Source organism: Bos mutus, chromosome 17 (genome assembly GCF_027580195.1).
Source record: "Bos mutus isolate GX-2022 chromosome 17, NWIPB_WYAK_1.1, whole genome shotgun sequence".
NCBI lineage: Eukaryota > Metazoa > Chordata > Mammalia > Artiodactyla > Bovidae > Bos > Bos mutus.
The window spans coordinates 1,840,579-1,975,190 of record NC_091633.1 but is presented as its reverse complement, the minus strand read 5'-3'; the positions used below and the strand labels follow the sequence as shown (position 1 = coordinate 1,975,190).

At 60.0% G+C, this 134,612-nt stretch overlaps 8 protein-coding genes and 1 long non-coding RNA gene across 21 annotated transcripts; 5 read left to right on the top strand and 4 right to left on the bottom strand.

Annotated features, from left to right (window-relative positions):
* The first annotated feature begins 40,240 nt into the window (after positions 1–40,240).
* Positions 40,241–46,559, top strand: LOC138991413 (uncharacterized). Of its 4 annotated transcripts, none has more exons than XR_011467365.1 (4): positions 40,241–40,439; positions 41,154–41,523; positions 43,459–43,577; positions 43,746–46,559. It is a non-coding gene; the product is annotated as an uncharacterized lncRNA (long non-coding RNA). The 4 variants fall into 4 exon arrangements; XR_011467366.1 differs by having other exon boundaries at positions 43,459–43,943; positions 44,785–46,559; XR_011467364.1 differs by having other exon boundaries at positions 43,459–43,943; positions 44,364–46,559.
* Positions 46,560–48,258: 1,699 nt separating this feature from the next.
* ZNF70 (zinc finger protein 70) lies at positions 48,259–56,537 on the bottom strand. 4 transcript variants are annotated; one of them, XM_070385805.1, is made up of 2 exons: positions 56,119–56,537; positions 48,259–53,063 (listed from the first exon to the last, which is right to left on the bottom strand). In XM_070385805.1, exons 1-2 carry the CDS (start codon positions 56,139–56,141, stop codon positions 51,656–51,658), a joined length of 1,431 nt encoding a protein of 476 aa, XP_070241906.1. In that variant the 5' UTR covers positions 56,142–56,537; the 3' UTR covers positions 48,259–51,655. The 4 variants fall into 4 exon arrangements, 3 of the variants coding, with proteins under 3 accessions (XP_070241906.1, XP_070241907.1, XP_070241908.1); XM_070385806.1 differs by having other exon boundaries at positions 56,279–56,537; XM_070385807.1 differs by lacking the exon at positions 56,119–56,537 and adding an exon at positions 55,452–56,106.
* Positions 56,538–57,503: 966 nt separating this feature from the next.
* Positions 57,504–58,712, bottom strand: VPREB3 (V-set pre-B cell surrogate light chain 3). Its single transcript, XM_005901590.3, has 2 exons — positions 58,607–58,712; positions 57,504–57,916 (listed from the first exon to the last, which is right to left on the bottom strand). Exons 1-2 carry the CDS (start codon positions 58,653–58,655, stop codon positions 57,600–57,602), a joined length of 366 nt encoding a protein of 121 aa, XP_005901652.1. The 5' UTR covers positions 58,656–58,712; the 3' UTR covers positions 57,504–57,599.
* A 3,906-nt stretch (positions 58,713–62,618) lies between these two features.
* Positions 62,619–64,523, bottom strand: CHCHD10 (coiled-coil-helix-coiled-coil-helix domain containing 10). The gene is made up of 4 exons (XM_070385804.1): positions 64,363–64,523; positions 63,946–64,168; positions 63,057–63,204; positions 62,619–62,818 (listed from the first exon to the last, which is right to left on the bottom strand). Exons 1-4 carry the CDS (start codon positions 64,401–64,403, stop codon positions 62,799–62,801), a joined length of 432 nt encoding a protein of 143 aa, XP_070241905.1. The 5' UTR covers positions 64,404–64,523; the 3' UTR covers positions 62,619–62,798.
* A 3,158-nt stretch (positions 64,524–67,681) lies between these two features.
* On the top strand, positions 67,682–77,091 carry MMP11 (matrix metallopeptidase 11). Its single transcript, XM_070385798.1, has 8 exons — positions 67,682–68,073; positions 72,703–72,932; positions 73,783–73,926; positions 74,017–74,150; positions 74,264–74,505; positions 74,586–74,802; positions 75,472–75,729; positions 76,295–77,091. Exons 1-8 carry the CDS (start codon positions 67,957–67,959, stop codon positions 76,426–76,428), a joined length of 1,476 nt encoding a protein of 491 aa, XP_070241899.1. The 5' UTR covers positions 67,682–67,956; the 3' UTR covers positions 76,429–77,091.
* A 1,464-nt stretch (positions 77,092–78,555) lies between these two features.
* SMARCB1 (SWI/SNF related BAF chromatin remodeling complex subunit B1) lies at positions 78,556–95,222 on the top strand. Of its 2 annotated transcripts, none has more exons than XM_070385800.1 (9): positions 78,556–78,809; positions 82,097–82,208; positions 83,542–83,671; positions 86,482–86,619; positions 87,265–87,392; positions 87,571–87,737; positions 91,340–91,530; positions 94,531–94,662; positions 94,890–95,222. In XM_070385800.1, the coding sequence occupies exons 1-9, from the start codon at positions 78,717–78,719 to the stop codon at positions 94,927–94,929; spliced, it is 1,131 nt and encodes a 376-aa protein (XP_070241901.1). In that variant the 5' UTR covers positions 78,556–78,716; the 3' UTR covers positions 94,930–95,222. The 2 variants fall into 2 exon arrangements, with proteins under 2 accessions (XP_070241901.1, XP_070241900.1); XM_070385799.1 differs by having other exon boundaries at positions 82,097–82,235.
* A 1,266-nt stretch (positions 95,223–96,488) lies between these two features.
* Positions 96,489–99,086, bottom strand: DERL3 (derlin 3). 2 transcript variants are annotated; one of them, XM_070385801.1, is made up of 7 exons: positions 98,930–99,086; positions 98,716–98,781; positions 98,551–98,624; positions 98,340–98,433; positions 97,740–97,935; positions 97,258–97,348; positions 96,489–97,155 (listed from the first exon to the last, which is right to left on the bottom strand). In XM_070385801.1, the coding sequence occupies exons 1-7, from the start codon at positions 99,020–99,022 to the stop codon at positions 97,074–97,076; spliced, it is 696 nt and encodes a 231-aa protein (XP_070241902.1). In that variant the 5' UTR covers positions 99,023–99,086; the 3' UTR covers positions 96,489–97,073. The 2 variants fall into 2 exon arrangements, with proteins under 2 accessions (XP_070241902.1, XP_070241904.1); XM_070385803.1 differs by having other exon boundaries at positions 98,716–98,778; positions 98,930–99,081.
* A 7,976-nt stretch (positions 99,087–107,062) lies between these two features.
* On the top strand, positions 107,063–121,831 carry SLC2A11 (solute carrier family 2 member 11). Of its 5 annotated transcripts, none has more exons than XM_070385797.1 (12): positions 107,063–107,195; positions 110,637–110,735; positions 112,318–112,478; positions 115,738–115,862; positions 117,503–117,632; positions 118,096–118,244; positions 119,176–119,363; positions 119,476–119,586; positions 120,046–120,147; positions 120,251–120,326; positions 120,580–120,707; positions 120,950–121,289. In XM_070385797.1, exons 1-12 carry the CDS (start codon positions 107,175–107,177, stop codon positions 121,148–121,150), a joined length of 1,491 nt encoding a protein of 496 aa, XP_070241898.1. In that variant the 5' UTR covers positions 107,063–107,174; the 3' UTR covers positions 121,151–121,289. The 5 variants fall into 5 exon arrangements, with proteins under 5 accessions (XP_070241898.1, XP_070241895.1, XP_070241897.1 ...); XM_070385796.1 differs by having other exon boundaries at positions 107,102–107,383; XM_070385794.1 differs by having other exon boundaries at positions 120,580–121,831.
* Positions 121,832–128,400: 6,569 nt separating this feature from the next.
* On the top strand, positions 128,401–129,190 carry MIF (macrophage migration inhibitory factor). Its single transcript, XM_070385556.1, has 3 exons — positions 128,401–128,609; positions 128,749–128,921; positions 129,004–129,190. Exons 1-3 carry the CDS (start codon positions 128,502–128,504, stop codon positions 129,068–129,070), a joined length of 348 nt encoding a protein of 115 aa, XP_070241657.1. The 5' UTR covers positions 128,401–128,501; the 3' UTR covers positions 129,071–129,190.
* The last annotated feature ends 5,422 nt before the right edge of the window (positions 129,191–134,612 follow it).

Below are 134,612 nucleotides of genomic sequence, written 5' to 3'. Positions count from 1 at the left end.
ACAGAAGTTCTGTTATGACCCAAATCTTCCTGGGGTCACCACCTTCCCGCACGATGCTCTGGAGTCTGCCGTCGTCCCGTGGCGAACAATCCAGGACATAAACGAATCTGGGAGTGTGAACGCACTGCCGGCTCTTTTCTGAGGATAGTATTTGGGCTCCAAAAGATGGATATGTGTCCCCTGGGAGCCTCTGCAGGGGGCCCCTGGGTCCCATGCGATGGACCCTTGAGGCTTCATATTCTGGGTGACGATGTAAATAACTCTTGCCGTGCATTTGCGTTCCAATAACCGGAATTGGCCAGGGTCTGGGTTTCCTTTCTTGGCAGCGGGGTTGGGTCCAGGGAGGACATGTGGCTCCTGCCTCGCTGTGAACAAGGCAGGGCAGGAATCCGCCCCCACACACATGTCCCAGCGTGAGACCAGATCTGGGGGTGACAGGGATGCCCCAAACCGGGAAGCCAGGCGGTCATCTCCTATGGGACCAGCCCGCCCCGACTCAGGACAGTCCCACACTAGGGTATCCCCAAGGAAACCCTTGACGTGATGCTCCGGCACCTAGAAAGATTCCAACAGCTCCGAACGGTGGTCACCTGCCTCAACCTGGAAGGGGCTAGTGGTGTGGTGGGCAGGGGACACCCTCTGCCCTCACCTCGTGGTCTCGCCAAGGAAGGAGGGGGGTCTGAACACACAAAGAAGAGGTGTCCATTTCCAAGGAACCTCATAGACCCAAATATGCCCCCCACACACTCAGTAAATCTCAGGAGATAGCACCCAGGCACCGCAGGTCGGACACCACCTTCCTCTGGGAGACCTGCTTGCAGGGTACCCACCGCTGTCCTCTCAGGGTCATCCTGTCATCTGCTCCAGGGAGGGTGCTGAAGCCCCTCTGTGAGCAGACACAGGCTGGGGCAGTGACCCACGTCTCTAGCGCAGCTGCAGGTGGGGCTGGGGCCTCCCAGGAGGGGTTTTTGTGCCAGCCTGTGTCACTGTGTGAGATTTTCGGCCAAGGGACCAGGCTGACCGTCCTGGGTGAGTCTCCCTCCTCCCTTCATTCCCTCTTCTTTCCCCAAGATTTAGACACTTTTCTGTCACTTTGCTCTTTTCTGTGCCCGGTGTCAGCCTGTGGTCAAGCCTTCACCCAGGACCCACCTCTGGGGCCCTGACCCTTCCCTTCCCCTGACCCCAGACTTGTCCTACTTGGCACTGAGGTCCCACCAGAGCCTCCCCTCTGACCCCAGAGGCAGGAGAATGAGCAGGCTGACCTACTGACTTGTCTGTCTGGCTCCCGGACCTCATTCTCCTCTGTCCCCCCAACCCCCTGTCTGGGCTCTGTGCTGACCCAGCTTTGTCTCTGAGGGTCACTTGGGGTCCCCATCTCATGGCGAAGAGGGAACTGGACTACAGATGAGGGACCATGGGGAGACATCAGAGGGACACAGAACCCTCATGGCTGCGGACCAAAGTCAGAGGGCCAGGACAGTCTGGGGACCTTGGGTCTAGGGAGCCGGGTAGGGAATTGGCAGAGGTAGAGGGGCTCCCCCAGGTTTCCATGGGGCTGCCGTGCAGATCCTGGGGCTGCTAGGGACCCAGGGAAAGTGCAAGGGGAAGACGGAGGAGGAGAAGGTCCTGAACTCAGAACTGGGGAAAGAAATAGGAGGTCAGGACACGGGGGACGAGGACTCCTGAGTCTGCAGAACACACTCCTCAGGAGCAGGAGTCCCTGAGGAAGCAGAGAGACAGGTACTAGGGTAGGAAACCTCCAGACCCAAGAAGAATCAGAGAGGAACCTGAGCTCAGATCTGCGGATGGGGGGACCGAGGACAGGCAGACAGGCTCCCCCTCGACCCAGCACAGAGGCTCCAAGGGACACAGACTTGGAGACCAACGGACCCCTTCCGGCAAAGTCTCGAACAGACATGTCAGCTCAAAATATACCTGGACTGACTCACAGGAGGCCAGGGAGGCCACATCATCCACTCAGGGGACAGACAGACAGACTGCCAGCCCCAGGTAGACCCCCATCAACCGTCAGACGGGCAGGCAAGGAGAGTGAGGGTCAGATGTCTGTGTGGGAAACCAAGACCCAGGGGGTCTCAGGACAGCGCTGGCAGGGGCCCAGGCTCAGGCTTTCCCAGGAAGATGGGGAGGTGCCTGAAACCCCACCCACCTTCCCTGGCACAGGCCCTCTGGCTCACAGTGGTGCCTGGACTCGGGGTCCTGCTGGGCTCTCAAAGGATCCTGTGTCCCCCTGTGACACAGACTCAGGGGCTCCCATGACGGGCACCAGACCTCTGATTGAGTGATCTTCTTCCCCTCCCCCACTTTGCAGGTCAGCCCAAGTCCGCACCCTTGGTCACCCTGTTCCCGCCCTCCAAGGAGGAGCTCAGCGCCAACAAGGCCACCCTGGTGTGTCTCATCAGCGACTTCTACCCGGGTAGCGTGACCGTGGTCTGGAAGGCAGACGGCAGCACCATCACCCGCAACGTGGAGACCACCCGGGCCTCCAAACAGAGCAACAGCAAGTACGCGGCCAGCAGCTACCTGAGCCTGACGGGCACCGACTGGAAATCGAAAGGCAGTTACAGCTGCGAGGTCACGCACGAGGGGAGCACCGTGACGAAGACAGTGAAGCCCTCAGCGTGTTCTTAGGGCCCTAGACCCCCACCCTCCGGGGCCCTCTGGCCCACACCCCCTCCCCCACCTCTCCATGGACCCCTGAGCCCCCGCCAAGGTCGCCTCACACCAGGGGCCTCTCTTCCCTCCCTGTTCCTGCTTCTCCTGAATAAAGACCTTCTCATTTATCAGCCGACATGTCTGAAGTGCTTTCTGGGTCTGGCTGAGTGTCTGGGTTAAGGGTCAGTTCCTTAGGGAATGGACAGGTGTGACCTGAGAGTCCATCCACTTGTCATCACCGCAACCCATCCCCAGGGACCAGGGAGCTCTGAGAGTCAGGGGAGCAGTGACCCAGAGACGGACATTGTCAGCGGCACAGGCTCGGGGGATCAGGCTTGCCCTCCCATACACCCCATCCCCCCAGGAAGGGACAAGGGCCTTGAAAGGGGCAGGGGATACCTCTGGGATTGGGGGCTGAGGACTGGGGAGAAATGAGGAGGGTTCCAGGTGAGACTGAGACTCACACGGCAGGCTTGGGGCCTAGTGGGGAGCGGGGCCTCCCGCAGGAGGACTGTAGGCATCTGAAGCCAGGCCAGGGGTGGACTTAGCTCTGCAGGGACCAGGTGCCATCTTCCTGTATGGTGGGGGCTGGGAGGTGGTCAGGAGAGCCAGGTCAGTGGAAAAGGACACCATCAGGGATAAAGAGGCCATCCAGTGACTGCCGCATGGAGAGAGTCCATTGGACTTCAGGAGGAGAGTCAGACCGATGAACCCAGCTCTTGCCAGGCTTAGAGTGTGGCCAGAGTGCTCCCAGAAGGTCGGAATCTCGGAGGAGTCAGCACCCCCGATCCCTGCCCAGGGTGCCTCCCCCATAACGTAGTGGCTCACCTGAGCGAACCTGCAGCTGGACACACAAGCTCAGGGCCCGGGGCGAGGGGCCATCTGCTCAGAGCTGCAGCCCCACTGGCTCTGTCGTCCTCAGGACCCTGGCCTCGCAGCCCGCCTGTGCCTCCAGCTTCAGCCTCCAGCAGTCCGCAGGGTCAGCCCAGGGACGAAGTCCTCATGGACGGAGGACTCTGCGGCCTCCCTGCTGCAGAGGAGTGATGTCCCCCCGCCCCAGGTCTTCATCCCTGGTACCCCGACCCAAAATCACAGACGAGGAGGTGAGAGAAGCCACGGTTGCGGTGTTCTATAGCTGCTGCCTGATCCCATTTCCATGATGGGAAAACTAAGACCCCAAGGGAGAAGGGGACCACCCAGGTCGCCCTCATCTTGATGGCCCTGCTGGGCACAATGCCACCGTGTCCCCCAGCCAGAGTTGTGCCCGCCCAAATCTAACTCCCCTGTATTGTCATATGTTTTCATCATGAAGAACCGAGGACATGACATGAGAAGGCAGAGGAATAATATCCCCCGGTTCTTGTCGCCTGGATCCCAGGTCATCAGTTCAGGGATGCTGCCAACTCCTGCCCACAACAGAGTCCCTCCTCCCCAGTGGGGGCCTCGGCCGCCCATCCCCCACCACGTCATCTCACCTGAAAACATGTCGCTCGTGGCCTGGAAGGAAAGAACCTAAGCTGTAACTAAATTATCATGAGCAAACTCAAATAGAAATCGTCCATAATTCCTGAAGCCCGGAAAACAGCTGCTCATGACGTGACTCACAATTGTCATAGAATATGTAGTTGGTTGTGTTTTGTTCTCATTCACTTTTTTTAATGTCTCTTTCTTTCCGGTAATTTTTCATGTTAATAGTGATCAGTTTTTAAAGTCTTCCTGTATTTTATCGTATTCATTTTGGTGTTGCTGGGTCTTCACTGCTTCCCAAGGTTTTCTCTGGTTGCAGCGAGCACGGCCTGCTCTGTCCTTGCAGTGTGCAGCCTGCTCGTTCCAGTGGCTCCTCCTGTTGCAGAGCTCAGGCTCTGGAGCCCAGGCTCCACAGCTGTGCTGTGAGGACTTAGGCGCCCCGAGACCTGTGGGACCTTCTCAGACCAGGGAAGATCAAACCCACGTCTCCTGCACCGGCAGGCGGATTCTTAACCACTGGACCACTGAGAAAACCCAGTGTTCACTCATTTTTATTGAGCTACGGTTGACTTACAGAGTCGGATTAGTTTCTGCTGCACAACAAAGTGAATCAGATATGTGTATATATATACACGCACGTGCACCCCCACTTTTTAGATTCCTTTTCCATCCAGGTCATCACAGAGGACTGACTCGCCTCCTCTGTGCTGTATGGTAGCTTCTCATGAGTCGTCTGCTTTATACACAGACCTTACAAGAGCAGCGTGTGTATGTCAATCTCAATCTTCCAGTTTATCTCTCCCTTTCCGTCCCCCTTGGCAACCAGAATTTTGTTTCCTACATCTGTGACTTCATTTCTGTTTTGTAAATCAGTCCCTCTGACCATCTTCTTAGATTCCACATTTAGCCGTATTGAGAGCTGCTTGTCCTTCGCTATCTGACTTCACTCAGGATGACAAGCTCCAGGTCCATCCACGGCTCTGCACATGGCATTGCTTCATGCTTCTTTACGGGTCATCATATTCCCTTGCATGTATGTACCACATCTTCTGTATCCACTCATCTGTCGGACATTTAAGCTGTTTCACGCCCGGCTATTGTAAACAGTGCTGCAATGAACGCTGGAGTTCACGTGTCTCTTTGAATGGTGGTTTTCTCGGGGTGGGATTGCTGGATCACATCCGGTACGTTAAGCAGCCTTGATGCTCTTCTCCCTCGGGCCTGCACCAGTTGACATTCCTGCAAGCAATACAAGAGTGCTCCCTTTTCGTCACAGCCTCTCCAGCATCACTCTTCCTAGACATGTGGATGATGGCCATTCTGACCATTTGGAGGTGTGCTCACTGTAGCTTTGATCTGCATTTCTCTAATACTTAGGGATGTTGAGCATCTTTCCATGTGCCTCTTGGTTACTTGTGTTTTGGGCGCTGTTTGACTTGGTGTATTTTGTGTTCTTTCCAAGAGGCTTGGAAAGCCTTGAGCCTTTGATTGGTGGGTGTGTCTAGGGCCTGGTGGGTCCTTCAGTCTCTCCCAAATGGCTCTGGCTTTTCCTAGCTAGAAGAGGCTGCAACAGTGTGCCTGCTGCTGCTGGACTCCCCCAGGGTAGGGGTGCAGCCCCCAGCCCCTCCACCTCAAGCTATATCTGGGAAGTGCTCACTGCTCTACGTGCCTGCAAAGTGGTGCTAGCTAGAAAGGTCTGGCAGGGTTCTGGGGGATATTTTGGCCAGAGGCAATCCTAGGACAGTTGGCCATTTCCCTCCACAGTGCCCTTTCAGGATCATAGGTCATTTAGCCAAGTTATCTTCTTTGGACACTCCAATCCCAGGTCCCTCAGGTGGGATGGGAAGCCAGGGGCAATTGTAGTTTCGTCCTTCTTGCTCTAGTGAAGCAGTAAGTGAAAGAAAGGGAAGTCACTCAGTCCCATCTGACTCTTTGCGACTCCATGGACTGTAGCCTCCCAGGCTCCCCTACCCATGGGGTTTTCTGGGCAAAGCTACGGGAGTGGGTCGCCATTTCCTTCTCCAGAAGTGAAAGCAGTAATTGCTCCACAAAGGGAGGCCCTTCAGACGCTCTTCACGTCTCCAGGAGTGGTTTCGGGTCTTATTTCTGCCCTTTAGTGGAGCACTTTTACAAAATAATGAGTGGTCTCTGCCATCTTCTGAAGGAGAACAGTCCGTCGTGTCGCGGGGAAGTCTAGGGTACATGCAGGCGATGTTTGAATCGCCCTGGTTATACCCTCTTGGTGCTGGAGTTCCCACCTTTGTCCAGGGCAGCCTCCGCTGGTGGCCCCAGGTCCTCCTGCTCAGGCACAGGAGACTCACAACTTCCTGCGTTCTGTGGGGTCCGTGTGTTCCAGGCCCATCTGCTGCCTGGCCCGACTCAGGCCTGGGATGGCCCATGTAGCCCAGCAGCCTGATTCTCTTTAAAGAGATGCTGTCTCGGGACCACAGCGAGGGGCTTGCTCACATCTCTGTTCTGAATAAGATGCTCCTAGATGCATCCAAACGTCAGATGAGACCCTGAGGCCAGGACACTGTCCAGGGCTCCCTGCAGACGGAGGCCGGGCTTGGAAGGCAACCAGCCCAAGCCCCGCTAGAGATGCCCGTTTGAAGCCGGGAGAACCCCGGGGAACTGGAGATGAGCCTCTGGAGCCCTAGTTAGGGTCAGATGGAAGACGGTCACGGCAAATCCATTCAACTCGTGTCTATGGGGGGATTGGGACGCCCCTGCCCTCAGCCTGTGTTCTCACCAGGGAGTCAGGCTGCTGCCAACTCCACAGACAAAAGAAGCGGCTTCCTCTCCGGGGCACTTCGCTCTTCGGGCGGTGAAGGCCCCCTCCCCTATTATTCCATTCCCAGCCCTTGCCGCCTGGTGGGAAGACAGTATCCAACACGCAACTTGCTTAGGGAACCTGCCTTCCAAGGCTCCTGCTGCTTAGCACGGGTGCCCTGTCCTGTCATCTGCTAAAGGGGAGGGTGCTGAAGCCCCTCTGTGAGCAGACGCCAGCCTGGGGCGGTGACCCACGTCCTCCAGCGCAGCTGCAGGTGGGGCTGGGGCGGGCCTCCCAGGGAGGGGTTTTTGTGCCAGCCTGTGTCACTGTGTGCTGTTTTCGGCAGCGGGACCACACTGACCGTCCTGGGTGAGTCTCCCTCCTCCCTTCTCTCCCTCTTCTTTCCCCGAGGTTTGGACACTTTTCTGTCACTCTGCTCTTTTTTGTGCCCAGTGTCAGCCTGTGGTCAAGCCTTCACCCAGAACTCACCTCTGGGGCCCTCCCCTCTTCCCGTCCCCTTACCCCAGGCTTGTACTACTTGGCACTGAGGTCCCACCAGAGCCTCCCCTCTGACCCCAGAGGCAGGGGAATGAGCGGGCTGACCTACAGACTTGTCTGTCTGGCTCCGGGACCTCGCTCTCTGCTGTCCCATCAACCCCCAGTCTGGGTTCTATGCCACCCAGCTTTGTTTCTGATGGTCACTTGAGGCCCCCATCTCATGGCAAAGAGGGAACTGGATTGCAGATGAGGGACCGTGGGCAGACATCAGAGGGACACAGAACCCTCAAGGCTGGGGACCAGAGTCAGAGGGCCAGGAAGGGCTGGGGACCTTGGGTCTAGGGATCCGGGTCAGGGATTCGGCAGAGGTGGAGGGGCTCCATCAGGCCTCCTTGGGGCTGCTGTGCAGATCCTGGGCTGGCCAGGGACCCAGGGAAAGTGCAAGGGGAAGACGGGGGAGGAGAAGGTGCTGAACACAGAACTGGGGAAAGAGATAGGAGGTCAGGATGCAGGGGACACGGACTCCTGAGTCTGCAGGACACACTCCTCAGGAGCAGGAGTCCCTGAAGAAGCAGAGAGACAGGTACCAGGGCAGGAAACCTCCAGACCCAAGAAGAATCAGAGAGGAACCTGAACTCAGATCTGCGGATGGGGGGACAAAGGACAGGCAGACAGGCTCCCCCTCGACCAGCACAGAGGCTCCAAGGGACACAGACTTGGAGACCAACGGACGCCTTCGGGCAAAGGCTCGAACAGACATGTCAGCTCAAAATATACCTGGACTGACTCACAGGAGGCCAGGGAGGCCACATCATCCACTCAGGGGACAGACAGACAGACTGCCAGCCCCAGGCAGACCCCCGTCAACCATCAGACGGGCAGGCAAGGAGAGTGAGGGTCAGGTGTCTGTGTGGGAAACCAAGAACCAGGGGGTCTCAGGACAGCGCTGGCAGGGGTCCAGGCTCAGGCTTTCCCAGGAAGATGGGGAGGTGCCTGAGAAAACCCCACCCACCTTCCCTGGCACAGGCCCTCTGGCTCACAGTGATGCCTGGACTCGGGGTCCTGCTGGGCTCTCAAAGGATCCTGTGTCCCCCTGTGACACAGACTCAGGGGCTCCCATGACGGGCACCAGACCTCTGATTGAGTGATCTTCTTCCCCTCGCCCACTTTGCAGGTCAGCCCAAGTCCCCACCCTCGGTCACCCTGTTCCCGCCCTCCAAGGAGGAGCTCGACACCAACAAGGCCACCCTGGTGTGTCTCATCAGCGACTTCTACCCGGGTAGCGTGACCGTGGTCTGGAAGGCAGACGGCAGCACCATCACCCGCAACGTGGAGACCACCCGGGCCTCCAAACAGAGCAACAGCAAGTACGCGGCCAGCAGCTACCTGAGCCTGACGGGCAGCGACTGGAAATCGAAAGGCAGTTACAGCTGCGAGGTCACGCACGACGGGAGCACCGTGACGAAGACAGTGAAGCCCTCAGAGTGTTCTTAGGGCCCTGGACCCCCACCCTGGGGGGCCCTCTGGCCCACACCCCCTCCCCCACCTCTCCATGGACCCCTGAGCCCCTACCCAGGTCGCCTCACACCAGGGGCCTCTCCTCCCTCCCTGTTCCTGTTACTCCTGAATAAAGACCTTCTCATTTATCAGCCGACATGTCTGAAGTGCTTTCTGGGTCTGGCCGAGTGTTGGGATTAGGGGTCAGTTCCTTAGGGAAGGGACAGGTGTGACCTGAGAGTCCATCCACTTGTCATCACCGCAACCCATCCCCAGGGACCAGGGAGCTCTGAGAGCCAGAGGAGCGATGACCCAGAGCCGGACATTGTCAGAGGCGCAGGCTCCTGGGGGGCAGACTTACCGTCCCACAAACCCTGTCCCCCCGGGAAGGGAAAAGGGCCCATGAAAGGGGCAGAGGATGCCTCGGGGGTTGGGGGCTGAGGATCGGGGAAAAATGAGGAGGGTTCCAGGTGAGACTGAGCCTCACACAGCAGGCTTGGGGCCCTAGTGGGGAGCGGGGCCTTCCCACAGCAGGACTGTAGGCATCTGAAGCCAGGTTAGGGGTGGACTTAGTTCTGGGGGGCATCTGCAGGGACCAGGTGCCATCTTCCTGTATGGTGGAGGCGGGGGGAGGTGGTCAGGAGAGCCAGGTCAGCAGAAAAGGACACCATCAGGGATAAAGAGGCCATCAGTGACTGCCGCATGGAGAGAGTCCATTGGACTTCAGGAGGAGAGTCAGACCGATGAACCCAGCTCTTGCCAGGCTTAGAGTGTGGGCAGAGTGCTCCTAGAAGGCCGGGCTCTCGGAGGAGTCGCACCCCCGATCCCTGCCCAGGGCGCTTCCCCCATAACCTAGTGGCTCACCTGAGCACACCTGCAGCTGGACACACGGGCTCAGGGCCCGGGGCGAGGGGCCATCTGCTCAGAGCTGCAGCCCCACTGGCTCTGTCGTCCTCAGGACCAGGCCTCGCACCCGTCTGTGCCTCCAGCAGACAGCCGGGTCAGCCCAGGGACGAATTCCTCATGGACAGAGGACTCTGCGGCCTCCCTGCGGCAGAGGAGAGACCCCCCCCCAGGTCGTCATCCCTGGTACCCCAACCCAAAATCACAGACGAGGAGGTGAGAGAAGCCAGGGTCGCGGTGTTCCATGGCTGCTGCCTGATCCCATTTCCATGAGGGGAAAACTAAGACCTCAAAGGAGAAGGGGACCACCCAGGTCGCCCTCATCTTGATGGCCCTGCTGGGCACAATGCCACCGGGTCCCCCACCCAGAGTTGTGCCCGCCCAAATCTAACTCCCCTGTATTGTCATACGTTTTCATCATGAAGAACCGAGGACATGACATGAGAAGGCGTAGGAATAATAATATCCCCCGGTTCTTGTCGCCTGGATCCCAGGTCATCAATTCAGGATGCTGCCAACTCCTGCCCACAACAGAATCCCTCCTCCCCGTGGGGGCCTCGGCCGCCCATCCCCCACCACGTCATCTCATCTGAAAACATGTCGCTCGTGGCCTGGAAAGAAAGAACCTAAGCTGTAACTAAATTATCATGAGCAAACCCAAACAGAAATCGTCCATAATTCCTGAAGCCCGGAAAACAGCTGCTCATGACGTGACTCACAATTGTCATAGAATATGTAGTTGGTTGTGTTTTGTTCTCATTCACTTTTTTTAATGTCTCTTTCTTTCCGGTAATTTTTCATGTTAATAGTGATCAGTTTTTAAAGTCTTCCTGTATTTTATCGTATTCATTTTTGTGTTGCTGGGTCTTCACTGCTTCCCAAGGTTTTCTCTGGTTGCAGCGAGCACGGCCTGCTCTGTCCTTGCAGTGTGCAGGCTGCTCGTTCCAGTGGCTCCCCCTGTTGCAGAGCTCAGGCTCTGAGCCCAGGCTCCACAGCTGTGCTGTGAGGACTGAGGCGCCCCGAGGCCCGTGGGACCTTCTCAGACCAGGGAAGATCAAACCCACGTCTCCTGCACCGGCAGGCGGATTCTTAACCACTGGACCACTGAGAAAACCCAGTGTTCACTCATTTTTATTGAGCTACAGTTGACTTACAGAGTCGGATTAGTTTCTGCTGCACAACAAAGTGAATCAGATATGTGTATATATATACACGCACGTGCACCCCCACTTTTTAGATTCCTTTTCCATCCAGGTCATCACAGAGGACTGCCTCGCCTCCTCTGTGCTGTATGGTAGCTTCTCATGAGTCGTCTGCTTTATACACAGACCTTACAAGAGCAGCGTGTGTATGTCAATCTCGATCTTCCAGTTTATCCTCCCCTTCCGGCCCCCTTGGCAACCAGAATTTTGTTTCCTACATCTGTGACTTCATTTCTGTTTTGTAAATCAGTCCCTCTGACCATCTTCTTAGATTCCACATTTAGCCCGTATTGAGAGCTGCTTGTCCTTCGCTGTCTGACTTCACTCAGGATGACAAGCTCCAGGTCCATCCACGGCTCTGCACATGGCATTGCTTCATGCTTCTTTACGGGTCATCATATTCCCTTGCATGTATGTACCACATCTTCTGTATCCACTCATCTGTCGGACATTTAAGCTGTTTCCACGCCCCGGCTATTGTAAACAGTGCTGCAATGAACGCTGGAGTTCACGTGTCTCTTTGAATGGTGGTTTTCTCGGGGTGTATGCCCAGTGCTGGGATTGCTGGATCACATCCGGTACGTTAAGCAGCCTTGATGCTCTTCTCCCTCGGGCCTGCACCAGTTGATATTCCTGCAAGCAATACAAGAGTGCTCCCTTTTCGTCACAGCCTCTCCAGCATCACTCTTCCTAGACATGTGGATGATGGCCATTCTGACCATTTGGAGCTGTGCTCACTGTAGCTTTGATTTGCATTTCTCTAATAATTAGGGATGTTGAGCATCTTTCCATGTGACTCTTGGTTACTTGGTTGTGTTTTGGTCGCTGTTTGACTTGGTGTATTTTGTGTTCTTTCCGAGAGGCTTGGAAAGCCTTGAGTGGGTGTGTCTAGGGCCTGGTGGGTCCTCAGTCTCTCCCAAATCGCTCTGGCTTTTTCTAGCTAGAAGAGGCTGCAAGAGTGCGCTTGCTGATGCAGGACTCCCCCAGGGTAGGGGTGCAGCCCCCGGCCCCTCCACCTCAAGCTGTATCTGGGAAGTGCTCACTGCTCTACGTGCCTGCAAAGTGGTTCTAGCTAGAAAGGGCTGGCAGGGTTCTGGGGGATATTTTGGCCAGAGGCAATCCTAGGACAGTTGGCCATTTCCCTCCACAGTGCCCTTTCGGGATCATAGGTCATTTAGCCAAGTTATCTTCTTTGGACGCTCCAATCCCAGGACCCTCAGGTGGGATGGGAAGCCAGGGCAATTGTAGTTCCGTCCTCCTTGCTCTAGTGAAGCAGTAAGTGAAAGAAAGCGAAGTCACTCAGTCCTGTCTGACTCCTTGCGACTCCATGGATTGTAGCCTCCCAGGCTCCCCTACCCATGGGGTTTTCCGGGCAAAGCTACGGGAGTGGGTCGCCATTTCCTTCTCCAGAAGTGAAAGCAGTAATTGCTCCACAAAGGGAGGCCCTTCAGACGCTCTTCACTTCTCCAGGAGTGGTTTCGGGTCTTATTTCTGCCCTTTAGTGGAGCACTTTTACAAAATAATGAGTGGTCTCTGCCATCTTCTGAAGGAGAACAGTCCGTCGTGTCGCAGGGAAGTCTAGGGTACATGCAGGTGATGTTTGAATCACCCTGGTTATACCCTCTTGGTGCTGGAGTTCCCACCTTTGTCCAGGGCAGCCTCTGCTCATGGCCCCAGGTCTTACCGCTCAGGCACAGGAGACCTCACAACTTATTGCATTCTGTGGGGACCGTGTGTTCCAGGCCCATCTGGTGCCTGGACCGACTCAGGCCTGGGATGGCCCATGTAGCCCAGCAGCCTGATTCTCTTTAAAGCGATGCTGTCTGTCTCATCACCACAGTGAGGGGCTTGCTCACATCTCTGTTCTGAATAAGATGCTCCCAGATGCACCCAAACATCAGATGAGACCCTGAGGGCTGGCCAGGACACTGTCCAGTCCTCCCAGTAGACGGAGGCCGGACTTGGATTGCAACCAGCCCAAGCCTCACTACAGGTGCCCATTTGAAGCCGGGAGAACCCCGGGGAACTGGGGGTGAGCCCCTGGAGCCCCAGTTAGGGTCAGATGGAAGATGTTCACGGCAAATCCATTCCAGCCCTGTCCGTGGGGGGATGGGGACGCCCCTGCCCTCAGCCTGTACTCTCACCACAGGGTCAGGCTGCTGCCAACTCCACAGAGAAGAGAAGCGGCTTTCTCCTCCGGGGCACTTCGCTCTTGGGTTTGTGAAGGCCCCCGCCCCCCCCACTATTCCATTCCCACCCCTGGCCGCCTGGTGGGAAGACGGGCATCCAACACGCAAACCTGCTTAGGGAACCTGCCTTCCAAGGCTCCTGCTGCTTAGCACGGGGTTCCCTGTCCTGTCATCTGCTGTGGGGGAGGCTGATGAAGCCCCTATGTGAGCAGACGCCAGCCCGGGGTGGTGACCCACGTTCTCCAGCACAGCTGCAGGTGGGGGCTGCGGCGGGCCTCCCAGGAGGGGTTTTTGTGCCAGCCTATGTCACTGTGTCCTATTTTCATTGGCAGGACCAGGCTGACTGTCCTGGGTGAGTCTCCCTCCTCCTTTCTCTCCCTCTTCTTTCCCCCAGGTTTGGACACTTTTCTGTCACTTTGCTCTTTTCTGTGCCCAGTGTCAACCTGTGGTCAACCCTTCAACCAGGACCCACCTCTGGGGCCCTGACCTCTTCCCCTCCCCTGACCCCAGACCTCTCCTACTTGTCTGAGGTCCCAACAGAGCCTCCCCTCTGACCCCAGAGGCAGGGGAATGAGCAGGCTGACCTACGGACTTGTCTGTCTGGCTCCCAGACCTCGCTCTCCTCTGTCCCCCCAACCCCCAGTCTGGGCTCTATGCTGACCCAACTTTGTCTCTGAGGGTCACTTGGGGTCCCCATCTCATGGGGAAGCAGGAACTGGACTACAGATGAGGGACCCTAGGGAGACATCAGAGGGACGCAGAACCGTCAGAGCTGGGGACCAGAGTCAGAGGGCCAGGACACTCTGGGACCTTGGGTCTAGGGATCCGGGTCAGGGACTCGGCAGAGGTGGAGGGGCTCCCCAAGCACTCCATGGGGCGGACCTGCAGATCCTGGGCCAGCCAGGGACCCAGGGAAAGTGCAAGGGGAAGACGGGGGAGGAGAAGGTGCTGAACTCAGAACCGGGGAAAGAGATAGGAGGTCAGGATACAGGGGACGCAGATGCCTGAGTCTGCAGGACACACTCCTCAGAGGCAGGAGTCCCTGAAGAAGCAGAGAGACAGGTACTAGGGTAGGAAATCTCCACCCAAGAAGACTCAGAGAGGAACCTGAACTCAGATCTGCCAATTGGGAGACCGAGGACAGGCAGACAGGCTCCCCCTCGACCAGAACAGAGGCTCCAAGGGACACAGACTTGGAGACCAACGGACGCCTTCGGGCAAAGGCTCAAACAGACATGTCAGCTCAAAATATACCTGGACTGACTCAGGCAACCAGGGAGGCCACATCATCCACTCAGGGGACAGACAGACAGACTGCCAGCCCCAGGTAGACCCCCATCAACCGTCAGACGGGAAGGCAAGGAGAGTGAGGGTCAGATGTCTGTGTGGGAAACCAAGAACCAGGGGGACTCAGGACAGCGCTGGCAGGGGTCCAGGCTCAGGCTTTCCCAGGAAGATGGGGAGGTGCCTGAGAAAACCCCACCCACCTTCCCTGGCTCAGGCCCTCTGGCTCACAGTGGTGCCTGGACTCGGGGTCCTGCTGGGCTCTCAAAGGATCCTGTGTCCCCCCTGTGACACAGACTCAGGGGCTCCCATGACAGGCACCAGACCTCTGATTGTGGTCTTCTTCCCCTCCCCCACTTTGCAGGTCAGCCCAAGTCCGCACCCTCGGTCACCCTGTTCCCGCCCTCCAAGGAGGAGCTCAGCGCCAACAAGGCCACCCTGGTGTGTCTCATCAGCGACTTCTACCCGGGTAGCGTGACCGTGGTCTGGAAGGCAGACGGCAGCACCATCACCCGAAACGTGGAGACCACCCGGGCCTCCAAACAGAGCAACAGCAAGTACGCGGCCAGCAGCTACCTGAGCCTGACGGGCAGCGACTGGAAATCGAAAGGCAGTTACAGCTGCGAGGTCACGCACGAGGGGAGCACCGTGACGAAGACAGTGAAGCCTCAGAGTGTTCTTAGGGCCCTGGGCCCCCACCCCGGAAAGTTCTACCCTCCCACCCTGGTTCCCCCTAGCCCTTCCTCCTGCACACAATCAGCTCTTAATAAAATTTCCTCATTGTCATTCAGAAATGAATGCTCTCTGCTCATTTTTGTTGATACATTTGGTGCCCTGAGCTCAGTTATCTTCAAAGGAAACAAATCCTCTTAGCCTTTGGGAATCAGGAGAGAGGGTGGAAGCTTGGGGGTTTGGGGAGGGATGATTTCACTGTCATCCAGAATCCCCCAGAGAACATTCTGGAACAGGGGATGGGGCCACTGCAGGAGTGGAAGTCTGTCCACCCTCCCCATCAGCCGCAATGCTTCCTCCTCTGTGTGGACCGTGTCCAGCTCTGATGGTCACGGCAACACACTCTGGTTGCCACGGGCCCAGGGCAGTATCTCGGCTCCCTCCACTGGGTGCTCAGCAATCACATCTGGAAGCTGCTCCTGCTCAAGCGGCCCTCTGTCCACTTAGATGATGACCCCCCTGAAGTCATGCGTGTTTTGGCTGAAACCCCACCCTGGTGATTCCCAGTCGTCACAGCCAAGACTCCCCCCGACTCGACCTTTCCAAGGCCACTACCCTCTGCCCCTCCCCCAGGCCTCCCCCTCACATTCTTCAGGGGACCGGCAAGCCCCCAACCCTGGTCACTCATCTCACAGTTCCCCCAGGTCACCCTCCTCCCACTTGCATGTCAGGAGGGTCCCAGCTGACTTCGAGGTCTCTGACCAGCCCAGCTCTGCTCTGCGACCCCTTAGAACTCAGCCCACCACGGAGCCCAGCACCATCTCAGGTCCAAGTGCCCGTTTTGGTTGATGTGTTCCGTGAGCTCAAGCCCAGAATCAGGTTAGGGAGGTCGTGGCATGTTCATCTCTGACCTTGGGTGCTTTCTTAGGAGCTCAGAATGGGAGCTGAGACACGGATAGGCTGTGCTAGGCACTCCCACGGGACCACACGTGAGCACCGTTAGACACACACACACACACACACACACACACACACGGGTCACTGCAAACACGGCCATGTTGGTTGGACGCATCTCTAGGACCAGAGGTGCTTCCAGAATCAGCCATGGCCTCACTCTGCGGAGACCACAGCTCCATCCCCTCCGGGCTGAAAACCGTCTCCTCACCCTCCCACCGGGGTGACCCCCAAAGCTGCTCAAGAGGAGCCCCCACCTCCTCCAGGAGAAGTTCCCTGGGACCCGGTGTGACACCCAGCCGTCCCTCCTGCCCCTCCCCCGCCTGGAGATGGCCGGCGCCCCATTTCCCAGGGGTGAACTCACAGGACGGGAGGGGCGCTCCCCTCACCCGCCCGGAGGGTCAACCAGCCCCTTTGACCGGGAGGGGGGCGCCCTGGGGCTCCGAGTGCAGCTGCAGGCGGGCCCCCGGGGGTGGCGGGGCTGGCGGCAGGGTTTATGCTCGAGGCTGTGTCACTGTGCGTGTTTGCTCGGTGGAGGGACCCAGCTGGCCATCCGGGGTGAGTCTCCCCTTTCCAGCTTTCCAGAGTCAGGAGTGACAACTGGGTAGATTCTTGTGTTTTTCTTACCCATCTGGGGCTGAGGTCTCCGTCGCCCTAGGCCTGTAACCCTCCCCCTTTTAGCCTGTTCCCTCTGGGCTTCTTCACGTTTCCTTGAGGGAAAGTTTCACTGTCACCCAGCAAAGCCCAGAGAGTATCCAGATGGGGCAGGCAATATGGGACGGCAGGCTAGTCCACCACCAGCCCCCGGGCCCTTTTACCCTGGGCTCCCCGCGGCCTCCGGATAATGTCTGAGCTGCCTCCCTGGATGCTTCACCTTCTGAGACTGTGAGGCAAGAAACCCCCTCCCCAAAAGGGAGGAGACCCGACCCCAGTGCAGATGAACGTGCTGTGTGGGGACCCTGGGAGTAAGTGGGGTCTGGCGGGGACCGTGATCACTGCAGACTGATGCCCCAGGCGGGGTGAGAGGTCATGGCCGCCGACGCCAGCAGCTGCAGGGAGCACAGGCCGGGGGCAAGTCATGCAGACAGGACAGGACATGTGACCCTGAAGAGTCAGAGTGACACGTGGGGGGGGAGCCCGGAGCTCCCGAGATTAGGGCTTGGGTCCTAACGGGATCCAGGAGGGTCCACGGGCCCACCCCAGCCCTCTCCCTGCACCCAATCAACTTGCAATAAAACGTCCTCATTGTCATTCAGAAACCCTGCTCTCTGCTCATGTTTTTCCTTGTCCCGTATTTAATCGTCAACCTCTCCAGGATTCTGGAACTGGGGTGGGGAAACCCAGGCACCAAGGAGGAAAATACCCCTAGGGGAGCAGCTTACAGTGTCGGGGTGGGGGAGCGTCTCTGGGAGACTGGTTGGGACCCACCCCCACCCGCCCTCTCCTCCTCCAGCTCAGGGCCTTGCCCACCCCGCCACCTTCCTGGACTGGTGCCGTCCAGATGAGCCCTCCCTCCCTGCCCTGCTCGAGACCCTCTAGACGGCGACCCCGCCACCGCCACCACTGTGTCATCTCTTTCCTGCCCTGGCCCTGCCCCTGGAACGCCCCCCTCCCTCGCTGCCCAGTTCATCTCCTGCCCACCCCCACGTCTTCCTTGTCACCCCCGAGGCCTGGACCACCCACGGGGGCCAGGCCACTGCAGCACTGTCAGCGTCCTAGGCTCTTAAATCTAGGGTGCGTCTCAGCTCTCCACCCCACGACAGGTTCAGGAGTACAAGAGGCTGGAAGGAAGCCAGGAAGGAAAACGGTTGCATGAAAGACCCACCTGGAGGAGGCTTGAGCCCGAGACAGAGATGAGCTCTGAGCTCCTAAGGAAGGCGGCAAGAGGTACCTCGGAAGCTCCGAGATTCGCAACAAAGCCTTCGCTGGAGGGAAGCTAGTGTCTCTGTGCGAAGCCAGGCACCTTGTACCGCAGTTAAAAGTGGGGTCATGTTTTACCGGAGACCTCAGCCCTGCCGGGAGCCAGGCTCTGACACACACACACACAGGTGATGGTCCGGCAGCCTCGGGACGGGGCGAAGACCATGAGCTGGCACGGCTGCCCCTGCACAGGGAGCCCACCATGTTCCCGTCTCGGGTTCCATCTGGGGCCGGGCGACGGCTACACAGTAACGGTCCCTGGGTTTGGCCCGTGGGAGGTGCACCTCCTGCCTCTGCACCCAGGGTGGACCCTTGGAACAAAAACCCACCACCCTGCACACACAGCACACCTAAGGCCTCTCCCACCCCTGCCTGAGATCCCTTGGGTGTCCCCGGGCCCCCAAGCTGTCCCCCAACTCACCACCCACCTCTGCCAGGTGGGAGCAAAGAGGAGAGGGCTGCTCTCCCAGGCCTGAGGCCCAGGAAGGCGCCTGCCACCTCCCCGGGGCTTGTCCACTGGCCACTTGCTCCCTTCCACTATGACGTCAGGACTCACTCCCTCTGTGAGGCCCCCAGGGTCTGGGGGATCCAGGGGCTCTGACGACAAGGGGTGTGATGGGCCCCAAAGAAGCCTTCCATGCTGGGGCCCTGGGCGGTGCCCCCCTCCCGCTGCACTTGGGGGCTAGAAAGGTAGGCTGCGGTCAGGGCTCGGGGTGTCCCTTGGTGGCTCTGTCCCTTGGCTCTTGCATTAGCGGCTATAATGAGTCACCCAAACACAGGCTTTAAGCAATCAATACACATTTATTCTTACAGGTCAGGGGGCAGAAGTACAAAATGAGTCCTACAGGAGAAGTTCAAGGCATCTCAGGCTGAGCTCCTTCCGGGGGTTTTTTCCAGCCTCTGCTATTTGTTGTACAGTCGCTCAGTCGTGTCCGACTCTTTGCACACCCATGAACTGCAGCAGGACAGGCCCCCCTGTCCTTCACCATCTCCTGGAGTTTGATCAAATTCATGTCCATTGAGTCGGTGATGCCGTCTAACCATCTCATCCTCTGTCGTCCCCTTCTCCTCCTGCCCTCAATCTTTCCCAGCGTCAGGGTCTTTTCCAGTGAGTCAGTTCTTTGTATCAGGTGGCCAAAGTATTGAGCTTCAGCATCAGTCCTTCCAATGAATATCCAGGCTTGATTTCCTTTAGGATTGACTGGCTTGATCTCCTTGCTGTCCAATGGACTCTCAAGAGTCTTCTCCAACACCACAACTTGACAGCATCAATTCTTTGGCTCTCAGCCTTCTTTGTGGTCCAGCTCTCACATCCATACATGACTACTGGAAAAACCATGGCGCTGACTACACTCATCTTTGTCAGCAAAGTGATGTCTCTGCTTTTTAATACACTGTCTAGGTTTGTTACAGCTTTCCTTTCACAGAGCAAGCATCTTTTAATTTCATGGCTGCAGTCACCGGCCACAGTGATTTTGGAGCCCGCCCTAAAAAAAAAAAAAATCTATCACTGCTTCCACTTTTTCCCCTTCTATTTGCCATCAAGTGATGGGACCGGATGCCATGATCTTAGATTTTTGAATGTTAAGCTTTAAGCCAGTTTTTTTTACTCTCCTCGTTCACCCTCATGAAGAGGCTGTTTAGTTCCTCTTCACTTTCTGCCATTAAAGTGGTATCATCTGCATATCTCAGATTATTGATATTTCTCCCAATAATCTTAATTTCAGCTTGTGATTCATTCAACCCAGAATGTCACATAATGTATTCTGCATATAAGTTAAATAAGCAGGGTGACAATATGCAGCCTTGACGGACTCCTTTCCCAATTTGGAGCCAGTCCATTATTCCATGTCTGGTTCTAACTGTTGCTTCTTGACCTGCATACAGGTTTCTCAGAAGGCAGGTAAGATGGCCCGGTACTCCCATCTCTTTAATAAGAATTTTCTACAGTTTGTTGTGACCCACACAGTCAAAGGCTTTGGCATAGTCAGTGCAGCAGAAGTATTAAATTATGTCCTTTTGGAATTCCCTTGCTTTCTCTATGATCCAGTGGATGTTGGCAATTTGATCTCTGGTTCCTCTGCTTTTTCTAAATCCTGCTTGTACATCTGGAAGTTCTCGGTTCACATACTGCTGAAGGCTAGCTTGAAGTAGTAAGAAGCATTACTATGAACAAAGCTAGTGGAGGTGATGGAATTCCAGCTGAACTATTCAAAATCCTCACAGATGATGCTTTTAAAGTGCTGTACTCGAGAAGTGAAAGTCACTCAGTCGTGTCCGACTGAGCAACCCCATGTCCGACATAGCAACCCCATGGTCTATACAGTCCATGGAATTCTCTAGGCCAGAACACTGGAGTGGGTAGCCTTTCCCTTCTCCGGGGGATCTGCCCAACCCAGGGATTGAACCCAGGTCTCCCGCATTGCAGGTGGCTTCTTTACTAGCTGAGCCACAGGGAAGCCCATACTGCTGCACTCAATATGTCAGCAAATTTGAAAAACTCAGCAGGGGCCACAGGACTGGAAATGGTCAGCTTTCATTGGATTGGTCAGTGTCAGTGTCCAATCCCAAAGAAGGGCAATGCCAAAGACTATTCAAACTATCATACAATTGCTCCCGTGCTAGTAAGCTGTGCTCAGAATCCTTCAAGCTGGGCTTCAGCAATCGTGAACCAAGAACCGACACCTTCCAGCATCCAGATGAGCCCAGTCCTCGGCTCAACCCTCCCCCTCTGCTTCAAAGCCGCAGCAGCTTCTCACCTCTCTCCTTTCCCCTTTGACCTCTGCCCCCATCTCACCCCTCAAGGAGGTGTTATAGCCATGCGTTCCGGAAAACAAACTCACTCAGAAGGACAATGCAGATAGTGGAGTGAAGTTTATTACACCGGCGGGCCCAAGGCAGAGTCTCCTCTTAGCCGAGGACCCCGACCAGCATTTGTGAAAATCTTTAATACCTGTGTGTACGTGTCTGAACTCACCACCCCAATTTCCCTGAGACTTACATAAACCAAGGAAGGGTAAATACAATCGCAATAACCCCATCATTCGAGTGTTAGGTGTTCAAACAGTTAATAATCAGTAAGACTGCACTCCGATAGACACAGAAAGAATTTATGACCTGTCTGGAGGTAGGGGTGATTAGAGTATGTTTTCTCTTAGGCGATGAGTAACCTGGATGTGATCTTCAAGATTCCCCTGTCCAGAGGGGGTCTTATCCTTCTACTGAGGTTTCCACAGGCTCTAAACACAGAGTTCAGAGTCCATTGGAGAGGTGGCCGAGCATGAGCAGCACGAACAGGCCTGAGATGGGCTCCAGGCCCTGTGAATCCCTTCTTCAGAGGCTCCAGGTCCATCAGGGCTGTCGTTGCCCACTTCAGAGGTGTCAGCTACAAACTGGCGCTTGCCGTGGGCACTCGCCACCTGCTTCTACAAGGATTAAAGCACGCGCTGCTGCAGCTGCCGACCCTCAACACCCGCCGAAAGGAGTTCAGGGCGGAAAGCAGAAAGGAGGCCCTCTGTGCTGGGAGCAGGGGGTCTTCAGAGAGTTAGACTGACTTTATGAGCCCAATTCTTGTATGTCCTCATATCTAGAAAAGTACCAAATCCTTCATGGTGATGATTGCTCCTCGTGCCTGGCAAAAGCTTCACAAGACTGGTAGAAATCTGAAAAGATACGTGCTCGGCTGCATGTCTTCCCCTTCACCGAAATCACACATATACTGGCCTTTCTCCCCCTGCCTCTTCGGGGCAGTTTCTCAGAGCTATCTGAGGGGCTATCTCCTGGGCCACAGTCCTCATATTGTCCCAGATGAAACTTGCAACTCTCACGCTGTGCTTTTTATTTTTAAGTTGACAGAGGGCAGATTGACCAAGTTCAAACACACCAGGCTTGTCCTGCTCAGCCAAGCGCTGGCGCAGCCTCTGCGGACTGAAGGCCCCAGAGCACTGGCTTGAGCGGTCCCAGCTCATGGCCCCAGGGTCAGGTCAGAAGAGGGGGCTTGGCCTGGCCCTGCCCTGCCTCGCTGAGCCACGCTGGGCAGCACCCTTGGCCCGGGCTTGCTTGCTGAGGCCAAGGCAGGGAGAGGCAATTGAGTTGGGTGGGGGAGGGGGGCTGTGACTTCCTCCACTGCCGGAAAGAGGCCTAGAATAGCCTCGGGCTGTGGGGGGAGGTGGGAGGAGAAGTGACTGCTGGGCCCTGGGGGAGGCCCAGGAGTTTCTACCGAGCTGAGCTGGGTGCCTCTCCCGACTGCCCAACCCCCTGAGAGTCGACGGGAGAGCACAGCCTGGCCAAACCTGGGCAGGGCACACGTGTCCTTCACCCCACAGTGGTCACGAGCCCAGCATGGTCCCTGCGTCTGGCGGGAGACACAGACCCTCACACCCCGCACAAGGGTCCGGCCGCTTTCAAATAACAGCAGCCGTGCCCTCTGGGCCGGTGACCCGGACGCAGAGAGATGAAGTCCGCATCTCTCAGAGCGCGCTGTCCTCCGCCCGGTCAGGCCCGGGTCCCCTGCTTCTCTGAGGTCACCAGGAGGGATTGCATGTGGGTCTCAGGGACACAGGTTCAGTGATGTGACAGAGGGTAGTGGGTCCCAGCAGGGCCGGTCTTTGGACCCGTTTTTCTGAAAAGCCAGTTGGCGACCTGGGGTCACAGCAAAGCTGATCCTGTTTGGCCAGGAGTCTCCCAGTGACGGCCTCCCCCAGAACATCGGGCCCAGTGGGGGCTCCAGGGGGTAGACTTGCCTCCTGTATTTCCCCTACATTCCCAGCTCACGCCCGTGTCTTGACAAGTCCATGATTTGGTAAAATTAATTTGTGTTGGATGGAGTTGATTTAGTGGTGTGTGAGTTTCTGTGGTGCAGCGAAGTGAATCAGTTACGCATACACATGTATCCAGCTCTTCCTACGATTCTGTTCCCATATAGGTCATTATGGAGTGTCAGGTAGAGCTTCCTGTGCTACGCAGTAGGGCCTTATTCAGTTCAGCTCAGTCGTGTCCGACTCCTTGTGACCCCATGGACTGCAGCACGCCAGGCTCCCCTGTCCATCACCAACTCCTGGAGCTTATTCAAACTCATGTCCATCGAGCCGGTGATGCCATCCAACCATCTCATCCTCTGTCGTTCCCTCTCCTCCTGCCTTCAGTCTTTCCCAGCACCCCCTAGAGAAGGGAATGGCAAACCACTTCGGTATTCTTGCCCTGAGAACCCCATGAACAGTACGGAAAGTCCTTATTAGTTTTCTATTTTATATATAGCAGTGCACACGTGTCAGCCCCAATCTCGCAATTTATCACCCCCCTCCGCCGCCGATTGGTAGTCATGTTTGTTTTCTACATCTGCGACTCTATTTCTGTTTTGTAAACAAGTTCATTTACACCACTTTTTTAGATTCTGCACATACGTGGCAAGCCCACAGCAAACATGCTCAATGGTGAAAGACTGAAAGCATTTCCTCTAAGATCAAAAACAAGACGAGGATGTCCACTCACTCCGTTTTTACTCAACACAGCCCTGAACGTCCTAGCCATGGCAATCAGAGAAGAGAAAGAAATTAAGGAATCCAAATTGGAAAAGAAGAAGTAAAACTCACTCTTTGCAAATGACATGACACTTATACCCAGAAAATCCTAGAGATGCTACCAGATAACTATTAGAGCTCATCAGTGAATTTGTTGCAGGATACAAAATTAATACACAGAAATCTCCTGCATTCCTATAGACTGACAACGAAAGATCTGAGAGAGAAATTAAGGAAACCATCCCACGGCATGAAAAAGAGTAAAATACCTAGGAATAAGGCTACCTAAAGAGGCAAAAGACCTGTACTCAGAAAACTATAAAATACTGACAAAAGAAATCAGACGACACAGAGAGAGAGAGATACCACGCTCTTGGATGAGAAGAATCGATAGTGTGACAATGACTATACTACCCAGAGAAACATACAGATTCAGTACAACCCCTATCAAATTCCCAATGGCATTTTTCACAGAATCAGAATTAGAACAAAAGGTTTTACAAGTTTCAGGGAAACAAGAAAGATCCTAAAGAGCCAGAGCAATCTTGAGAAAGAAAAATGGAGCTGGAAGAGTCAGGCTCCCTGAGTTCTGACTGTGTATACAAAGCTGGCATGATTTTTAACAGCGGGGGTGTAAATGAACTTGTTTACAAAACAGATGGTGGGGTGGGCTTCCCTGGTGGCTCAGCTGGTAAAGAATCCTCCTGCAACGCAGGAGACCTGGGTTCGATCCCTAGGCTGGGAAGATCCCCTGGAGAAGGGAAAGGCTACCCACTCCAGTATTCTGGCTGGAAAATTCCAAGGACCATATAGTCCACGGGTTTGCAAAGAGTCGGACACGACTGAGCGACTTCCAATCCTGGAAACGTCCCATTGTGGACGGTGAACTGGGGTTGTCCAAGCTCAGGGTAACCGTTTGCTGAGTGACTGACACTCCTTCTCATGGGTTAAAATGTGGGGCCCAAGGCCAGGACCAGACCCCGCAGTCAGCCGGGCAGACCCTGTGCAGCCCCAGCGAGTGTGTGGCCGCCGTGGAGTTCCTGGCCCCCATGGGCCTCGACTGGAGCCCCTGGAGTGAGCCCATTCCCTCCCAGCCCGTGAGAGGCTGGGTGCAGCCCTAACCATTTCCCACCCAGTGACAGATCCGCCTGTGTGGAAACCTGCTCTTGTCCCCAGGGAACCTGGCAGGACTCAGGGAGAATGTCTCAGGGCGGCCACAGATCAGGGGCTGGGGGGGCAGGGCTGGGTCCAGCAGAGGCCCTGTGCCCACTCCCGGGAAAGAGCAGCTGATGGTCAGCATGACCCACCAGGGCACCGACGCGTGCTTGCACACAGGCCGCCCCCTCATGGTGACACTCTTTTCCTGTGGCCACATCTCGCCCCCTCAGGTCCCTCCTGCTCCCCAGGTCCTGGCCTGGGAACCTCTTCCCCGCCCCGGGGACGTCAGGGCTGGTGTCCACTGAGCATCCCATGCCCGGGACTGTGCTGGTCACCAGCGCCTGCACCCCCTCTCGGGTCTCACCAGGACGGGCAACTCCTGCCCATCCAGCACCCAGCCTCCTGGGTACACATCGGGGGAGGAGGGAGAAGCCTGGGCCAGACCCCCAGTGGGCTCCCTAAGGAGGACAGAAAGGCTGCCGTGGGCCAGCCGAGAGCAGCTCTCTGAGAGACGTAAGACCCCAGACCACCTGTGAGCCACCCGCAGTGTCTGCTCACACGGGCCACCAGCCCAGCACTAGTGTGGATGAGGGTGAGTGGGTGAGGCCCAGGTGCACCAGGGCAAGTGGGTGAGGCCCGAGTGGACAGGGCGAGTGGGTGAGGCCCGGGTGGACCAGGGCGAGTGGGTGAGGCCCGGGTAGACCAGGGTGAGTGGGTGAGGCCCGGGTGGACAGGGCGAGTGGGTGAGGCCCGGGTGGACAGGGCGAGTGGGTGAGGCCCGGGTGGACCAGGGCGAGTGGGTGAGGCCCGGGTAGACCAGGGCGAGTGGGTGAGGCCCGGGTGGACAGGGCGAGTGGGTGAGGCCCAGGTAGACCAGGGCCCATGTGGGTGAGGCCCAGGTGGACCAGAGTGAGCGGGTGAGGCCCGGGTGGACCAGGGCGAGTGGGTGAGGCCCAGGTAGACCAGGGCGAGTGGGTGAGGCCCAGGTGGACCAGGGTGAGCGGGTGAGGCCCAGGTGGACAGGGTGAGTGGGTGAGGCCCAGGTAGACCAGGGCCCATGTGGGTGAGGCCCAGGTGGACCAGAGTGAGCGGGTGAGGCCCGGGTGGGCCAGGGCCCAGAGCAAAGCCCCGGCTCAGCAGTGATTTCCTGAGCGCCCACTGCTTGCAGGGACCTCGGCGATGGTAAGGCAGCCCTGTTGGGGGCTCCCGACTGGGGACAGGGGCCAAGGGACAGCATGCAGAGAGCAAGTGGTCCCCTGGAGAAACAGCCAGGGCATGGCTGGGCGCCCTGCCAGGCTGCCCCAGGGGCCACAGCTGAGCCCCGAGGCTGCCAGGGGCCGGGACAGCCCTGATTCTGGGTTGGGGGCTGGGGGCCAGAGTGCCCTCTGTGCAGCTGGGCCGGTGACAGTGGAACCTCGCTCCCTGGGGGCCCGGGAGGGACGGTCAGGTGGAAAATGGACGTTTGCGGGTCTCTGGGGTTGACAGTTGTCGCCGTTGGCACTGGGCTGTTGGGGCCCAGCAGCCTCAGGCCAGCACCCCCGGGGCTCCCCACGGGCCCCACACCCTCACCCCACGCAGCTGGCCTGGCGAAACCAAGAGGCCCTAACACCCGAAATAGCCAGGAAACCCCGACCGACCGCCCAGCCCTGGCAGCAGGTGCCTCCCTCTCCCCGGGGTGGGGGGAGGGGTTGCTCCAGTTCTGGAAGCTTCCACCAGCCCAGCTGGAGAAAGACCCACATCCCAGCACCCAGGCCGCCCAGGCCCCTGTGTCCAGGCCTGGCCGCCTGAGACCACGTCCGTCAGAAGCGGCATCTCTTATCCCACGATCCTGTGTCTGGGATCCTGGAGGTCATGGCCCCTCTCGGGGCCCCAGGAGCCCATCTAAGTGCCAGGCTCAGAGCTGAGGCTGCCGCGGGACACAGAGGAGCTGGGGCTGGCCTAGGGCACCGCGGTCACACTTCCCCTGCCGCCCCTCACTTGGGACTCTTTGTGGGGAGGGACTGAGCCAAGTATGGGGATGGGGAGAAAAATGGGGACCCTCACGATCGCTGCCCTGGGAGCCCTGGTGCGTCTGGAGTAACAATGCGGTGACTCGAAGCACAGCTGTTCCCCACGAGGCCTCACAGGGTCCTTCTCCAGGGGACAGGACCTCAGATGGGCCAGTCACTCATCCATTCCCCATGAGGCCTCACAGGGTCCTTCTCCAGGGGACGGGACCTCAGATGGCCAGTCACTCATCCATTCCCCACGAGGCTTCACAGGGTCCTTCTCCAGGGGACGGGACCTCAGATGGGTCTGTGCACCCATCCATCCAACCATCACCCTTCCCTCCATCCATCTGAAAGCTTCCCTGAGGCCTCCCCGGGAACCCAGCCTGCATGCGGCCCTCAGCTGCTCATCCCAGGCCAGTCAGGCCCGGCACAGTCAAGGCCAAAGTCAGACCTGGAAGGTGCCTGCTTCACCACGGGAGGAGGGGGGCTGTGGACACAGGGCGCCCCATGCCCTGCCCAGCCTGCCCCCCGTGCTCGGCCGAGATGCTGAGGGCAACGGGGGGGCAGGAGGTGGGACAGACAGGCCAGCGTGGGGGGCCAGCTGCCGCCTGGCTGCGGGTGAGCAGACTGCCCCCCTCACCCCAGGTACAGGTCTCCCTGATGTCCCCTGCCCTCCCTGCCTCCCTGTCCGGCTCCAATCAGAGAGGTCCCGGCATTCCAGGGCTCCGTGGTCCTCATGGGAATAAAAGGTGGGGAACAAGTACCCGGCACGCTCTCCTGAGCCCACCCCCAAACACACACAAAAAAATCCCTCCACCGGTGGGACTTCACCAGCTCGTTCTCAGGGGAGCTGCCAGGGGGTCCCCCAGCCCCAGGAAGCCAGGGGCCAGGCCTGCAAGTCCACAGCCATAACACCATGTCAGCTGACACAGAGAGACAGTGTCCGGTGGACAGGTGCCCCCACCCGCGAGCCTGGAGAGTGTGGCCCTCGCCTGCCCCAGCCGCGGTCAGTCGGCTCAGCAACCGCTGTCCACTCCCAGCGCCCTGGCCTCCCCTGTGGGCCCAGGTCAAGTCCTGGGGGTGAAGCTAAGTCAGGGAGCCTCATCCATGCCCAGCCCGGAGCCCACAGCACCGTCAAGAAATGCTTCTTCCCTCCGTCAGGAAACATTAGTGGGAAAGACAAGAGCCAGGGGGTTCTGGGGTCCTGGGGGATCAGATGAGGGGGTCTGGGAGCAGCAGCAGCCTCAGGCACCCCAAAACAAGGCCCAGGAGCTGGACTCCCAGGGCTGAGGGGCAGAGGGAAGGAGGGCCTCCTGGGGGGTTGGCATGAGCAAAGGCACCCAGGTGGGGGCTGAGCACCCCTCGGCTGGCACACACAGGCCCCCACTGCAGTACCTTCCCCCTCGGAGACCCTGGGCTCCTGTCTCCCGCCTGGCCTGCCATCCTGCTCACCACCCAGAAATCCCTGAGTGCGGTGCCATGTGACTGGGCCCTGCCCTGGGGAGGAAGGAGATTCAGACAGACAGGATGCCAGGGCAGAGAGGGGCGAGCAGAGGATGCTGGGAGGGGGCCCGGGGAGGCCTGGGGGGCAGGGGGGCAGGAGTTCTCCAGGGTGGACGGCGCTGTGCTATGCTCGGTGAGCACAGAGGCCCCGGGTGTCCCAGGCCTGGGAACCCAGCAGAGGGGCAGGGACGGGGCTCAAAGGACCCAAAGGCCGAGCCCTGACCAGACCTGTGGGTCCAGAAGGCAGCTGCGCCCTGAGGCCACTGAGTGGCCCCGTGTCCCGAACCACCTCTGAAACATGGGACACACGCTCCCAGGCGGAGCCACTCCTGCCTTCCGGGAGGCTCCCAGCGGGCTCATCGCTCCATCCCACAGGGAGGGAAACCGAGGCCCAGATGACGAACATCCCGGCGAGCAGGTCAGAGCCAGCCCCTGGGGTCCCCCCTCCCGGCCTGGGGCCTCCCCTCTGCAGGGTGGGAAACTGAGGCCACACAGGGGCTCCATGGGGCTGCCCTCTGCCAGGCCCTGGACACCCCGCGGGTGACCCCCGCCTCTATCATCCCAGCCCTGCCAGGCCCTGGACACCCCGTGGGTGACCCCCGCCTCTATCATCCCAGCCCTGGGGGGCAGATGGGAGGCCCAAGCGTGGACCCCCTGGCCACCCCCTACCCCACAGCCGGGAGGAGCCGGAGCTGGTGGCCAAGGGCCTAGAGGAGCCCAGACCCCAGGGTGGGGGGGGGGTCTCCCACCCACAGCCCTTCTCAGACGTGACCTGGGGCCACGTGCCTTCCTCCAAGTTCAGTTCCCTCTACACAAGGGGCAGGGGCGCGGGTAGTGAGTCTCCCTGAAGGGGAGCCGGGGGTTAAAGGAGATGATGCCCGTGACGTGCTTGGACCCCAGTGACCCTCGCCCACCCCAGTCACTCCGTCCCCTCCTGGGCTCCTTGTCCAGGGCCTGCCTCTGCCGTGCTGTGTGACCCTGGGCAAAACGCTTCCCCTCTCTTGGCCTCAGCCTTCCCCTCTGCTTGGGGAGAAGCGGGTGGTGGGACTTGCAGGCCAGAAGCAGCAGGAAGACCATTAGATTCCTGGGCCAGGGAGCTGGGCAGCCAGGCCCTGGGCCTGAAGGGGCAGTGGGGCCGGAGGTGGGAGCAGGGAAGGGAGCGGGTGGGGTGAGGCTCTGCCTGCAGCTGGCCGCCCCTGGGAATCCCCAGGCTAAAGTTAACCCTGCCCTGGCTGAAACCAGAACTGCGGGTGCCAGCCGGGAGCTGTAAGGGGAAGAGAAACCGAGCCGCGGTCGGCGGGGCGTGGGACGGGGGACAAACAGGGCCAGGTGTGGCCCGCGCGGCGGGACAGGCCAGTTTCAGGGCTGACGTTGTCAGATGTTTGTGCAGCTCGCAGGTGGGGGTGTGCAGACCCCCCCACCCGCCTGCGCCCAGCCCCTGCCCAGCCCCGGTCTGGGCCTGATGCTGCCCCCTAGCTGCCTCCTCAACATCCTTGCCATCCTGGGTCCTGGGATCCTGGAGGGCTGGACCCCAGGGGAATCTCAGAACTGGCCGGGGTGGCCCCCGCGGTCAGCAGGGCCCCAGGGAGGGGGCGGCAGGGTCACCGAGCCCGTCAGCACAGCAGGGAGGGGCTCCGGCCCCGGCGTCCCAGCCCCAGGCGCTCCTGGCTGCAGACTGAGCCATGGGTGGGCAACAGGGTGAGCAGAGGCCTCCCCACTGCCCATGACTCCAAGGGGCCCCAGGGAGACGCAGTCCAGCCCTTCAGCAGGAAATGTATCCCCTTGTCCATGGCCTCGGGACGCACTGCCCTTTGGCCCAGCAGCCCTGCTCCTCGGGAGCTCCTCACTGGCCCGGGACCCAGGGACAACCTGCTGCCCAGCCCTGGGTCCCCACCAGCAGCATGTCCACACAGCCTAATGTCCACAGCCCCAAAGGGCCTCGGAGACGTGCCGTGGGTGGGTTCCACCGTAGGGGACGGGGACAGGGACAGGGGATGGGAGGCAGTCTTATCTGAGCCCACCTTTGGGAAAAGGCCATGACTGTCACAGAGAAAAGACTGCCAGCGTGCACACCAACACGCTGAGTGCCCCCTGGAAGCAAGGCCACGTGTTTACTTTCTTCCTTATGCATGCCTGTTCCTTCTCATTTCTCGAAGAATGTGACACTTTCAAAATCAGAAAACAAAGCAGTGAACTGATTTACGATGAACGACCCTCTAAAAATGGTGTGGTAGAAGGTTTGAATGGCATCGTGAAAATAACATCATCCCCAAGAGGTCACAAGACAAGACCCAGCATATGAGTGTGTGTCTCTGTGTCTACAGGGCCATCCATGTCCACACCTCTTACCTGGGGCTACCCGGGCGGGTGGACATACCAGGGATGGTGGTTTTCACTTGGCCCTCGCCACTCTTTCGATTTTTTTCTACAATGATTATATGTTTACTGTGTAATTATAAAAACACATGTTTTTAAGTGTTTTCTTTTTCACTTGTGTTATTTCAATTCACTTAACATTCAACAAATATTTATTGCTTCCCTGCTACATCTATGACAGGCCGGGTGCAAGTTTGGGACTGACCACGTTGATGATAAGAGAGAGAATCATCTCTCCTGATCAGTGGTCCAGGGTGGTGGGGTGGTTGTTGGAAAGAGGTCATTACAACGCTAAGATGGAGTCTTACCTCTGAGTCGTAGGTCATGTCCAAATCCATGAAACTCTCTTACAACCCCAGCTCCACACCCAGGCAGAAAGGCTACTGAGCCCCTAAGAACAGACAGGGCTATTGCAGGTGTGCTGAATCCCTACCAGCAGGCAGGGAGCAAAGAGGATTGGAGAAAAGCAGCCCCTTTGAATACAGCTAGAACCGTAAGAGTGAGCCACTGCACACCAAAAGTGTGAGCAATTTCTGCAGAGTTTAAAAAAAAAGACCAAAAAAACCTTTCCCACAAATAAAGTAGACTGGCCTGGGACAAAGTCCAGGATTGGCGGAACTTATAAAGCAAAGAGGCACTTTCTGAAGCAGACCAGAATACGCTTCAGGAGCGTTTAACCAGTTCTTTGGACAGGAAGAATTACGTGGTAGACGACAGCACAGTCTGTGTGGGTGAAGACCTAGGCTGACAAACTTCTCAGTGCATCTCAGCAATTCTCTGTCCCTGGGTCTGACCTGGTCGATGTGGTAGTCCTAGAGGCCACCGCACAGCTCCATCCCGAGGAATGCAGAAGAGGAGGTAAGTATGCCGTCTCACAGGATACCTGGCTCAGTGAGTGAAAGAAACAGGTTAGCAATAATTACTGGCAACTCACTCACACAGGGCTTGTTATCTCTAGTCGTAGTTACAGGAACTGAAGGATCTTGTATAGACGTCCTTCCTTTCTCTTATACTCCTAAACACTCTATTTAGATCCTCCACTTAAGGGGCTTCCCTGGTGGCTCAGACAAGAAAGAAGCTGCCTGCAATGCGGGAGACTCAGGTTTGATTCTTGGGTCAGGAAGATCCCCCGGAGATGAGAATGGCTACCCACTCCAGTATTCTTGCCTGGAGAATTCCACGGACAGAGGAGCCTGGCAGGTTACAGTCCATGAAGTCATAAAGAGTCGGACACAACTGAGCAACGAGCATGACACACACAAAGTCCTGCAGCTGGCGGCCCTGTAGATGACATGAGCTCGCCTCAGTCGCTCGCTCTACACTCTCTCCCCAGAAAAATATGGTATTTAGCCCAATTCAGTGGGTCTGGCACTGTGACTGTGAGTTCAAACAGGCAGGAAGTCAACAGCCATCTCTCCAGCCTGCCAGTCTCCTGCCTCAGCTCCCACTCCTCGACCCCCTCCACAAAGGAGGAGGCGCAGCCCCTCCCCGGGCATCTCACCCCCAGCCCCGTGCCTGACCGCTTCAAGGCTCTCGGCAAAGAGTTTGAACGAGGGTGGGAAGGAAGGAAGGGAGATGAGACGGGAGGGCGGATGAGTGGGTAGGTTTGGGGGTGCACGGTTGTGTGGGTAGCTGGGTGGGTGAGTGGATGAATGGATAGCTGGGTGGGTAGGTGAATGGATGGGATAGCAGGTGAACGACTGCTGGATATGCGGGTGGATGGGTGGGTGTGTGGTTAGATGGATGGATGAAGGCTGTGAGGGTGGATGGGTCAGTGGCTGGGTGGGTAGATGAGTTATTGGACTGGGGGTTCATGAGCAGGTTAGTAGTCAGATGCGTGAATGGACAGTTGAGTATGTGGGTAGGCCCTAGTCATGAAGAACACAGACCCTCAGCCCCGGGCTGCTCTGTGGAAAGCGGCTGAACTCAACACCCAGGTTCCAAACCCAGCTCTGGTCCTGACTTGGTGTGACCTTGGCCATTTCCTCAGTGCCTCGAAGCCTTGCCCCCTCAGGCCAAGAGGACCCCAGCCGCTGCCCTGCCCACCTCACAGGCCGGCGGGAAGGACAGACTGCGTGGAGATGCTTTAGAAGCCCGAGAGACTGTTCAGGCACACTCAGGCCCTTTAAGGGGCCCCTGCACTCCGACCCCGGGCTTGGATGACATCTGCGGTGGGAAGAGCCTGCACTTGGGGCCCGGACAGACCTGGGTTCCAGTCCTGGCTCCACCCTTTTCCAAGTATGTGACCTTGGGCAGATGACTGTCCTCCTCTGGGAGGTGGACACGATGACCGCTCAGGGCTGTGGGAGGATTCAGGGGGATCGTTCGGGAAGGCATTCAGCACAGCACCCACCAAGGGCGCAGGGATGGATCTGGGGTCCCAAAGAAGAGGCCCAATCCCGCGTCTTGGCAGCAAGGAGCCCTGGAGACCGGGAAGTGTCCAGGACACTGACCCAGGGGTTCGAGGAACCCCGAAGTGTGTCTGTGAAGATGTGTTTTGTGGGGGGACAGGTCCAGAGCTTTGAGCAGAAAAGCGGCGTGGCCTGTGGAGGGCCAACCACGCTGATCTTTTTTAAAAGGTTTTTGTTTTGATGTGGACCATTTTTAAAGTCTTCATTGAATTTGCTACAATATTGCTTCTGGTTTATGCTCTGGTTTCTTCGGCTGCAAGGTTTGTGTGATCGTATCTCCTCAACCAGGACTGAACCCACAGTCCCTGCACTGGAAGGCGAAGTCTTAACCCAGACCGCCAGGAACGTCCCTCCCCTCACTGATCTAATCCAAGACCCTCATTAAGGAAAAACCGAGATTCAAAGCTCCCCCAGGAGGACTCGGTGGGGAGGAGAGAGCCAAGCACTCAGCACTCAGTCCAGCACGGCGCCCTCCCTGTCCACGGGCAGGGGCGGGCCCGGCCGAAGGACCACCGGAGACCCTGTCGGATTCAGCAGTAGGATTGTGAGGAATTTCAACTTACTTTTTAAATCTGTCTCTCAAGGCTGTTACAAGCGGACTTTACCAGTAACTTAAAAGTTGAAAGGGACTTCCCAGGCGGCACTTGTGGTGAAGAACCTGCCGGCTGGTTTTAGGAGACATAAGAGATGTGGGTTAGATCCCTGGTTCAGGAGGATTCCCCTGGAGAAGGAAATGGCAACCCGCTCCAGTATTCTTGCCTGGAAAGCCTCACGGACAGAGGAGGCTGGCGGGCTACAGTCCACGGGGTCGCACACGACTGAATCGACTTAGCTTCAAGTTGAGACAGGAAGAGGCAGTGACTGGTGGCAAAACACCGCACCCACGCTCCCAGGGGACCTGCAGCGCTCTGGTTCATGAGCTGTGCTAACAAAAATCAGCCCAACGAGAGGCCCAGACAGAGGGAAGCTGAGTTCATCAAACACGGGCGTGATGTGGAGGAGATAATCCAGGAAGGGACCTGCCAAGCCCATGACAGACCGGTGTCCTGTCTGAGGGCCGTCCTGGCAGAGCGGTGCAGGGCCCTCCGAGACCCCCCGAGCTCCAGACCCGGCTGGGGGCTACAGGGTGGGGCTGAGCTGCAAGGACTCTGCTGTGAGCCCCACGTCAGGGAGGATCACCTTGTTTGTTTTCTGAGTTTCTCTTAAAATAGCCTTTATGGGTCCTGGTCTTTGGTTTTAAAATAACAACTGTTCTCCGTAAACAACGTGAAAAAAAACAAACAGGAGGAAAACAACGCAGCCCGGGCATTTCACCCGGAAGAGCCGCCTCTAACACTTTGACGGGTTGCCTTCTATTTTAACCCTGTTTTCATTGTAAACTGTAAAAACCACATCATAAATAAATTAAAGGTCTCTGTGAAGTTTAAAAAGTAAGCATGGCGGTGGCGATGGCTGTGCCACACCGTGAACGCTTGTTTCAAGACGGTAAATTCTAGGGACTCCCCTGGTGGTCCAGTGGGTGAGATTTTGCTCCCATTGCAGGAGCCGTGGGTTTGATCCCTGGTTGGGGAACTAAGATCCCACATGCTGTATGGAGTGGCCAAAAAGAATTGTTTGTAAATGGTGAGTTTTAGGTGACGTGAATTTCCCATTGATGCACTTCACAGGCTCAGATGCAGCCAGGCCCTCAGGAAGCCCGAGTCCACCGGTCCTTTACTTTTCCTGAGTTTTATGGCTTCTGTTTCTGCCCTTAAACCCACCATGTTTCAACCTCATCTGATTTTGGACTTTATAATAAAGTTAGGCTGTGTTTCAGGAAACTTTGCTCAGTATTCTGTAATAATCTAAATGGAAAGAATTTGAAAAAAGAGCAGACACTTGTACATGCATAACTGAATCGCTTTGCTGTACACCTGAAACTCGAGTGCAGCCGCTCAGTCGTGTCCGACCCTGCGACCCCACGGACTGCAGCACGCAGGCTTCCCTGCCCATCACCAACTCCTGGAGTTCACTCAAACACATGTCCGTTGACTCGGTGATGCCATCCAACCGTCTCATCCTCTGTCGTCCCCTTCTCCTCCCACCTTCAATCTTTTCCAGCATCAGGGTCTTTTCAAATGAGTCAGTTCTTCACACCAGGTGGCCAGAGTATTGGAGTTTCAGCTTCAGCATCAGCCCTTCCAACGACCCCCCATACCTGAAGCTAACACAGTGCTAATCCACTGTGCTGCAACATGAAAGAAAAACACATTTTTTAAGTTTAGGCTGTGTGTGTCTTCCTTCTCTCAACACTGCGTCTGACCCCACCCACACTGCCCAGCGCTGCATTCCCCGTGGACGGGAGGCCCCCTGCCCCACAGCTGCGTGCCGGCCAGTCACTGCCGAGCAGACCTGCCCGCCCAGAGTGGGGCCCCCGGCACTGGGGACAAGGCAGGGGCCTCTCCAGGGCCGGTCACTGTCCACTGTTCCTACTGGTTTTGTTTTCAAAAGTGGAGGCAGCGTAATATTTCCCTGATTATAAAAAGAAGTACACAGGTTCTCCACAAATAAAACAGGGGAAAAGTATAAAGAATGGAAGTTCCCAGCACAGCCTGGAGATCACGCCGGGTGCACCTGGGGTGTCCTTCCAGCCTGGACCTCACATTTCACGCAGACATCAGAAGGCTGCGAGATGTACCCAGAAGGCTGGGTAGATGGGGGATAGGTCGGTGACAAACAGTAGACAGAGAGATATACAGACAGATGATGGATAGACAGACGCTAAGACACCGAGCGAGGGGACAGACGGACGGAAGACACCATCCTTTGTCACTGACCACACACCCACATGGGTGTGGTGAGCCGGCTGTCATACTTGTGAACCTGCTGCTCTCACAACACCAGCTGGGTCCCTCCAGCCCCAGCGTCCCACACAGCAGACTCCCGGCTCCATCCCCAGGCAGGAATCCCACCACCGACTGGGGTGGACTCTCCCCGCAGGAAGGTCGTGCTGTCTAAGGCCTTGAGAGCAAGTTACAGACCTACTTCTGGGAAGACAGAGCACAACCGCCTACCCCGCAGAGCCCAGGAGGACCCCTGAGTCCTAGGGAAGGGACCGCACGGCCTGGACGGGGAGCGGCCCCAGGACGCTGCCCCCAACCTGTCCCACCTCACTCCTGCTCTGCTCTGAGGCGGGGCGCAGAGAGGGGCCCCGAGGCCTCTTCCCAGTTCTTGGGAGCACCCACTGGGCCTGAACCAGGCCAGAAGCCCCCTCCTCAAGGTGTCCCCGGACCACTCCCCTCCACCTCCGGTTGCTCTGTCTCCTGGCAGCAGGGAGCCCCAGTGAGAAGAGACAGCTCCAGGCTGTGATCTTGGCCCCTGGCTGCTCTGGCAGTGTGGGGGGTGGGGGTCGCTGGGAGGCCATGAGTGCTGGGGGTCGGGGCTGTGAAAGCACCTCGAGGTCAGTGGGCTGTTGGTCGGGCTCTGCGAGGTCCGCACGGGTAGAGCTGTGCCAGGACACAGGAGGCCTGGTCAGTGGTCCCCAGAGTCAGGGCCAAAGGAAGGGGTTCGGGCCCCTCTGGTTCCTCAGCTTCTGAGGCCGGGGACCCCAGTCTGGCCTTGGTAGGGGGGGATTGGAGGGGAGGCCCCCAGCCCCAGGACCTCCAGGAGCGGGACCTGGTTCCCCAACCCACCGGGCCCTGATCTCAGAGTCTGGGCTTGGCAGGTCCATCGGGGGTCCTGGCTACTCTCTCTGGCTGACTCAGAAGTCAGTGGGGGAGGTGGGGGTTACTGAGGGACCAGGAAAGGGGGCTTAGAGATCGGGGGCCACCACCCAGCTTTCACAGGAGAAACGGAGGCCCACAGGGCGCAAGGGACTCGCCAGGGTCACACTGTGAGCCCAGCTGCTGGACTCAAGGCCCAGGGCTGTCCCCCACCCATGATGGCCCTGAGGGCCCCCTCAACTCGGACAGGGTCAAGCCCCCTGACCTGCACCCCCAAGACTCAGGCTTGGCCGTTCTAAGCTGAGGAGCCCTCGGGGTCTGCAGTCAAGGCCACGGGGCCCAGCACCCCACCCCCACCCCCCCCCCCCACCCCATCCTGTGCAGGCCTCTGGCCAGGCTCCTGTCGGCTCAGTGGGCCAGGGCCTGGCTAGGTTCCTGTAGGCCTCGCTCCCGTCTTCTTCCTCTGCAGCCCGGTGTGACAGCCCTGTAGCTGAGGCTCCGGCCTCCCTGAGCAGGCCACTCCCACGGGGGCCACAGGCATGGGGTACTGTGCTTACCCACCCCAATGCGAGGGTATGCAATGCCAAAGAGGAGGGGCCTGCCAGGCCTCCGGGAGCAGAATGAGCCCCCCAGACGGAGGTCCCATCTCACAGGCCGGGGCCTGGGGGCCTCGGTCCACACCTGGGGCCTAGAGCTGGGCCTGTCGGGAGCTGACCCGGGGGCAGGATGGCTGAGCTCAGGAGCCCAGCCAGGCGGTCACTATGCACCACGTTCGCGGGGGGGAGGGCGGGTCACCCACACAGCGGAGCCACAGCCCCCACCTGACGGTACTCGCGGGCCACGTGGAGGTGTCCCGGCTGCGTTCCTGACCGCGTGCCCGTGTCCCCGCACCGTGCGCCCCCGACAGATGCACACACGTATGCGAACATGCTCACATGCGTGCACGCACATAGGGCCCGGCGGACAGCGCCCTCTAGCGGCCACAGAGCCAGAGTCACAAAGCTCACAGGCACGTCTGTAAAGACCTGGATGCCCGAGTCTGGGAAGACTGTTCTCTCCTTTCACAGCCTGGGGGGTGTGACCTGGCTAAGGTCACACAGCAGGTAAGCAGCGCGGCCCTGACCCCTGACCCAGCGTGCATGCATGGTAAGTCGCTTCAGTCGTGTCCGACTCCTTGCCACCCCAGAGACTGTAGCCCACCAGGCTCCTCTGTCCAAGGGATTCTTCAGGAAAGAATACTGGAGTGGGTTGCCATGCCCTCCTGTAGGGGATCTTCCCGACCCAGTGATCGAACCCGCGTCTCTTATGCCTCGTGCATGGGCAGGGGGGTTCTTTACCACCAGGGAAACCCCCACTGGCCCAGATTCCAGCTCATTCCAGCTCCCAAGGCCCTGCCAGAGCCCCCTGGGACAGAAAAGCTGGGGGTCTTGAAAAGCTTCCACCCTCCTCACACACGGTGCCTGCTCCCCCCAGGAGGGGGGAGTCACATGCGGAGAGGAATCTCAGGACCAGAGAGTCCCCAAGCCCAGTCTCCTCTGTGCTGATGGGATGGGGTATCAGGAGGGGAGGGGCTGGGTTCACAGAAACACCGAAATGCCAAGATGACGGACACAGACGGGACACCTGCCACACAGGAGCAAGACACACTGACCTGTGTCCACTAACTTGGCTCCTCTCCCGAGGGAGGAGATCCGGTCACACCAGGTCCCCTTGTTCCCCAGGCCCAGGTCTCTCGTTCCCTAGAAGAAGCAAGCACCATCCAGTCCACACACATAGTCCCTGATCGGACTCGAAGCCCAGCACTGCTCTAGGCCCTGGGGATATGGCAGGGGCCTCAGAGACCAAGACCTGCAGCAAAGTCCCAGGAGGTGAAGCAGGCGGACAAGCAACACATTACATTCTAACGGGAGGTGTGATGAGCTCTTTAGGAAGGGAAGCGGTTGGGGTGACAACTGCTGGTTTAAACTAAGATCATGGCATCCAGTCCCCTCACTTCATAGCAAATAGAAGGGGAAAAAGTGGAAACAGTGGCAGATTTTATTTTCTTGGGCTCCAAAATCACTATGGATGGTTACTGCAGCCAGGAAATTAAAAGATGTTTGCTCTTTGGAAGGAAAGCTACGACAAACCTAGATGGTGTATTAAAAAGCAGGGCCAATGAAGGCCCATCACTTTGCCAATGAAGGTCCATCTAATCAAAGCTATGGGTTTTCCAATAGTCATGTACCGATGTGAGAGCTGGGCTATAAAGAAACCTGAGCACTGAAGAACTGATGCTCTCCGACTGTGGTGCTGGAGAACACTCTTGAGAGTTCTCTGGACAGGAAGGAGATCCAACCAGTCAATTCTAAGGGAAATCAACCCCGCATATTCACTGGAAGGACTGATGCTGAAGCTCCAATACTTTGGCCTCCTGATGCAGAGAGCTAACTCATTGGAAAAGACCCTGATGCTGGGAAAGATTGAGAGCAGGAGAAGAAGTGGGCAGCAAAGGATAGCATCATTGACTCAATGGACATGAGTTTGAGCAAACTCCAGGAGCTAGTGAAGGACAGGGAAGCCTGGCGTGCTGCAGTCCATGGGGTTGCAAAGACTGGGCACAGCTGAGCCACTGAACAAGAGAGGCCACCCCCGAATGAAGAAGGGGAGCCCCAGCAAGAGCCTGGGGAGGAGCAGTCCTGGCAGAAGGGACAGCGAGTGCACAGGCCCTGGGCTCAGGCGTGTCTGACAAGCCGCAGGAGCAGGAAGGCGGGCAGTGTGGCCGGATTCAAGGCAGGGGTCCGGGGAGGGGCCGGCCCTCGGGGCCTCACAGAGCAGGCTGAGCCCCTGAGGTTTGTCCAGGTTCTCAGGTGATGCTGGATGGCATCGTGTCACCACACCTGCCCCTTCTAACTTCCTGCACACTCAGGTCCTGGGTGTATGTCAAGCAAGGGGAGCCAGATGGCTCAGCGTGTGGACACACGGCGGGTGCCTGCCGGTCAGCGAGGACGGACATGGCGCGGTTCCGACTCTTCCATCGCAGACACGGCTGGGGCCCTGTGCCTTCCCGGTGCACAGGTCAGCACTTCTGGGGGGCACAGGCCCACCTGGAGCCGCAGAGTGGGGCGTCTCTGTGAGGGTCACTGCGACCTGCCGCCACCTCTGCAAAGCAGCTGGACTCACGCCCCGGGACAGGCCGAGCCCGGGCCTGCATCGCGCCCCTGCTCGGAATGTGGCCCCTGGACACTGTGCCCAGCGCACCCCCGCGGTGTCAAATGAGAACCGGGGGAGGCCCCTGACCCCGCCCCGGGCCCCCACTGCCCCTGCCTGGGGTGACGCCAGGCTCCAGCGCTCGGAGTCCCAGGGTGTCACTCGGAGGCTCCGAGTCCCTCCGTCTGGGGCCCTTCCTCCGGGTCAGCACTTCCAGCGGGGGGACAGCGACGCCTTGCGGCCACGGAGGGCACGGCCGGCCCCGGAGCCGGGCGGCAGCGCCCAGGTAGAGGGGCGGGGCGGGCAACTCGGCTGAAACCCGGACGGCTGTGCCCGCGGGGCCCCTCCAGGCTGCCTCCTCTGCTGCGGGCAGGACGCCCAGCTTCTGAGTCCTTGGGACGGAGAGGGAGACTTCTGAGTGCGCGACACAGGGAGCCAAGTCCTTCTGGTCGTGGCCTCGAAACTGCCCAGGCGACCGGGGGGAAGAGGGCTGCTCTCCCGCAGGAGGACCCGAGCGTCTCTCAACCAGAATCGGCTCCTTGGCTTCGTCTCTTAAAAAAAGGTAAAGGGAATTTTGCGCCTTGAGCCAGCTCCTGGGGAATTTACCAATCAGTTTGGGGGAAACTGGCAACTTGACCACATCGAATCTTTCAATCCATGAATATCCTGGCGCTCTCTCCCTTTAATAGGTTTAATAATTCTCAGTGAAGCTGCGTGTGGAGTTTTCCTCATAAACGAATGTCTTGGGCATCTCTGTAGATTCACGCTAGTAAACCTACACATTTGAAAGGGAAAGTGTTAGTCGCTGGGTTATGTCCGAGTCTTTGCGATCCTCTATCCATGGGATCCTCCAGGCAAGAATATTGGGTGCAAGAAATCGAGTGGGTTGCCGTCTCCATCTCCAGGAAACTTATATATTTGGGGGGGTGGATTCTATTGAAATATCGATTTACAATGTTGTGTTAATTTCTTCTGTACAGCAAAGCGACTCAAGTACATACATATATATATACTTTTTCTCAGTCTTGTCGATTATGGTTTCTCACAAGCTACTGAATATAGTTCCCGGTGCCACACAGTAGGACATTGTTGTGTATCCTTTTTATCCATCTTCTATATAACAGCTCGCTTCTGCTGATCCCAAACTCCCACTCCATCCCTACCCACCCTCTCCCCTGGGAACAAGTCTGTTCTCTACAAGCTGATATATTTTATGCAATGGTAAAATATATCCTCGTAAATGTTATTCTCTATTCATTTGCTATTCTATTCATAGACTGTGCTGTTGGAGAAGACTCTTGAGAGTCCCTTGTACTGCAAGGAGATCCAACCAGTCAGTCCTAAAGGAAATCAGTCCGGAATATTCATTGGAAGGACCGATGCTGAAGCTGAAACTCCACTACTCTGGCCACCTGATGCAAAGAACTGACTCACTGGGAAAGACCCTGATGCTGGGAAAGATTGAAGGCAGGAGGAGAAGGGGACGCCAGAGGATGAGATGGTTGGATGGCATCACCGACTCGATGGACATGAGTTTGAGTGAACTCCAGGAGTTGGTGATGGACAGGGAGGCCTGGCGTGCTGCGGTCCATGGGGTCAAAAAGAGTCGGACACAACCAAGCGACTGAACTGAACTGAGAGACCCAGTAAGTTTTTATACTTGAAATCGCACCTGGTAAATTTGCTACACTATTTTTAATAGACTATATTAATCTGTCTACATTCTGCGGGACTTGCTACACACTCAAGCACACCCTCTGTGAAGAATGACAGCTCTGTTGCTATCTTCCTGATGCTTATGTATTCCATTGCTTTCCCAGTCATTTCAAAAGCCGGTTTGGGAGGGGAGAGCTCCACTTCAGGAACAGTAGCACAAAGACGTCCACAAACACACCCCCAAGCCAAAGGGCTGAAAATTATTTTTTAAATTTATGTTTATAACAGTATTTAAATACATGTATCATATGTTTCTAATTATTTATAATATCTGAATATGTTTATAAATATATATACAATATATAGGTAAATTTATTTATATATGTGTGTTAGTCACTCTGTTGTATCCAGCTCTTTGCAACCCCATGGACTGCAACCTTCCGGGCTCTCCTCTGTCCATGGAATTCTCCAGGCAAACATGTTGGAGTTGGTTGCCATTCCCTTCTCCAGGGAATTTCCCCAAACCAGGGATCGAACCCGGTCTCCTGTACTGCAGGCAGATTCTTTACTGTCTGAGCCACCAGGAAAGCCCAAAGTTACTTCTACTTACAATTATGCTTATAATAATATATACTTGCTTATAAATACATTATAAACTATTATAAATATAACATATACTTGCTTATAATTATGCATTTATAATATAAATATATGCTTATAATTGTCTGCATGTATTTGCTTTATATATTAATTTTAAATTTATGTATCAGTTCAGTTCAGTCACTCAGTCATGTCCGACTCTTTGCGACCCCAGGAACCGCAGCACGCCAGGCCTCCCTGTCCATCACCAACTCCCAGAGTTCACTCAGACTCACGTCCATCGAGTCAGTGATGCAATCCAGCCATCTCATCCTCTGTTGTCCCCTTCTCCTCCCACCTTCAATCTTTCCCAGCATCAGGGTCTTTTCCAATGAGTCAGCTCTTCGCATTAGGTAGCCAAAGTACTGGAGTTTCAGCTTCAACATCAGTCCTTCCAATGAACACCCAGGACTGATCTCCTTTACGATGGACTGGTTGGATCTCCTTGCAGTCCAAGGGACTCTCAAGAGTCTTCTCCAACACCACAGTTCAAAAGCATCACTTCTTCGGTGCTCAGCCTTCTTCACAGTCCAACTCTCACATCCATACGTGACCACTGGAAAAACCATAGCTTGACTAGACGGACCTTTGCTGGCAAAGTAGTGTCTCTGCTTTTTAATATGCTGTCTAGGTTGGTCATAACTTTCCTTCCAAGAAGTAAGCGTCTTTTAATTTCATGGCTGCAGTCACCATCTGCAGTGATTTTGGAGCCCCAAAAAATAAAGTCTGACACTGTCTCAACTGTTTCCCCATCTATTTCCATGAAGTGATGGGACCAGATGCCATGATCTTCGTTTTCTAAATGTTGAGCTTTAAGCCAACTTTTTCGCTCTCCTCTTTCACCTTCATCAAGAGGCTTTTTAGTTCCTCTTCACTTTCTGCCATAAGGGTGGTGTCATCTGCATATCTGAGGTTATTGATATTTCTCCCGGCAATCTTGATTCCAGCTTGTGTTTCTTCCAGCCCAGCGTTTCTCATGATGTATTCTGCATATAAGTTAAATAAGCAGGGTGACAATATACAGCCTTGACGTACTCCTTTTCCTATTTGGAACCAGTCTGTTGTTCCATGTCCAGTTCTAACTGTTCCTTTTATACAGTCTATAAATAATATTTTTATATAAATATTTAAAGTCTTTCAATATATTTAAAGTGTCTGGAAATAGACCTAAGGGCATACAAAAAATGGAATATTTATTAAAGACAATCTTCTGAAATTTGGCAAGAGCAGGGACAGTCTGTCTAGAGCATCTCAATCATGACCTGTTTCCTTCCTCCCGTTCCCAGCCCAACATGAGGCACCTCCACTCCAAGCAACTGCGGAAAGAACCCAGGGCACCCTCTCCACCGAGTTCCGGGTCAAGGTCGCATCTTCTCGACATTGTCCCCAGGGGAACTGCTGAGAGGTGAGATCTCCGAGACAAGGATGGGGACATCCAAGCCGGACCCCGAGGTTTGGCCAGCGGATGTAATGCCGCGTTCTGCCGGCAGACGGTGCTAGAGGAACGCGAAACACAAAAGCGGCCATAAAGCGCCTTTGCTTTCCTGGTTTCCCTCCCTTCTATCGAGCACAGGAGCCAGTGATGATGGGCCCGTGTCTGCTCAGCAGCCCTGACGGACCAGTTCAGCAGGCACTCAGGCCCCACTCTGTCCACCAGGCGACCCCTTCTGCAGTAGACCAGCCCTGGGCTCCCACACCTTCTGACCAGTTGGGGGCCACTTCTGTGCACCAGCCCGGGCCACGCCCTCCACGCTGTCTAGCCCGGGGCCAGGTAGGTTTTTCCTGCACTCTAGGACCTGGAATCGGCCCCCTGTCCTAAGACTTCACCTGATTTTATGTGTCACCCCAGATCTCAGCACCGATGCCCCCACCTTTGGTAGGGTAGGAGGGGGTGAGGGCGGCCCCTGAGATGGTGAAACTGCGGGTCGTGATCAGTCAAATCCATTCCGCCTCCCCGCACTAATCAAGGGTGTTTTAAGACTTGAACGTCCTCCAGTCACGAAGCCAAAACAATAAAATACCCGCCCGGAGTGTTCTCTAGAAAGCCAGACTCAGCAGCGTCTAGTTGGAGCTGAGCTGTTAGGACTGGATGGACCGCTGACCCTCCCACTGGGCGTGGCCGCGTGTCCCTGGAAGCTCCGCCTCCAGCTCGCGCTGGAGGTCCTCACACCTTGTCCATCGCTTTCCCCAGGCTCCCCACTCCCCACGCCACCTGCTGCTTGGTCTTCATCCGTGAGTACCCAGCCTGTGCCCGCAGGGAGGCAGATTCCAGAGCGTTCTCTGGTTGCCTTGTGGATGAACCCGCTCTTTGATGCAAACCTGACATCTCAGTATTTTGGCCTGCTGTTTGTAGGGGGGGAAAAAATGTTCCCTAACGATAGTAAAACCATTACATGTAGCATTCAGAATCCCCTCACCGCCGAATCCCCCACAGATTGCTGACCACCCTAGTTTTGTCTTTGACTCCCTGCAATGGTGAATCTTCTAGAAAACTTTGGTCTAACCCAGGCCTCTGAAAGGACCCCAAAACAGCCCCTTTTCCCGGTCACTTCACTGCTGACCAGCAAACCTGGGCGGAGGACAGTGCTGAGATGCCTCAATACATCCTTTAGGGTCGCCCCTCCATCTGCTGAGACCGCTGCACAAGTCCACAACCAGAAGGGCAACGCTGGACACTGACCTGGGAGGGACAGCGGGCCAGAGACTGGGGGAAACCCGTGTCAGGACAGCCCACAGCTGACCCGGCTCAGGGGGACGCGATGCCTGTGGGCGCGATGCAGGCTAATAGCTCGGCCCCTGAGCCGACACGCCCCAAACGTGCCTCCCGGTAAAGGACCATCATCATCGTCACGCGAGCATCTTCTCTAATAAAATACAGCCCAATGACTGGGAACACCAGGAGGAGATCTTTCCACACTAGAGGGCGCCAGAGACCGCGGGGTCGCACCCGGGCTCCCGGGGCTGCCGCGCAGAGTCTGTCCGCCAGGGGGCGCGAGCGCTGGCCATGGGCTGGCCCTTCCGGTCAGCTGTGATGGGCAAAGAAGGGTCTAGTCCCAAGGGGACTGTGTGATGGGCTCTCGAGGTTAGGGGTGCTCCTCACCCCAGAGGGGTCAAAAAGTTAGGAGTCAAGAAACAAAGCCTTTGGTGCATGAACTAATGAGTGACCAGCAAAAAATATATATTTTAAAATAAGGTTAGATTTGAAGATTAGGCAGTATTTGGGACATACTTAGACTAAAATTATTCACTGGGCATTCTGTGTTTTATCTGCCATCCTACTCATGAGAGATGAACAAAGCAGAACTGCGAGGACTGTCTTTTTTCTTTGCTCCTTATTGTTGTATGCCTTTGTATTTATCAACCACGTTCTTTTCTTCTCAGTATTGCTTTATGTAGGAGTTGTCAGAGGTTAGCAGAATGTTCCGTGGAACTGTGAGTGGATCCGAGGACGAATTAACACAATTGGCTGTGATTATAATGACTCTTGGGAGCAGCTGTTTTTCATTTTGGACGGAGGGTGCTATCTCGGGGTCAAGGATGGGGCACCCAAACGGACACCGAGGTTTCTGTGCAGCGGGTGCCATGCCGGGCTCTGCCAGCAGATGGCGATGGAGGAACGCGCAAGGCCAACGCGGCCAGAAAGCGCTTTTCCCGCTTTCCTTCCTTTTATTGCGCACAGGGGCCAGTGGCGGTGTGAGGATGGCCCCGGGTCCGCTCAGCAGCAGCGCTGACCGACGGTCTAGTGCACGTGTGGCCCCGATCTCAGCACCGAGGCCCCCCTTTGGCAGGATAGGTGGGGGTGAGGGCGGCTCCTGAGATGGTGAAACTGCGGGTCGTGATCAGTCAAATCCATTCCGCCTGCCCGCACTAATCAAGGGTGTTCTAAGACTCGCGTGTCCTCCAATCAGGAAGCCAGAACCATAAAATACCCGCCGGGGTTGCTCTCTAGAAAGCCGGACTCAGCGGCGTCTAGTTGGAGCTGAGCTGTTAGGACTGGGTGGACCGCGGACCCTCCCACTGGGCGTGGTCGCGGGTCCCTGGAAGCTCCGCCCCCAGCTCGCGCTGCAGCGCAGAGGCGGAGCTTGGGTCCACCGCGCGGACCGCGGTCCCGCACCTTGTCCATCGCTTTCCGCAGGCTCCCCACGCCCCACGCCACCTGCTGCTTGGTCTTCATCCGTGAGCACCCAGCCCGTGCCCACAGGGAGGCAGATTCCAGAGCGTCTCTGGTCTCCCTGCCTGGTTGCCTTGTGGATGAACCCGCTCTGTGCTGCTAACCTCAGCATCTCGGTGTTTGGGTCTGCTTCTTGAAGGGGAAAGACATCAAAACTGGTCCCGTAGCAACAGTAAAACCGTTACACGTAGCGCTCACCCCTCCATCCCCCACAGATTACTGACCACCTGTTTCTCTTCGAATCCCTTCAATAAAGAATCTTGGAGGAAGCTTCCGTCTAGCCCAGGCCTCCATTTTCCAGATCCCTGGAGGGGCAGTGGGGGAAAGATTATAATTCAAACAGAAGTCCCGGGTCCATGTAGAACCCAATCACCATTCGCTACCGGGAGGAATCCAAGTAGCAGATGAGGCTGATCGTCTGGGGCGGCCTATATTGAAGGTTTCACGGGAAACTGCCTTCCAGGGACACAGCCCAGTATTTTGCCTCTGGCCCCTCGAGACTCCGGGGCTCACCTCCCCGCTCCACTCCCGTCCTCTGGGCTCTGATGGGGCTTCTCCGGGCCAGGGCCCCGCATCTGCAGACAGCCAGCAGCCCAGGGAACAGCAGGAGGCAGGTGGAGACCCCAGGCCGGCCCACCCACACTGGGTTAGACCAGAGGGGAGGGGCCAGCTGTGAGGACGCAGGCAGCTGTTCTGGGATGGCCTTGGGTGGGGGGGTAGCAAACGTGGGTGAGTCTCCAGCGCTCAGCCCCACTGGAGTCCTGGAGGCTGTGTGAGTGTGTGGCCTGTGGTGTCGGAGACACCCTGCTCAGCACCCCCAGACCACCTTCTGATTTGGTTTCCTGGTTATCAGACACTGAAGAGGGGGTCCCCCAAAAGAAAGGGGCTGCCTTTCCCCACCCCTTACCCCCCGAAGGTGGTGCATGTCCATGGCACACACATCCAGATACCTGTGATCCCAGCGAACCTCCGCGTGGCCCCAGGAGCCGCGCAAGAGGCCATTTGGTTTCCACCTGGGCTGAGGTGACTGAACCCCCTTGTCACCTCTGAGAAGTCCCGGCAGCTGTAGTGGGGGCTCCTGCCTCCCACTGAACTGTCCCCCCGACCCCGCAGCGGCCAGCTGAGCTGATCCGAGACCACTGCACCCACGGTAAGCTCCTGCCCTCGCGTCCCTCCTGCCACGGGAGTGGCCAGGGCGACCCCCTTCTTGAGGCTCTGCAGCTGTGACGGTGGCCGGCCCCCACCACAGGAGGGCCAGGGGAGAGAGGGGGCGGGTGAGGGGACCATCCTGGGACAGGCAGGACGTGGGAGAGGGTCCCCGTCTCCCACGACTGTGTGGGCTCCCTTATGCAGGCGGCCTGATCTGTGAGGTCTAGTTCTTTGCTGCATCTCGTGGTATTTGCTGAAACTTTTCTAAAATGTAATCAAGCACCACGTAGCATTCTAGCTTATGTTGAACGGCCTTTGGGAGTTAGGGTAGAAAATCAAAGGAATATTTCAAAACGCTGACAGTGTGAGAAACACCTGTGCCCTCAGTCTGCCAGGCAGGTGTGCATCCTTTAGTCCTCCAAGCCCCACGGGGCTGGGCAGTGCCATCACACCCTCCGTGTCACAGCCGAGGTCGCTGAAGCACCAGCCTGTGACGTCAGGAGTGGACTCAGGACAGAGCCTGGCACTGACCAGACCAGGAGGGGCAGGTGTGCCTGATGGTGGGTCTCTCGTCGGCCTAGACAGGGCGCTCCACACTCGGACAATAACTCACAGAGATGGGGCGGGGATGAGCATGACCTTTGGGGGTTAACCGACCCAATACATACTAAGCTGGAAATAAATCATGCCTCACTCTAAACAGCAATGTTACTCATAGGAGAACTTCTTATGTAAGAAAAATTACAGAAAGAATCAGAAAGCAAAATCCAATAATTTGCTGTTTATAAGTTACAGATATATAGCAAAAATATATACACAAATTTAAAAAATAAAATGCCGAGCTAAATAAACTCTCATGCAAATGCAAATTAAAAAAAAAAAAAAAGCAAGGGGTTTCCATTATGATGTTTGGAAAAGAGAAGTTGAAGCTAGAAGCATTAAAAGAGGCAAAGAGGGCATGCAAAGGCACAGGTTCTCAGTTCATCTCTGTTAAATAGACATCTGCTCCAAATACGGTAATCACTTGATCACGTATACCCTGTCTATCGAGATAACGGCATGACTAACAAAGCGTAAACGGCACTCATAAAACAGAATAGAAACCAAGGCAAAACAGAAACACGTCAGGGAAAAACACACAAAATCAGACCGTGGTGTGACCAGGTAAACCAGCGCTCCTAACTACCGTGGGGCCACAGGCCCTTCGAGGGCCACAGGCTTCCTCCCGGAGCAGCCCACCCGTGCACACACCCACACGGCTTTGCTGGGCGCCTGGGCCCACGACCCCGGACCCCGGCATGCTCACCGGCTGCCAGGCGTCCTCACACCTCGAAGGGAAGACAAGTTAGAGCAAGTGCGGACTGGAGCAAAATAACATAAAGACTGAGGTAACAAACCGAACTGACAGAGTGAAAACACGTTTCTTGAGAGTACACAAATGCTGTATAAAAACTGATAATATATTCAGGCTCAGAGAATGTCTATGGACACTTAAAAATCCCGACACCAGCACATAATAAGTAACAGCAATGACTGAAGCAGTCATCACTGGGGTTAGGATTAGGGTTCATTTAAAAATACTAATTTTTAATTAGTATTAAAAAATACTAATTAAAATAATAATAATGGGGTCAAAGGAAATTCCTAAGAGCAAAAAAAAAAAACAGACGTCAACAGTATAGAGCAGAAAAAGCTGTAACTACAAGAAAACAAACACAGACCAAAGTACCCACGTTTACTAGAAATGTTAAAAATTATTAATTACCTAAATAATTAATCTTAGAAATGTAAAGTGTTAATATTAAGCGACAAAAAAGATAAAGAAAAGAGCAGAATACATGTACTTTGACAAAACAATTCGATTAGTAAACAGAACCAAGAACTGGAGCTTTACGACAGTCAACAACGTCTGCTAAAAGAAGGGAAAACTAAGACAATAAAACAAAATCCAACAACGAAACTCGAGAACAATTCAAATGCTACCAGGACGGCCTCTTACAACGTCGCTGTCTGGGAGCCGAAGTCAAAGGACTTAGAACACATAAGAAAACAAGGAAAGAGCGTGAGCTGAAGACTAGGTTCCGCTCACACTTCTGAAAAAAAGCACTTGTCTGGTCTGACCACGGTTTTGTGTGAGTCTGTCAACCCTTCAGGAGAGGAGTCTTACCTGCCTTGTTACATAAATCATCAGAAAAGAAAGGGATGGGGGTGGGGGGGAGAAGGTCCGCGTTTAGAAGCTTGAGGCGAGCGTGAAGTAGCTGGGAGGCGCGGGGCTCGGTAGGCTTGCTGGGCTTGGGGGGCGACCCAGGTTGGCTGAAACCGGCGATTTACGAGTAGGAGACTCCGGAAGGGTGGTTTTAAGGAGAGTGGTGACGTGTGCAAAGTGATGCTTGGAAAAAAATAAAACAATTTGGCTGGGAGCACAGCGCGCGGAGGAGACGGCAAAGGTTGGAAGTGGATGACTGCCCTGCCCAGTAAGGACAGTCCTGGCCAAGGCTGAGGGGGTCCCGGGGGTGGGGCAAGGAGGTAGATCTTAGGGGGCCCTGTCCCCCTGCACCGAGCAGGGGTGTCAGCATTCTCTCAATTCTCACAAGTGATGGGCGATCCTCCAGGCGGGCTGCCACTCAGATGGGCACACACAGGGGCTGGTTTAGTACCCCCACGGACAGCAGAGGGGCTGCACAGAGCTGGTCTCCCCAGACCAGCAGACCTGTCCTTTCAACGTCCCCAGCTGCCAAGCCTGCTGATGGAGGAACAGCTCTGGCCTTCCCATTTTTATTCAGGACCATCCTAGCTGCCGAGCCAAGCCCCATCTGCTGAAATAACCAGCATGACCCTGACGGGCTCGTAGGACTGCGGCCGCAGACATGTAAAACTTCAAAATCAGTTCAGCCCACCTCCTCCCCGAGCAGTGCTAAGGGGCCCTGCGAGGGACAGTACCAGAGACCACCGCCAACTCCCAGGGGCCAGGGACAGACGCTTCTGGGGCAGCAGATGCCGCCCTGCCCGAGCCCATTCCCGGGCCAGGGGCAGGGGCCTTAACTGGGATGGCCACCTTCAAGCCTTGCTGGGTCACAGCGGGCAGGTCTGCACCTAGGCGATGCCAGGGGGCTGCCTGGGAGCTGGCCCCCCGCCTGCTACTGGTAGGAGGAGGAGGAGCTCTGGAAACATGGCACCCTCAGAGCCCCGCCCTGAGGATGCCCAGCTGAACTGGCCCGGGGAACCGGAAAGGGTCGCTGTAGCCCCAGGCACCACACCCAGGGCACAAGCTGGAGGGGGAGGGGCCCTGCCATCTTGGGAACAGACGGGCCTGTGTCTCCCCTGCCGGGGGGGCCGCAGCAGGAGGTGGGGTGTCACCCTGGGTCTCCGTCCTCAGTTGCCAGTTGCCAAAGCTCGTGAGTGCCCAGTCCCAGTCTGAATGGGAGCCTTGAACACACACACACACCCCCCAGGGGAATGTGGCATTCCCAACGTCCCCACCTCCTGGAGAGGGAAACGGAGCCTTGGGGCTTCCTCCAGGACACCAAGGCAGGAGGGGCCAGAGCTGGACCCTGAACCCAGCCCTTCAGACCGGAACCCCTTCATCCCTGGACAGGGCGCAGGCTGCCCAGCCACAGAACGGAGGCCCCGCAGGCGCCCCAGCCTGGACCCCGGGTCTGGCGGAGGGCTACTCCTCGTGGCAGGGTCCTGTGCCTGGCTGAGCCGGGCAGCGCCTCCACCTCCGCTGGAGGGCCTACAGCCAGGCCCGCCCTCTGCCAACCCAGGCCGAGGGCTGAGAGGCGCGGGGTCCTCGCCTGCCACCCCAAGCCCAGGAGGAGCCCTCCTGCACCCGCTCCGCCCCACCGCCGAGCGACCCTGCAGTGGCCAAGGTGACCCTCGACTTTGGACTCATCTTCCCCGGGCTGTACGGGCTGCGAGTCCGCTTCACTTCTGCAAGTGTCTGAGGTTAGAGCTCGCCGGACGTCTCCCGGGGGCTTAACCCCACTTCGTCCCTCTGACGTGTATTCGTCTGCACTTTAGAAAAAGCGAATGGAGGGCAAAACCAACCCCCCGGGGTCACAGCAGAGAACAGCCGGCCGGGATTCCGCCGTCCGGCTGGCCCCCCAGGTCCACCCGCTGGGCCGGGGGCGCCAGGGCCGGCGTGCCCTCGCCCCGGGCGGACCCTAGAGCTTGTCCGCCGCGTGGACCTTCTGGTGGCGGAGGAGGTGCGAGCTGCCCCGGAAGGCCTTGCCGCAGCGGTTGCACTCGTAGGGCCGCTCGCGCGTGTGCGTCTTGTAGTGCTCGATGAGCGCCGAGCGGTGGCGGAAGGCCTTGCCGCACTCGTTGCACACGTAGGGCTTGCGGCCCGTGTGGGTGCGCTGGTGCTGGATGAGCGCCGAGCTGTGGCGGAAGGCCTTGCCGCACTGGCCGCACTCGTAAGGCCTCTCGCCCGTGTGGGTGCGCTGGTGCTCGATGAGCGCCGAGCTCTGGCTGAAGGCCTTGCCGCACTTGTGGCACCGGTAGGGCCTCTCGCCCGTGTGCGTCTTGCGGTGCTCGATGAGGTTGGAGCTCTGGCTGAAGGCCTTGCCGCAGTCCGCGCAGGCGTACGGCTTCTTGCCCGTGTGGACGCGCTGGTGCCGCAGCAGGTGCGAGCGGTGGCAGAAGGCCTTCCCGCACAGCTCGCAGGCGTGCGGCCTCTGCAGCGAGTGGATCTTGCGGTGCTGGCTCAGGCCCGAGCTCTGGTTGAAGGCCTTGCCGCACTCCTGGCACGCGTAGGGCTTCTCCCCGGTGTGGATGCGCTCGTGCTTGCGCAGGCTGGAGCTGCGGCTGAAGTCCTTGCCGCACTCGCGGCAGGCGTACGGCCGCCTCCCGCTGTGCGTCTTCGCGTGCTGCGCCAGGGCCGAGCTCTGCCGGAAGGCCTTGCCGCACTCGCCGCACTCGTACGGCTTCTCCCCGGTGTGGATGGCCTGGTGCCGGAGCAGGTGCGAGCTCTGGCTGAAGGCCTTGCCGCACTCGCCGCACTCATACGGCTTCTCCCCGGTGTGAATCACCAGGTGCCGGAGCAGGTGCGAGCTCTGGCTGAAGGCCTTGCCGCACTCCCGACACGCGTAGGGCTTGGCGGGCTGCGCGGTCCTGGGCGGCCCCTGCAGCCCCAAGTCACCCCTGCCCACCGCCTCCCTGGCAGGCGCATCGGCGGCTTCCCCGCTGCCCGTGATCCGGTAGGCAGTCGGGTCTGATTTCTGGAGGAAGGTCGGGCCGAACAGCTCATCGTCCTGGGCCCTGTCTCCCGGGGGGATGCTCTGAGGCGGAACGGGGCTGGAGCACAGATCGAAGTCCCCCCGGTAATCGTCCTGCTCCCCGCCTTGCTCCCCGAGAGGGATCTCCTTGTAGATGACGGCCATCTGCTCCAGAGCCCTCCCCTGAAGAAAGGGGGCCCCCAGGTCCTCCTCCGCGAACAGGTCGGCCTGCATGTCCAGCCCGCCGGCAAACACGAAAGCCTCACCCAGCTTGGCGGCCGGGGGGATCTCCACAGAGGGGCCCGTCATCCCAGCGGCTGGGTCTGTCTGGGACACACACAGCTGCTCTCGGATTCTGAAAAGAAAACAAGAGACACTGTCACGTCAGCAGGTCAAGCAGCGAGGAGCCGGACCCCAAAGCAGATGGAACCAAGGACACAACCTTGCCCTCGAAGACGGTCCTGGGTGAGTCAGAGACAAGCCAGAGACTCCCCAGAAACAAGCGCAAGGCGGACGCTGGTGTCCAGACCCTAAAGGCTCAGGGCACCGGAAAGCGGGGCGAGGACATCAAGGGGATCCAGACCCTAAAGGCTCAGGGCACCGGAAAGATGGGCGAGGACATCAAGGGGATCCAGACCCTAAAGGCTCAGGGCACCGGAAAGCGGGGCGAGGACATCAGGGGAGCCATTCTGGAAGAGGGGCGGAGTCCGGCCCCGGAGGGTGCTGGGGCTGGGGTCTTGCTGGGAGAGGGCATCTGTTTGCCTCCTGTGCTCGGTGGGCGGCACCCCTCCAGCCCGGAGCCCCAGCCGGAACCCAGGAGTCAGATCTTCCCAACACCCGCCCCATCCACGTCCTGAGGGCCCACTGACGGGGTCTCTGCCTCTCTCCAGGCTGACTCCCGATGGATGCCCATCTCCAGCTCCCCCCCCACACATCTGTTCTCTACGTGGACACCAGGGTCAAACACCTAAACCCGGTCCTGATGGCAGCGTCCCCCTTCTCAGGAGCCTGCAGCAGCCCACGCCCTCCATGGCCGGCCCTGCGGCCCTGTCCCCGGCCTCTGCTTCCACACACCCTCGTGCTTCCAGCTCCACAACTTGTATGAGCCGCTCTTTCCTCCGCCTGACTGGTCCCCTCACCACTGGCTTCTCACGTGGCCACATGCTCATTTTTCCAGACTCAGTCCAAATGCCTCCTCTTCTCTGCACCCTCAGACCCGGACAATCTCGGGCACGTGGCCCCAGTGGCCACAGATGCGGGACACGCATCCATCACAGCACTGGGCACTCGAAGGGCAGGCGTCCTGGCAGGACCCCCCGAAGCACTGCCTGTGAACTCCCCGAGGGCAGGTCCAGGGCTCCTCTGAAGTGGAAGCCCCATCTCCCAGCACAGCCGCTCCGTCTCTACACGCACACACCCACTGAATAAATAAATGACTCAAGGGAGGAAAAGCCACTTGCTTTTGTGTCAGTACTGCTTGCCACACTTTTATTTTTTGCCAAAGAACTTTGTATTCAATCAAGTCAATTATCTCTGAGCCAAAGTTTTTCCAGTAGTCATGTACGGATGTGGGCGTTGGATCATAAAGAAGGCTGAGTGCCGAAGAACTGATGCTTTTGAACTGTGGTGTTGAAGACTCTTGAGAGTCCCTTGGACTGCAAGGAGATCAAGTCACTCAATCCTAAAAGAAATCAACCCTGAATATTCATTGGAAGGACTGATAATGAAGCTGAAGCTCCAATACTTGGCCACCTGAGTCAAAGAGCTGACTCATTGGAAAAGACCCTGATGCTGGGAAAGACTGAGGTCAAAAGGAGAAGGGGACGACAGAGGACGAGATGGTTGGACGGCATCAGCAACTCAATGGACAGGAGTTTGAGCAAGCTCCGGGAGATGGTGAAGGCAGAAGGCCTGGTGTGCTGCAGTCCATGGGGTCGGAGAGTTGGACACGACTGAGCGACTGAACAACAATCTAGGAGATATAAACAAACACAAGAGACCAAAGCAGAGCTGCTCGGGTGGAAGGGGGTGTTCCACAGGGACAAGCAAGGAGGGGGGAACACCCCCACTCAGCCCCCCAACCCCACTGTGGGAGCCCCAAGGGAGCCCCGCAGGACCCCATTCAGAAACCGTGCAAGCTCCAAGGAGACTCTTGAGGTACCATAATGGTGACAACTCGAGGTTATTGAGCATCTGCCGCGTGCAAGGCACTACTAGGCCTTCTACAAGCCCGTCTCATTTACTCCTCAGGACTCCATACAAAGGCACGCTTCCCCAAACACAGAAGTTCAAAGAGGAATGGCCTCAAGAAGACACGGGAAATTCATCAGGATAGTCACGGCGGAACTCATTCCCAGTTGAATCTTTTTACTGAAATGTTTACTGGAGTCTAGCTGACTTACAATGTTGTGTTTGGGGTTTTTAAGTTGTACTTGATCTTTAATTGGAGGGTAATTACATACCATGTTGCTTTCTGCCGTACACCCACATGAATCACCCATAGGCACACGCACGTCCCCTCCCTCTTAAGCCTCCCTCCCACCCCTCTAGGCTGTCACAGAGCAAGGGTTGTTTTGTTTTCAGTGAATTTTCAGCCAGGTGTGAAAAAAAGCACAGAACTGCAGTATCCTCAAGCGTCTAAGCTCACTCCCATTCCTCACAACCCCCATCTCCACTGCTCCCCCTCCTCAAACTTCCCACCCCATTTCCTCCCTGGCCCACCCCTTCCCCGTTAAGCTTAGACCTTCTCTACTCAGGCCTTCTCCAGCGGGTCCACCGATGGGCATCACTCCAACCAGCTCTCTGACCAGCCTCAGGTTCCTCACCTTCCTGCCCTGCTGCAACCGCCCACGAACTACCCGCCTCCCCCGCCAGCTCCTCCTAAGATGCTGAACGTCGCCAAGGAAAATCATAGGCCTTGTGGCTGGCACGGAGACAGATTTCGAGTTTCCAGTTTCGGCTGGCGCTTCAGCTCCAGTGTCCAGTGACCTCCTTGCAGCGGGCCAAGCCCTCTCTTCTGGGTCCTCACTTCCCGCACCCCCCCTCCAATTCTGGCAGGCACCCCAAGACCTCCTTCTCGAAAAACCCTCCGTTTCAGAGACTGCAAATGGGCAGCCTGGAGACCCTGTCACAGACGCCTTGTGCCTGGCTCTCAAAGAGTCGGGCTTTTCCTTATTGTTTGACTCAGCTGCCACAGTATTTAAAACTCTAGGTTTTCTAGCGAAGAGCTGGAAGATGTGACAATAAGGGGCCCAGCCTTCGCTCACTCACGGGGCAGGGGGCGGCTGCTGGATAACCAACCTCAAGCCTCGTTTCATTCCCTTGGTTTCTGAAAGCTCCTCTCCCCACTAATTTTCCCGCCCCGCTGACCCCTCTTTCTCAGGATCTGGGCAGTTGTGACCTCCACCCACCTGCTAAATCCTGGTTTTTCCATTCCCCCTAGGTGCCAGCTACCCGCTAAAGTCTCCGCCGTGTTGAAAAAGTTGGCGACGCTTTTATCTGTGCCCAGCAATGTTTTCACCGATGCTTTGGGGCTGAAATGTCCTAGGTCTGGAACCCCGTGCTTCCCACCTCTCTCGGGCCTTCCCGGCTCCTCCGGCCTCTGTCACTCTGTCCTCCGGGGCTCCCAGGGCCTGGGCACCGGGCCGGCCCCCGGGGCCCGTCCTCCGGGCTGGAGGCTCACGAGCGGCCGCGGCCCCGCACCTGCTCCCAGCGCCGGGGGCCGCCCACACCTGCGCCCCCAGAGGGACAGGTGGCCGCTCTCCCGGGCGGGGCGGGGCCGCAGCTCAGCGCCTCCAGCCCCGCGGCCGTGGCCTCGCTCGCTGGCGGCTGCTGACGCGAAGCCCGCGGCCCCGCCCCCGCCCGCGGCACTTCCGCGGCCGCTCTAGGCCGCGCGGAGGCCCGCGTCTCGCTGGTCCCGCCGCCTGCACGCCAGGCCCCTGGATGCTGGACTCCGGGGGGGGCGGGCCGTCCCGTGGGCGCGCGGCTCTCGGGGCGGTCCCCGAGCGCGTCCCGGCCGGCTGGGCGGGCTGGGTACCTGTCCTGCGGGTGGGGCCGGCCGGAGGCCGAGGGGGGCGCTGGGGTCCCCGGGAGAAGGGCAGGCGTGCCCATCACGCCTGTTGGGATTTTCCACCCGCCGCCTTCGTGGGGAGCCCGGGACCCGCCTGCCCATCTCGTCCCCTCAAAGACCGATGAGAGCCCAGGAGATGGCTTGGCGCCTGGGCGGGACCCTCTCATGCATCTGATGGGTAGTCCCCCTGTTCATGTGGCGCCTCTTAGAGGAACCGGGAGAGAAGAGAGCTGTGTTCTTCAACCCCCCCACCCCCCTCCCAGGGCTAAGTTCTGCTTCTGGTGGCAAGACTGCCTCTCTACCCCAGGAGGGCTGCTGCCCATGCCTCCCCTGCCCTCTGCCCACCTGCCTTCAGGTGCCTCTGAGTGTCTGCACCCCACACACACACTCACACCTGCCCCCTTGCCCCACCCAGGAGTAGGCAGGGGCTCCCGAAGACCCGGTCCAGTCCCCTCGTTGAGTGTTGGAACCCAACCAGCCATGCAGAGCCGGGACCAGCAAAGGCTGGTTCCTTTTTCTCTCACTCCAGCTCCTCCCGTCACAGGAAGGCAAGAGCCACCAGTCTGGGCCCCTGGGGGCTGGTGGGGAGGCTGGGCCCCACGCCAAGGGTCTCAGGTGCTTCCTCTTCTGCAGTAATCCCCAGGACCATCCCTACCCCCACACCCCGAGCCACAGGGATCTCATGACCCTCAGAGCAGTTATTGTTGACATGGTGAGTGTTATTAACCCATTTCACAGAGGAGGAAAACGGAGGCTCAGAGAGAGGGTCCCAAGGTCAGGAGTAGAAGTGGCAGGCAGACGGAAGACACTCATCCCACACCCCTAGAATAAGTCACCCACAAAGCAGTAATAATCGGCGTCATCTTCGGGCTGCACGGGGCTGATGGTCAGGATGCAGGTGTTGTGGGCTGCATCCGCAGCTGCGGAGAAGCGGTCCGGAATGCCGGGGGCCCGGTGTTGGTGCTCCTCTGAGCGGTAGTAGAGGAGCAGGCGGGGGGCGCTGCCTGCTCGCTGCTGATACCAGGACACGCCGAGGTCCCCGACGATGGCGTAATGGGGGCTGATCGTGCAGGACAGTTGGGCCACTTGTCCTGGGAAGACCAGCAGTGCTTCTGGCTTGGTCAGGGCTGGCTGGGAGGCTGAGAGACACACACTCAGGTCTGGCCTGGGCCCCTTCCCTCCAGCCCCTGCCCCACAAAGCCTGGGTCAGACTCCCCGGGAGAATCTGCTCCCAAAAGCTCACAGCCAGTGCTGTGGAATCAGCACTGTGTGGGCCACAGAGCGGGCGACCCTTAAGCCCCGTCTTCCCAAGGAGCCACATGCAGCTAAGGGTCCAGAATTCAGAGGGTGGGCTGGTGGGCTCTGGGTCCTCCTGCTGCCCACCCTCATCCCTTGCCCTGCAGACCCCCATCACTTAGGTCACTTCGGCTCGTCCAAAACCTGGCTACAGGCTGACCACCCCCAAGAGGCCGCCTGGGCTGTTACTATATCCATCGGCTCAGCCTCCGGCCACTGACTGCTGGAGACCTCCTCAGGGATAGCTTGTCCCTGAGGCCCTGCAGGGCAGTGACAAGGCCACACCAGCTTCCCCTCTGAAAAACTGAGTAGGAGACCAGTCTCTGAGAGCCCCCCAGAGTCAGAGTCCAAAGGTACCCTGGCTATCCGGTCACTCACCAGTGGGGAAACTGAGGCCAGGTCTCCTGTCCCCCTCAGGGCCCCTTCGGAAACCATCCCCCCTGCCCACTACGATTTACTTCCCCGCGATTTACTTCTAGAGCCCCGTGCTGTCTTACACACCCCTAGGTGAGCCAGGCCTTGGGAGGGCTCACCTGCCAGGAGGGCCCCGAGCAGAAAGAGGGCCAGAGGCGGGCAGGCCATGGCCAGAAGCAGGGAGGCAGGCAGGATTCCGCTGTTCTGCGGGCGGCGCTCCAGGTGCTTCAGGACCTCCACGCAAGGGAGGCCGCTGGACCCCGACACGACATGCAAATCGTCAGCCCCCCCACCCTGACAGCGGGGGAGGGCGGTGCCGTCTCCCCGTCAGCCAGTGGGCCCCGCAGGGCCGCCTGAGGGCAGGAGCTGGAAATCCACAGGTGCAGTCAGAGCAGGTGGCTGCTTTCCACCGAGGTCTCCTGTGTACGGTCACATGCACAGACCTCACACGTGTGGCTCGAGGGTTTTACACACACACACACACACACACACACACACACACACATCTCTAGCCTGTACCCAGACCAAATTTTAGAACATCTCCATCGCCCTAGAAGGCTCCCTCAAGTGCCTCCCTGACCTGTTACAGCCCTCCGCACCAATGTTATAAAGCTCCCACTGTGGGCCCCTCTTTATGGCACTTCTGTGACACTGCAGACAAAAGACTCCCTCCTCGGCGGCTCGAAAGACAAAAACCCCTTGACAAACAGGGGTGGTGGCTGGAGCCAAGGGTGCAGGCCGGAATCTGGGCACAGCCGCTCCCGACCGTGCTGCAGGACTCGGGTCCCCAGACACAGTGGTGTCCTGGGGAGAAAGCACTGGCCTGTGCGTCTGGGGAATGCTGCCCGGGGCCACCTCTGAGCGCCTGCTGCCATCGAAGTGCGTCCTCCAGGTGGGGCTGCAGCCGGTGCTCCTTGCCCTTTCTCCAGCTATGAATGCCGAGGGAAGCAGAGCAACGCTGGCGGGCTGCGCTGGGATCTGGGCCTCCTCCCGCCTCCGGCGCTGAGCTCTGCCCCCAGAAGGGCACAGATGGCCTGACCACCCGGTGGGGAGGGCCGCTGAGAAGGAGGTCTCCTGAGTCCAGACGCACAGAGGGGCCGTGACATGGTGCAGCACACTGGAGAACACGGCAGCTTCTTAGAAACAGAAGCATACTCTCCCCGGACGGTCCGGCACCCCACTCCCAGGATCTGCCCGCAGGAAAGAGAAATAAATGCCTGTTCACCCAGAGACCTGCTGGCAAGTGTCTGTACTGGCCTCTTCATCATCACCCCATGCGGGAAACAACCCAAAGAGCAGGCAGCGAGCGGATCCACGGCACCTCCAGGCAAGGGGACCCTCCTGGCGTGAGAGGAAGGGGCCACCGACACGGGGACGACCCCGGTGGACCCCACACGCAGGAGTGCAAGGCCCTGCCCCGTCGGCCGCCTCCCTCTTCGTGACAGCCTGGCTGGGAGTTTGGGGGGACGAGGGACATGTTCTGTATCCTTAGTGTGGAGAACACTCCGAAGAGTGGCTGTGAACTGTATGCCAATCATACTTCAACAAGAACAGGGGACAGAAGACGGGGAGGCCGGGAGTGCGCCTGGGAAGGGGGCCTGCAGAGTTGAGGATGCTCCCCCTCCAGGAACCTCCGACTCCCCGCCTGGGAGCTCTGTCTCTCCTTGTGGGCGGCGGCGGTGGGAGGGCACTGGTCTCTGGACAGCTCTGGGCCTGAGGCTCCAGCCCGCACTAGAGCCCTGCACCGGGAATGCCCGGACCCTCCACAAACCCCGTTACCCGGATACTGGCCGCTCAGACCTCTTGGCAGCTCCCACTGCCACAGAGACCAGCTTGGAAGCTGGGTGGGGGGGCAGGGGAGGGAACCTCAGTCTTCCCTGATCCAGTGAGCGGGAGAAGGCTGAGGATCCTGGACTAGCTGCAGGGACCGCCTGGACTGAGCAAGGAGCTCCGCTTGAGCCCACCCACCCATCAACCCCTCCACCCGTACACCTCCCACAGGGCCCCACCCTGCAGTCGAGCTCCACCCCAGCTCCTTCCCCAGGTCGGAAGTTGGGGGTCGGAGGGATCTGTCCCCACCACGGCCATGTTTATCAAGGTGATGTTCGGAGGTAAGTGGGGTCCCCTGTCCTAGCAGACAGGTGGGGGTACGTTCCCTCTGCCTTGGAGGGGGAGAACGAGGAGGCGGTGTGGGGAAGGGGGTGTCCATGGGATGACACCCATGGGGAGTTGCTTGAGGGAAACAGGCGGGCTCTTCTGGGCCACACAGCTGCTGTGCCGCTGCTGGGGGAGCGTGTGTTCCAACTGTCCCATCTCTTCGCTGGTCAGGGATCCTGCAGCTTCGGGAAGGGGGGGGCGGGGCACCTGAGCTTCTGGTGGAGGCGGGGCTGCATGGTGGAGGCAAGAGTCCTTCAGATGTCTGGGGAGATGGGCAGGAGGGAGGCAGAGCATCCTGGTCTGGGGGGAAGGCGGGTGCCATGCGCCCACCTCTGCCCCTCTCCCACAGCCAGCTGCTGGGAGCTGGTGAACATCTGGTGTGGCCTTGGGACCCTCACCGCCCACCTGAGGCAGAGCGGCCAGGTGCCCCCTGACGGTGAGGGGGGGCAGCAAGGGTGCTGGAGGACCGGCTGAGGGCCCCCCCGCCCCAGCGGGGGTCGTACCAGCCCTGCCCTGCCTCCCTCTCCGCCCTCCCAGCGAGCGTCGCCCTGCTGGCTGAGGATGGGCACCTGGTGAGCCTTGCCGAGGGGCTGGAGGAGGGGCCTTCCCCAGCGCCCTCCGTGGCCAGCCCCCCGCTGCAGGAGGGGGGACCTATGTCCTGATGCAGATCATCAGTAAGTGGGGTCCAAGATTTGCGCCCCCTGCAGTGACGTTGGAATATAAGAAGAGACAGGGACACCCATGCCCTGCAGAGCCCCCAGCCTGGCCAGGACCCAGCCCTGTCCTTCCCATCCAATGCCCTGTCCTGAGCCCAGGCGGGGGTAGTAAACACGTCCAGAGTCGGGGGGGGCGGGTACGGACCACCAGCCTCCCAGTGATCAGACTCCCTCCCTCCACAGAGGGGGAGGGAGGGGACCCCACCCGCTATGAGTGCCTCCTGGAGAACCCGGATGGGTGGCATCCAGAGCTGGCTGGTGAGTGTCACTCACACAGGAGAGCCTGGGGGCAGGGGCACCTGCCCACCCGCACCCTCAGGCAGGGTTTCCCGGGCCTCACAGAGGAGCCGCGCTGGCGTCGGGCCTGCTCCCTCAGGGCGACGGCCGGAGGTGGCGCCTGGGCCCTCGGCGTGGCCTCCAGGAGCAAGGCCCCCCTCCACAGCCCCGAGGGGTGGGCTCCCTGCTGTCCAGGACCCAGGAGCCGGGGCCTTGAGCCAGGTAAGGAGGAGACACGGACCCCAGGGGGCTGCTCGCACCCAGAAATGGGACCCCCTTCCCAGGGGACAGATGTTTGTGCTGAGAGGTGGACCGCAATGCCAGCCTCCCTCGGAGACACACGTAAAGCCACATGACGGGACACAGTGTACCCGAGGGCAGGTCCCCACCAGCCCTGGGGCTCGGTGACTGCGGAACGTGGAATAGGGCCTGGTACACAGTGGGCGCTCTGTGCATAGACACTGAATGAACTCAGTGGAGGCAGCAGCTCCGAGTGCTCGACGGCACTGAAGGGCCTGCTCCTCTGTGCCGGCAGGCCCTGTGACCTGGAACGTCACGGCCAAGCAGCCAAGCTGGACTGAGATCCAAGGGGGCTGGCCGTGACCTCTGCTCATGCGGTCAGGTGCAAAGGCCCGAAGCATTCCTCCTGCTGAATCTGCAATTACGGGGAAATTGCATCAGCAAGAGGGGCAAGGTGACCGACAGAGCGTGAGGCCACCGAGGGGCCCCCAGAGACGAGAAGGAGGCGGCACGCTCCTCCAGGGTCTCCAGCTGGCCGGAGTCGGACGCCCTTGAGGCTTGAGGTCAGCAGTTAGTGCCTCACCATCCGGTCTGCGCTGCCCGTCGGATTACGCAGGATGACAAGGTCGCCCTCCCCACAGGGGGCAGCAGCTGAAGGGGTGGCACCCCACCCCGCAGAGGGACTTCCATCTCCCTCCCCCCCGCCCCCCGCAGACAGTCCAACAAGAGGAGACACAGCAGGTGCGGCTAAAATAAAGGCTTTTAATTGCACGTTTTCATCTCAGGTCATCTGTGGGGTGAGGGACCCCCTCCTCACTCTGGGTCCCAGCTCGGTGGGTACAATCTGACGTCATGGTCCGGCTGTCGGTGGGAGGGGGGTGCAGGTGGGTGCAGGGCTGGCCACCCAATCTGCTCTGGTCTCTTAGGGCAGGGAGCTCAGACCTGTAGAGGGAGGAGGTCAGGCCGAAGGTACAGGAGCCGCCGGGAGGAGCAGGAGCACCAGGGAGAAGTGGGAGCACCTGGGAGGCAAAGGAGCAGCCAGGAGGAGAGGGAGCACCAGGGAGAATCGGGAGCACATGGGAAGTGCAGGAGCACCTGGGAATAGCGGGAGCACCCCGAAGGAGTGGGAGCCGTGGACCGCCCTTCCCACCCTGGCGCCAGTCGGGCAGCAGCCGCTCACCGTGGTTGTACTTGCACTGCTTCAGGGCCTCGCTGAAGCCCTCACACAGGGTCAGGTCGCTCTGGGTGGTGGAGCAGTCCAGGAACTGCCTGATCTCATAGGCACAGGGCCCCATCTGCAGGGGCTGCGGGGCGGCGCGCTCCGGGGCCTGGGGCACAGCGTGGGAGGCAGCCGGATCAGCTCGGGCTGGGCACCCGGGAGAGGACTCCAAAGCTGGGGGTGGCGGCTGCCCCTCCGCAGAGCCCCCGGCCCTGGTGCCTCAGGGGTCCCTAGCGGGCAGTGTGCCCCAGGTCTTAGCGGCTCCATCCCTGAAATAGGGTGAGCCCACAGCCCTCTCGAAGCCCCTGCCGCTGCTGGTGGGGTGCGGGAACAGGGGCAGGTGGGGCAGGATGCGGGACATGGGTCTAGAAAAGCTCAGGGCAGTGCTGGTATGAACTCCAGGCCGACAGGTTCTAACACCTTCCTGGCTCAGCCACACTGATCCTCATGATCCCTGACCCCGTCACTAAGCCCAAATGTGGCTCAGGACTGGTGGGGTGCCCAGTGGGGTACAGGTCGGCAGGCCCAAAGTCACTGACTACCAGTCACCCTTGGGCTCAGGAAGGGGCCTCCCGGGGGGTGGGAGAGCGGGCACTCAGGAACTCCAACAGCCCTCCCTTCTACTAGGGTTGGGCGACCTAGGGCTATCTCTGACCCCTAAGCACCTTGGTTTCCCCATATTTAAAGGGCTGGTTGGTGTCTGCCCACGGGGTTCTAGGGACCTTGGCCTCAGGGGATGGGTTGGGAGAGCCCGCCTGTGATGACCCCAGGCCAACAGCCGAGTGACCAGTAGGATCCTTCTTGCTGCGGCTCTGTGTCGGGCCTCAGTTTCCCCTGAGCCCTTGCTCACCTGCTGGGCCGCAGGCTGGGCGGGCTCTGAGCTCCCCCCACTGAAGGCTCCGGTCAGAGCGCTGCCCACGACGTGGCCCACAGCCGAGCCCACGGCCACTCCGGCGGCGGTGGTCGCCATCTGCGCCATCAGGCCGGGCTGGCCCGACGGGGCGGGGGCCGGGGCCGCGGCCGAGGGCGGCGGGTGCGCAGGCGGGTGCGCGGCAGAGGGCGCGGCGGGGCGGCTGCGGGATGCGGGGAGAGGCGGGGTCATTCCCGGCCGGACCCCAGGCCGGGCGACCACCGTCCTAGACGCGCGGCGGCAGCCCCCGCCCCGCCCCCGCCAAGATGGCGCGGCCGTCACCAAGGTCACGCCGCCGCGTCCTTGCGGGGCCGCGCTTCCCCCGCGCCCGCCCCCGGCGCCCGTGCCGGCTCCTACCTGGCTGGCCGCGAGGCCACGCTGCGGCTCCCCCGGGGCATGGCGGCGGCGGCGGCGCGGCGGGGCCGGACGAGCCGAGTCGGAGACGGCGACGGCGGCGCTGGCTGTGGCTCAGGGACGGCGGCGGCGGCGCCGGTCCCCGCCGGCGGGGCGGGGCCGGGGCGGGACTGCGGAGACACGCCCCCGGCGGGAGGCCCGGGGCCCGGTCACGCGGCACCCCCGCGGGTCCCTGGCTTCTCCTTCGGCAGCTCCGGGGGTCGGTGAGCCTGCGCCCTCCGGGCCGCCGGCCCGAGCTGTGTGCGCCCTGGAGAATCGGAGCCGCTGTGGCAGCACGCGGAGGGCGCGCGCAAGGGCCACGGGACGGACCTTCAAAGGCCGCGGCGGAGCGCGGCAAGCCGAACCGAGGGCGGTCTGGCGATCGGCCGAGCCCTGCTCCCCCCTCCCGCGTGGCCCCAGGGTCGCGGGTGGACTGGGGCGGGTACAAAGCACTCACCCCCGTCCCGCCCCCAGAAAGCCTCCCAGGACTCTCACAGAGCACCCGCCAGGAGGCATCCGGTTCCCCCCTCGGCTCAGTTCAGTTGCTCAGTCGTGTCCAACTCTTTGCGACCCCATGGACTGCAGCACCCCAAGCTTCCCTGTCCATCACCAACTCCCGGAGTTTACTCAAACTCATCTATTGAGTCAGTGATGCCATCCAACCATCTCATCCTCTGTTGTCCCCTTCTCTTCCCACTTTCAATCTTTCCCAGCATCAGCGTCTTTTCCTATGAGCCAGTTCTTCACATCAGGTGGTCAGAGTATTGGAGTTTCAGCTTCAGCATCAGTCCTTCCAATGAACACTCAGGACTGATTTCCTTTAGGATGGACTGGCTGGATGCAGCGCCAGACACAGACCGCGTTTACCCCGTGTGTCCTTTCCAATGGCTGTCCCCTGCGGGCCTAGGGGCATTGGTGCGGGTTTGAATCCTGTGGCCTTGAATTTTACGCCTTAGTTCCAGGTCCAGGGCAGGGCCATCCGGATTCAGGATGCTTCCCAGCCCTTCAGGAATGGCAGGTTTTCATGGTCCTTTCTGAATGAGTTCTGAGTGGTCATATCGGTGCCCTTGGCAGGGAGGGCTCCTGACTTTCCTATCTTCACATCACTGTCCCCAACCCCCAAGAGAGGCCTCTTGGCCCAGGGACTGCAGGGAGGATGAAGTCAGGAGCAGAAGCATGGGGTAGGGGGCTCAGGTGGGCAGAGGAGGCCCCTCTGTGAGGAGGAACGGCAAGCGAGGAGGGAACAGGGGCACCGGCAGTGCCTGGCAAGCTGGGTGATGTCACGACTACGTCCCGACCACACAGTCCTCTCAGCCAGCCCGAGAAGCAGGGCCCTCCCCTGACCCCCATCTGGGCCTGGGCTTCAGTTTTCTCCTCCCTGCAATGGGGTGACTGTTTGCCTCCAGGAGAGGGGAGCATGTAAAGGTGGCCACTCTCTTCTGGCAGACATGCCAGGCCTGGGCCAGCCTCCACCCCTTTGCTCCTGCAGCCCCTGCTGACCTGCTCCTGTTTGCCACACCGGCCCCTCCTGGGCTGATCAGGGCCCCCCTCCTGCAGGAAGCCCTCTGGGACAAGCCCAGCTTGCTGTAACTGTGGCTTTCCACTGTGACCTGCAACGTGGGAGGCTGTTACTTAAAACTCCCATGACTGGTGGATTGCCGGTCCCCAGAACAAGGCCACGCATCCCTGGAGGCCCTCGAGACCACTTAAGGTAGTTAAACATTTTTACTTTATGCATTTTCATGTGTATCAGAAAGAAAAAAAATGTATCATCAGTTCATCAAATCCATGATTTCTTGACCAATATTGCTAAGATGAGGCTGAAATAGGCATTTCCATTTTTAAAAAACTGAATCACTCTGAAGAAACAGATGGCAGGCTTCCCTGGTGGTCCGGTGGTTAACAGTCCATGCTTCCAGTGCTGGGGGCATGGGTTCGATCCCTGAAAATTTTAAAAAGGAAGAAAAAGATGGCTCCCCCGTCCCTGGGATTCTCCAGGCAAGAACACTGGAGTGGGTTGCCATTTCCTTCTCCAGTGCGTGAAAGGGAAAAGGGAAAGTGAAGTCGCTCAGTCGTGTGCGACTCTTAGCAACCCGTGGACTGCAGCCTACCAGACTCCTCCGTCCATGGGATTTTCCAGGCAAGAGTACTGGAGTGGGGTGCCATTGCCTTCTCCAGGCAAACGGCCTGCTACTGCTACTGCTGCTAAATCGGTTCAGTCGTGTCCAACTCTGTGCGACCCCATAGACGGCAGCCCACCAGGCTCCCCCGTCCCTGGGATTCTCCAGGCAAGAACACTGGAGTGGGGTGCCATTGCCTTCAGCCTGCTGCTGCTGCTGCTAAGTCGCTTCAGTCGTGTCCGACTCTGTGCGACCCCATAGACGGCAGCCCACCAGGCTCCCCCGTCCCTGGGATTCTCCAGGCAAGAACACTGGAGTGGGTTGCCATTTCCTTCTCCAATGCATGAAAGTGAAAAGTTAAAGTGAAATTGCTCAGTCGTGTCCGACTCTTAGTGACCCAATGGACTGCAGCCTACCAGGGTCCTCCATCCATGGGATTTTCCAGGCAAGAGTACTGGAGTGGGGTGCCATTCGGCCTAGGGAGGGAGAAATCACGGCTGTCTTCCCTCTTCTCGCCCTCTAGGCGTCTCTGTGGAGCCTCCCTGGAGAGGCCGCGGCGGCTCCGGGGACTGGAGGGGGAGGGGGGGTTGAGTCAGCCGGTGGCCCTCCCCTCGCTGCCCGTCTCCTCCCTTTTTAGGCACAAGCTGGGCGCCCTTTTTAGGCGCAGCCTCACCCTGCGGGCCACTGCCCGTGTTTCGGCTCCCCGGAGATAAAACAGATTGCCTGCACCCCGGGTCATCACAAGGATTGTATGACCGTTTCCCAGTGTGCTCACCACCCTCCCTCTGATTCTCAGAGACGCGCCCTCGCCTCAGGAGGCTGCTCATCCCAGGCCAAGGGGCGGCGTGGGGTCCCCAGCGCCCCGCACAGACACTGCCTTCTGACCACCTCCTCCCAACAGCTTACCTGCCAAGAAGGCCTCCTGACCCCTCATCCTGCCCGGTGGTTTGGAGAAAGCCTCATCTGGCCCCTCCTTCTCGGGGCCTCAGTTTCCCCCTCTGTGAATTGGCGGATTCTGCCAAGCTGACGTCCTGGCCAGCCGCCTCCCCGTGGCTCAGTGTCCCCCGGGACACAGCTGAATGTCCCTGCTCGGGATGCACCTTCCCAAGTTGGCCTGTCAGGAGGCGGGGGCGAGCAGGGAAACCCGACTCCTCTCAGACGGCCCATCGCATTGGGGACGCTGAGGCCCGGAGCAGCGGCACCCTCCTGGCCAGGGTCATCCTCCCGCCCCGCCCCGTCCCTCCGGGCCTCCGAGACCGCAGCCCGGCCCGCCCCGGGAAGGACCGGATCTGCGGGCCGGGCCACCCCCCTTCCCTGGCCGCGGGCGCGGGGCGAGTGCAGAACAAAAGCGGGGGGCGGGGCCGGGGCGGGGGCGGGGCGGAGGCTATAAGGGGCGGCGGCCGGCGGCAGCCCAGCAGGCCCTGCAGCCCCGGGGCGGATGGCTCGGGCCGCCGGGCTCCGCGGCGCGGCCTCGCGCGCCCTCCTGCTCCCGCTGCTGCTGCTGCTGCTGCTCCCGCCGCCGCCGCTGCTGCTGGCCCGGGCCCCGCGGCCGCCGGTGAGTGCCCGCCGTCCTCCAGCCCCCCCCGCCCCGCCCCGCCCTCCACGCCGAGGGGCGCCGGCTCGCAGAGCTGGATCCAAGGGGGTGCCCGGGAGTGGCCCGGCGCGGCCCGTTACCCCGAAACGCTGTCTGGGTGCCCCGGGGGCGTGGTGGATAGTGAGCTTCCCGTCCCTGGAAGTATGCAAGTGGAGCCGGCGCCGGGATCGCTCCGGCTGGCTGGTGAGCGGGCGGGACTCGGTCGGGCGCTAGACGCACGCCGCCAGCCCCCCAGCTCCCAGACCTGCCCCCTCCGCGCCCGCCCGGCCGCGATCCCGGGTGTGTGTGTGTGTTGCAGGAGGGACAGCGGGAGTGGCTACAGGGCTCCCGACTCACCGCAGGGACAAAGACCCGCGGGTCCCCAGCTGGCGTCAGCCGCCAGGTGTGTGGCCTCGGTGAGCACACCTCCAGGCGGGAGGGTTGAGGGAAGCGCTGTGGGGAGGGCATGCGGGGTCTGAGCCTGGAGGAGACGGATGCTACCGCCTGGGACCTGTGAGTGGCGGGATTGGGAGGCTATGGAATCAGGAGGCAGCCTAAGCGTGAGAGCTCCGGTGTGGCCTGGCGGGGGTGGTAGTGGGGGGATGCCCCTGTGTGTGCCAGCCTGCGTGTGCCCTAAAGGCTGCGCCCTCCCCCACTGCTGGGGCTTCGGGGGACCAGTCACAGCCTAGGCTACTGCAGGCGCATAGCTCCCCGGGAGCCCGGCCCACGCGGGTGTGCCGCTGAGCCTCCAGCCTGTCGGGGCAGGGGTGGGGGGAAGGGATGGGGTCGTTAGCGGGGTTGGGGGCAGACGCCCAGGCAGACTCTCTGGGCACAGCTCCGGTGACAAGGGAGGTCTGGCAAGCCTGGGCCCCTTCTGTCCAGCCACGCCAGCTCTGCCCTGGCCAGTCTTGCCCCCTGGCAGCGCTGGGGATGGAAGGGGGAGCGGGTACCTCAGTCTGGGGGCCCTGCCTCCTCCCCAGCCCCGCCCGGCCCCCTAGGCCTAGGGGCAGAGTCTAGGGGTCACCCTGGGAGCTGCTGAATCCGCGGGTTTAGGAACCGGAGGGACCTGGGCTTTTGAACCACGTGGCCCTAGGTGAGCCCTCCGGCGCCTCGGTAGCCCTCACCCCCAGCCTTGTCCAGGTGGGCGGGTGGGAGGCGACAGTGCCCACTGCTGGGCTGAACAGCGTCTGCAGGGAGGCCAGGAGAGCTGGGCACACGGACACGTTCCATCACCTGGAGCTGCCACTGTGCCACTTGTGCGGGGTCAGGCGGGGTCTGAGCCGGGCTGTCATCTGTCACGCCACAGATATGCAGGGGACACTCGGGGTCGCCTCGGACATGCTTATCCCTGGACGGCTGTTGGCAGGGCCGGGAAGGCTCTGTAAATATTTATCCATCCCAGCTCACAGCTTTCAGGGTTGATGAAAGCCCCGCCGCCCGCCCACTGTGGGGGACCCCGCCTTCCCTTCTGGAGCCAGCGGGGTGAGGGGGTGGGGGAGATGGACCTGCCTGCCCAGGAGCAGGCGGTGTGACTCTGGCAGGTCACTTGACCTCTCTGAGCCTCAGGGAGGGCCCGGGATGGTGTGCGGATGCTCTCTGCCTTCCTCCCAGCCTGACCAGTGTCCTCCCCTCGGGGTTGCCTCCTGCCCACCGCAGAGGGGGTGGCTATGGGGACCTGGGCCAATGGCAGGCAGGCCGGAGAGGGCATGCCCGGCCCAGCTGTGCCCAGCACTTCCCAGTCCAGGGGCCCCCGCCACTCCCAGCCGCTGGCTGCCTCCCATTTTCCCGATTGCAGGTTGGCCCCGAGGCTGACCGGAGCCTCTGGCTCAGCTGGGAGACTGAATTCCCCAAGCAATTCCTCAAGGATGTGTGAGGCTGTGGTGTGGTGCCTGTCCGGGAGAGGTGGGGTGAGCGGACTGGGCACCTCCGCCCAGGGCAGGCCCAGGGAGACGCTGGCTGACGAGCAGGCAGGCCTGCAAGGAGGACGAGCAGCCATCTCAGGAATGTGGGTTTTGGAGACAAGCCACAGCTGGGGGGGTGGGGGGGCCATGGGTGGGGAGGCCTGATCCCCAGGTCTAGGTCCAGCTCTGGGCTCCCTCGCCGTGTGACCCTGGGCCAAGACCTGGACCTCTCTGGGCCCCGTCTCTTCCCCTGGGAGGTGGGGCGATGCCTGCTCCCCAATCCCCCAGGGCTGTGGATGAGGCAGACGAGGTGTGTGCTCATCCCCACCTCACTGCCTTCCAGCAGCCCCGGGCGGGCGGGGGGGGGGACTGGCGCACCCAGGTGAGGATCAGGCCTTGGAGCTAGGGAGGGCCCCCCAGCCCCAGGCCAGAAAGGACACGGGGAGACAGAATGCAGGAGGGCGGCAGAGCAGGGGCCAGCGGTGGGGAAACTGAGGCCAAGAGCCCGTGGACGATGTGCTCCAGGAAAGGACCTCGCTGCCTGGGGCCCGGATCCTAGAGCCTCCAGGAGCGGTGACCATGACGTGGGCAGGGAACCGGAGGCCCCGGCTTGCAGGTGGACCCGGCACGAGTCACTCTTCCTCTCTGGCCCTGAGAGCTTCCTTCCAGCTGCCGCTCCTGTGTTCTAATGTCAAGTCTGGAGGCCTGGGGGGCAGGTGGGGGCTGACTGCCAGGTGGGGGAGGGCAGGAATTTGGCAGAGCAGCGTCCCAGAGTGGGAGAAGCCAGCCCATGGAGGGGACTCTCTCCATGCCTGCTGCCCCAAAGGGCGTTATAGAGAGAGGTCGGTTACCCCTTCGCCACGGCCCCGTTCCCATTGAACAGATGGGAAAGTGGAGGCTGAGAGAAGGCTGTGACTTGCCCAGGGTCTCCGTGGCATGGAACTGGGCCTTCCGAATCTCAGGCCGGGGATCTCGCTGCTGCACTGAGCACGCCAGGATGCAGGGGTCTGGGCCTGGACCTAGCGCCTCGTGGGGCAAGAGAGGAAGGCACGCTGGGCCTGCCTGTCACCCTCCACCCGACCGTGGCTTGTTGCTCAGGCCTTCCTGGGGGCAGAGGAGAGGGGAGATTTCACTCGCTGGCAGGCTAGGCCCTGGGCTCTCTGGGGCTCCGGGGGAACAATGCAACCCTGGCCTTTCTGAGGAGGGTCCTCGGACCTCCGCCAGGGTTGAGGAAAGGATTTCTGTTCCTCCTGGAGGTCACGGAGCCGACATGGGGAGGAGCAGGGGCAGGCCCGGGGCCCACATCCTCAGTGTGAGACCTGGACGTGTGTCCTCCCACCTGACGCTGGGGGTGGGGGGTGGGGGCCGGGGGGGATCCAGTGAACCCTGCCCCCAAATTGTCTGGAAGACAGCGGGTACTTGGTCATTTCCCCTTCCTCCTCTTCGTTTGCCCTGGTGGGGACAGTCCCTCCCCTGGGGAAGGGGGACCCCAGCCTGAAGAACAGAGCAGAGCTGGGGTCAGGGGTGTGCTGGGAGCGCAGAGAGCCTCCTGCTCTGCCTGCTGGTCATTCCTGGTGGCTCTGGAGTCGGCAGCTGGTGGGGAGCGGCTGGGGTGCTCGTCTGAGCTCTGGGGTGCCCAGGGCCTGGGAGAGTTGCCAGAGGCTGAGGCCGAGGGTGGGGCCCTGGCGGCCCGGCTCCTGCCCCAAATATGGCTCGGGAAGGCCACAGCGGCACTGAGCAGACAGGCCGGGCCAGACGGGCGCTGAGGCTCCAGGCCTCTCCCCCAGCTCCGCTGTGACCCTCACCTGCGGCCCGGGGTGCCAGGGCCCCCGCTTGGTTCTGCCGTGTCCTTGCAGGCTGATCCCACGGGCTCTCCCTGCCTCTCTGAGCTTCCGCCTTTTCCAGGCAGGGGAACCGCGACCTCCAGGCTGGGACGCGGGGAGGGTGTGTGCGCCAGGTCAGAATCACCCCTCCACCGGGAGAGCGTGGTCCAGGGGCCCTGGCAGGGTGGGGACCGAGCATCTGGGAACTGCCAGCCACCCCCACCCATGCAGAGGGGACATACAGACCACACGGAGGCTGTGCCTCCGCTGCAGCAACTGGAGAACACCCAGCCGCGGCCAAACATAAATAACTAAATAATAAAAGTTTTAAAGATCGTTACTTAAAAAAACAAGTGTGCCCCAGTGATCGGACCCCAGTTCCCGGTGCCCTGAGTGGTGCCGGCCCTGTGCTGAGCATGGCCTGGTTGGTTCACCCCCAGATCCACGCTAAAGGGAGGGATCACCCCTACTAGTCAGGTGAGCAGATGCAGGGGGGGAGGGCGGCAGTCCCTCCATGCTGGTGGGTGGCCGTGGTGGGTGTCCTGGGCAGGAGCCAGCTCACGGAGCTGGAGAGGACAGACCTGGGGGCTGGGGGCGCCCAGGAAGAAACGCAGGGGGAGAGGTGTCTGCTGGGGGTGGGGGTCCCTTCAAGGCTGTGCGTGAAGAGGGCAGGCGGGCCTGCAGCCCCACCTACCCGTCCCCGGCCCAAACGGCGGGAGTAAGTGACCCTGGGCAACCGGGGCCCTCCAGGAGGGGGCGGGAGGCCTTGGGATCAGCATCTGGACGCCAGTCAGCCTGCGCCAGAGCGCCATGCTCCCCGACGGCCTCCGCTGGAGTGAGGCTGCGCTGACGCCCACACCGCTGACCCGGGCCTCTCTCCCGCTCAGGATGCCCCCCGCCGCCACCCCGTGAGCAGAGGGCCACAGCCCTGGCCCGACGCCCCTCCCGACAGTGACGCCCCCGCCCTGGCCACCCAGGAGGCCCTCCCGCTTGCTGGCCGCCCCAGACCTCCCCGCTGCGGCGTGCCCGACCTGCCCGATGGGCCGAGTGCCCGCAACCGACAGAAGCGGTTCGTGCTGTCGGGCGGGCGCTGGGAGAAGACGGACCTCACCTACAGGTAGGGCCAGTGGCCACGAGCTGGCCTTTGATCTCCACCTGCTGTCTGAGACACGCTGGAGCTGGGGGGAGGGCAGATCCCTATGGCCAACAGGCTGGAGTGTCCCCCAACTCCCGTGCCCACTGCTCAACACCCCAAACCCACACTTAGATGCACTCCCATGCCCTCCCTTGGGAGCACGGTCTCCACACCCACCTGGCCACCCCACACACCCGTGGGGCACGGCCGTCAGTCACCCACGCAACCTCTGCGGGCACCGTGCTGTGGGCCAGGCCCTGGGACTCTCGGTGAGGGAGGCAGACACGGCCCCTCCTCCGGGGGAGCGAGGTGCTCCCCACGCCCGGTTCAGCTCTAGCACCGCACTCGGGACCCTCACAGGGAGGGACCCGCTGGGGCAGGCCAGATGACGGCTCGGGTGACCTCGGCCCCTGGCGCTGAGACTACACTTCCTGCAGTGGGCGGCGAAGATGGGTGTGGTGTCCCACGTCGTTGCAGCGGGGACTCCTGGGGCCTCGGAAGTGTCCTGGGCGGGGAGCCTGGGGAGCAGGAAGGGCAGGTCTTGGGGTCCAAGGCCTCCCCACGGTCAGGTCTGGGAGGGGGCCTCGGGGCTCCTGGGTCCTTTCCGCCCAGTGCAGACCCTCGCGGCCACCTAAGGGCACACAGACCACACAAAGCTGTGCCTGTGCAGTGTGGGGAGCGGTGCGCACCCTCAGAGCACACTGGGCCCACATCACGCACGCCTGCCCCCTCACTGTGCATCCGGGGAAACTCCTGGCCCCGACAGCCAGCGGGGCTGACGCTACCCCGTGAGCCAGACCCAGGCCCCCCTCACCGCCCCTGTCCTCCCCAGGATCCTCCGGTTCCCATGGCAGCTGCTGCGGGAACAGGTGCGGCAGACGGTGGCGGAGGCCCTCCAGGTGTGGAGCGATGTCACACCGCTCACCTTCACCGAGGTGCACGAGGGCCGCGCCGACATCGTGATCGACTTCACCAGGTGAGCGGGGGCCTGAGGGCACCCCCACCCTGGGAAGGAAACCCATCTGCCAGCAGCCACTGACTCTGCCCCTACCCACCCCCCCGACAGGTACTGGCACGGGGACAATCTGCCCTTTGATGGACCTGGGGGCATCCTGGCCCACGCCTTCTTCCCCAAGACCCACCGAGAAGGGGATGTCCACTTCGACTATGATGAGACCTGGACCATCGGGGACAACCAGGGTAGGGGCTGGGGCCCCACTTTCCGGAGGGGCCCTGTCGAGGCCCCGGAGCCGGGCCCGGGCTCTGCGTCCACTGGGGAGCTCGCGCATTGCCGGGCTGTCTCCCTCTTCCAGGCACGGATCTCCTGCAGGTGGCGGCACACGAGTTTGGCCACGTGCTCGGGCTGCAGCACACGACAGCTGCGAAGGCCCTGATGTCCCCCTTCTACACCTTCCGCTACCCACTGAGCCTCAGCCCAGACGACCGCAGGGGCATCCAGCAGCTGTACGGCCGGCCTCAGCTAGCTCCCACGTCCAGGCCTCCGGACCTGGGCCCTGGCACGGGGGCGGACACCAACGAGATCGCGCCGCTGGAGGTGAGGCCCTGCTCCCCCTGCCCACGGCTGCCTCTGCGGCTCCAACATGGGCTCCTCCTAACCCTTCGCTCTCACCCCAGCCGGACGCCCCACCGGATGCCTGCCAGGTCTCCTTTGACGCAGCCGCCACCATCCGTGGCGAGCTCTTCTTCTTCAAGGCAGGCTTTGTGTGGCGGCTGCGCGGGGGCCGGCTGCAGCCTGGCTACCCTGCGCTGGCCTCTCGCCACTGGCAGGGGCTGCCCAGCCCTGTGGATGCAGCCTTCGAGGACGCTCAGGGCCACATCTGGTTCTTCCAAGGTGAGTGGGAGCCAGGTCACACTCAGGAGACTGCGGGGAGCCAGGAACGTCATGGCCAAGGGTAGGGACAGACAGACGTGATGAGCAGATGGACAGACGGAGGGGGTCCCGGAGTTTTGGGGCCCAGGAAGAGCGTGACTCACTCCTCTGGGCACAGCTGGGAGGCTTCCTGGAGGAGGCGGTTCTCGAAGCTGGAGTAGGATAAAAGGTATTGCACCCCATGAAGCACGTGTGATCCTTGCCCCTAGAGACAAGGCTCTGGGGCTCAGAGGTGGTGAAGTGACCCACATGAGGGCACAGCTTGGAGAATGTCGGGAGGGATGTGAGCTGTGTGCCAGAGATGGGAGCCTGGAGCATGCCAAGGGGCAGGGCCTGCTGCCTGAGAGCCGGCACTGGGGTGGGCAGCCAAGTGCAGGGAGGGAGCGGGCGCCCAGGTGGCCTCTTTGCTGCTCAGAACGACCTTTCCCATGTGTACCTCCCAGCGCCGCTGGCATTGCCCAGTGTCGTTCTTGGGGGCAGGGGTACCAAGCAGGCATTATTACTGGCCTTTTGTGTTTTATGGACAACGAAACTGAGGCTGGGAAGGTCCGAGGTGGTGTTGGTGGCGGAAGGTGGCCGCTGGGCAGCCCTGTTGCAGCACACGCCCCCCACCCACCGTTTCTCCAACAGGAGCTCAGTACTGGGTGTATGACGGTGAGAAGCCGGTCCTGGGCCCCGCGCCCCTCTCCGAGCTGGGCCTGCAGGGGTCCCCGATCCATGCCGCCCTGGTGTGGGGCTCCGAGAAGAACAAGATCTACTTCTTCCGAAGTGGGGACTACTGGCGCTTCCAGCCCAGCGCCCGCCGCGTGGACAGCCCTGTGCCGCGCCGGGTCACCGACTGGCGAGGGGTGCCCTCAGAGATCGACGCGGCCTTCCAGGATGCTGAAGGTGTGCAGGGGGCAGGCCTCTGCCCGGCCCCCTCCCATTCCGCCCCTCCTCCTGCCAAGGACTGTGCTAACTCCCTGTGCTCCATCTTTGTGGCTGTGGGCACCAGGCACGGCATGGAGACTGAGGCCCGTGCCCAGGTCCCTCGGATGTGGCTAGTGAAATCAGTCCGAGGCTCCAGCCTCTGTCAGGCTGGGTGGCAGCTCAGACCAGACCCTGAGGGCAGGCAGAAGGGCTCGCCCAAGGGTAGAAAGACCCTGGGGCTTCCTTGGTGGCTCAGACAGTAAAGCGTCTGCCTGCAATGCGGGAGACCTGGATTCGATCCCTGGGTCAGGGAGATCCCCTGGAGAAGGAAATGGCAATGCCCTCCAGTACTGTTGCCTGGAAAATTCCATGGACAGAGCAGCCTGGAAGCTCCATGGGGTCGCGAAGAGTCAGACACGATGGAGCGACTTCACTGTCTTAAGGGCCACCTGAGGTCCTCAGGTTTCAAGGAACCCAGCAGTGGCCAAGGCCTGTGCCCATCCCTCTGTCCACTTACCAGGCCCTGACCCTCCTGTCTCCTCAGGCTTCGCCTACTTCCTGCGTGGCCGCCTCTACTGGAAGTTTGACCCCGTGAAGGTGAAAGCCCTGGAGGGCTTCCCCCGGCTCGTGGGCCCCGACTTCTTCAGCTGTACTGAGGCTGCCAACACTTTCCGCTGATCACCGCCTGGCTGTCCTCAGGCCCTGACACCTCCACACAGGAGACCGTGGCCGTGCCTGTGGCTGTAGGTACCAGGCAGGGCACGGAGTCGCGGCTGCTATGGGGGCAAGGCAGGGCGCTGCCACCAGGACTGCAGGGAGGGCCACGCGGGTCGTGGCCACTGCCAGCGACTGTCTGAGACTGGGCAGGGGGGCTCTGGCATGGAGGCTGAGGGTGGTCTTGGGCTGGCTCCACGCAGCCTGTGCAGGTCACATGGAACCCAGCTGCCCATGGTCTCCATCCACACCCGTCAGGGTCGGGCCTCAGCAGGGCTGGGGGAGCTGGAGCCCTCACCGTCCTCGCTGTGGGGTCCCATAGGGGGCTGGCACGTGGGTGTCAGGGTCCTGCGCCTCCTGCCTCCCACAGGGGTTGGCTCTGCGTAGGTGCTGCCTTCCAGTTTGGTGGTTCTGGAGACCTATTCCCCAAGATCCTGGCCAAAAGGCCAGGTCAGCTGGTGGGGGTGCTTCCTGCCAGAGACCCTGCACCCTGGGGGCCCCAGCATACCTCAGTCCTATCACGGGTCAGATCCTCCAAAGCCATGTAAATGTGTACAGTGTGTATAAAGCTGTTTTGTTTTTCATTTTTTAACCGACTGTCATTAAACACGGTCGTTTTCTACCTGCCTGCTGGGGTGTCTCTGTGAGTGCAAGGCCAGTATAGGGTGGAACTGGACCAGGGAGTTGGGAGGCTTGGCTGGGGACCCGCTCAGTCCCCTGGTCCTCAGGGCTGGGTGTTGGTTCAGGGCTCCCCCTGCTCCATCTCATCCTGCTTGAATGCCTACAGTGGCTTCACAGTCTGCTCCCCATCTCCCCAGCGGCCTCTCAGACCGTCGTCCACCAAGTGCTGCTCACGTTTTCCGATCCAGCCACTGTCAGGACACAGAACCGAACTCAAGGTTATTGTGGCTGACTCCTCACTCTCTGGGGTCTACTTGCCTGCCACCCTCAGAGAGCCAAGGATCCGCCTGTGATGCAGGAGTGAGTGAAGTCGCTCAGCCGAGTCCGACTCTTTGCAACCCCATAGGACTGTAGCCTACCAGGCTCCTCTGTCTATGGGATTTTTCAGGCAAGTGTACTGGAGTGGGTTGCCATTTCCTTCTCCAGGGGATCTTCCCAACCCTGGTCTCCCGCATAGCAGGCAGACTCTTTACCGTCTGAGCCACCAGGCAATGCAGGAGACCTAGGTTCAGTCTCTGGGTGGGGAAGATCCCCTGGAGAAGGGAATGACAACCTGCTTCAGTATTCTTGATTGGGGAATCCCATGGACAAAGGAGCCTGGAGGGCTACAGCCCATAGGGTGCAAAGAGACACGACTGAGCAAGTCACACACACAGAGCCCTACGTGGAAGCTCATAGCGGCACCTCATAGCTGCCATGTATCAGGTGTTGGCATGGGCAGCCATCAGCAGGGGGCCGTTTCTGACCCACTGCCTTGTTCCACCGGATACACGGGTGCCTTCCTGTGTGTCGGGCCCACTCGGCTGTCAGCGCCCAAGGGCAGGGCTGTCGGGAGGCACAGGGCACAGAGTTAAGGAGGGGATGGGGACGTTAGCTCCTCCCCAGCTCTCAGCGGATGCAGCAGGCAAAACAAACGCCGGCTGGGCCTAGGAATCCTGCCAAATCCGGTAGTCTCTGCCCATGCTCGCCCCATCCCCAGAGCCACAGGAACGGGAGCTGGGGGGTGGCCCGGAGCTGGGATACTGGTCCCTGGGCCCGCCCATGTGCTCGGCCGCACAGCGTCCTCCGGGCGGGGAAACGGAGGCACGGGCGCCTCCGGCTTCCTCCCCGCCTTCTGGGCCTCGCCTCGTTCCTCCTCACCAGGGCAGTATTCCAGCCCCGGCTGTGAGACGGAGAAGGGCGCCGTTCGAGTCAGGGCCGCGGCTGTTATTTCTGCCGGTGAGCGGCCTTCCCTGGTACCTCCACTTGAGAGGCGGCCGGGAAGGCCGAGAAACGGGCCGAGGCTCCTTTAAGCGGCCCGTGGGGGCGCGCCCGGCCCTTTTGTCCGGGTGGCGGCGGCGGCGACGCGCGCGTCAGCGTCAACGCCCGCGCCTGCGCACTGAGGGCGGCCTGCTTGTCGTCTGCGGCGGCGGCGGCGGCGGCGGCGAAGCCCAGCGGCGGCGCGAACGACCCCGGCCCGGCCCGCCCTTCGCCTCCCGCGTCGGCTTCCCCGGGCTAGGAGCGTCCCCGGCCCCGCCTCGGCCCTTCCGATCCTCGCAGCCCGGCCGTGGCCGCCCGCTTCTGCCGCCGCAATGATGATGATGGCGCTGAGCAAGACCTTCGGGCAGAAGCCCGTCAAGTTCCAGCTGGAAGATGACGGCGAGTTCTACATGATCGGCTCTGAGGTAGCCCGCGGCGCGTCCTTGCCCTCCGGGCCTCCCGGCCGGCCCGGTTCCCGCGGGAGCCTCGGGGCGGGTCTGCGCGCCGGGAACGCGCGTCTCCATTCATCGCGGAGGGCCTGCGTGCGCGTGCGCGGCCGGGAGCACCGGGGGCGTGGCCTGTTGGGGCGTGGCCGAGCAGCCCCCGCCCCGGCCGTCTGGGCACGACCACCCTTGTCCTTGGGCGTGGCCTATCGGGGCGTGGCCGAGAAGGCCCCGCCCCGCGTCCGGCAGTTTGGGGACGCTTACCCGTGTCCCGGCAGCGGGGATGCGCCGCGCGGCCAGGGTCCCGGGGGTCGCGGTGGCCCCCGGTCCGCGCTGAGTTCCACAACTCCAGCCGGACGTACAGAAACGGGGTGTTGGGTTATCCCTTGCTGCGCACGGGGCGAGGTGTTGGATCCCTCGCACGCTCCCTCCCTCATTGCCCCAGCTGGAATCCTGAAACCGCTGATTGGAAACACCGAGCTTAGTGGGGACTCACCCGCTTGGTGTTCTTTGACTTTGAGGTGGGCGGGTGGGCGTTCTGACCTTCCATTATCAGCGAGAAGACAGGTTGGGAGAACGATGCTTGATTTTTGGATGGCTAGGGCCCAGCCGTCCCTGAGCTAGATCCATCAGCAAATGGGAGGCACCTGGCACTTCGGATATCTCGGACTAACTCTGAGTTAGTGCAAGTGAACGAGCCCAGAACCCCTTCATCCTTATCTAAAAGGTGACCTTTCGGCACTCTGTTGAATCAGCTGGTGACTGACTGTCACTGGCAGCATGCACCAAGTATATTAAGTTCTTCCAGTGTCCCTCAACCTTTGGCAGTCTCTGGCTTGTGCTGTGTCCACACACACATTTTTAAATTACAAATCCGCAGTTCGGGTGTGCAAGTACTGAGCAGCAGTGCCTCCCTTTTGTAGCGAGGCGAGTGTGGGTCTTGGGGAGTCAAAGCAGTTACAAACGTCAATGCTTGCTTCTCCTAGCAACAGTTTTCAGTATTACACATTTCACTCTTTCTTTCTTTTTTTTTTTTTACAACTTTTCCCCCTCTTTATGATTGAATACACTGAATAAATTAAGCCTCATGGTGGTCACACTTGATGAGGCTATTGGGATTCCCTGTGACTCCCTGTGGTTTGTCTGACTTGTATTGAGTTATGAGACCCGTGCTGTCAGTGGCATCAGAACTTTGTGTGTTTCCTTTCCTCACCGGTGTTCATGAAACACGGGGCCGGATGCAATGTATTTTCACATCATCACAGAAACGCTCCCCTTGACAGCTGGCCGTACTGAAGAGAGGTGCCGCTGCCTGCCACATGCCGTAGCTCAGAAAGGTCTTCGCCAGCCTGTGGGCACAGAGGTGGCATGTGGTGACCGGCAGATTGATTAAAGAAACCTTCACCCAATCTAATGGGCAGGAAAAGTGGTCGGTTTAGCATTGGCTCTGAGTCGGTGGTACTTTTGAAAATCAAGCCTGCGTTTACTGGGTGGAACGCGGTGCCAGGTGGGCAGAACGCGAGGAGCTCTGGCTCCAGCTTGGCGTCCACAGCTCGTCTCAGGCATCTGATGAGATGCTTAGGCCAGACAGTTTCTGCGACTTGCCCTGTAGCACACCTTAGATTTGAGAAAGATAGCTGCAGTCTTCTGTTTCAGCCCTGGTGAGTGAGAAGATTTGTCCTGAGATGCAGTTTATGGAGACCAGACGGCAGGACGGAGAGGCAGTTGCCGTCCGGGGCCTGACTTTACAATGTTCAGACCTCAGGAGGCCTGGGCAGGGTTCAGGGCTAGACTGGCGTCTACTCACAGCCAGCAGCTCCTCTGACGGCAGTGGTGCTTGGCTCCCGGGCCGGTTGCCCCGGGCAGACGGCAGGCGCTGGTTTCCAGGAGGTGCGCTGAGCAGAGCGTGCCCACAGCGCCCCACACCACTCGGGGGTAGCAGCCTTGGGAGGGTGTCCGCAGCTGCCCCAGTCCTGCCCCCCCTATGGGCAGCCGTCATCACCATGCAGAGGCACAGCTGAGAGGAGCCCAGGGAGCTTCCATACCCACACCTTCGTTTTCCATTTGGGAAACCTGGGTCCAGAGCGGGCAAAAGCTGGTGCAGGGAAAACCCAGGGGGGCAGACCGAGTCCCCTAAGTTCCGAAGGGACCCGGGAAGGGCCTGGGAGGCTGGGAGGCCTGCAGGGCCTGCACGGTGGTAGTGGGGCATCCGGGTCAGTGTCTTGTCAAAAACGTCCTGGAAACTGTGTTTACCCCCTGATGGTAACCACGCTCAAGCCAGATAACTCGCCCTGCCCCTGCGGCAAGGTGCAGGAGGGACCTTGTGGCCATGTCTCTCATGCTGTTCAGCAGCCCTGATTATGTAAACCTCTAAATCCATGAAAAATGCAGAAACTGTCACAAAGAAAACTCCTATAATGGGGTAGGTACGTGGGAAATCGCAGAAGTGGGTCCCTCGTGGGGTGAACTTTACAGCTGATGAACATTTGTCAAGAGGCATAGGGAGGCCGAGAAGGGGGCAGTGTTGCCTGGTCACAGAAGGAGCCAGCACCCAGTCCAGCCACGGTCCCCTGCCACGTGATCGAGTGGTTGTTTCTGAAAAGTTGGCGGAAGAGTGGAGTTTCTTTGTAAAAACGTTAGGACTAGATTTGTTTTCGTCAAGTAAGTTGTACTTTGAGTAACTGGCACAGGCAGGCTATTGTTTGGGGCAGTGATGATGTATGCAGCAGTCTAGTGATTGCTGATAAGCGCTTTTGAAACTCTTTGGAAAATTCCTTTGGTATTTCTGGTTTGAGTTTCGTTACTAAACAAAGCAGCAAGGGCTACGGGGGAAATTATCCTACATCTGTCTGAAATTAAAAGCCCTTCTTGGTATTTATTACATCGTAAAAATATCAAAGTCTTAAGATAAAAGGAAGAGAGGCCTTACATTTTTGGACCGCGCCAGAGATCTTTAGTGCAAAGTCAGAGCTTCTCGGGGAGCTCGGGGGGGCCGTGTCTCACCAGTGTCTGCGTGGCCCTTCCTGAACTTGGTGCTGTCGTCGGGAGGCAGAGCTTACCCCCTGCCAGTGGGCCAGGTGCGGGCCAGACCTTCGCTGCTGCGGAACCCCTGATGTCAGCAGATCGGGCTTTGCCTGCTTTCGGAGCGCGGCGCCTGCAGGCCGCGCGTGGTCTGCGTGTCACTGAGGTGGCAGAGCGTCTGCGCCAGGGCCCTGCCCTTCCCCGAGGAGCCCCGGCCCTCGTAATGAGCCTTCTCGCTTTACCCCTAGGTGGGAAACTACCTCCGTATGTTCCGAGGTTCTCTGTACAAGAGGTACCCCTCGCTCTGGAGGCGACTAGCCACTGTGGAAGAGAGGAAGAAAATAGTTGCGTCGTCACATGGTAAAAAAACAAAACCTAACGCTAAGGGTGCGTCTTCACGAGGGTTTGTAAACCTGTTTCAAAACCACTCGCTTATGTCATGAAGATAAAACGTTTTCACCCCGGCGCGTCTTCACGGCAGTCCTGACCTTAGCGTGGCGGAGCGTCCCCGGGGTGGGGGTGGGCTCCCCGGTGCGGGTGGGGGTCCGCGGTCAGGGCGGGCGGAGGGCCGGCTGGGGCGCGCGCGCGGTGAAGACGCACCGGTCTGAAAACGTTTTAGGATTGCTGTGATGCTGTGCCATCCGCGGGCGTGCGCCATCCTCACCCTCCATGCGCCCGGGCGGTGGGGCGGCCCCGGCCCCACCCCGCTCCGGGCTTCACCGCTTCGCTCCCGCCCCTCCCCGTCCCCGCCCCCAATCCATCGCGTGGCACCTGGTCTGGCAGCCGGTCCGCTAGCGCTCGCTCTGTGCATGTTTGCTCCGTGCTGTGCGCGCCTGGGGCCACCGGGCGCCGCCTCCGGGCCGGGGCGCCGCCTCCAGGCGCCCTGGTGGAACCGGCCCGGGCCCCATGTGTGTCTGTGTGTGTGTGTGTGTGTGTGTGTGTGTGTGTGTGTGTGTGTGTGTGTGTGCGCGCGTGCACTCCGCAGTCCGTCCGGTGTGAGTGTGTCCGTGGCGCTGCCGTGGTCTGTCCACCGCGTTCTTTTAACGCAGGAGCCGGAGCCTCTTGTCCACGCACTGCTGTGACCTTTCAGCCCCTCCCTGGCCCTCCTGCGCCGGGTGCAGTGCCGGTCACTAACCCTGCGCCCCTAGCTGCGCTTGCCCCTGGCGAGCCTTGGCGACCCCGGGCCTCGCGCTCCCTGGGGAGCCGCCTTCCCCTAACCCTCCGTCTCCACCCGGCTCCCTAGGCAAGCTGTGGTCGGATTGCCGAGAACTCGGGCTCCCAGCGCCGCTGGCACCGGGGCCAGGAGTTCATGTTGCGTGTGCAGCAGCTCTTTCCAACTCTCTGGGCTCTTGTTTTAAAAGAAAAGTGTTTCTCATCCCTCATCCCATCTCCACCTCGCTTCGTGTTGTGGACTGCAGCGGTGTCAGACCTCTTCCCGCCGGCCGGCTCACTCTGGAGCCCTCCTGTCCCAAGAGGCCCTGTGGCTGGAGCCTGTGCGGACGGCCCAGCAGGGCCTCTGGAGAAAGCCAGGGTCCAGGCCGGCCCTTTGGAAGAGGCCCACATCGGGCAGTCGTGAGGTCCACAGCCGCTTCCCCCACCTCCCGCATGTGAGGACCTCGGTGTGCTGCGTCTCCTGGCTGCTCCTGCCTGCCGCCGGCCCGCGGGCTGACCGCAGCCCCGTCTCTGGTTGCAGATCATGGATACACGACCCTGGCCACCAGCGTGACCCTGCTGAAAGCCTCCGAGGTGGAGGAGATCCTGGACGGCAACGATGAGAAGTACAAGGCCGTGTCCATCAGCACCGAGCCCCCCACCTACCTCAGGTACCCCGGCCCCTGCTGTGCTCACAGGCCTTCTTCATCAGGTTTCCAAGTGTCTGTCTTTGGAATTTCTAGAAACGTAAGCCAAGCCCTGGGTTCTGGAGAGTTGTTAAGAATGCTTTGAAAGGCAGAACAACGAGTGGCCTAGGTTCACTCCCAAAAGAAACACACAACGGTTTTGAACGTAGAAACTTAGGTCCTTTGAAAGCACATTTACGTTCCCAGTTGAACAGGCGAGGGTCGTGGGGACGTTGCTGCTTGTGGGTAGTGTTCCTTCATTCAGACTTAGCAGCAAAACTTGGACACGCTAATAGATAAGTAGATAAAGGGTTTAGAGCAGACACACAGGGGGAACGGTGTTTGTCCTTCGGTATCATTTCTAAAATGCAGAGTAAAAATAGACATAGCCGGGAGCATAAAGAAGCAGGGAGGGAGGGAGGGAGCTGGGCCGCTCTGCACCATGGGTGCCCTGCGCCAGGCGCCGTGGCGGCCTTGGCCTCGTTTGGATCTCCGGCCCATTCGTCTCAGCCCCAGGAAGCACTTTACACCTCAACGAGGGCCATCCTGAACCCAGAGACGCCCTTGGTGTTGTGGGAGAGTCCTGCCTGGGGGAGGCGGGTGGCAGCGAGAGCTGGGGCTGCATCTGTGTGCTGGGCAGGCAGACCGGCAGCGAGCCCGGGCCACGCGAGCGAGGCAGGCAGCGGGCCTGCTGGCATCTTCAGCTTTCTGGGCACGAGACCCGGGGCACTGGTGGTGGGGGAGGAGGGGGAGGGGGCGGCCGTGTGGACAGTCCCCTTCCAGGTTTTCTCCCAACTGCACCATCGGATTGTTTTTCTAACCACCCCCCCCCCGCCCCCACAACCTCCCGAAGAAGGTGGTGTGCTCACGGCCTGGCCCATTGTGGATGTGAGCACTGGAGATGGCTTTTCTCGCCCCGGTGGTGCGGTGAGGATGGCAGGATAGCCGGGCTTCCCTAGAGAAGTCACCGGAGGAGATTACATGCACGTGGATGGGGCTTTGAGATCCGCATGCAGCAGCCGAGAACCCTTTGTGGGGCCGTGAACGCTCCTGGTTGAGTCCATCACACGAGGGAGAGAGCTAGGCCAGTAGCCTCCTGTTACTGGGCAGTGAGAACTGCTGTGTGGAGGTGGGGCTGCAGGAAAGCCACCAGTGGGCTCCACTCTTAGGAGGCACCTGCCTAGCACCCAGCCAGCCCCCCAGGAGGGGTGGCACACCCCCTCTCCCACACCGGCCAGGTCGGGCAGGGGCTGGATGGCCCCAGGGCTCTTGGACAGACCTCTCTGCAGCGGAAGGGAGGCTGAGTGGTGGGACTCGGATGCCCGGACCCCGAGTGGCGCTGCCCGTCCCACTCACGTGCTGCAACGTGACTCGCATTGTCCACTTGAGGCCATCAGGCAGGAGGGGTCGACCGGGCAGCCTCGGCCTGGATACGAGAGGCTGCTGCAAGGTGGCGGGGTGGGGCTGGCCTGGGGGGACCTGGGTGACAGCTCCGGCTGGAGACTCAGTGGGGAAAGGTGTGGTGGTCCATGCCCATGCGGCCCACACAGGCCCAGCAAGCCAGTTTTGCCCGTGGAAGTTACAAAGGATCTGACCTTGTAGGCCTCCCTGGGGACAGGAGGCGCCTGATCTGAGTGGGGTGCCTTTTCCCTCTTGGCCTGCAGGCCCGGAGTAGAAACTGCCAGCCAGATGGCCTGTGGTGGGGACCCCATCTCACCGCCTCAGTTCTTGGTCCTGCCCGCATCAGCCCCAGTCCCCCGTTTCCCCAGGTCTCTGGTATCAGGGCAGGGCAGCAGATTTGGGGCGTCCTGGCTCCCCTTGGTGTGTGGATCCCTCCCTGCCCCACCCCAAGGGGCACTCCTGGGCCCGGGCACTGGGGTGCGAGGGGCCCCCGCTGCAGAAGAGGAGTGAAAAGGCCAAGGCCTCTCCCTCTGCCCTCCATCCTGGAAGGGAGCTGTTTTAGCGGGAAACCGGGCAGTGGTCAGGTTCTCCAGGGGGTGGACGTCACCGATGGTGACAGCTGTGGGGCAGGGCTGCAGAGGTGTGTCGTGCAGTCACCGCGCTGATTGCCCCCTTGGCCACCAGGGATGTGGCCCAGGGGTGACGAGCAGTCTCACAAACGGACAGCCCGGCCCGGGAGCCTCAGCTCAAAACGGCCTTCGGTATTTTCCTCGTAGTAAACGCCCCATGTAAATTGGAGAGAAGGGCTCCCCACTGTGGGACGTGAGTTCCTTGAGTTACTTTGAGTCCCGCTTTCTAGAGTATCTTTCCATCCCTGAAGGCCCGGAGGCCAGAGGCATTACCTGTCTCAGGCTGGACCAAGCGTCTGAAATAACAGCCTGATCGAAAGTGTGCAAACCCCCAGGGACTCCCAGCCACCCGCTGAGGGCACCCCCCCCGAGTCGGGACCCTCTCTGTGTCTCCAGCCCTGGCCCCCTGCCCAACCATTGACCTGAGCCTCCTCTCTGCTGCCCTCGGGGCTCTCCTGGAAATCTGCCCGCCACCCCCCCGTGAACCCTGACCCTTTCCTGAGTGCCCAGCCCAGCACATAGCACGGGTGACAGCTCACAGACTGGGCTGGGGCCCCTGCCCTCTCCTCCTCCCCTAAAACTGGTGACCCCGAGCAGGTGCCGCTTGGAGCCTGGGGAATAACCACCGCGGAGCTGGGCGCACAGAGGTCCCCATGGGGGCCTGGGCGCAGCAGGGGCCTGGCGGGCGTCCACTGGCCACAACCTGGCGGCTGGGGGGCGGCTTTTGGCCCATAGGCTGAGCGGACGGGTGTCTGTGTCTCCCAGGGAACAGAAGGCCAAGAGGAACAGCCAGTGGGTGCCCACCCTGCCCAACAGCTCGCACCACCTGGACGCCGTGCCCTGCTCCACCACCATCAACAGGAACCGCATGGGCCGCGACAAGAAGCGGACCTTCCCGCTCTGGTGAGGGGCCTCGGCCACCGGGCCTCCCGCCTGCGGGCTGCTGCCCATTGTTCATCATTGGCGCCCCTGCGTTCTTGGAAAGTGGTTCTCACCCCCGGGTCTAAGCGGGGCGTGCCTGGTTTCCTTGCCCCCCGCAGCTCCCGTCTCTTCCCTCTTCCCCATCCTAAAGGGCAGGTGTGAGTGCGGAGCTGCCTTGCTCTCCGTCCTCTGGGGCTCCCTCGGGGTCCAGGCTGCAGGTGGGGAGCCCTGGGTGCTTGGCCACCGAGGCTCCCCAGCACCCCCCAGCCGCCCAGCCCCCCTTCACTGCTCCCCAAGCAGCTCCTCAACCCTCCTGCCCCTCGGCCTTTGTTCCAGGGTTTCTTCTTCTGGACATACCCTTTCTTCCCCACAGCTGCTGGGAGAATCCTGCCTGCTCTGGGGCTTAAACCTCTCTTCCTGCAGGGAACCTCTGAGCTTGTCCCGCTGCCAAGTCGGCAGCTCCCCTCCCGCCCCGCGTGGACCCCCGCCAGCCCTGTTTCTGCCGGCCCAGCCCGTAGTGGACAGGTCCTCTCTGGGCAGGTCTCAGCGACCAGTGGTGCAGAGAGGGAGGCCCTGGGCACAGGGACCCAGCCCGCTTTGCTGAGCACGAGGCCGCTCCCCTTCCAGCTTCGACGACCACGACCCAGCCGTGATCCACGAGAACGCGTCCCAGCCCGAGGTGCTGGTCCCCATCCGACTGGACATGGAGATTGACGGGCAGAAGCTGCGGGATGCCTTTACCTGGAACATGAATGGTCCGTCCGCCGCCCTGGCTGGCGTGCACTCAGCTCTGTCTGCGTGGTGCCGGGGGGTCCTGTCGTCACCCGGGGGGGCGGTGGCAGAGGAGGCAAGGCTGGGGGAGGCCGGGGCTGAGCGCGCTGACCGTAGGCCCTGTGGTCCACTGGGGGTTCCCCCGCTCCGTCATCGTTTCAGAGAAGCTGATGACCCCGGAGATGTTCTCAGAGATTCTCTGTGACGACCTGGATCTGAACCCACTGACGTTCGTGCCAGCCATTGCCTCTGCCATCAGACAGCAGATCGAGTCCTACCCCACGGACAGCATCCTGGAAGACCAGTCAGACCAGCGCGTCATTATCAAGGTAGGCGGCTCCTCACCCACAGTGGGCCTGCCTTGTCCTCGGGGCTTGCGAGGTGCGGAGGTGCGTGGAGGCCTCGACAGGAGCCTGTCTGGGGTCCGTGTTGTGGGGTAGGGCTCTGGAAGACTGTCTCTTGGGCGGCTTGTCCCAGGAAGGGCACAGGCCGACTTCTGAGGAGGGCACCACGTTCTGGGCGTGTCCGGGTGCTGCTGCGGCCTTGCCGTCCACGGAGCGGAAGCTGGGTGGTCCCAGGGGTGGCCCAGCTGGTGGGCAGAGCAGGGAAGGGCGCAGTGAGGCGAGCACACTGCCACTCTTGTCATGGGCAGGCTAGGCCAAGCACACCCCATGCTGTCTCAGCAGCCCCCACGGTCCTGGGGGCGTTACGAGAGAAGAGGGCACCACCTGCCCCGAACCCCGCTGAAGAACGCCTGCCTGGTGGTGGACAGTATCTCACTGTGGTTTTGATTTGCATTTCCCTGTTGATTTGTTATTGTTCAGTCGCTCGGTCCAAAGATTTGGGACCCACGGGCTGCAGCACGCCAGGCTTCCCTGTCCTTCACTCTCTCCCGGAGCTTGCCCAAGCTCATGTCCATGGAGTCAGTGATGCCATCCAACCATCTCATCCTCTGTCGTTCCCTTCTCCTCCTGCCTTCAATCTTTCCCAGCATCAGGGTCTTTGCCAATGAGTCAGTTCTTCGAATCAGGTGGCCAAAGTATTGGAGCTACAGCATCAGTCCTTCAGTGACTATTCGGGACTGATCTCCTTCAGAATGGACTGGTTTGATCTTGCAGTCCAAGGGACTCTCAAGAGTCTTCTCCAACACCACAGTTCAATCAATTCTTCGGCGCTCAGCTTTCTTACGATCCAGCTCTCTTTCCTACATGACCACTGGAAAAACCACAGCCTTGGATACGGGCCTTTGCGGGCCTTGCTTGCTGATTAGTGACCTGCTGGCGGCTTGTCTGTCTCCTGTGTCTGCTGGAGTCCTTCCCATTTTTGAGTCCGGGTTTTGCTGTTTTCTTGTTTTTATCGGTTCCCTGTATCTCACAGGCAGCGGTCTGTTCCCAGATGCTGTGATTTGCGGGTGTTTCCTCCTTTCCCTGGGCTGCCTTGTTATGCTGTTGGTAGTGTCCTTGGATGCATAGAAGTGTTGTATTTTGGTGAAGTCCAGTTTATTTTTTCACTTATCACCTATGCCTTTGACGTCATATCTGAGAAATCACCGCCAAATCCAACATCATAAAGCTTTGCTCTGTTTTTCTGAGCGTTTTATGGCTTGAGCTCTTAGGCTTATATGTTCTGTCTGTTTTGAGTTGATTTCTGTAGATGGGGCTGGGTAAGGGTCCCACTTCATTCTTTCGCATGTGGGTTCTTTTTTCCCAAAACCGTTGGTTGCAAACACTTTCCTTCACTGAGTGGTCTTGGCATCTCTGTTGAAAATCACTTGACTGCTTATTTGAGAGTTTATTTCTGGGCTGTCCCGTTGGCCCACGCGTCCGCTTTTGCGTTAGTCCCCCAGTGTGTTCATTGTTGTATCTTTGCAGTAAGTTCTGAAATCAGGAAGTGTGAGTCTTCCAGCTTTGTTGTTCTTTTCGTCATTGTTTTGACCAGACATCCTTTGCTTTTCCTTAGATTCCATATGAATTTTAAGGTTTTTTTTCCTGTTTCTGCAGAAATGCTATTGGGATTTTGATAGGGATTACATTTGGCTTTGTAGATTGCTTTGGGTGTTCATGTTCAGTTCAGTTCAGTCGCTCAGTCGTGTCCGACTCTTTTCGACCCCATGGATCACAGCACGCCAGGCCTCCCTGTCCATCACCAACTTCCAGAGTCCACCCAAACCCATGTCCATTGAGTCGGTGATGCCATCCAACCATCTCATCCTCTGTCGTCCCCTTCCCCTCCCGCCCTCAATCTTACCCAGCATCAGGGTCTTTTCAAATGAGTCAGCTCTTCGCATCAGGTGGCCAAAGTATTGGAGTTTCAGCTTTAACATCAGTCCTTCCAATGAACACCCAGGACTGATCTCCTTTAGGATGGACTGGTTGGATCTCCTTGCAGTCCAAGGACCTCTCAAGAGTCTTCTCCAACACCACAGTTCAAAAGCATCACTTCTTCGGTGCTCAGCTTTCTTTATAGTCCAACTCTCACATCCATACATGACCACTGGAAAAACCATAGCCTTGACAACTTAATAATTTTAAGTCTTCCAATCCATGGACATAGGATGTTTTTCCATTTATTTATATCTTTAATTTCTTTCAGTATGTTTTATATTGTTCATTGTACATCTCTTTGATTAAGTTAATTTCTAAGGATTTTATTCTTTTTTATGTTATTGTAATTTGTCCATCCTTTCTTCTTCAGATTGTGCAGTGTTAGCATGTAGAAATGCGGCTGATTTTTGCACGTTGACTTTGTATCCTGGTACCTTGCTGAATTCATTCATTAGTTCTAATAGTATTTTGTTAGCATCTTAAATTCTGCATATAAGATTGTAACATCTCGGACCAGAGATAGTTTTACTTCTTCCATTCCAGGTGGATACCTTTTATTTATTTTTCTTGCCTAACTGCTGAAAGGGATTGGAGGCAGGAGGAGAAGGGGACGACAGAGGATGAGATGGCTGGATGGCATCACTGACTCAATGCACATGAGTTTGGGTGAACTCCGGGAGTTGGTGATGGACAGGGAGGCCTGGCGTGCTGTGATCCATGGGGTCGAAAAGAGTCGGACACGACTGAGCGACTGAACTGAACTGCACTGCACTGAGTAGAAATTCCAACGCTATATTGAACAAAAGTGGCAAGACTGGGTATCCTTGGCTAGTTCCTGATCTTAGAGGAAAAGTTACCAGTCTTCTGCCATTGTGGGTGATACTTGCAGTGATTTTTTTGACTGAATTAATCTTGTTGACGTGGTTTCCATCTGATCTTAGTTTACTGAGTGCTTTTATCGTGAAAGCACGTTGAAGTTTGTCTAATGATTTTCTCCGATTATCGAGATGACTATGTGGTTTTTGTCCTTCACTGTGTTCAAGTGGTTCATGGCATTGACCAGTTTTCTTACTGAGCCGTCCTTACATCGCCAGAGTAAGCCCCACCGTTTATAATGTGTTTGTGTCATCATCCCATCATTTATAACGGTGTGTGATTCTTCTGACGTGCTGGTGAATGTAGTTTTGCTCGTGTCTGCTGAGGTTTCACATCAATGTCCACAGTAAGTGCCGGTCTGCACCTTTCCTTTCTCGTAGTATCTTTGTCTGGCTTTGGTATCAAGGCAGGGAGTTATGATGTGTTCCTTCCTTTTCAGTTTTTTGGCAGGATTTGATAAGGATTGGTGTTAGTGCTTGAAATGTTTGGTGGAATTCACCAGTGAAGCCATCAGATCCAAGCTTTCTTTATAGGGAGTTTTGCAGTTACCAGCGCGTCTTCCTCGCTAGTTAACCCTTTTCAGAGAGATGGGGGTTGTTTTCCTTACCCCAAGTAGCAGCACAGGGGCGCGGCCAAGAACGAGGCGGGGATGTTCTGGGGAGAAGGGATGGTGAGGGTGCGGCCTGGCCCCAGAGGGGGCCGCTCCGGCTCATGCCTGTGCTCCCGGGCAGCTGAACATCCACGTGGGGAACATCTCCTTGGTGGACCAGTTCGAGTGGGACATGTCGGAGAAGGAGAACTCGCCCGAGAAGTTCGCTCTGAAGCTGTGCTCCGAGCTGGGGCTGGGCGGGGAGTTCGTCACCACCATCGCCTACAGCATCCGGGGACAGCTGAGCTGGCATCAGAAGACCTACGCCTTCAGGTAGGCCTCGGGCCGGTGGTCGCCCCCGCCCGCTGCGGGGATGCCCCGGGACTGCCTGGGCTTGGGCCGGTGGTCGCCCCCGCCCCCTGCGGGGATGCCCCGGGACTGCCTGGGGCCTCGGTGCCAGCTACTGAGGGCTGCCCCGCACCTCAGCGGCCTCTGTCGCCTCCTCCCGTCCCGTCCCGGTGGGGACATTACTGAGACCCTTGCTCATTCCCTGGACTTGTGCTCAGTCTCGGACAGGTCTGCCCTCCCCCGAGGGGGTCTGGAGGCCACTGCCGCCTCTTGTTCAGTCCAGGAGCAGGCGGTGGGCGCCCCCGTGGGAGGGGGCGGCGTTCAGGCCGCCCGCAGAGCGGGGAGGGGATCTGGTCCCAGGTGCTGGTGGCGGGGACGCGGGCGGGCTCCTCGCGACCCCCGACCCGGTGGCGCTCGCCCCAGGCAGCCCCGTCCCCGGGCCCCTCTTCCACTGCGGGAGGCTTCCAAATTGGATGTCAGGCTTTACGCGGCTGCTTGAGCTGCCACCGTCCCCGTGTGGTTTTACGCGGCTGCTCGAGCTGTCACCGTCCCTGCATGGAGGCCGTCACCAAGGGGCCACCCGTGACAGGGAACAGCTGAGGGAGCGCGTGGGGCTGTTTGCATCTCAGCTGCTTCTCCAGAAACCCCAGGAGGCAGCGCCCACCATGTTCCTAGGACTCTGAGCAAGAGAGGGAACAGCCGCCACACGGGGCCCCCCGCGACCACCGGCAGCCCCGGGATCCAGGCCGCGCCCCGAGTCCCGTGGGAGGCCTGCTCACGGCACCTGTCCACGCACGGCTCACGAGCTGAGGCCAGCGGGCCTGGGGCCAGCCTGGGGAGCCTCGCTTCCCAGAGCAGATCCTGAGGTCCTGGGAGTGATGTCGACACCAAGTCCCTCATCCCTGGAGGCTGACTCAGAACGCACCTCTCACTGCTGTGCAGCAGGGGACTCGGAGAGGGTCCCCTCACAGGCCTGGGCCGAGTCCCTCCTGCTCTGACACTCAGGGCACCTGGAGTGTTTCTACTCAGGTGGCGCTACTGGTAAAGAACCCGCCTGCCAGTGCAAGAGAGACACAGGTTCAATCCCTGGGTTGGGAAGATCCCCTGGAGGAAGGCATGGCAACCCACTCCAGTATTCTTGCCTAGAGAATCCCATGGGCAGAGGAGCCTGGCAGGCTACCGTCCATGGGGTTGCAAAGAGCTGAACAGACTGAGTGACTAACACTTTCACTTTTCAGGAGTTCGTTATACATTCCAGATACAGGTCCCTTCCCACATATCTGAAGATACGCAGGCTTTTTGTGGGTTTTCTGTGGGTTTGGAGTTCACTTATGTGACAGTGTCCAGCTTATCTGTTTTTTCTCAGGGTGCTTGTGCTGTTGGTGTCATAGCTGAGAAACCATGGCCTGCCGGGTCCTGTCCCAGCACCGCTTGTTGGAAGGACTGCCCTTTCCCCATCGGGTGGGCTGGGCCCCTTGTCCAGAGTCAGTTGATCTTAAGCAGGAGGGCGACACCGAGTTTTGTCCCCTCCTGGTTGGGGAAGTTCAGGGGGATCACTCCCTGCAGTCTTGTTCTCATCTACCAGGAGGGCACAGCCATGCCTCCCAGCTGGCCTGCCGCACCTGTGAGGTTGTAAAAGTGAGGTCACGTCGAAGACGACCCTCCAGGCCCTCTGCCTCCTCCGACACGGCCTCCCTGCTTGCACCTGGCGGGTGGTGGGAATGCAGGGTCCCAGCCGGCCTTGAGGCCCAGGAAGCCGAATGCCCGTAAGGGTGGGCTCCTGGCTCCAGGCCCCTCCTTCCAGGCCTGGCCCGAGCAGCCCTTGGTTTAGAATAACCCCCTGGGATGCAGTCTTCCCGGAGCCACAGGGAGGTAAACACAGGGCCTCCGGGACCCGCACTTGTTTAAGAGGAAGACGTGTTTGCTCCCGTCGGCGTGGGCTTGGTGACTTTCGTGTCTGCTGCCCCCAAGGAAGGCAGCTGGGAGCCCAAACGTGAGGAGTGACATTTGGGTCTGCAGTGCTGGCTTCTGGACTGCCGCAGCACCGCCCGGCTGGGAAGCAGCTGTCGGCAGGGTGGCTGGGGCAGCCCAGCCACCAGCCTGGGACTCGGGGGCACCGGCTCGGGCCCAAGCCCCCACGCAGTGGGTGTGTGCTGGGTGTTGCGTGGCAGTGGTCCTCTGAAACCCCTCGCAGCAAGGACACTGTCCCCATTTTCCAGATGAGGAGCTAAAACTAAGGCCAGGGGTCTGTTTGTTCCTGTGCTGTTCCCCCGGGCCCCCTCCTCCCTCTGGGGGCTGACTCTGCAGGGCTCCTGGCAGGCCGACTGCTGGGGCTGAGCACCAGTGGCCCAGCAGGAGGCCAGAGGAGAGGACCCGGAGGCCAGCATGGCGCCGCGGGCAGGGTGGGTGAGGGCGTGGCTGAGGCTCGCCGGCAGGCTGGGCCTGGCTCCTGGCAGAGGCAGCAGCTCGGCCAGGAGTCCCCAGCCTTTGCGGCCTCACCGAGGCTGACCCCCAGCCCTGAGTCCACTTCGCCAGAGGGTGTGCAGGTGGCCCTCAGACGGAGTCTAGGCGCGTCTTTGAGGGGCCCCGGGGTGGAGCAGTCAGGGCTTATGGATTCTGGGCCCCTGTGACGTGGGCCGAGGGGCCCCCTGCAGGCTGGTCAGGGCAGGGGCCCTGGGACTCCACTCCTGGGTGGATGGACTCCTTTGCTCTCCTTTCTCCTGGACACTGAGCGGGGCGGACGGCCCTCCTCCTCCCAGCAAGTCCACTGGGAATGGCTGGACCTGCAGCACTGTCCTGTGGACCTGTCCCCACATGCAGACCCGGAGATGCCATGTTGGCAGCGTGCCCGGCCGCCCTGTGTCGGGAGCCGGGTGCAGAAACCAGGCTCCATGTCCTGTCTGCCCGCAGGGGGGTGGACACTGCTTTCTAGGGGCCTCTCCTGCAGCTGCTCTGTGAGCCGTCTACCTCTCTCGTCCTCCACAGTGAGAACCCCCTGCCCACGGTGGAGATTGCCATCCGGAACACAGGCGACGCTGACCAGTGGTGCCCGCTGCTGGAGACCCTGACGGATGCAGAGATGGAGAAGAAGATCCGGGACCAGGACCGGAACACAAGGTGCTGCCCCAGCCCCTTCCAGGCAGGACAGGGCCCCGGGCGAGGCTGGCCCTCGGGCAGGTCTGACCACAGCCCAGAACAGGCTCACTCTCCCTGGGGAGGGGGGCGAGACAGAGGACGACTTCAGGGCCCCACGCAGCAGAGCGGCCGAGGGAGGGGCTGAGGGCTCCTGCCTCCTCACTCGGTTGCCTGAGAGACCTGGGGTCGCTGCCCTCCCCCTCCCACAGGCGGATGAGGCGTCTGGCCAACACGGCCCCGGCCTGGTGACCACCCCGTGGCGCTTGGCTCCCAGGGAGCATCTGGAGATCGGCCCACCTCTCCTCCATCTTCTGGCTCGGAGGGGACCAGGTGGGGGCAGCCCGGCCGTCCTGAGGAGCGGGCCAGTGGCCTCCTGGTCCCCCGCCGCCGGGGACACATTCCGTCTGCTGAGCCCCAGTCCCCACCTCCCGTCTCTGGTCAGGAGAGGCCACGTTGAGCTGTGTTTGTTTTTTGTATAGAAGCCCCAGGCAGGGCAAGCAACACTTTCTAAATAAAAAGGCAACAGGTTCTGTTTCTTCAAAGTGGTAGCATGGAGCTGAGAACGGGGGACAGCATGGCATGGGCTGGCCCCTCGCCCTCCCGCGCGCACGTCCCAGCTGGGCCTCAGCAGGGCTAGGGCGCCACTGGACCCCCCCACCCCCACAACCACGAGCAGGGCCAGGGTTCAGCTCAGGGCTCAGCCCTGTGGACCGCCCCTCCTGCCCCCACAAGCAGTTTGACTCCCCTCGGCGTCCCACCTGCCCAGCTCAGCAAGTCCTTGGAGTCCTGGGTGGCTGGGAAGTGGTGGGGCGCAGAGGGCAGGGCCACCTGTCAGTCCCAGCCCAGCCCCCAGCCAGGAGCGTGGCTTCTCTGGCCCTTGCAGGGGCCCATCCTGTGCGGGCACTGCTGGTGGGCCTGTGCCCACCTGTTCTGCTGCAGCTGGTGGGCACTGCTCCGGCCGTACCTCCCAGCACCACGTGCCTGACAGGAGAGCTGGGGCCCACCTCCACCCGCGGCTGGTGCCTGGCAGGGTCCGGTGCCAGCTCACCAGGTGACCCTGCATCTTCTGTGACATGGACGGGTCCCCACGCGACCTGGACGTGGCACCCAGGAGGGTGGCACCTGGGTCTTCCTCCTGGGACCAGGCCCCGCAGGTGACCCAGGCCCAGTTGCGTTAAGCCTGTGGGCCCGGGCCCTGCACCTTCCGTTGCTGGCAGGGCTGAGGGTCGCATAGCAGGGGCCTCACACCACGAGGGGCAGAGCTCCAAGGGTTTCCAGTTGGGGGGTGGGCTGAGATGGGCCTCACCCCTGGGCTCGGGGGTCTCGCAAGCACATCCTAGGAACTTGGCTCCAGCCTCTGCCCTCCATACAGGGCAAGGGGACAGCGGGGCTTCAGAGAGGAAGGTTTCAGGCCCAGCTGGCCTCACGGACACTGGGCTCCACCACTGGGGGAGATGTTCCGGCCACAGCAGGAGGTGGCCTGAGCCCCAGAGCCAGTGGGGGATGACACTGCCTGCCTTCCCTGCTGGCCAGGCAGCACCTGCCTGGAGAGGCCCGGGGATGGGCCTTCACCTGCCACCCACTGCGGAGCCCGCTGCTGGGCCAGAGGTTTCATGACAACATTAAAGTCCAACTCCAGAGCGAGTACTTTTATCCTCTGTGAAAGGGACAGCCGGCGGCGGCTGGTGCCGACCCAGGAGTAAACCACTGTGCGGACTGGTCCTCCAATGCCCGTGAGCTGGGGACCAGGTGAGGCTCCTGCCGGCCTCAGCTGCAAACGGCAGGGGCAGAGCTTCCCAGAGGCCTCTGCCTCAGCCACTGGACTCTGCAAACACTGACACTTGAGGCTTCGGAGTCACAGAAAGGGCCTGGCCCTCTTCTGCACCTGGCCCGTCCTTCAGTGGCCTGGCTGGGAAATGAAGCAGAGGTCCCCTTGGGGGTTGCTAGTTCGGGACAGGAGGGCCCCCACGGCCAAAGCTCAGCACAACCCAGCGTCCCAGTCCCAGCCCCGCCCCTGAGATGTGAGCCCCATCCGTGGAAGCCGAATTACGGCACAGGCAGGGCAGGGATGAGAACCGCAGCAGCGCTGCCCTCTGTGCTCAGAGTTCTGCTGGCGAGTGGGCAGGTTCTGGACCCTCCCTGGGCCTCCAGCTGTGCCAATGTTCTGGGTCGGAGAGCACGTCAGGCTTGGTGGCCCTGGCTCTCGGCCAGCAGCACCTGCCCCGCGTGGAGAGGCTGGCCGCGGCAGGAGAGCCAGTGCTGTGGCGAACAGGCTGCAGGTCACTTGTTTATTCAGGGCGGGGGCCCTGGGCCCAGGCCCGGCCTCCAGGACAGGGAGCTGCGTTGCAGGCCAGGGGTGGGGGTGGGGGACCCGGCTCTGGGTGAGGTCGTCCTCACTGCTGCAGGGGTCCTGGCTGCTCCTCGGGGAGGGGCAGGTAATTGGGGTCCTCCTCTGGGGCATCCAGTAGCAGTTTCCTGTGGGGTGGAGCCCACACTGAGCTGCAGCTGGCAGGGTCCCCCCCTCATGGGGTAGAGAGCCATCTGGGGAAGGGGGTGGGGAAGGCTGTCAGCACTCACAGGAAGCTGGGGGTCAGCAGCAGCCTCTTGCCTCCAGGCTGGTTGGGGAAGACGTCCTCCAGGAAGTAGTAGACGTGGCCCACCGCAATCCCTGTGGGAGAGGCGCCAATGCCGAGGCCACCCTCCACAGCCCTGAAGCCCCCAAAGCATGGGGGTCTGATGCCCTGCACGGCCAGCCAGCCCAGCGTGGGGCCAGGCTTGGCCCAGAGTAGGCAGAACCTGGGAGGAGGTCAGGCCTGAGGACGTCAGAAGTGGAGCTGTGAGCAGGCACCCTGAGCCACCCATCCCTACCGGGTCGGGCCCCACACAAGCGTCAGCAAATGGGTCAGGCTCGAATAAGTAAAACCTATAGGTTGGCTTGTTGGAGGGGCTGGAAGGATGGGGGCGCCAGGAGTGGGGAAGAGGGGTGGGGGCGGGGAGAGGACCAGGGCTCTGGCCCAGCACACCCAGCTTGGGGCGGGCTCCCTGGACAGCAGGCTCACCCAGCAGGTCCACCAGGATGGAGTTGCCCAGCAGCATTGAAAAGCCCATGAGCGCCCAGGGCAGGAACGGCGCCTGGAAGGTGAGGAGGCCAAAGAAGTTGACCCTCACCCCAGGGCTGCGGCGGCTCCACACGTACACCAGCATGGCCGTGAGGGCCTGGCCCAGGAAGAAGAGGCTACCCAGGAGCCCCAGTAGCTGGGCCAGAGTCAAGGTCTTGTGCCCTGCCCAGGGCCCCTCTGACTTCCTAAACCCCTGAAACCCTCAAGCAGGTTGGTTTCGCTTCCCACTCTAAGACCAAACCGTGGCCTCCAGGGGCCCCCTGATCGGCCCTGCCTCTCCACTTCACCCCAGCCCCCGGGCCCAGCCCTAGATCCTCCTGGCTACCTGCATTCAGGACTCAGCCCCTGGGCACCCTGCCCTGTGGTATTTTGGGTGTAGCCCTGGAGTTCGACAGGGGCACCTGCAGCTGAGCACGTGATGTACGCTCAAAAACACCCTCAGCTCGGGGTCGCAACTCTCCCTCTGTGGCATGCGCTCAAGCAGGGCCTCAGGGCTAGCAGAGGCCCGGACCCATAGGTCCCCGAGCCCGGGAAGGATACAGTCATCAGGACGCCCCCGAAGAGAAACATGAAGACGAAGTCGGCCGTGCGGCCGCGGAAGGAGCCCTCCTCCAGCATGCGGCAGTAGCGGAACCTGCGGCTTTGGTATAGGAAGCGTGCCCCTTGGAGGGTCTCAGCTTCCCGGGGCCCGCTGCCTCCCGCCCGGTCCCCCGCCCCGCCCTCCTCCCGCTTCCACCACGGCGCAGGATACACGAAGAGCATGTTGAAGAAGAAGCTGAATCCCAGGGGCCCGAAGAAGAGGAAGTTGGTGATGAGCCTCCAAACCTGCGTAGGGTGCGGCGGGGTGGGGGGCGGTCAGGCCAGCGCTGGGCGGGAGGGGTTGGGCCAGCAAGTGCAAGGGGCGGGGCGGCCTCACCTGGAACTTCCGGAACACGAGGTGCGGGTTGAAGTAGAGCTGGAAGGGACTGAGGAATTCCAGCTGCTGCGGAACCAGGAGATCTTAGAAACTGCCCCCCGACCCACCCACCCTAGGGGAGCAGGGTCGGGGCGGGGAGGGTCCAATCGTAACCTTGGCAACCCCCGGGGGCGGTTACCACGGCGGCGCTCCCCCACCGCCGCCCCCGGCTCACCACGGCGGCGGTGGTGAGGACGCAGGCCACGGTGTACGTCCGCGTCACCGCCGGCACCTGCAGGAATTCGGTCGCCAGCCCCTGCCACGCCATGGACGCTTCCTAGGCATCGTGGTCGCACTGCCGCGCTCTCTTAACACGCCTCCAAGCCCCGCCCATCCGCCTTCAGCCAATCCGCATCTGCGGTGGAGCGCGCCCGCAGCTGGAGGGAGGGGCCCTGGGGAAGATAGCCAATAGGAAGAGATAGCGGAGGGCCGGAGGGCGGGACGGGGCGTGGGCGGGCCGTGACTCGGGGCCAATGAGCAGGCCCCACGATGGAGCACGTGGCGCGTGTTGTGGTGCCCTAGGCGGCGGCGCGGGAGAAGGTGTGGCCAATGAGGAACTGAACCCTTAGGGGACTTAGGGGCGGCCGGTAGCGGGGACACCTTGGCCCACCCTGCGGGCGAGGCTGAGGCTACGAGCACTTGTTAAAGGGGGCCTCCCCGCCCCCGAGAGACTGAGGGGTGCGGCCTCGCAGCCTCCCGCCCGGCCCCCCACCCCAGGTCCCGCCGCTTCCTGGCCTCCACCCACGCAGCGTGGGTGGGGCATGGGCGGGGCGGAGCCTGGAGTTGGACCGCCCTGCTCAGCCAACCCACCTGGGCTGGCTGGGGTCCCAGGCTGTCCTTCTCTCTGAGAACCAGAGCTGCAAAGGAAACGCTCGGCGGCTGCGTGTCCAAATCTCCCTGCAAGCCCAGGCTCCGCTGAAACTGCCGGTTCCTTTGGGAAGCCCCAACGAGGGCCGCCAGAGGAGGGGCAGACTGGGGACCTGCAGCACTTGTGTGAAGAGAGGGTGCCGAGACCGGCTGGTGCAAGTGGACGGGCTGGAGAGAGCCTCCTTACTTGGGTGGAAAAGAGAAACTCCATGTATTCCTTCTAATGAACACGGTCCATAGTTTATTGAGCATGGACTGTGTGCCAGGCACTGTTGTGGATGCTTGGAGACACGGTGGCCAACAAAAGATGCTGTCTGTCCTGGTGCAGCCAAGGAGACCGGGGGGTCAGGGGCTTCTGCTAAGATGAGAACTAGTGTTTGCAGGACAGTGCGCTGATGGAGATAAGAGCCAAGTGGAGGCTGGAGGGTTGGGTAGCGGGCCCCTTGCCAGATGCGATGATCTGGGAAGGCTCCATGAAGAAGTGATGCTTGATTGTCACTTTAAAAAGATGCCTGTGGCTGCTGTGAGGACAGCAGAAGGCCAGAGAAATCCGGGGGCAGGTGGAGGATGCCAGGGATGCTGGTGGCTTGGGCAGGGCAGAACCTGGAGGACCAGAAAGGACGGGATGGGGGTTTTGCCAGCAGACTAGATGGAGCTGTGAGACAGGAGTCAAGGGTGACTTCAGGGACTGAGCCATAGGGGAGATGGAAGGCAGTGGCCTTTCCTGAGCTGGAGAACGCCTGGGGGGAGGGCAAGCGGATGGAGCGTCCTGTTCTGGCCTCACTGAGTCTGGGTGATCTATGTGACATCCGCGTGGAAAAATCCATGCGCCAGAGAGGCCAGGCAGGTGGCTCAAGTGTGGGTACCAGTCTTAAGAAGACCAATGGCCTTCGTAGCCTTGGGCCCGCGCGAGAGGCCCGAGGCGTGAGGCCAGGCCCAGCCAGCTCGACCTTCATGAGTTAGAGAGAGAAGGTGGACAAGCAGGGAGGCTGCAACAGAGCCAGGACAGGGCTGCAGGGGCCAGGCGGTGGGAGGCCCTGGGACACGAGGCCTGGGAAGTCCCTGAGATGCGCAGCCGCGAGGCTGCAACAGAGCCAGGACAGGGCTGCAGGGGCCAGGCGGTGGGAGGCCCTGGGACACGAGGCCTGGGAAGTCGCTGAGATGCGCAGCCGCCAAGGGCCCTGGGTAACAGTGGCCACAAGGGAGAGGAAGTGTTCAGACCTTTACCAAACGGGAGCTCAACCTCGGACTCAAGTGTGACGGGTGAGGGAAGCCCTGGGTGGGGCCCTGAGTCCCCCCAAGGAGACCAGAGTGGAGACAACCAGCCAAGACGGTTATCTCCGATGGATCACGGGAGGGCTAAGAGGAGCCCCTGGGGCGTGCTCTTGGAGGTCCACTTGGGAAGGGAGGTGGGGAGAGAGAGGCGTGGATGAAGGGGGATTGTGCATTTGGTTCAGGCATGAGGAGAGGTCAGTCTGATACAGCAGGAGTCGGATCAAGGAGATGGGAGGCTAGGCGGTGGGAGCAGGCTGAAAAACCCCTCCCTCAGGCAGCCTCTGTTTCCCAGGTGACCAGAGCTAGGTCAGGCTGGAGGTGAACCTGGAGGAGCAGAGCCCACCCAGCTGAAGGTGCGGCTGCAGGCCAGGGATCCAGGGCCTCAGACACCCTGGCAGGCGTCCGCCAGGCTTGAAGGAGCCAGCGAGAGGGGTCGAGGTTCCTGTGTGCGTGGGGAAGGGGAGGCATTCCAGCCTGCCAGCCGTCAGCAGCAGGTGCTGGCTGGCCCTCTGCAGGGGTCAGGCTGGGGCTAATGGAAGGGTCATGATGGGATAGAGCCTGTCTCTCCCCTTCGACAGGGCCGGTCAGGCAGGAGCCTGGTTTGGGGCTGAGGAAGCACACTCCTGGGAAGCTGGGAGCCCCGGGTGGGGGCAGGACGTGCCAGGGACAGCGCAGGTTCTACTGCAGACCTTCCGTCCTGCCTGGAGGGTCCTCTCCGGAGAGTCCGGGGGGTCCCCAGGTGGGGACTCACGCCCCTGTAGGAGGCAGAGCAGGGCCTGGGGCAGGCCATCGCCGCGTGTCCGGGCTTTCCCGCCCAGAATCAGGCCCAGGACAGGCCGCTCTGGAGGCACCGGATCCGCGGCTCCCACCCCCAGCACCTCCAGACGGTTCATTACATAAAGAGGCCCCGGGCTCCACTCGTTCCCGGGAGCCAGGCTGACCCAGGAAGGTGGTGTGCTGGATGCTGACGCTTCTACTCTGTCTGTCTGTCCTGAGCAGCAGGGCCGCCTCCTCTCTCCTGGGCTGAGGACTGTGGGGAAGGGGCCTGTGGTCCCTTGCTGGCCTGGGGTTCCTGCCTGCTGCAGAGCAAGGAGCTCGGGGTGCCCAGGTATGGAGACCCCCAGCTTCCTCCCCTGTCCTACAGGCGGGACAGCACCCTCTGCCTGCCCACAGTGCCCGCCTTCCTCTCAGGGCTCACACCAGGAGAGACCCTTGCGAGCCCCCAGCAACAACCCCAAAACCGGGGGCCATCCCTGCCCACATCCCCTCCCACAGGGAACCCTCCAGCCCTCCCCCCACCCCTTAGTCAGCATTCCTCTCCTGTGACGGCCCAGATCTGACTCCTCCGTTCACTCACTTCTTTCCCTACCATCCTCGGTGTTCTGTTAAAAGAGATAGAGGGAGGGTGCTGGAAATGCCCCCCACTCCAGGAAGCCTCCCTGAAGGGACCAGAGCTCACCTACCTTCTCTTAGGGCCCTGTGCACTCAATTTTTAAATGTTAGTTTATTCTGAACGCAGCACAGGCCCGAAGCAGAGACACGGTGAGTGCTGGGGCTGCGGAGTCTTCCTGTGGATGACAGGGTGCCCTCACGGGGCCTTCCCTCCACCCCCACTGCTGTGGATGGGCCTCACTGCAGGTCCAGCCCACGCCCCCAGGAGCAGCTGGGTCCCCGGTGGCCCTTCCTCTCTGGGTCACGGGATATTTTTAGCACTGATTCCGGAACTCACTGTGCAGCAGCTGCTCGTGGCAGGAAGGTAAGACGGACACACAGTCCAGGTGGGCTGCCTCAGGGCTACCCAGCAGAGGGGTGCGACCGGGGCCTTCCGAGCCTGGTAGCAGACTCGACCTTCCAGGAGTCTGAGGGTCTCCGAGTGGGCTGGGGAAGGCAGGGGGGCTGTCAGGGTGGAGGAGGAGGACAGAGAGCTCATGCAAAGGTCCTGAGGCGGCCGGAGGAACAGAGGCGGGGGGCAGGGAGGGGGGCTGCACGTGCTGAGAGGCTGGCCCACCAGGCCCTGCAGGCTGTGTTCTCTGTTCTGCGGGCAGCGAGGCGCCTCAGTGGGATGAGGTCAGATGGCGGCTGGCTCTTTGGAGGAAGCAGAGGATCAGAGAAGAAGATGGCCACAGCCTGCAGTGATGGGCACTAGGCAGAGAGGGTGGAAGGTCCAGGAGGCAGGAGGCACAGACCTCAGTAAGCACCTGGCCCGGTGAGGGAGCTGAGCCGGGGAGGGCCAGGCCCAGTTCAGAGACTGGCTCCCATCACGGAGTCCTGACAAGCGGCTCTGCGCCCAGCCTGCTCCCTGGATGAGCAGTGTGGCCTGGGGCTCCCCACCTGGCCCTCGGTTGGCTGGATGAAGTGGTCCCTCCCCAGCTGCCGGGCCAGCCTGACCCTCAGTGCCTGGCTGTCACGACCCTCGGCAAGTGCCCCGCGCTCCTGCTCACCACTGTGACCGCCGCCTCCAGCTGGCACCCGGAGCAGCTGGTGGGGCCTCCCCCTCTCCGCCCAGGGCTATGTTCGGGTTCAGTGTGGCTGCGGGGCCATGTTTTGGAAGAAGATTATCTGCTTGGCCAAGTCAGCCAAGTGGCAGGGCTGGGGATGCGAGTTCCTGGAGACACGTGTGTCCCCGCGTGGGTCTGCCCCGCCCCCCCGCCCACTGGGCTGCATGTGGGATCTGGTCCAAATGAAACCTAAGACCATGCTGTCCCATGGCCTTCCTTAGCCGTTGCTGGCCAGCCAGGTCATCAGACAGTTCCGGCCTGTGGTCTGGCAGCGACCTGGAAGGCCAGGGCCACCACTCTGGGAGAACCAGTGACTCAGCGCTCAGAGAGGCTGGGAGAGGCCCGGGGCACCACACCTCCCTCCTGGCTTGTCCCCAGACAGCCCTGCTCCCACACCCGGGAAAGGGAGCCCCAGGCCGGGTGCGGGAACAGGAACCCCGTGCCCTCGGGCCCCCTGGAGACACCACCGCAAGACCTGCCGCCAGTTTACTCAAGACCTTCTCCCAGCCTCGCCTGCCCTTCACTTGTGTGAGGTATCACGGCCTCTTTAAAAAAAAAAAAAGCAAAATTACAGATCTAAGATTAGGTATGAAAGTACCTTGTTGGCTTAGTATGGATAAACAAAACCAGCGACAAGCTCGTTAAAGGTAATAAATAGCACTTCATGTCACAGCCGGACAGAATCCCCTCCCTGGTCAGAAGCCGCGCCCAGGTCGAGCCGGGGCTGGTGAGAGAGAGGCCCCAGTAACCCGGCCCCCAGGGAAACAGGCTGGGGTGTGGGGAAGGCACTGGGGGCGGATGGGCCCAGGAAGGGGTGGGCTCCCTGTTCAGCTCCGTCCCAGACCTGCCCAGGTGGCCCGGCCACAGGGGACTGGCTGCTTTGGTGTTCTCCCCCTCCCCCGCTCCACGGGCCCTGCTGGGAGGGGGCCTCCCTCAGCAAGGAATGCGGGTGTCAGCGCTACAGACGCTCTAACTGCCATCCCCACCGCCCCACAACCCCACCCCGACCCTTGCCTCCAGATGTGGGCACAGCTGTAGTTTTAGAACAGCCAACCACAAGGACATTCTTTCCTTCTAATTAAAATGGCTTTAAATCTCTGGTCCCACAATTGCAGTTGGCTCCACTGCTCAGTCCTCGAATATCAGAGGGTGGTCAGGAGGGTTGCTCACCCGGGGGTTGCTTGTGGTTTTCTTTCTTTCTTTCTTCTGAATTAAGTTGGAAATGTGTCCCAGAACTGGAGTGGATGCCAGCTCAGAGGGGAGGGGGCGGGGAGGCGGGCGGAGCTGGGTCTTGGGGTAGAGTCTGCCTCTGGCTGGCCAGGTCCACAGGTGGGCCAGGTGTGTCTGGAGATAAAGAGAGGACGGGGTAGCTGCCCTCAGGACGCTGGGTGCAGGCAGTCAGTAGATACACGTGGGGCTGAGGATGCAGCGCCTGTGTCGGGGGCAGGCCGGTTGTTATGATGTCCCCATTTCACAGGTGAGTAGACAGAGGCTGGGAGACGGGAAGTAAGTGCTGGGATCGCAGGGGCTCCGTCGGGATCCACCATAACCAGGCCCGTCGCCGGCCTGCTGAGCTTGGTGGTGGCTCACTGCCCACCTTGGCAGCCTGGTGGCCAAGGTCAGCTGGCCTCTGAGCTCCGCCCAGTGCCCACTCTGGAGGCTCCTGGTGTGGAGTAGAGATGCCAGCCCAAGTGGGAAGGCTACAAGGAGGAGGAGCCTTCGAGCAGCCTGGAACAACTTCTGAGCCCTTTAGGGAAGGCACCACTGACCGAGAAGGACACTGAGGTCAGAGAGGGGGCAGTCAGGTCAAAGGCGTTCGGCCCACGGGTGGTCAGGGGCAGTAGGGGCCCAGCCACCACTCCACCGGAAGATGGGCACCCAGCTGACGGGCTGAAGGACAGACTGGGGCCTCTGGGGTCCAGCCTGGGCCCTGGTTCCAGGCCTTAGGCATCTGCCCAGACTCCTGTCCCACGACTTCATGGATCAGAGAGGGAAGGCACGCAGCGAGACAGAGGCAGGGTGGGCTGGGTAGCAGACCTCCCAAGCCCCCTCCAAGGCCCTGGCTCAAGGGCCGGGCGCGGGCTGGGCGCGCAGGACAGAGGAAGCGAAATCACCCGGGGATCGCGGAACCGAGGATGCCCAAACTCGGCCAGGAGCCGCGGAGGCAGCTCCTGCTGGAGGGGCCCGCGCCTGGCGGGGCGCCGGCTCAAGCCTCTTTGTCTCCGCCCGCGGAGCCCCAGAAGGTCCCGCCGCGCCGACGCCGGCAGCGCGGGCTTTGTCGGCCCCTCGCAGCCGGAGCGGGTCTCCGCGGCGCGGGCGGGTCCCTAGGAGCTAGCGCCCGGGGCGGGCTGGACGGGTCACCCGCGGGTCTGGAGGCCGCATCTCTGGGGAAGGCCTCGAGCCCGGGTAGTGATGGAGGCCTCATCGGGGGGGGCGGCGGCGGCTCCGGTCGACCAGGCGGCCCCGCCGCTTCTGCGGGGCTAGGAGTAGCCAGCGGCTTTTAGGGGCGCGGACCCGGTGGAGCCCTCCCGGCGGCTTTGCGGTATCGATCGCCTGCGGTGCGAGCCGTTGCTGCTCCCGCCTCCGGTTGAAGGCTGGGCGCGGGCCTCCCCGGCCTCCGCCCTCCCCGCCGCTCTGGGTCTCAGTTTCCCGATCTGCAGAATAAGAGGCTCGGGCGTGTAGGAGCGAGAGCGGGCCTGGCTCCCAGGCCTGGGGAGGGCCGCCACCACCCACGCTGGCCGCGGGCGCGGAGGTCCTGAGCACGGTAGCTATGGGCAGGCCGCCCCTCCTCCCCTGCTGCCTTCTCCGCCTTCCCACCCGGGAAACCGAGACTGGGTGGGACTCCACGCGGGAAGGCCCGCGGGGGAGGCGGCTGTCCACGCTCCCCCGACTCGGGCGTGGTTTGGCGGCCCCGTCGCGCAGGGTCCGCGGCGCCGCGCTTGAGATCTGACAGCCCAGCCCGGACTCCCAGCACGACCGCGGGGCACAGGGTGCGAGCTCCACCTTGTGGCGCCTCAGGGACTCCTCCGCAAGGGAGGCTGAAGCCACCGCGTGTGGGGTGTTGAGAGGATTCGTCATCAAACACCCACAACCTTGACTTGCACATGCTGAAGGTTAAACTCCCGGTTAATGTTTGCCGAAGAGAAATCTCAAGCTTCCTTGCTCAAGGATAATAATTAGTGTCTGGGGAGCCCACGCACTGAGGGGAGGGGGGGGAGCTGACTCCAGCAAGGTGTCCAGGCGGCATAGGGGGCGGGGGGAGGAAGGCGGAGTGGGTGCTACTACAGCAGTGGATCATCTCAAGAGATGCAGAAAGGCGAGCACTTGGCAACTGCTAATATTTTATCTTGCGTATTTTTCCTTAAAAACACATGACGCTTCAAAAGTTCAGAGCAACGAAAATAAAACCCAAGCAGGAGCAAGAGGAATGCTTCGTCCCTTGTGGTCTGTGTCCTGTCGCCGTCGTCGCTCAGATGACTTCCTAGGGTGACTTTCGGGTCTATGTTTCCATGACCACAAATAGCATCTTTGGCAGGTCTGGTTTCGATTTGACCTTAATCGACCTCCTGGATTCACGCAGGACCTGAGAAGCCCTAAGAAATGAAAGATTAATCCGGCCCAGTGGATCCGCTAGTTGCTCACCTCACAAAGTCCGCTGGACTGGACTCATCTTGTTTCCGGGGCCAGCGCGGCCTCGCACACAATGTATGCTTGGGCTGCAACCCGAGACCCGCTCTCCCATCCGGGTTCCTACTCCGCGGCTCTGCGGGAGACGGACAGATGAGAGCGCTCCGGAGACTGGTGGGTCGGCCTTTCATCCCTCCGAATCCTGCCCCTCCTCCGGGGGAAGGGCGGAGACACCTGGGCTGGAGGAGCGTGGGGATGTCCGCGCAGAATCAAGGGCTCGGCCTCAGAGTGCCCGGGGACGGGGCCCTCCCGGGGACAGGGGTCTCCCGGAACCTGACAGAGGGCGGGGGCGCCAGATGGAGGTGAGAGGCGGCCCCGAAGAGGGGCCGGAAGGGGCGGCGGCGGAGATCCAAAGAAGGGTGCGGCAGGGACCGGCAGCGGTCGGTCCGAAGGCCGCAGCGGAGCAATGCACGGGGAACCAGGGCCGGGATTTCGGGCGAGTCCGAGCTCGTTGATCAGAGCCGCCTGCCAAGACCTGCGGGGGGTGGAGGCAGGCTTTGTTGGGCGAGAAGTCCCCGGATCGGAGCTCCCTTCCGGTCTGCAGAGGTGGGCCCGGGCTGGTCTTCGCAGCTGCAGAAACGGGGGATGAGGATGCGCGCGAGCCGCCTCATCCCCAATATAGCCTCGGACCCTGGAGACCAGCTCGCGGGCCCCCTACCCCTCACTCCCTGTGCGCCTGCGCGCGCGTTAAGGTGCGCCTTGCCCCAGCCTTCGCAAGCGCCCACCGCACATTGGTCTCGCCTTCCCCTCGGGTCTGCTTCGGGCGAAGGTCTGGCTGGGGCGCAGGGTGCTGGACCTGTCCCCCACTAGCATCACTTAGGTTCTCGTGCGGGCCGGACAGCGCCCCCAGACTCAGCAGCCCCTGGCCACTGCACCCGCTCCTCTTCCTTTCCGGGGCCTGTTTCCCACCTTCGTCTCCTCCACGCTCCCCCTAAACTCCGTCTCCATTCACCTCCTGCTTCACCCAGGGAGCCAGGCATCCGGAAGCGCAGGTCCACAATGCCCCATCCCTGGGGGCTCCCCGCCAGGGCCAACCCCCGCGGAGTCCCTTCACACCCCTGCACGGCGCCTCCCCTCATCTCCTTGGTCTTCATGCGGGCGCCCCCCTCAACTCCGGGCGCCTTCCCTGAGCACACCCCAGACCCCGGCCCCTCCCCTTCCCCCTTCTCTCTCTGAGTGTCTGCAGCAGCTGACACTCTACGTGTTCTCCTTGCTCATTTGTTACTGCCTGTCACTCTCCCGCTGGAAGAAAAGTTCCGTGAGATCCCAGGTTTCATCTCTTTGGTTCACTGCTGTATCCCCAGCACCTAGAACCGTAGATTTATTGCCCAGAATGGGAAGGCAAGCCACCTTTACTCACTGAATGACTCCTCGCTACCATAGCTAATGTTTGAAGGCTTTCATGACCAGTCGCCGCAGGCCTAGGTGGTCTCCATGCACGGTCTCGGGGAATTAAGTAATTTATGCTGCCTTGGCAACCTGCCGGCCTCCTCCCTGCCAGGTGGGCTCAGTTCTCACCGGGTGACTTGCAGCTTCCTGTGGATCTGCGCACCCAGTGGGACTCTCACGGGCAGGCAGCCCATTAGGGAGCTTCCGCGTGACTCCATCGGGATCGGACTCCCGGGTTCCCACCTGGCTTCCCTCTGTGGCTTCCCGCTTGGGAGGAAGTCACTTAGCCTTATAGGAACTTGGCGGCCGGCCAGGGTGCCCGGCACAGAGCTGCCCGCAGACTGGTGGCAACATCCTCGGCAGGGTCCTGCCCTGGGAGCCTATTCCCCCACCTCCCCACCCCAGCGCAGTTTCTCACCATCTGGTAGAAGCAGATCTGTTTCCAGCCCTCCATCGCCCCTACCCGCCCCCCGTATCTGCCCCCCAGCTCAGTTCCTGGCTGGATCAGGCACTCGGTATTCCACAGATGAATGAGTAAGTAGCCTTCAGGTTCTGGAAATTTTTCACAAAGTCCTGAGCCAAACATCCTTCTGCCATGAAACTTGTATTTAAATATTTAAAAAGTTATAAATATGACACAGTACTTTATAGCTGGGTGACAATTTTCCAGAACATGAAAGGTAGTATAGAGTTATTGGGAAAAGATCAACAATCCGATTTTTGTACAGTTAACGCTTTGTGAGTGTCTCGTCAAACATCTGAGGGAAGCAGGTCACTGTTCTCTGGGAGAGTGGAGAACCTTCAGTGTGTACTGAGCTTTCAAAAGATTTAATGAGCATGTGTGTGCGTGTGTGCATGCTAAGTTGCTTCAGGCGTATCCGACTCTGTGCAACCCCACAGACTGTGGCTCACCAGGCTCCTCTGTCCATGGGATTCTCCAGGCAAGAATACTGGAGTGGATTGCCATGCCCTCCTCCAAGGAATTTTCCTGACCCAGGGATCGAACCCAGGTCTCCTGCATCTCCTGCAGTACATGCGAATTCTTTACCGCTGCGCCAGCAGGGAAGCCCCTTAATGAACATACTCTTTTGTAATCAAAAGGGACAAGACGGGGATGTCCCTGGTGGCCCAGCGGTTAAGACTTCACCTTCCAACGCAGGAGGTGCTGGTTTCATCCCTGGTCCTGGGAGCTAAGATCCACATGCCTCTCAGCCGAAAAAAAAAAAAAAACCCAAACATAAAACAGAAGCAATGTTGTAACAAATTTAATAAATACTTTAAAGAAATGACCCACACCAAAAAAATCTTTAAGTGGGGGGTGGGAGGGAGACTCAAGAGGAAGGGGATATAGGTATACTTAGAGCTGATTCACGCTGTTATGCAGCAGAAACCAACACAACATTGTAAGGCAATTATTCTCCAATTAAAAATAAATTTTAAAAAGTGTAAAAAAAATCTTAAAAAAAATTTATATATAAGAGGCAAACTCTAAATAGATGGTGAATCCCTAGGAAAGCTTACCAACCTAACGACGGGGCGTCAGGGCTCTGAGCCTCCTGGGGGTGCCCTGGGGAGTCGCCCGCCTGTCTAGGGGTGCTGCTCCAGGACGAGAAGATGCCCTCTTGCTGTACCAGCTGTGTGTGCCAGCTGCCCCCAGCCTGGAGGTTGTCACCAGCATCAGCGGGGCTCCGGCTGCTCTCTGCGGCTCAAGGTGCCTCCAGGTCCCCACACATGTGGGTCCACATGGCCCCTTCTCTTAACAGAGGGGGGTGCCCGGCCAGTCTGTGGAGAAGCTTCACAGAGCTTCACCCCCTGGGGCCCCAGCTCAGGGCGTTGTCCCCTGAGCCACAGCAGGCGTGCCCGGGGGCAGCTGGGCAAGGGTAGGGGTAGGGCACTGGGAATGGCTGTCCATCTCAGGAAAATGCCATCAGGGCCGAGGGGCAGTGGGATCCCGGGCTCAGAACAGAAGGCAGGGGACACCTCTGCTACCTGCTCCATGCTGTGTGACGGAGGCAACTTTCTCTGCCTCCGTTTCTTCATCTGCAAAGCGGGGACGTCACCACCGCCAGCTTCAGACAGATCGCCATGCTGGGACTGGTGGGCTGCAGCCCCGCGGAGGGAGGTGGGGGCTGCCGTCGGCCACTGGGTCCTCTTCTTTCTCCTCAGGCTCAGGGCAGGGTCCTGCTCCTGACCATCTGTGCGGCTGGTATTGGTGGAACTTTCCAGTTCGGCTACAACCTCTCCATTATCAATGCCCCGACCTTGGTACGTACCCTGAGTGCCCACTGTCACCACCCCAGCGTCAACAGCGGCCCACGTCACATCTTCAGGCCGCCATCCGCTTGGTGGAGCTTCCTCCCACGCCTCCACCTCCACTGGGCTGTTCCCCAGGCCCTGCGAGTTCAAATCCAGCTCTGCACTCTCCCCTGAAACTCACATGTGCTCCCGTGTCTCTGATGTCAGCAGACAATTCCCCCTGTGCCCCCAGGGAGGAGGTCCACCCTGACTCTGCCCTCCCTCCTGGAAAAACACAAAGTCCTTCCTGACTATCTCTGGCTTCCAGCCATTTTTCCTTGGGTCTCTGCCATGATCCTAGTTCAGACCCATCTTTCCTGCCTGGATCACTAGCCCCGCCTCCCCACTGGCCTCCCTGCCTTCAGCCTCTCCCCTTGTAGGTCCTCTCAAGTCCGATCAAACCACTGCCCTGCTCAGAAACCTTCTGTGACTCCCAGTGCCCATAGGAGTAAGGACAGACTCATCTACCTGAGGGCTTCCCTGGGGGTTCAGACGATAAAGAATCTGTCTGCACTACGGGAGACCCAGGTTCAATCCCTGAGTCAGGAAGATCTCCCGGAGAGGGGAATGCCAACACGCTCCACTCTTCTTAGCTGGAGAATTCCATGGACAGAGGAGCCTGGCGGGCTACAGTCCATGTGGTCTCAAAGAGTCAGACATGACTGAGAAACTAATACACACACACACACACACACACATCTACCTGAAGTCCAAGGGCCCCTGGGGTCCGAACTTGTCCACCTGTCTCCCGCCTTGATTCCCCCAACTCTGTGCCCAGAGCAGTTAAACACAGACCCCACCCCCCACCCCCGTGGGCCAAGCCCTCCCTGCCCCTCCTGCAGAAGCCCCTCAAGAGCCACCCAGATGCCATCACCTGCCTGAAGCCTTCCTTCAGCAAGCTCCCAGCTGGACTAAGCCTTCTGCTGGTCCCCTCTCAGGGTCCCATTGTCTCTGAGTCCCCAGCAAGCTCGCCAGGCCTGTGCCCATGCTCAGCGAGTGCCTGTGGAAAGGCAGCATCTCTCAGCCCCAGTGATAGAAGCCGCCTCTAACCCACCTGACTGAGAAGGTCATGTGTCCTGTCACACAGCTGGGGCTGCAGGAAAAAAGGTCCCAGGACGGAACTGGGGCCCTCCCATCCCTTTGGGGTTAGGGTTAGGGTGCAAGAGAGCAGCTGTCAGCGGACTCACTTCCCATCCAGGAATGGAGCCCGGGGGACAAACGCCCCTCCGGCCTCCTCTGATACCCTGCTGATGCTCGCCGACGGCCAAGTCGATCAGAAAGCTGGCCCGTGGGGGAGCCCGCTGATGTGGGCCAGGTGGGATTGGGGGAGAGACGGGGCTGATCCTGGGCTCGGAGGGGCCACATCGACACTGGCCGGCTCTGAGCTCCAGGATGGCACACTGCAGCAAAGACGGCACAGCGCGCCCGCACTCAGGGGAGTTCCGTCCCCCAACAACGGGCAGGGTGGCTGGGGAGGCTTCCTGCCCTGCGGAGGCAGGGCCTGGGGAAGAAGGCCTGTGGTGGGGGTGCTGACCAGCATCTGCATCCACAGTACGTTCAGGAATTCGCCAATGAGACGTGGCGGACGCGAACCGGCCAGCCGCTGCCCGACCACCTGGTCCTGCTCCTGTGGTCCCTCATCGTGTCCCTGTATCCCCTCGGGGGCCTCCTGGGAGCGCTGCTCGCCGGGCCCCTGGCCGTCACGCTGGGAAGGTGAGTGCTTCCCGGGACCCCAAGTGCCTCTCAACAAGGGGCAGCCTGGTCCATGGGCTGAGGGGTGGGGGCAGGTCACCCAGCAGGCCCAGGCCCGGGTCAGCTCTGCACCGGCCCCCGGCTCTGCCTGCCGTGTCACCGAGAAGCCCACATTTCCCGGGGACGTGGTAGAGGGAAGAGTCCGTGCTGGGAGGGAGAGAGGACCCACGTCTGACAGCGGAACGCAGCGCAGCGCAGCACAATGCTCAGCAGGGTCCAGGCCTCTCTGCCCATCACCAACTCCCGGCATCTGTGCAAACTCATGTCCATCGAGTCAGTGATGCCGTCCAACCATCTCATCCTCTGTTGCCCCCTTCTCCTCTCGCCTTCAACTTTTCCCAGCATCAGGGTCTTTCCCAATGAGTCAACTCTTCGCATCAGGTGGCCAAAGTATTGGAGTTTCAGCTTCAGCATCAGTCCTTCCAAAGAACACCCAGGACTGATCTCCTTTAGGATGGACTGGTTGGATCTCCTTGCAGTCCAAGGGACTCTGAAGACTGAGTCTTCTCCAACACCACAGTTCAAAAGCATCGATTCCTCGGCGCCCAGCCTTCCTTATGGTCCAACTCTCACGTCCACACATGACTCGTGGAAAGACCACGGGTTTGACTAGACGTGACCATGAACAGGTGCTTTCTCCCCGAGGCCCCCTTTGTAGCCACCTGAGGCAGTTCTTGGGTCGAAAGCAGGAGACTGACTGAGGAATGGAACACTGTGAGAGCACAGAGGGCCCTGAGGCAGCTCACCGGATGGAAGGAGGTGCTCAGAAGCCTGGCCTGGGGAGGGCGGGCCTGCAGCCTGGGCTCTCCTGGAGGGGTTGGGGCGGGGGTCACCTTGAGCGCATCAGCTCCAGCCACACTCCGACTGCAGCGTCTGCACTCGGGCTCAGAGTCCTGGGAGACAGCTTGTTACTGGCCGAGACGGCGGGAGAGAAGGCAGGCCAGGCTCCCACCATCCCCTCCTTGGCTGGCCGCCCAGCACCCGTCAGCACCAGTCTCCTGTATCTTCGGCTCCCCACGTGTGCCGCCTCACGGTACCCAGTCCCGCCCTTCCTGAGCCCGCCCAGGGCACTGCCTCGCCACAGCCACCAGCGCCGACACAACCGAGCTGAGCTGCCCGCACGCGGGGTTTCCACGAGGCAGCCAGCGTGCCAGCCCTGCAGCCCTCTCAATATCCTGCCATCTACACGCTGACGGTAAACTTAACTGCCCTCAAGACCTCTCACGGCAAGAGAGACCAAGAAAGAGAACAGACAGACTAATCGAGGGAAAGGAAGCTAACGGGTGAACTTAGTTTAGAGCACAGGACCCCGAGCCTTGGAAACAAGGGAGGGCTCTGCTCCGGGGTTTTGGAGCCGCTCACGCTGTCGCCCGCCTCGCTGACGTCCATGCTTCGGTCTCCCAGTCCGGTATCGGGTCAGTGCTTCCAGGGGCTGCAGCTCTTTGCCCACCAGGGTGACCCCAGTCTTTGCGCTGAGTGGATGCCACAGTCCTGCAGGCCTGGGTCCTTTAGCAGGCTCTACCCTCTGAGGACACCAGCTTCTGCACCACAAGGCTCCTGAGATGACGCCGGGTGCCGTGGGCTCTCATCCGCCGTTACTGAGGTAGCCTGCACTGTCAGAAGCAGAAGTGCACAGGACGGCGTGTATTTAACAGAAGCATCAACTGCAAGCAACAGAAAACCAGGACTCAGCTGGCTAAAACAACAGCCAGACCCCCAGTCTGATGTTTCTCCGCTACCAGGGCAAGGCGACCAGTCAGGAGTTATTTCAGGTTAAGAAGATAATGCTCTTGCCTGGAAAGTCCCATGGATGGAGGAGCCTGGTGGGCTGCAGTCCATGGGGTCTCGAAGAGTCGGACACGACTGAGCGACTTCCCTTTCACTTTTCACTTTCACGCATTGGAGAAGGAAATGGCAACCCACTCCAGTGTTCTTGCCTGGAGAATCCCAGGGACGGGGGAGCCTGGTGGGCTGCCGTCTATGGGGTCGCACAGAGTCGGACACGACTGAAGCGACTTAGCAGCAGCAGAAGATAATTCACTGAAGTTGTGGCTTTGCTCCAAAGTCCAAGGTCTTGCATTCTGATTCTCTGGAGGCACTCTCAGCACTACAGTCTTCCCAGTCTAAAGGGTCAAAGGGCAGAGCATCTGGCAGTTGGTCTGGACCCAGTAGAAAACACTCCCCTCACAGGACCCAGGTTTGCAGATCACCCAGGTTTGCAGATCACCCGGGGTAGGTGTCAGATCACGACACTCACCGTGGAACGGGCTGCCTCCAAACTGGAAAGAAGAGATTTTCCCATCCTTTTCTTTTTTTTGAATTACAAGCCACTTCTGGCCCGTTTCCCCAATCAGGACCTGAGCTGCAGGATCTCCTGCCAGCTCTCCTGGTGACCTCAGGATGGCGCCTCCGAGCGCAGTGTCAGGAGCCCAGAGCTGAGGCCTCCTGTCGGAGGAGCCGCCGCCGTGCCCAGTGCCCCCTGCCCAGTTTGGCAGTCTGTCCTGCCGAACCAGCTGGGCAGGGGCCGTCCAGATGTCCTGTTCTGGGCAGTGACTGTAATGAATGGAGGACACGGGAGGTTACCTGGCTTCCTTTCCTTTCCTTGCCAGGGTTTCACTGGGTCTGAGGAATCAGGTATTAGGCACTTGGCTTTACAAAGGACTTTGAGGAGAGCGGTGCTCAGTCTGTAGGGATAAACCCATAAAATATGAGTTCTGTCCATTCAAGCTGTGGTGGAGGCAGAAAGGAGAGTAATCTAGGGGTATACTGGAGACGTGGGGCTTCCCTGGTAGCTCAGATGGAAGAATCTGCCTGCAGCGCGGAAGACTAGGGTTCAATCCCTGGGTTGGGAAAATGCCCTGGAGGAGGGCATGGCAACCCACTCCAGTACTCTTGCCTAAAGAATCCCATGGACAGAGGGGCCTGGCGGGCCACAATCCACGGGGTTGCAAAGAGTCAGACACGACTGAAGCAACTTAGCAGGCACCACTGGGGCTGGGGGTGGGGGTTGGCCCCTGGGGGCATCCCATGGGCGACCCCAGCTGCAGTGGCCGGCATCACTTCTGTGCAGGCAACTCACACCACACACACACACACACACACACACACACACGGGCGTGATCAGGGCTGGCTGTGGATGCAGGGAAGGGTCCCTGGGCGGGGGGGGGTCATCCTTGGCACTGAACCTGAGCCTGCCTCGCCTGTGTTCCGCTTCCCCAAGGAAGAAGTCCCTGCTGGTGAACAACGTCTTCGTGCTGGCCGCCGCAGCACTGTTTGGCTTCAGCCGCAGAGCAGGCTCCTTCGAGATGATCATGCTGGGAAGACTGCTCGTGGGCATCAGTGCAGGTACGGAGTGGGCCTGGGGGTCCCCTTTCCTTCCCGTTGCTCCTTATTCCTTTCACTCATTGATCTCTTTTCCAGGCGTGCTTGACTTAGTCATGATTTATCTTAAAAGGCTCATATAACTAGACAGCTGAAGTGGATCTAGAAAAAATGGAAACACTCTGTAGGGCTGGGAGGACAGACATCCCCAGAAGGCTAAGCCGGGGGCTTCCTGGCGGTCAAAGTGGAGAGGCATGTAAGAGGAGACCTCTGGTCATCCCTACAGAAGCCGAGGAGCCTGCCAGGGACCTGGGGCTCCTGCAGGGGTGGGGGGTGGAGCAGAATCTTGAGCGTGTCCACCTGGGCTTTTAGGGGCGCCATCATCAGTCCCCTTGACACCCTACTGTGTATACAGCCGGGTGCCGATGTCCTTACTAGGCGTCTGTTCCTGTGACACAACGCGCTCCACAATTCAATGGCTTAAAGCCAGCAACGCTGATTCACTCACGGTTTCTAGGGGTGAGGAACCCAGAGTGTCTTAGCTGGGGGGTCCCGACTTGGGGCTGCTCGGGAGGCTGTGACGTGCCAGGCGGGGCTGTGGTGAGCTGAGGTTTGGCCGTGGCTGCTGGGCCTGCTGCTGAGATGCTGTCCCCCTGTGTGCTGTTTCCCGGGAGCTGCGCTCCCAGCCTGCGTGGGTCTCCCAGCAGGGCTGCTGAGTGTCCGCACAGCATGGCAGCTGGCTTCCTCCAGGGGAAGTGATGGGTGACAGAGAGCCTGTGTGTGTGTGTGTGTGTGTGTGTGTGTGTGTGTGTGGTGTGCGCACACGCCTGTGTGTGTGCATGCCTGTGTGTGTGTGTGTGTGTGTGTGTGTGTCGCGTGCGCGCGCGCGCGCGCCCACCTGTGTGTGGGCCCGTGAGGAGCGAGTCCCGGGAGGCTTATGGCCTGATCTCAGGAGTCACACACCATCCGCTTTGCCACAAAGCGAGTCACTAACAACAGCCCACACTCAGGGACCTCAGGGACAGAGGGGCCAGGTCAGACGGTGCCTCTGTGCCCCAAGTTCCTAGCACAGAAGGAACCCCTCCCTCAGTGTCTGCAGGAAGAGCGAGGGTACCTCTGAGAATTTCTGGCCATCAGCGCAACCCTGCTCCTCTCAGCTCCCCCAGCCAGTGCTCAGAGAGGCAGGGCCTTGTCACGGCCTGTTTCCCCGACCTGAGGGCAGGGAGGGGCTGCAAGAACCCTGCAGGAGCGCTCCAGCCCTGTTCCGTGTTCCCTGGGCAGATGAATGGTGCCTGGGCACAGCCAGCTGTCACCCTCTGGGGTGGGCGGCAGGTGGGGGGGGCAGCGCCTGCCCGTCCCAGTGCCCCACAGGGTGCTTGGGCACCAGATGCCTCCCTGGGGCAGGTGGGAGGGGGACAGCCTACAGCTGATGGGTGCCGGCTCCCTCCTGCCCCTCCCACTCCCCAAGGGTGACCAGGGCTTCTCTTCCAGGAGTACTGTGGGAGGACTGGAGTCTTGCCTGCCCGACAGCAGGGAGGGGCGGGGGGGGAAGCCCCACAGGGCTCAGGCTGAGGGAGCAGCACTCGGGCCGTGGATGGGAAGCCAGGGCGCCAACGGGGGCGGGGGAGCCCGCCCCGCCACTGACTGTCACCCTGCACGGCCAGGTGTAGGCATGAACATCCAGCCCATGTACCTGGGGGAGAGTGCCCCCAAGGAGCTCCGAGGGGCCGTGGCCATGACCTCTGCCATCTTCACCGCCCTGGGGCTCGTGATGGGTCAGGTGGTCGGACTCAGGTACACGCCCCCCCACACACTGAGTGGTTAAGGGGCAGCCTAAACCTCCCCCACCCCAAGTAGGTTCAGACACGGCTTCCTTGAACGAAGGCGTTGAAAGCCGTCCATGGGCTTCTGGCCAGCGTGCTGCCTGTCAGCCTCTTCCAGCCCCGAAGGACCAGGCAGCAGGGACAAGTCTAGACAGAGGACGGGGCAAGTTTGGGCTTTGAAAGGGAGCGTGTGCTGTTTGTCCCAGAAAAGAGAGGCAAGGGCAGAACCTGGTGCCCTGGGGAGGGCCCTGGAGAGAGGAGTCGCCAGGGATAAGGGGAGGCCATGGCCCTGCCCTGCCATGAGTCCCTAGCTGGGTGTCCGACCCAGAGCTGGCTAGGAGGAGGCACAGGGGAACGGGGACGCTGCCCTCGGGCGCGGGAGGCAACAGGGCTCTGGCCAGGCGGCGCTGGCCCAGCGTCTCCTGTCTCCCCAGGGAGCTCCTGGGTGGCCCGCAGGCCTGGCCCCTGCTGCTGGCCAGCTGCCTGGTGCCCGGGGTGCTCCAGCTGGCCTCCCTGCCCCTGCTCCCCGAAAGCCCGCGTTACCTGCTCATTGACTGTGGAGACCCTGCAGCCTGTCGGGCAGGTGAGCCTCTGGCTTGGGCCCCCGGACCACGCTTGGCCATGGGGCACATGTGGCCAGAGCATGTGGGTCCTCCTTTCTCACGTAGGAAAAGCTGTTGCTCTCTCTGCGCCTTAATTTCATGATCCATCCGTCCCTTCGACGCTCTTTATCAGGGGCCTGTCCTGAGTGGCAGGGCAGTGGGAGGGAACAGACCCAGCCCCTGCCATCTGGGAAACCCCAGCAGGGTGTGAAGAAAGAGCCCGCCACCCCCCCACAGGCAAGATGATGAAACCCCGAGCAAGGGCTCAAGGGCCTAATGCCAGCTAGACTGGTGGGCTCACCTGCTAGCCAAGGCCACAGTAAGGATGCCCAAGGAACAATCCCCAAACCTCCAGCTTAAAACAGCAATCCTTTACGACGGCGTCCTCTACTCATTCACTTGCTGGCTGGGCTGCACGACCCTGCTGATTTCAGGGTCAGCGGGGGACCAGCCAGTCCAGCCTGCTTTTGCTGGCAGTTTTGCTCATCTTGGTCACTGTCGAAGGTCAGCGGGGCATCGGCTGATCTAGGACCGTCCCAGCTGGGCTAACCCTGCGGCCTTGAGCGAGTCAGGGGGTAGAGCCAAGGGGCGGTGCACACATGCCCACTTGGTGGGAGCAGCTGCCAAATCCCGCAACCCCAGGGGCTGCGTGGGCACGGGGACCCCTGGAGAGCCGGGGGCGGCAGTGGCAACCGGCCACAACTGTGTCCTGTGTGAGGCACCCGCAGACCACCCGGGTTCTTAAAGCCTTCCTAGTCCGTGGGGCTGTGAAGTGACCCGGAGCGGGGTTTGGGGAGCTCACTATGGGGGCCATCTAGACGCTGGGAACTCAGCCCAGTGCCCTCTGCCCCTCCTCCTCCCCGGTCCCTCCCCTACCCCATCCTTCCCCTCCCCTCCCCTCTCCCTCCCCAGCGCTGCGGCGGCTGCGGGGCCCCGCGGACCTGGCCGGGGAGCTGGCCGAGCTGGAGCAGGAGCGTGCCGTCTGCCGGGGCGGGCGCGCGCGGCGCCCGTGGGAGCTGTTCCGGGAGCGCGCGCTGCGGCGGCAGGTGGCCAGCCTGGTGGTGCTGGGCGGAGCCATGGAGCTGTGCGGGAACGACGCGGTGAGACGGCCGCGCGGGGCCGGGGAATGCGAGCGGGCGGGGAAGGCGGGGAGCCGGCGCGCTGCGGCCGGGCGTGATGGGAGCGGGCGCGCAGCGGCCCCTCTCCTCGCAGATTTACGCCTACGCGTCGGCCGTGTTCAGCCAGGCAGGGATCCCGCAGGACAAGATCCAGTACGCGGCCATCGGGACCGGGGGCTGCGAGCTGCTGGCGACGCTGCTCAGCGTGAGTCTGCTGGGGCTGACCCCCAGCGCCTAGCCCTGCGGCAGACTCTCGGGGTGCTCACCTTGGGGATGCCGACCGTCGGGGTGCTCACCTTGGGGGTGCAGCCTGTCGGGGTGGAGACCCTCGGGGAGCTAAGGCTCCAGGCACCACAGGCCTCCAAGCTAAGGCACTTCCACTTCAGGTTTCTGTGTTAAAATGCAGGGAGCGAGCGAGCATTTATTGAGCACCTACTGTTTGCCAGTTGCTCACACCGCCATTTTGAGATGGAGAAACCCAATGGGTATTGAGTGATCGCGACCCTCTGCGAAATTAATAATGTCTTAATCCACGAAGTGGCAAGCCGCGCCCACCGCCCTCCCCAGCTTCTGCATGATGCCCCTGCCCACTGCGGGCCGGCGGCCTAGGGGACCTTAACCGGGGCTGCAGCGGTGAGTCAGCCAGGGCTCCTTCCCTTCGCAGTGCCTGGTGATTGAGAGGGCGGGCCGGCGGGTGCTGCTGACGGGGGGCTACGGCCTGATGACCTGCTGGGGGAGCGTCTTCACGGTGGCCCTTTGCCTCCAGGTAGCTGGGCCCTTTGGCATGGCGGGTTAGGGCGTGGGGGTGGGGTGGGGGAGGCTGGGCCCCGCCCACTTTCCCTTCACCGCTCCCCCTGCCCCTCCCGCAGGGCTCCTTCTCCTGGATGGCCTACCTGGCCATGGCCTGCATCTTCGCCTTCATCCTCAGCTTTGGCATCGGCCCTGGTGAGTTGGGGCCCCGGGGGCTCCCTCCTCTGGGCCTGGCTGAAGGACCAGGGGTGTCTGGGTGAAGGATGGGTGGGTGTGCCTAACCCTGACACCCTCACCCCTGCCTGGTACAGGCTTCTGGGAGGGCGTGGCTGGAGGAAGGCTGGGGGGGCCCACTTTCTTGTCGGGGGCGGGTGGGGGGGGGCCAAGGTGGGGGTAGGCAGGCCAGGGAGCCCTGACTGGCAGCCCCCGTCCCTACTCCCTCTTCCAGCCGGAGTGACGGGGATCCTGGCCACGGAGCTGTTTGACCAGATGGCCCGGCCTGCTGCCTATATGGTCTGTGGGGCGCTCATGTGGACCATGCTCTTCCTGGTGGGGCTGGTGTTCCCCTTCATCATGGTAGGCCTGCCTGCCCCTGCCCCCCCGGGAGCGGGGGGCGGCCTGCCTTTGTTTTGTCCCTGTCAGTGTGAGAACCCCCCGCCCCGGGGAGGCTCCATCCATCCAGGGAGTGTGACCCTGAATGGGGATGGGGCTCACCTGAGCCAAGAGGGCGGAGGCCCTCACGGGGCCTGTGCTGGGGCCTCCGCTGAGGCGGGGGCTCCGTGGGCCACAGCAGGCCTCGGGTCTCTTGCAACCCCCAGGAGGGCTTGTCACACTTCATCTACGTGCCGTTCCTCTGTGTCTGCGTCTGCGCGGCTGTGTACTCGGGCATCTTCCTCCCCGAGACCAGAGGCAAGAGCTTCATGGAGATATCGGAGGAGCTGCACAGACTCAACTTCCCCGGGAGGAGCCGAGGCCCGGCGTGGGCTGGCCCCGAGGTCGTCCGGTCCACGGAGCTGTAGCTCGGCCAGCACGGCGGGCCGGCCCCGGGCTCTCCCCCTCCTGTGGAGCCCTCGGTGTGCAGGCCAGGTGCTCAGCCTCAAAGAGACGGTTTCGGGGGCCTCTCGGCGCCCCGTGTCTGGAGGCTGTCTGCAGGAAAGCAGCAATGACAAACTCAGAGAAACGCAGGCGAAGAAAATACAGCTTGTGAAGCCTTTGAGAGGGGCGTGGCCACGAAAGGATTTTCTGAGGAGTTGATTTTTTTTTAATCAAGTTTTTTGAGGTGTAATTTACATACAATAAAGTGAATCCACAGTAAGTGTACATCCGGTGAGTTTTGACAGGTGTGCATACCTGCGAACCACGACCACGACCAAGGGAGACCGCTCACCCATCCCTCCTGCCTCTTTGTAATCAGTACCCCCCACCCCAACCTCGGACCTGCCTTCTGTCACTGGCTGTTCCTTTTCAGACAGTTCGATAAAACTCCACGCCGTGTGTGTATGCGTCTGTGTTTGGTCTTGCTCCAGATAAAGGCTTTGAGGTTCACGCATGTTGTTGCGTGTATTCGCACATACCCCTTTGTGTGGCTGAGTAGCATCTCGCTGTATGGATGTACCATAATTTGGTAACCCATTTCCCTGTTTGTGGACTTTTGGATTGTTTTTCATTGTTGGCCACGATGAATAAACCTGCTGTGAACATTCCTGCACAAGTTGTGTAGACATGTGCCTTCATTTCTTTTGGGTAAATGAATTGCTGAGTTTAATAACGAATGCATGCTTACCTGTAGAAGAAACTTTTCCAGGGTGATGATACCATTTTACATTCCCACCAGCCGTCCACGAGACTTCTCGAGTCTCCAAGTCCTCCTCAGCACTTGGCATCTTCAGTCCCTTCAATCCAGCCATCCCACTGACTGTAGTGGCACCTCGTGGTGAGCATCTTTTTATGTACTAATACAAATGGCACGCCATTCACAGATCTCCTTTGGTGAAGAATCTGTTCAAATCTTTTGCCCATTATTTAAAACAAAAAAAATATTTTTTTGAGCAGTTTTAATTTGACAGCAAAATGGAGAGGAAAGTACAGGCATTTCCCGTGTGCCCCCGGCCCCCACACATGCACAGCCCCTCTCATCAGTGTTCCCCACCAGAGCGGATGTCTGTCACAACGCACAACCCTATGTTGCCGCCTCATTATTATCCAAAGTCCACGGTTTACACTGGGGTTTTCTCCTCAGCATTTTGCATGCTAATTTTTAGCTACTTTTCCATGCTAATATTTTCCATGCTGATTTCCTCTGCTGTACATGCTGTGGGTCTACACAGGTGTATGGTGACGTGCATCCACTCTCTGCTCTGTGTGGTCATCCCTTTCCTGCGCTGCGCACCCCGTCGATCACTGATCTTTTTACAGTCTACAGTGGTCTCCAGAACGTCAAATAGTTGGAATCCTGCAGTTATGCGGCCTTTGCAGATTGGGTTCCTTCACTTAGTAATGTGCATTTAAGTTTCTTTCCTGTCTTTTTATAGCTTTTAAAAGTTCGTTTCTTTTTGCACTGAGTAAAATTCCACTGTCCGGATGTCCCACAGTTCATTTTTGGTTGCTTTTGGAAATTATGAGTGAAGTAGCTACACGCATCCATGCGCAGGTTTTTGTGTGGACATACATTTTGATCCTTTGGGTCAATACGAAGAAGCATGATTGCTGGGTCATAGAGCAAGAGTCTCTTGAGCTTTGTAAGAACCCGCTAAATGCTCTTCTGAAGTGACCATGCCGTTCTAATTCCCATCAGCAGCGAGGGGAGCGTTGCGCCACACCCTCACCAACATTCGGAATTGTCAGTGTTCCGGATCCTGGCCGTTCTGTTTGTTAATAACTGTGCGGGTGGCATTCTGCTGTGGTTTGCACTTCCCTGAGTTCACACCTGGAGCGTCTTTTCATACGCTAATTTTCCATCTGTATATACCTTCTTTGGTGAGTATCCCTTTAAAGTGACCAATTTTTTAAGTATTTTCTTTTTTAAAAAAAATTATTTATTTTTGGCTGTGCTGGGTCTTTGTTGCGGCGTGGGCTTTTCTCGAGTTGCGGCGCATGGGCTCCTCACCACAGCGGCTTCCCTTGTTGTGGGGCTTGGGCTCCAGGGCGAGCAGCCTTCAGTAGTTGGGGTGTGTGGGCTCAGTAGTTGTGCTCCCCCCGCCCTGGAGCACAGGCTCAGTAGTTCTGGCTCACGGGTTTAGGTGCTCAGCAGCATGTGGGATCTTCCTGGACCAGGGATCAAACCTGTGTCTTCTGCTTTGACGTAATTTTTTTTCTTTCTTTTTTTTTTTTACCAGTGAGCCACCAGGGAAGCCCCTGTTTGGTCAATTTTAAAAAATCAAGTTGTTTGCTTTCTTATTGTTGAGCTTTAAGACTTCTTTGTATATTTTGGATAATAGCCTTCAATCAGATGCATCTTTTGCATGTATTTTCTCCCAGTCTGTGGCTTGCCCTTTCATCTTCTTGACAGTGCCTTCTGCAGAGCAGACGTTTTTAATTTTAAAAAAGTTGAGCTCATCAATTCTTTCATGGGTCGTGTGGTATCTAAAAATCGTCACCAAATCCATAGTCGTCTAGATTTTCTCCTAGCGTCCACCAGTGTTTTCAGCTGCGCCCCACAGCTTGGAGGATCTCAGCTCCCCAACCAGGGGTTGAACCCCGGGCTCTTGGCAGTGAAAAGGGCCAGGCCCCAACCACTGGACCTCTAGGGAACTCGATTATTCATTTACTGGTAATGGAGGTGCAGTGGTGCCGGCATCGTTCACTGAAAAGACCATTTTCCCCGTTGGATTACCTTGGCACCTAGGTACGAAAGCCAGCCGGCCACTGTTGTGTCATGAAGACCTTGTTGGCTTCCACAGGGAGCAGTGACCGCCAGGTTAGCAGAAGCCGCGGGCAGTGGGCTGTTCATGGAGTGAGAACTCTCTGAGCCGGGCTCAGGGGAGGTCTTGCGGAGAAGTCACCTGGGGCTGGCTTCCTGCGGACAGGCCCCGCTGGGGCTCCCTTGGAGGCAGGAGTGTTGGAGGATGGGAATGAGGGCCTCTGGGTCCAGTCACCGTAGTGCTTTCTGGAAGGCGGGAGTCGGCACTGCGGGAGCCCTCCGTGGGGTCTCCCAGCTTCTCTCTGCCATCCATTTGGCCCAACTTTGCCTCTGCTGACCGGCCTCCCTGGATCCTCCTTGGGCTCCAGGGGGCACTACTGACCTTGCAATCCCGAGGTGTACAGGCTAGGAGCAGCGCAGGCGTCTGGCTGTGTCTCGGGTCTGGGACTGCATCGGTCACACTTCAGCACGCTGCTCCCCGGCATGGGCCGCAGAGATACACCCAGCCCAGGCCCAGCCCAGGCCCAGCCCTTGGGCCATGTCCCGCTTGCCACCCACCCAGCTAAATTGGCTGTAAAAGTGTGGGCTGGGTGTTGGGAGTCCTTGTTGCCCAGGGAACGCCCCCAGCGGGGTAAGGAGGCAGGGATGGGACCCCGCAGATAGGAGAGGCTGTGCCAGGGGAGGTGGACGGGACCTGGCCTGGCCTTGGCTTTGATGGGATGGGGGAGGGGGTGGGGAAGGGACCGGGCCGCTGGGGAGGGAAAGCCCAAGGCCACCATCAGGGTCAGGCCCGTTAGTCCGTTTGCTGCTCCAGGACACGTGGTGACAATGCAGTAATGTCGGGGAGCGTTTGCTGAGCACCTCCTGCATGCAGGTGCTTTGTGCTGGTACTTTAATCTCTCCCATCTTCACCCACGTCTGCGGGAGAGGAATTCCCCTATTTTGAACTTTTCCGGCTGAGACTCAGAGAGTTCATTCACAAGGTTCAGCCCAGCTCGCCCCCTCTGAACCGTGTCCCGGCCCTGCTTTGGTAGCATGGTGGTCTCCTGGCGGACACCCCTCTTAAAACCCTGTCCCTTCAGCTGGGATGGTGGCCCCCACGTCTCCTTCTGCTATGACTAGAGGGGAGGGGGTTGACTTGGCTGGTCTTTGCCGCACCTTTCACCACACTCAGCAAACAAGAGCACAGGGGCTTGCTGAAGGCTCTGCCCAGCTGGATCCTTCCGCGAGAGATGAACCGTGAGTGCTGGGGAGGGACACCAGGGAAGGAGGCTGGCAAAGGCGCCCTGGGAGCCGCTGGGCAGTGGGCCGCCCATGGACGAGGACTGGAGGACAGAGTCGCCCTCCCCGGGCACCCCTCACAGCCTGGCTGACTCAGGCCCTGCTCTTGGAGATGTTCAGACCTGGGCCCAGCTGCCAGCCCTCTGGGCATGCTGGGTCCCCCAGAGCTGTCCTGCCACATCCTGAGGTTTCCTCCCCTCCTGGTCTCTGCCTGCAGCCCTCACCTGTGGGGCACGGCTCCTGGTGGTCCCATCTGACTGCCTATCGGGCAGTCCGGTCCAGGTTCCAAGCAGGGCAGGAGGAAGGGCTCGGGGAGGCGACCCCATCTGCAGGCAGCTGCTCCCTGCGGAGTCTGCACATCACGTGGACACAGCTGCCCGGGGGTGGGGGGCGGTGACAGCGCCCGGTTGCCAGTGGCTCTGGTGGTGAAGGTTCTAAGCAAACAGATGCTGCCGGTGAGGAGGGAGAGGATGGTAGGGGGGTCCAAGGCCTCCTGGTGCGCAGGGCCGGTTATTGTTCGGTAGCTAATTACAGAGCCCCTGGGGACGCAGGGGTGATGCTCTTCTATTGCTCCTAGAACAAATTACCACAAATTGAGCAGCTTGAAACAAAACACGTTTATTATCTCACAGTTTCTGCAAGTCATCCGTTGAGTACAAAGTGACTGGCCTTCCGCTTCAGGCAAGTCAAGGCATCTCAGGATCAACTAGGGAGGAGCCCACTTCTGAGGTCATTCGGGATGCTGGCAGAATTCAGTGTTGGCAGAATTCAGCTCCGGATGACTGAGGCCCCTTCATCTACAAAGCCATTTATTTACAGCACTTCTGAGTCCTTCTGCTTTGAGGCTTTCTGAATGCCCCTTCCGTCTCATCTGCGACTTGAGCTGGAGAAAATTCTCTGCTTTTAAGGGCTCATGTGATTACATCGGCCCCACCCAGATAATCCACAATCATCTCCCTACTGTAAAGTCTGTAACCCTAATTACATCTGCGAAGTCCCTTTTGCCGCAAAATTTAACATCTTCACAGGTTCCAGAGATCAGGGCGAGGTCGTCTTTGGAGGCCCTCTGCCTGCCACCGAGTCATGTGGCCCAGAAGTCATGAGCCCAAAAAAGACAGTGCCCCACCGCATGGAGCCTAGCAAGGAAGCAGTGCGGTAGCTCAGATGGAAACAGGGTGGCGGCCTTGAAGGAGAGGGCTTTCCCGAGGAACGGAGCCCGAGGCGGATGAGCGTTCCAAGAGCAAGGCCCAAGCCAGGGGCTGGGAGCACGGCATCGCGGGGCAGCACACAAGATTCACCGCCGAGGAGGGCGGTGTGAGACGCAGGGTGGGGACCAGGCCAGCCGGGGCACTGTGACAGCACTGCCCCGAGGATCAGAGGGACCATGGCCAGAAGTTAGGCTACTCGATCCCTACCACGGCCCTCTGTAAAGGGGGCTCTACCGTCATGCCCGAATTACGCATGGGGAAACAGGCTCAGAGAGGTGAGCCAGGTGCCCACGCTAGGAAGAAGTGGGACCGGGAGGCTGCCACCTCCTCCGATGCCCTTCTACAGACAAAGTACTGACACTCCTGGGAAGGTCAGGGGTGAACAGAGGCGGTGCTGACCAGGGAAGGCTCCCGGTGCCACAGTAACAGCCTGAGGGCCACAGGGCTCACCTACGCATCATCGGTGCAAGTGTCTCTGCCGGGCGTGGGGGCTTCACCGTGTCACCCACTTCCACTATCAGAGAACCGCCACGCGGGCGCTGGCTACTAAATCTTCTGCTTGGAGTCATTTGGGTCACTTCTCTTCATGTATCACTGGGCAAGTCACATGATCATATGGATCTGCTGCCCCAGGCAGCTCACAGAGACTAGGCGGGGTGGGCGGGAGGGGTGAGGACCCAAGCACAGTGGAGGGAGGTCCATTTCACTGGCAGGCGATCAGGGACGGGCGAAAGGCAAGCACCTGGATTTGGACATAGAGAACAGGCTGTGCGGGCTTGCCTGCTGGGGCTTGGGGGAGCCCCCGAGCTGGAGACGGGCGTGGAGGGCATCCGTGGTTAACAGAGACCTCGGCACAGGTGGCCTGCTGGGGTAAGAGCAGGGACAGAAGGGGCCTTTTACAGAGCATCTGCCCAGCTGGGCCACGGGACCTCCTGCCTGAGTACGCCTGGTCCCATGGGCATGGGGGCCCATGTCCAGGCCAGCATGTGCAGGATCCCCCTTAACCAAACCATACCTGCCAGAGACCAAGGGCAGGACCTCTCTGGACAGATCTGAGACTGGGCCCAACCAGCATGCCGCCTCAAGTGCCCGGCAGAGCTCCGCTCCCCAGCACAGCCCCGTGACCAGGGTCTCCTCAGAGCAGGAGTTGGGCAGCCTTTCTGCTCAGGGACGGCAGGGCCTACAGGCTCAGCCCTGGCCCTGCCCTCTTCCTGCCCTGTCAGGGCTAAGTTCATTCACTCCTTCATTCAGCCAGTATTTAGTCCACGTCTCTCATATGCCTGGCACCTACGATGTGCGCCCCGAGCTGACCAGCAGTGGCAGAGAGAGACTTCCCCCCCAGGGCTCTGAGAGACGGCACCCCCAGAGGACCTGATGGGGTGGGCTTCCCTGAGGAGCTGGCATTTTCAGCGCTGCAGAGAGGTAGCCCGGTGGACTGAAGCTTTGCGGACTGCCTCTGGGCTCCGTGTGCCCCCAGCCCCTCCCCTGGGCACCTCCGGGCAATCGCACCCACTCCAAGAGCTGGGTGCAGGAAGGTCCCTGGATGGCGACGCGCTGCGGCAAGCGCTGCCCACATGCAGCAATGACCACCGCTCTCCATCACTCACACGCACACACACACACAGGCATGAGCGCGACTGCGGCCCGGGAGACTGCGGACACACAAGGACTCCGTAGAATGAACTGGGACTCCGCCTGCGCCCTCCTCGAGGGCCAGGGGTCATCTGTCCCGCTAACCGCTGTTCCCAGCACACAGACATCGCTGTGACCAAGTGAAAGGACTGACACTTCCGGCCGCCCAGCGGAGAACGGCTCGGACAGGGCGCGCAGGGCCAGAGGCGGTGACGTCACCGGCCGGGAGCGCGCCACCGCCCGGGGGCGGGACCGGCGGTGACGTCGCGGGAGGCGGGCCCACGTCGGGGCGGGGCGCCGGGCGGTGGTCACGTAGCTCAGGTTCCCGGGCTGCCTTAGCGCGCGCGTCGGTCGAGTCCTGCGTGCCGGTCCCCGCCGCCCCTCGCCATCATGCCGATGTTCGTGGTGAACACCAACGTGCCCCGCGCCTCCGTGCCGGACGGGCTCCTCTCCGAGCTCACGCAGCAGCTGGCGCAGGCCACGGGCAAGCCGGCACAGGTCTGCGGGGAGGGCCGGGCGGGGAGCGCGGCTCCGGGATGGGGCTCCGGGCCGGGAGTGTGGGCGGCTACGGGATGGGGCTCCGGGCCGGGAGCGGCGGGGGCGTGCAAGCCGGCTGACCGCGGCCCCTCGTCCGCAGTACATCGCGGTGCACGTGGTCCCAGACCAGCTCATGACCTTCGGGGGCTCCAGCGAGCCCTGCGCGCTCTGCAGCCTGCACAGCATCGGCAAGATCGGCGGCGCGCAGAACCGCTCCTACAGCAAGCTGCTGTGCGGCCTGCTGACCGAGCGCCTGCGCATTAGCCCGGACAGGTGCGTGGGCGCCGGTGGGCGGGGGGCGCGCGGCCTCGGTGGCACCCGCACGACCGGCTCAGCCTCGCTTCCTCCCTCGCAGGATCTACATCAACTTCTGCGACATGAACGCGGCCAACGTGGGCTGGAACGGCTCCACCTTCGCCTGAGGGCCGGGCCTCGGGTTCCCAGGGCCCGCAGCCCTGGCGCGCACAGATTTCCCGCCCGCCCCCCCCCCCCACACCGACCCCACCTCCCTGGAAGGAGCAATAAACGGTGTGGAGACGCGGGCTGCCTTGTTTTTTCTTGGCTTGCGGAGGAATCGATGCAGGGCGGGGCCGGTGAATGTGGAACCGAGGCCGGGACGGGTTATCCCCGGAGTCTGCAGCCTAGCCTTTCCACGCCTCAGCCCCCAGTAGAGGGCCCACACTTGGTTGGCATCCTGCCTGCACCCAGATCCAGGCATCCAACTCAGATCCGGAACCCTCCGTTCCCTCTCCCCACTCCGACCTCCTGCAGAGGCCCAGCCACCACGTGGGTCGGGGCTGGCTGAGGAACTGGGGGAGGGGTCAGAATCCCAGTAGAGCCGAGGAGGGGCGGGGAGGAGAGAGAAACCTGGACTCGGTCGGGGTCACTGCCCCGATGCCCGCCTCATGGTCGTGATTTGGGAAATCCCCCTGTTCTGGAGCTTGGAAACCGTTTTCCAGTGTGGTGGTGGGGGAGGTGCCTGGAAGGTGGAGTTCCTGATGATCTGCCCTGTCCACCCCGGGCCCTGGGGCACAGCAGTTAACTGCGAGAACAAACTCGTGGTTTGGGTGCCATTCAAGTCTCAGGGTACAGCAGCTGTCAGAGCCTCCAGGTGGCTGTTAGCCCCTGTAGGATAGGAAGGTCTCGGCGCCGAGGGGACAGTCGGGAACACCAGTGTACCTGGGGTCTCCTGGCCTAGGTAGGATCCCTTCTCCAAGTGCAGGGGCTCGCTCCCTTGTGGCCAGGCCAGTTGCCTTTGGGCCCCACCTGGAGGCAGCTCCTTCCAAATAAGAAAAAGTGCAGTCACTGAGTTGTTGGCACGGAGATGGCCTCCCCCTGCCTCATCAGCCCGGGTTCTGGGGCCTCCCCTATGGACTCGTGCTAGCCCTGAACCTCAGCCCCTAAGACAGACAAGAACACCCAGAGAGAGGTGACTTAAAATTCCACGGAATTGAAGTGAATTTGGTTTTGGAAGCTGAGATACTGGGGGAAAGGGTTCTACTGCCTGGGCAGGCCTCTGGTGCTGGGAGTGAGGAGCAGGCCTGCCTTTGAGCCACAGTGACAAGGGCCCCTTTATGGGTGTGGCCACCCCAGGCCCTTCTTGGGCAGCTGCCAGTGGCCCCGCCCATGTGGCTTCCCGCAGGCAGGGGCAGGAAGCTCCAGGTACCTAGTCCAGGCCAGTAGTTGAGGATGGGTCAGAACAACCCAGTTCACTGGCACTTTCCACTGGGGCAGCCTGCCAGGGCCAGCTTGCTCCCCTGGATACGCCTGAGGGCTGCTCTCCTTAAGTCCAGGCTGAAGCTGGGGAGGCGGGAAGCACTCCATCCCCCAGCCCCAAGTCTGCTTCCTGGCTATGGAGGGTTTAGCTTCCAAGACAGGGGACAGTCATGACCTTAGAAAGGAGGAGTCTGGAGGGTGTGGCCTGTCTGGGGGGGTCATTCTCCCCCCCACAGATGTCTTCAAGCTCCCCTCGGTCTCGTTCTGTCACCGGTGAGGCAACAGGAGTCTCAGGGTCTCCAGGCTGGGGCAGGCATGTTGTGGCCTGGCTCAGCGTCCCCCTCTTGGGTATGAACTCCTGCCAGCCTGGCCCAGCGCCCGTGATAGGGAGAGTAGGGGTCTGGGTCTCGGAGCATCTCGTCCAGCTTCCTCATTTCACAGCTAAGGACCTGGTTCTGGTCTCTGGGGCGTCGACTCGGGCTGCCTCCTCCCAGGGTCCCGCCTCATGTCTCCGCCCCCCAATGCCCCAGCTAGGACTCTCACTGTGGCCCCACGGGAGCCATGGGGGGCTCTCCAGCTGCAGGCGTCTGAGGGCCCAGGCTTAGCGCCTGCTGTCTCAGGGAGGGTGGAGGGGCTTGGGAGAGCGGAGCGTGGCTTGCCGCCGGAGGCTCTGGTCAGCTGCAGTGTTGCATGGCAAAGACTCCTCAGAATCCGAGGAGACTGTGGGCACCTGCGGGTCAGGGCCCACATTCGTGGCCACGCCTACTGCACCCCAGGGTTCTCCAAAGCGAACCACTGTTACTGCTGCACCCCGCTCAGGCCATCCCGTTTCCCTTACCTCACTCCCTGCCTCACCCCGTGAGCTCCAAAGCACGGGCTTATTGCCCCCGGAGCCAGCAGCTGCCCTGCCCACAGGGGTGCCAGCACCCTTGGAACCAGGAGCAGAAACTCATTTCCAAGGAACACTTCACACAGAGGTGGGCCAGACGGGGGTGGGGGCGCCGGCTGCCACCTGCTCTCTGCCATCACTCCAGTGCTACCGGTCGTCTGCAGTGAAGACCCCCGGCCTCCAGGGGGACCGGCCGCCCTCAGCCCCAGTTTGCAGCCTGGTGCCTCCGTTGCTTGTGCACTGAATGCCCTCCCTTCCTCACTCCCGGGAGCCCCGCACAGCGCCTTCTAGGATGCACTCCCTGAGGCCCTGACGCCAAGGAAGGCCCCTCTGCATCAGCCTAGGCCCTGAACACCGCTCCTCCTGGTCCTGTGTCCCCAGCAGCTTCTGGGCAGCTGCACCAAGCTCCGTGTTCTTTGAGGCCAGCAGCCTGGAGGCCACTCGGGGCATGTCCACTCTGGACAGCCTAGCAGCCTAGGTCCCTCCAGGCCTCCCTTGTCCCCTCCAGGCTTGTCCCACTGCCCTCTCCCCCAGCCTGAGACCCCTGCCCGAAGGCCTGCTTCCCCTGGGAGCCTGACCCAAGGGGCTCTGGAGGCAAGTGCTTGTGGCTCCCCTTCTGGGCCTCAGTTTTCCCCATCGATGAAATGAAGGGGTTCCCCAAACGTCTTTCCTCCATATTCCCTAACCGCGGACCCATCCCCGTCAGCCTCAGCAGCATGGGCACAGCGATTGCCGGGGATGCTGAAAGTGTCAGCAGGGTCTGCGCCTGCACTAGGGTCTTAATATTATCTGGGGGGCTCCGTGGACCCCAGAGCTCAGGACGATGCCAGCGTTTCTGGGCCAGTGGGCTCCTCCTTGACGCTTTTCCCCACTCCACACCCGGTGCTGGCCCCCAGGATGGGGCTTCGTGAGGCTCTCCTGCCATTCAGCCCTTCTTCCCAGTTGAGCCAAGCCAGCTTCCAGCCCTGCAGGCCTCACAGCAAGAATTACAGAATGAGCTGGAAAGGTGGGTGCATAGTAAGGCTCCATGAGCCCTTCTGCCAGACTCACCCTCCTGGTTGAGTGAGTGCGTCTCCCTTTCTGTGTTTGAAGCCCACGTAAGAGGGAAAAAAAAGAGGCCAGTTTTCATAAGCTGGCTGTGTCCCCTCGCTCCTGGAGCCTTGGCTGCCATCCAGGGACAGCAGGGTACTCTCGCGGGTCCACCCCCCAGACAGGGCTCCCAATCCCAAAGCTACAAATGGGAAGTCTCGTGAGTGCGACCCCATGACCGGATTTCTTGCCTAATTCTGCTCTCGTTTTAGCAGGAGACATATGTCTGGGGCTCAAATTCAGAGTATTCCAAAGATCCCCCAAGAGAAAGCTCCCTGCGGCCACCCGCTCCACAGAAACCCCCAGAGGCATCTTTACACACACATAACACCCCTCCCCCAACTTTTGTCGCCCACAAGTGGTAGCCTATTCTAACGCTAGTTTGACTTTGCTTTTTTTTTTTAAGTCTAGATCAGTTGCTTAAGCAGCCCCGGTCAGGACGGCTTGGGCTCGGTCCATCCCTCAGCCCTCAGCCCCATGCTGTTGGTGGCCACGCGTGTGGAGGTGTATCTGGAGGATAGGTCCCTAGCAGGGTGAGTAGGTCAAAATCGGTGCAGTGACCAGAAGTCCCCCCTAGAGGGGGCGTCTGGAGCCCGGGGCCTCCCCACCTGTGCCATTCCTGGTACCTTTTCGGGAAAGCAAGTCCACTCCTCCAGCCCGTTTCCCCACTGAGTGGTTTGTTGTGTTCAAGCTCTTTGTGTATCAGAGAAGCTAACTCTTTGCTGGGAGTTGCAAATGTTTTCCCCAGCTTGGGCCCGGACCTCGGCCGGCCAGAGCACCACGGGGATGAAGCCCTCTCGGGCCACAGTGATGCTGCCAGCAGTGGAGAGGTGTCTCCCCAGAGTCCGCAACTATCAACTTAGCTTGTAAGTTCGGGCGTCTGGTGGCAGCCAGCCCCCCGCCCCCATCCTCCCCAAGGAGCTTCTTCCCAGCACTGCTAGCCCAGTGGGGGATGGCAGGGCGATGCCTGCCTGAATTGTTGCTTTAACTCATGACCTTCAAAGGTGGTATGAAGTTCGCTGTGGCTTTGCTGAAAAGTAGACCTGGCTGGTCAAAAGCACTGTGACGGGGACTTCCCTGGTGGTCAGTGGTTAAGACTCTGCCCTTCCAACACGGGGGCGGGGGGCGAGGGTCCGATCCCTAGTAGGCAATGAGGCAACAGGACTGCCACCCACGAGAAAAGCGCGTGGACTCTGCCGGGGTCTGCCAGTGCTTCCCCAGGAGAAGCCCAGCTTCAGGGAGTGAGCCTCTCCTCCTTTGTTCTCTGATAATTTGGAGGATACTTTTCTTGATTCTAAAATAAGCCCATATTGTCTTTGTTCAGGCAGAAGTGGAAAGACCCTTTGGGTTTCAAGCCTATAAAGTTCTAGTGAGCCCCCAGTCTTCTGCTCCAGAAGTGGGTCTGAGGGGAAGGGGCAGGTACCGACGCCCTCCAGGGAGGCGCATGGCTTCAGAGAAGAACACAAGTGACCCTGCAGCCAGCACCAGCGTTTGGGGTGGGGCTGCCCAGGCGGCCCTGCCCCCCAGGAAGCAGGCGCGTCCAGTAGCAAAGAGCCCAGGCCTTTCCCCCACCAACAGCAAAGCACCACGAGAGCTGAGCGCTCAGGAGGGTTCTGGAAGGGAGTTTGCAAAAGCAGAACCTCCCATGAAGGGCTGATTCCTTGCTGAGTGGCTGGCTGCCAGTCAGAACAAAACGCAGCGACGAAGCCGACAGGCAAGTGCAGGTTCTACCGCCATCCCGCGTGTAGACAAGGGTGAGGGGCCTGGTGATCGTGGTGGGGTAAAGAAGGACACGAACGGCGGTCACAGCCCTTGTCCTGTTACGTCAACAACCCATGTTTACCACACAAGCAAAATAAAGAACGCTGAGGTATAGTGAATGTTGATTCAGAAACAGACACTTTCCAGAACAGGCTGTGACTTCACAGACACCACGCCGAACATGGCTTCAAATACGTGGAAGAGGCGAGACGAGAGGTGGCGACGAGGGAGACGAGCAGCAATTGCTGAGCTCACCGCTCGCGTCCGGGAAGGAAGCAGAGATGCGCTGAACTCCACAGAGAAAACGAAGACCCACCCGGGGGCCACTGAAGGGCCCCATAGTGTCTTCACTTCCCCCCAGTCTGCCCCACGATTCCACACAGCCCCAGGAGATATTCCCACACACTTGGGGTGGGATTTGATCACCAAATTCTAACGTTTGTGAGAATCCAAAGGGTCAGGAGGAGCCAAAACATTTTCAAGGCGGGGGACCTGCTTCGATGTCAAGA

Coding starts and splice junctions, on each gene's coding strand:
- VPREB3 (XM_005901590.3), bottom strand. CDS start 58,655: ATGGCCTGCCCGCCTCTGGCCCTCTTTCTGCTCGGGGCCCTCCTGGCA. Junction 57,917..58,606: donor GCTCGGGGCCCTCCTGGCAG/GTGAGCCCTCCC, acceptor TGTGTCTCTCAG/CCTCCCAGCCAGCCCTGACC.
- SLC2A11 (XM_070385793.1), top strand. CDS start 107,102: ATGCTTGGGCTGCAACCCGAGACCCGCTCTCCCATCCGGGTTCCTACT. Junction 112,479..115,737: donor CTGGCCGTCACGCTGGGAAG/GTGAGTGCTTCC, acceptor CGCTTCCCCAAG/GAAGAAGTCCCTGCTGGTGA. Junction 115,863..117,502: donor GCTCGTGGGCATCAGTGCAG/GTACGGAGTGGG, acceptor CTGCACGGCCAG/GTGTAGGCATGAACATCCAG.
- MIF (XM_070385556.1), top strand. CDS start 128,502: ATGCCGATGTTCGTGGTGAACACCAACGTGCCCCGCGCCTCCGTGCCG. Junction 128,610..128,748: donor CCACGGGCAAGCCGGCACAG/GTCTGCGGGGAG, acceptor CCTCGTCCGCAG/TACATCGCGGTGCACGTGGT. Junction 128,922..129,003: donor CTGCGCATTAGCCCGGACAG/GTGCGTGGGCGC, acceptor CCTCCCTCGCAG/GATCTACATCAACTTCTGCG.
- CHCHD10 (XM_070385804.1), bottom strand. CDS start 64,403: ATGCCCCGGGGGAGCCGCAGCGTGGCCTCGCGGCCAGCCAG. Junction 64,169..64,362: donor GTGGCCTCGCGGCCAGCCAG/GTAGGAGCCGGC, acceptor CGCATCCCGCAG/CCGCCCCGCCGCGCCCTCTG. Junction 63,205..63,945: donor CCCAGCCTGCGGCCCAGCAG/GTGAGCAAGGGC, acceptor GCTGTGCCCCAG/GCCCCGGAGCGCGCCGCCCC.
- MMP11 (XM_070385798.1), top strand. CDS start 67,957: ATGGCTCGGGCCGCCGGGCTCCGCGGCGCGGCCTCGCGCGCCCTCCTG. Junction 68,074..72,702: donor CCCGGGCCCCGCGGCCGCCG/GTGAGTGCCCGC, acceptor TCTCCCGCTCAG/GATGCCCCCCGCCGCCACCC. Junction 72,933..73,782: donor AAGACGGACCTCACCTACAG/GTAGGGCCAGTG, acceptor TGTCCTCCCCAG/GATCCTCCGGTTCCCATGGC.
- SMARCB1 (XM_070385799.1), top strand. CDS start 78,717: ATGATGATGATGGCGCTGAGCAAGACCTTCGGGCAGAAGCCCGTCAAG. Junction 91,531..94,530: donor CAGAAGACCTACGCCTTCAG/GTAGGCCTCGGG, acceptor CGTCCTCCACAG/TGAGAACCCCCTGCCCACGG. Junction 94,663..94,889: donor GACCAGGACCGGAACACAAG/GTGCTGCCCCAG, acceptor CCCCTCCCACAG/GCGGATGAGGCGTCTGGCCA.
- DERL3 (XM_070385801.1), bottom strand. CDS start 99,022: ATGGCGTGGCAGGGGCTGGCGACCGAATTCCTGCAGGTGCCGGCGGTG. Junction 98,782..98,929: donor TCCTCACCACCGCCGCCGTG/GTGAGCCGGGGG, acceptor CTGGTTCCGCAG/CAGCTGGAATTCCTCAGTCC. Junction 97,936..98,339: donor TCGGGGGCGTCCTGATGACT/GTATCCTTCCCG, acceptor ACTCTGGCCCAG/CTACTGGGGCTCCTGGGTAG.
- ZNF70 (XM_070385805.1), bottom strand. CDS start 56,141: ATGGAAAAACCAGGATTTAGCAG. Junction 53,064..56,118: donor GAAAAACCAGGATTTAGCAG/GTGGGTGGAGGT, acceptor TTTTCTTTTCAG/AATCCGAGAGCAGCTGTGTG.